Genomic DNA, 122,265 nt, shown 5'->3' with positions numbered 1-122,265 from the left:
TATACATCCATTAGAGGGGCTATTAGTTACCTTCTTTTCTTAATGGTATAATATTCCTTTAATCATTAAGCTTTCTGCTCAGGTAAATTCCTGGATGCTTGGTTCTATCCTTGTTCTGGGACTGAACTGTCCCTATAACTACACATGCATGATAATTTCCTTATTAATCCCTTGTGTAACCAGCACTGGCTAAAAGTGACCGCCCATTTATAAAGCCTGTTAGAGGAGCGAGTAAATTAATAAAAAAACAAAACCTCACAGTAATTTATGATTAATGTGAAATTAAATATACATATGTAACACAGAAGTAATATTAATCTTATCTGGAATACAATACTTATTAAATTAGCATTTGTCATTATTTACCTATAATGAAAGCTTTAAAGCAACACCTTATTAAACATATTGGGCTTCATGTAAAGGTGGACTCTTCTTGGTGCAAAGTGCGCATGTGTCCACATGCAGACTCGGTGGCATCTGACACAATTCCTTGTGCTTAGAGGCAGAACGGGGGAGGGACAGGGTGGGCAAGAGTAGACCAACAACAGTAAGGGCTTGGGCACGTACCTGCCTCCCAATTAGAGGCTGAAGCAGCCACAGATACGCTTATGGAGGCTTATCTGTTGCAGGTGCTCGACCACTGGTGCAAGATCTGTACTGATGACGGTCATGGACCTTTGTGGGATAGTAAAAAAGCAAAAATGTGAAAAAAAGCGATCCGAGCACCAGCACTTATTGTCTGAGCTCATTGACAAGAATGCAGGGGGACGAAAAGTATGTACTTGTTTGGAAGGTCAGGGTTTAGCTGATTTTGGGGTCAGGGTTTGGGAAGGATGTCTGGGTTAGAGGATCAGGATAAGGTTTGGGGAGGATATCAGGGTTAGAGGATCAGGATAGGGTTTGGAGAGGATGTCAGGGTTAGAGGATCAGGATAGGGTTTGGGGAGGATGTCAGGGTTAGAGGGTCAGGATAGGGTTTGGGGAGGATGTCAGGGTTAGAGGATCAGAATAAGGTTTGGAGAGGATGTCTGGGTTAGAGGATCAGGATAGGGTTTGGGGAGGATGTCAGGGTTAGAGGATCAGGATAGGGTTTGGAGAGGATGTCTGGGTTAGAGGATCAGGATAGGGTTTGGAGAGGATGTCAGGGTTAGAGGATCAGGATAAGGTTTGGGGAGGATGTCAGGGTTAGAGGATCAGGATAGGGTTTGGGGAGGATGTCAGGGTCAGAGGATCAGGATAGGATTTGGGGAGGATGTCAGGGTTAGAGGGTCAGGATATGGTTGAGGGGGGTGGGGTGTCTGGTTAGAGGATCAGGATAGGGTTTGGGGAGGATGTCAGGGTTAGAGGATCAGGATAAGGTTTGGGGAGGATGTCAGGGTTGGAGGATCACCATAGGGTTGAGGGGGGTGGGGTGTCTGGGTTGGAGGATCAGGATAAGGTTTGGGGAGGATGTCAGGGTTAGAGGATCAGGATAGGGCTTGGGGAGGATGTCAGGGTCAAAGGCTCAGGATAGGATTTGGGGAGGATGTCGGGGTTGGAGGACCAGCATAGGGTTGAGGGGGTGGGATGTCGGGTTAGAGGATCAGGATAAGGTTTAGGGAGGATGTCGGGTTAGAGGATCAGGATAGGATTTGGGGAGGATGTCAGGTTAGAGGGTCAGGATAGGGTTGAGGGGGGTGGGGTGTCTGGGTTAGAGGATCAGGATAGGGTTGAGGGGGGTGGGGTGTCTGGGTTAGAGGATCAGGATAGGGTTTGGGGAGGATGTCAGGGTTAGAGGATCAGGATAGGGTTTGGGGAGGATGTCGGGGTTGGAGGATCAGGATAGGATTTGGGGAGGATGTCGGGGTTGGAGGACCAGCATAGGGTTGAGGGGGTGGGATGTTGGGTTAGAGGTTCAGGATAAGGTTTGGGGAGGATGTCAGGGTTAGAGGATCAGGATAAGGTTTGGGGAGGATGTCAGGGTTAGAGGATCAGGATAAGGTTTGGGGAGGATGTCAGGGTTGGAGGATCAGGATAGGATTTGGGGAGGATGTCGGGGTTGGAGGACCAGCATAGGGTTGAGGGGGTGGGATGTTGGGTTAGAGGTTCAGGATAAAGTTTGGGGAGGATGTCAGGGTTAGAGGATCAGGATAAGGTTTGGGGAGGATGTCGGGTTGGAGGATCAGGATAAGGTTTGGGGAGGATGTCGGGTTAGAGGATCAGGATAGGGTTTGGGGAGGATGTCAGGGTTAGAGGATCAGGATAAGGTTTGGGGAGGATGTCGGGTTGGAGGATCAGGATAAGGTTTGGGGAGGATGTCGGGTTAGAGGATCAGGATAGGGTTTGGGGAGGATGTCGGGGTTGGAGGACCAGCATAGGGTTGAGGGGGGTGGGGTGTCAGGGTTAGAGGATCAGGATAGGGTTGAGGGGGTGGGGTGTCAGGGTTAGAGGATCAGGATAAGGTTTGGGGAAGATGTCAGGGTTAGAGGGTCAGGATAAGGTTTGGGGAGGATGTCAGGGTTAGAGGACCAGCATAGGGTTGAGGGGGTGGGGTGTCAGGGTTAGAGGATCAGGATAAGGTTTGGGGAGGATGTCGGGTTGGAGGATCAGGATAAGGTTTGGGGAGGATGTCAGGGTTAGAGGATCAGCATAGGGTTGAGGGGGTGGGGTGTCAGGGTTAGAGGATCAGGATAAGGTTTGGGGAGGATGTCGGGTTGGAGGATCAGGATAGGGTTTGGGGAGGATGTCAGGGTTAGAGGACCAGCATAGGGTTGAGGGGGTGGGGTGTCAGGGTTAGAGGATCAGGATAAGGATTGGGGAGGATGTCGGGTTGGAGGATCAGGATAAGGTTTGGGGAGGATGTCAGGTTAGAGGATCAGGATAAGGTTTGGGGAGGATGTCAGGGTTAGAGGATCAGGATAGGGTTTGGGGAGGATGTCAGGGTTAGAGGATCAGGATAGGGTTTGGGGAGGATGTCAGGGTTAGAGGATCAGGATAGGGTTTGGGGAGGATGTCAGGGTTAGAGGATTAGGTTGGTGTGTCTGACCTCAAGGATCAGGGTTTGGGTGGAAGTTATAACCCAGAAGTGTATATACAGATGGGATATTATCACTATAACTGCTGTGATTATTTAGAAGCGGTTTTTGGAGAGAGCGGAGTCTGTTGTCTTCTTCCCGCCCCCTTTTCCCTGCTACCGTCCAATCACAAGACTCACAGAGCTATGACTCACGCGATATAGCGCCGCCCCGCTCACCCATACCCGCCAGTGCCGAGGACACGAGCTTGGACACTAGAGGCTGCTCTCTGTATCCCGGAAGTGCCGCCATTATAGGTGAGACCTTCGCTTCATTTGAAATATTTGAAAGCTTCTAAACAATGGCCGCAACGGTGTTCGGTAGTTGGGGAATCTCCTAGTGCTGGGAATTCCTCATACTGGGATTAGGCGCGGAAATTGAAACCTGAAAGTCACATCTGTCCGAGAAGAGACGGGATCCCCAGTGTGTGAGGCAGAGGCTGGTGGTGCAGAGTGAGGCTCCTGCTTAGTCTTATTGTTCTGCTGACCTGTACCCTGGGGGTATATATATGTGTGTGTATGTATATATATATATATATATATATATATATATTAGTACTACTACTACTACTTCTTTTGTCCTGTGCCCTGGGTGTATGCATGTATGTATGTATGTCAGTGTCTGTCTTCTCTTGTCTGGATGTATGTATGCCTTCTCTTGTGCTGGGTGTAATTCTCAGTATTTGCTCTTATCTTGCATGGAAGTGATGTGTGCCTTAGTTTTTGTAGATGTTTCTGTGATGCCTCCAGGGGTCTTCACTCCTATGGTTATACACTCTGTAATCTGGTGTTATATTATGTATAGTGCAGAAAATAGTAGAGATGTAAACTAGTCTGTAAAATGTCTCCCAAGTTGGCAGGTGGTTCCCTGTAAGATCCTGAAGATGGGTCTGGTTGATATGGTCGTAGAATGGAATTGTAATCGCCTATGCATCTGTCTACGTCATAGCCTCTGAGCTTCATCACAAAGCTTTAGCTTTAAATGATAAATGATCTCTGCTACTGAAAGGTTATTGAGCGGAGGAGGTGTCATGGCGCACACTTCTGGATACTGGGTGCAGCTCTTATGTATGTGAGGACATCTGCATTGTACTACTGTTCAGTATGCTCAATATAATGGGATCTCAATGTATTCTTCATGTATGATGAGGTGCACAATGCCACTTCCCTTGTATATATCATGTGTAATTTCTATTTGGAAGTCGTCTTTATGTATGACAAGTGCATAGTAACACTTCAATGTCCTGTGACTGGGGGTTTAGTCCTAGTATCTGTGCCTATCCAGCTTGCATTGTAACTCTGTCCATATCCTGAGTCCAGGTGAAACTGAGTTTTGTATTAGACTGTTTACCTGATGTCCTTCAGCCACTTGGTGGGGCCTTCCATGTGGACATTATTTATAACACTACTTTTCTTTCAGCTTATTAGTAGTGTCGGTACATCCGTATTCCAGCTGAACCTTCTGAATGCAGGAAATGGAGGTCAAACGTCATCCTCTCAAACGCCTGTGTGAGTGAGCTTTATAAGATGTATGTGTTAGTGAAAATGTAATATGGCTGCTGTGACTGTCAATAAAACTCGCAGCACGTATATCGGCACCACTTCCTAGATACAATCTTGTTTTATTTATGTCCTAAAGAAGTTCACCTGTACATGGATATAGAGGGCTCAGACTGTCCATAGTGTTAATTCAGTGGAGCACTAGTGGGGTACTGAGGATCTAAACTCCACTTTTTTTATTCTGTAATCCTATGACCTGTTTTCCCTCAGGCCCAGACTCTGTAAACGAGTCGCCCAGGAAGAGACGCTTCACTGTTTCAGAAGATGAGAAGGAGAACAGAGACCCCACGCTGTTGGCAGGTTCGGAGGTATCGTCCAGAGGTAGCTGGTCTTCGCTATTGCGGATTGCAGAACAGGAAATTAAACCAGACACCCCAGCTATTCCTTCTGTCAGATCCCGTATTCAGATGCTGCGAGACATCAGCATGAGAGGTACAGAGCTTGTATCAATGTCAGATATGACGGTGCAGAGTCTGGTGTTACGGAGATGACCTCTGTAAAATAGGGATCTTTTGGGTGAAGGATAACAGGACAGGCATACTGCAGGGTTGGACAATATAATATGGAGAGTTCCGGAACCAGTCTGTAAAATCCAGCAGCCAGTTGGATCTAGAACCGTTCTCTGCAGCTCTAATGAGTTATGTTGGGAATCTGACATTCCCACCTGGTGTTGAAGGGGTTATCATCCCAAACCTCTGAGTATATAGAGATCCTCCTGGTTATCTGGTATTATCAGCTGTGGAGCAGTAGTGTTTACTGTTCCAGGTACATGCAGTGTGCAGACATCTCTACTTCACTGCCATAATGTTTCTCCCAGGGGTCATATATTGCTGCCTTCTACTTGTATCTTCGTTATCAGGCACTGACATGTTTCACAGTGCTGTATATAAAGTTGATGAATCCTTGTCTGATATCAGTATGTGGGATTTGCTTCTCATAACACTTCACTTCTATCTCACAATTTCCATTTCTCCGATGCCACGTCTAAATCTGAAATTTATTAGGGTCAATTGTGATGTTATTGACCATATAAAAGGGTATTTGTCCTGACCAATAGCAACTTCTTATGAGATCGGGCTGTCTCCACATTTTTCCAAATTATAACCCTCAAATTTAAAGACTGGGAAAGGATATAGCAGAATCACTGAACATCTCTCCATTCTCAGCGCCACACTGAAATCCTATTACTTCCGGTGGGGGCAAACACTTATGAGGTTCCCCATAAAGGTTTCTCAGTCGCCCTTACCATGGCACCGGGGCCGCCTCTGAGCAAGGAATATAGGGTGTGTACAGCAGCTCACTGATATATTTAACTCTACAGAGAATATCTGGGGCCTAAAGTGACTGTCTGGGTAAACTTTCCTGTTCAATGAGATAATGGAACACAAGTAATTTCTCTTCTAACAGATACGGCTCTCGATGCCGGCGAAGATTCTGATGGTGTATCCTGGACTGAGAATAGGCAGGTCAGTCATTTACGGTTCTTAAAGGGTTTGTTGTTCACTTAGGGCTAGATTTACTAAGCTGCGGGTTTGAAAAAGTGGGGATGTTGCCTATAGCAACCAATCAGATTTTAGCTTTCATTTATTTAGTACCTTCTAAAAAATGACAGCTAGAATCTGATTGGTTGCTATAGGCAACATCCCCACTTTTCCAAACCCGTAGCTTAGTAAATCTAGCCCTTAGCCTTTGATATCAAGATGCACCAATTTATAGTATACATATTTATTACCCTTGTAGTATAAGACCATAGATCTGTGTGAATGTGTGTTTCTGGTTGAATGAGGTTCTTTCGGTTTCAAAGAATTAATGACTCGTTAATGTAAGATTTATTGTGACGTTTACCTTTATTTTTACAATAAACATAACATACAAGAAATAGTAAATCAAATACTTGGCTTCCAATATGTTCAAGTAACAGTCAATTTCCAGGACCCGTCTTTCACACAAAAGCTGAAAAAACAATAGGCACCTTTCTTCATCAAGGTCCAGTCATGAGGGTCTCTCTGCCTGCGTTCCAGTTTTATACTCTGAGAACAAAGGGTCTTAGAGTAAACTTACATATAAGGGTATAAACATATTTTCAGACCCACTATTGGTACATTACTGATGAGAAATAATATATTCTCACTCGTGCAGAAGCATCTGAGACAACGCTGTGGCATTATATGTGGAGATTTCTCAGTCCAGCCTTTGATCAGATAAGCATTTTACAATACACACAGAAAAGTATGAATACAACAAAGATAGAGCTCCGTGGCCAATTTGATAGGCCTGTCACAATGTGCAATAGTAGAAGCCATGATTCCTCGCTTGTGGGGATCATGTTCCACAAAACCTCTCCCTAAACTGGGGTGCTTAGAACACGCCTGCGAGGGTTAAGCTGGCAGTCACCAAGTCATTACAGGGGGCATCTGTCACGAACACGCTCCCAGCTGCCGTGACTTTGGGGCGTTTGCTGTATGAGGTCACATACGATTTCAGCCCGCAGTCTCTCTACCTATAACACAGGTTCTAGACCTACGGAATCGCCCCCCAGACACTTCAAGGATCAGCCACCACCTATTGGGTACGGGCAATAGGACCCCAATATACTCACACTGGCACACGGGCTTCTAGTACCACAAACTAGCAAGACTCACACCAGCACACACAGGGTTAACTCTTCACACCTCCAGACTGTTACACAAATGTACATACAAGCACACACAGCTTGTTAATCACATGTATCAACCAATTGCACACAGGGTAACCTGGACGAGCAATCTCTCTTCTACACGGGCTATGGATTCTTTCGAGTATCAAGGACGCAACTTATTACATTTTAGATTTAATATACAAAAGGTACAGGGCATTCAGATATAAAGAAAAATAATGAATAAACAAATAATAAATTTGACATAACAAGCAAAAACAGTTTAAAATAAAAGAGAGAACCTACAGAGCATCACTTACATATAATAATCTGTATGCCTGGGGCAGGCAGAAATAATGGACAGTCCTTCAATTAGATTGACCCCCAAAAGTCTGACAATTTGTTCCCTCAGAACACAGATTTTTAAGCAACCTCACAGGGGCAGGGTTAATGCTAATCGGGGTTGTGTCCTGGGACACCTTTTCAAACCAAATTTACCTGTTGCCTGATTTATAACCAATTCTACAATGTGATATATTTGTCCTGGACAGCGTTACATCGATCCAATTTTATCAATAACAAATCCCCTATGACTTTGTCCATCTTTTCATATCAAACATGCCTAAGTACAGGGCATTCGCAGAGCTTCCACTCCTTTTCTCCATTTCTCTGTGGGGCAGAATTCCTATTTAACATATGAGCTGCCCTTCATCATGCTATTGAGGAATATGTGGCGGATCACTACTTTTATTGATGTTAAGTGACATATTTTAAAACTGAAATCTTTCTGTCTATACAGTAATACATATAGGCTATGTTATCCCCTGGCCTCATTGAGCCCGACCACATGCTGAGCGGTACCTACAAGTCTATTCAAGTGTCACAAGCAAACAGTGCGATGTCCTGGAAGCTGCTAACAGCGGCAGGTTTATCTCCTCACACTGGGATTTAAAAACCTCCAAACACCATTACATCAGACGCTGCGTCTTTAACTGTTACACTAGCTTATCAATGGATTCATTTGATACAACCTATTTACCCTGCAGTTATGAATTATCCCTTGTAAATAACTGCAAGCTCTCTAATTTACACCTAGGGGTTAGTTTGTGTTTACACTACCTATTGAAAGGAAGTGAATTAGCTGGGGAAATACATGATCAAATACAATGGATGTCTGATCTGCATATCTAAAGCTGGTCTCTGCACACAGGGTTTACCTAACTCCATTACCTGTTCTTGGGATCATTTGGTCACACCTTTATCTGAGTTGAACATCAGGTTAATTTAGGTATTCATGCAAAGATTTATTTGGGTCCTGACATCCAATATTCTATTTCAGCATATCAGATCTATGCTTTATCCTGACAGGATCCCGTACTTGCTGTTCAAATTTTTGCCAGGTTACAGGGGACGCTTCTTCCTGGAATCTCCAATCCTCCTGGAGAACGAACCTTTACCTTGTCTGATTGTTACAAGCAATGGAAAGAAGAAAGCATACTGCTGCCTTATTGCATTATGTGATGTAAATATGAGGTGGCTGCTGGATAATGTTGGGGAATACATGTAGATATTGGACCTGGTGCTCTATTGATGGGTCTGCAGCAAATGCACAGATGGGGATCGGAGTTATTGTGGTTTCTGATTCGCTGCACTGTATTTTCTCCGATGGCCATTTACAATCTATCTCTTTACAGAACACCTCTTTGCTGGCGGATCCTGTGCTTGAAGCAGAAACCGTGACTGGTAACACACAGCTTTGTTTTAACACTGATGGGAAGCAATAGCAATTTCACCGCATTTGAGACTCAGACAATGAGACGTGTCCTATGTATTATGCTGGTCGCTGGTCTGATATTGGTGGTGGCTAAGTAGAGGAGCCCTGTATATTATATCAGACACTGATGGATACATGTCCCTAACCAATACATGACGAGCGGTGTCCTGTATGTTATGTAGATCACTGCCCTAGTAACATGTATAGGAGTAGAGCGCCAGTCATTGGTAAAGTACAGTAACTTTGTATTCCTCGACCCTGTTATGATGTCATCTACATTGTTCACTTTCTGTGGATCCCTCTTGAATTTTGCTCTCATTCTCTAAGAAGACTGGGACCTAAATTCTGGAGATAAGCTGGTGACGGAGGAGCGACTCACACCTCAGGCTCACAGCACCTTGTCTATTCGCGGCCCATTACTTTCCAAGGGAGAGAACCTGCCAAGTGAAGAGACTGCCAGCCGCCTCCGCAAGGTCAGTGCTATGGCCTCTAATAAACAGGGAGAGGACGAGGTCTTTATGGGCCTAATTTAGTTGATTGATTTAAGTATTTAACATTTTAGTTCAAGTAAACCTGCACCGAATTCACCTATAAGATCAAAAGTTTCTGGTTGTCATGAGTTCAATTCCCGACCATGGCCTGATCTGTGTGGAGTTTGTATGTTCTCCCTGTGTTTGCGTGGGTTTCCTCCGGGTGCTCCGGTTTCCTCCCACACTCCAAAAATATTTACTGGTAGGTTAATTGGGTGCTATCAAAATTGACCCTAGTCTCTCACTCTCTGTCTGTCTTTGTGTGTGAGTGTGTGTGTCTCTATATTAGGGAATTTAGACTGCAAGCTCCAATGGGGCAGGGACTGATGTGAATGAGTTCTCTGTACAGCGCTGCGGAATTGGTGGCGCTATATAAATGATGATGATGGTTGTAAGTGGGAAACGTTACCCCGTACGGTGCACCCTGTAGAAAGGGATAATTCCGTAGAGCGCTCTTTATTCTATTAAATTGACATCTTAACTGTTTATGCTCTTTCCATGGGGAACCTCTTTCCATTTTAAATGTATAACTGGCTCTGACAGTCACACGTATGTATTCTGCGGGGTTATAATAAACACACACACTTGTTATATTAATAATATTAATGCCTCACGTTCAGCACAGTGATAATGTGAGATTCCTTCCTCTGTAAGCATTTGCTATGCTGATCTATTTTATTCATTGGTTTATACAAGTTTTATGCTTTTTCACTGGAACTTGTATGCCAAGGCCAAAATATAATTCTTTATATAATGTTTTGCTGTAGGAGCGGCAGGAAGAGCTGGCAATGGTGTGCACGGTTTTGGATCACAATAACCCGTGGAGAGTGGAGTCCATGAGACAGCGCCAAAAAAGGGTTGTGGTACAAGCGAGTGTGGTGAGAACGCTCTGCGGTGTGACGCGGGGAGGGAGGGAGAAGGCTCTGCGGTGTGATGCGGGGAGGGAGGGAGAAGGCTCTGCGGTGTGACGCGGGGAGGGAGGGAGAAGGCTCTGCGGTGTGACGCGGGGAGGGAGGGAGAAGGCTCTGCGGTGTGACGCGGGGAGGGAGGGAGAAGGCTCTGCGGTGTGACGCGGGGGAAGCAGGCTCTGCGGTGTGACGCGGGGAAGGGGGGGAAGCAGGCTCTGCGGTGTGACGCGGGGAAGGGGGGGGAAGCAGGCTCTGCGGTGTGACGCGGGGAAGGGGGGGGAAGCAGGCTCTGCGGTTTGACGCGGGGAAGGGGGGGGAAGCAGGCTCTGCGGTTTGACGCGGGGAAGGGGGGGGAAGCAGGCTCTGCGGTTTGATGCGGGGAAGGGGGGGGAAGCAGGCTCTGCGGTGTGACGCGGGGAAGGGGGGGGAAGCAGGCTCTGCGGTGTGACGCGGGAAAGGGGGGGGAAGCAGGCTCTGCGGTGTGACGCGGGAAAGGGGGGGGGGAAGCAGGCTCTGCGGTGTGACGCGGGAAAGGGGGGGGGGAAGCAGGCTCTGCGGTGTGACGCGGGAAAGGGGGGGGGGGAAGCAGGCTCTGCGGTGTGACGCGGGAAAGGGGGGGGGAAGCAGGCTCTGCGGTGTGACGCGGGAAAGGGGGGGGGAAGCAGGCTCTGCGGTGTGACGCGGGAAAGGGGGGGGAAGCAGGCTCTGCGGTGTGACGCGGGAAAGGGGGGGGGAAGCAGGCTCTGCGGTGTGACGCGGGAAAGGGAGGGGGAAGCAGGCTCTGCGGTGTGACGCGGGAAAGGGGGGGGGAAGCAGGCTCTGCGGTGTGACGCGGGAAAGGGGGGGGGAAGCAGGCTCTGCGGTGTGACGCGGGAAAGGGGGGGGGAAGCAGGCTCTGCGGTGTGACGCGGGAAAGGGGGGGGAAGCAGGCTCTGCGGTGTGTCGCGGGAAAGGGGGGGGAAGCAGGCTCTGCGGTGTGTCGCGGGGAAGGGGGGGAAGCAGGCTCTGCGGTGTGTCGCGGGGAAGGGGGGGAAGCAGGCTCTGCGGTGTGTCGCGGGGAAGGGGGGGAAGCAGGCTCTGCGGTGTGACGCGGGGAAGGGGGGGAAGCAGGCTCTGCGGTGTGACGCGGGGAAGGGGGGAAGCAGGCTCTGCGGTGTGACGCGGGGAAGGGGGGAAAGAAGCAGGCTCTGCGGTGTGACGCGGGGGAGGGGGGGGAGCAGGCTCTGCGGTGTGACGCGGGGAAGGGGGGGGAGCAGGCTCTGCGGTGTGACGCACAGTAAGGTGTGGGAGAAAGCTGTGGGTGTGGCGTTGCACACAGTAGCACGGCTCTGCAGCTATGACACAATGCACAGGGTTACACTGGTACTGTAGGTTATGGTTGTAGCAGGTGAATGTTGCACACTGGTGGAATATGGGCCCTGGTGTCACTTATGGTGGAGCACAGCCCTTCTTTTGTCCTTGGTGCATCTTACAATCCTCCACTGGTCTCTAGGACCTCTGCAGAGGGAAAAGAAGGCGTCGGGTGAGAACTGGGCGTGGGCGAGTGAAAATGGGCCCCTTGTTGGAAACGAATTCGGACTCAAGTGTAAGTGACGGCATTTTCCTATAGATATAGGTAAAGATTGGAATCTTGGTCCAGAGAGACCCTCCTATCCTCGACCTTCCTCCTTCCAGTCACCATAAGTGAACCTTGATCAGGGGGACTTAATGAAACCTCTTGTAGAGCTGTAATAGATCTATAATAGTGATAAAGGATTAATGTGACATCCGCATACATGAATTATGTATTTTACTTGTCCTTTCTCCACATCTGTATCATAGCTCTAGGGCTGATATCATCTGCCCCCTCCCCTAACTGTAGCCAGGACTGGGTGTCCTCCCCCATGTGGGGCAACACAGATTATATCTGGAGAGCTGATACCTCACCCGCTATGTAGACTAGTTTTCTGTAATATACTAATCTAAGGCTTTAACATAATATATATATCCGGTTAGGATAAAGGTGTTATTTTTCTTGCCTCCATGTCGTTGTGTACAGGGCTCCGAGTCTGTAGAACTCTCTCTGGAAAGCAGCGATAGATCTTTAGATGTTTCCGATGATCGCTGCGTCTCCTCCCTCGTGGTACAGCTCAGAGGAACCTGTCATTCTGGTAAGGGTTTGTAAATATAACTCATTCTTACCATATTATCTGGGGAAAGACATTAACCCTTATATAGCCCATATTTAGGGTTTCAGCATTTCCTTCATTCTCCACTGGTGTTCTGGGTCAATGACCTGTTGGGCACATGAGGCCATATCTCCAGAAGGATAAATACATTAGAGACTGTACAAAGAAGGGCAACAAACAAGGTGAATGGCCTACAGTTTGGATAGTTTGGAGCAGAGAAGGTAATAGGGAGACATGATAGAAACTTTCATATGTATCAAGGGTTATAACAAGATGCAGGAGGGAAACATTCTACAAAGGAAGAGAAGTATTAGAACACGAGGACATGTACTGACACTGGGGGGAAGAGAAGTATTAGAACACGAGGACATGTACTGACACTGGGGGGAAGAGAAGTATTAGAACACGAGGACATGTACTGACACTGGGGGGAAGTAGGTTCAGTGGAAGTTACTTCACAGAAAGAGTAGTGAATAAGTGGGCTAGTGTCCCATCAGAGGTGGTAGAGGCTAATACAGTAGAGCAATGTGAACATGCTTGGGATAGACATAAGGATATCCATACAAAGAACTAAGAACCAAATAGGGTTTGAGGTTCCCATATGGGCAGACTAGATGGGCCTAGTGGTTATCTGCTGTCAAGTTCTATGTTTGTTTGAGAGAAGCTGCTTTCTACTGGTCATATAACGAAGTGTGTAAGTCTCGTGGTTCGATAACCTTCTCTTTATCTACGATGAAAATGTTTATTCCTGACCAAAATGGAATGATAAATCTCTCCAGCCTAGGAGGGCATTGTTTATACAGGAGAATACATCGTCTGTAATGTATATACACTGTATATGTACAGTGGTCTGTTTATCTAGGACGCTATATGTGTTCTGTTACAGACTCGCCATCAGCAGAGGAGCCCCCATCTACCCTGTGTGGACCAGCAGACATAGAGGAAGGTAACTGTACAGACCAGTCACTGGTGTCTATGGATATGAGATGGATATTAAAAAGAAAAACTGCGTTTCCCTCAATTACGTGAAATCAATAATGTTAAATATTGGTGTTTAAAAGTCAAAGAATCCATTACACAGTCCCAATACTTGCTGCTTCTTTACCACAAAGCAGTTATAATAAATAAATCCGGCACATAGAAATCTTTATGCTTAACACACCAAGGGGTATATTTACTAAACTGCAGGTTTGAAAAAGTGGAGATGTTGCCTATAGCAACCAATCAGATTCTAGATGTCATTTATTTATTACATTCTACAAAATGAAAGCTAGAATCTGATTGGTTGCTATAGGCAACGTCTCCACTTTTCCAGACCTGCAGTTTAGTAAATATTCTCTAAGACTCCTTGACAAATCTCCTGCTTACCCTTTAAATAATGCCTAAATCCTCCTGAGCTCTAAGGAATCTGCTAATAAAATGAACGGGCGCAGTTCCTAATTTTAAAAGTTTTATTTTTTCATTGTTGGATAATAAAACGCGTCAGTACGTGGCTTGATTCTCTACGGCATAAACTAACAGCAGTTCTTTACTTCATTTGTTTTGATCTTTGGATTATGGCAACAAATTGAGCAAGTATATCATATTTCTGGTACTCTTATTGTGTTAAATTTAAGGTGCTGACTAAATACTTATAATCTCTTTATCATCCTGGACCTATATGCCCCCAGTTGTATTATATACCTGATGTCGATATCCTCTGATTCCTGCCAGAGCTGTCACAGTATAGGAACACCAATGTGAACTCCTGCCTGTGATACATATATCTGTACTCTACTCCCTTAGTAATCCGTGAGTGAAGAAAGCTAAGCATGGACAAGATGGCTTTCCAGAAGTCAGAGAACTATGGGTGTGATATAATGTATTCAGTGTACAGTTATAGGTTTGTGGCTCTATGTACAGTGTTGGTAGATTTTTGGTGTTTTACTCTGCACTACAGAAAAGTAGTTTTGAAATGACTGATCCCTATGATCGTTATTTATACGGCGTACGTTAAAGTTCAGCTGGTTCTCCTGCTCAGTAAATGCATCGCATTGAGAACACATTACAACTCGACTGAATTGTTAAACATGGTCATATTTCTGAGGCACAAACAATTGTCACGTTTTTAATGTACAAGACATAGGAAACTCTGCTTCCAGTAAACGCATAGTTTCTAATGTATTAAAGAAAGAGAAGAAATGTGTTTCAGGGGCACTCACTGTCTAAACATTAATACTTACACATTTTTATTGATGTACATTAAAATGTCTCATTATTGGAGAAAAATCTTCTTGTTAAAATAACAATTGAATAGCGAAATATTTTAAAAGAATGAAATGGTGATGATGATATATTAACAAAAATCTGTTAAAATGGGTAGTTAAACACTACCATAGCGCACCGCTAAATAAGTATATAGAGACAAGTTAACCCGTACATGATACTCATGCATTCTAGTCAAATAAAGCTACTTGAGGTTCTTGTCATACATTTGGGCCTAGCCCAGGCCTCCTCAGGGGAAGAGCGTTACTTCCCGACTAAAGCGCCCTTTTTTAATGTGTGTTCATGAGGTAAAATTACCTCACGAAAATGAGTTTGAGCCCTCAACTCGTAAATGTAGCCTTTACTACCCCTCCCACGGGGAAAAGGGGGGATGATGGAAGTTAACTGACTTCACTATTCTAATTTGTTTGTCAAATAATGTCGGTATACCAAATTTCAGGTCAATTGGATGAGCCCTTTATGAGAAAATAGTTTTTTCCACACACACACACTAACACACGCCGCTAGGCTTTTACTTTTATATATTGGATAATGCTAAGAATTTAGTAGGTCAGTGTATAACTCCGCCCTGCAGGTGGTGCTGCAGCTTGTTTGTTTTTTTTCCACACACAGACTAACAAACGCCTCTAGGCTTTTAAATTATAGATATAATAAGCCTCCTTCCATGAATGTGTCCCTTAAACACACTTATCTATTTGTTAAATTCAGAACAAGTGATGGTAATAGATGTTAATCCTTTAAGGATTCAACAGGTCTTGTCCAAATAGTGAAAGACTGTTGTTTTTTTTCTCAGCTCTCACATAATCTATGGGCATTAGCCTGTATAATTGGTCCCTTCCTAGTTCAATATTCACATGAAATCTCCTTCCTATATGTTTGGATAAAGCTATTCCCATAGTACTCCCTATCTAGGAATTATCTATATATGTGGCTTCCTATTCTATCGATTAAGCCAGTAAGTAGTAATTAGGATATGATAATATAAATAAGTAATTCAATTAGCAAGAAAGCGGCGCGCTACATCGCCGACGCGCGTTTCGCTATTAGTCTTTTTCAAGGCAACCAGACATAGCCTCTAGATCAGTTTTTTTAAAAAAAAAATAATAATTTTTTTTATTGAGTTATAATTGTATAACCATTATTATTGGTTCATAAAGTGCAATATCTTTATATTGGCTATTTATGTCCATTATACTTACCCCCTTTTTTATGTATACTACTAAGACATACTGGATATTAAAACTATATGGAACAAATGAGATTATGCATTGTTTCTTAAGCTATGTACACACTACAGAATTTTCCACCAACTTTTTATGCCGAGCGATTTTACATGCGATTGATGTTCCGATCGCTCGGTCCATGGACTGCATACACACTAGCCTTGTTTAGGACGATAAAGGGAAGAGCGGACGTCCCTTTAGCGACTTTTTACAGCCATCTTGTCGTGAGCAATGACTGTAATTTCGTACTCGCTGTTGTGGGTCGGTCGGAAGTTTATACACACTGCACAGCGGAAACGAGATTGGAACGAAAATATTAAACGGTACGACCAACCAAATGAGGCGACAATCGTCCATTTGGGCAAACTTTCGACCATCGTGTCACTGCACACACTGACCCGACTTTTGAACGAGCGGTGGTATGCCGGCTGATTGAGCCGATTATTGGACGAAAACCGTGTAGCGTGTACCCAGCTTTAGAGACAATTGGAGATTCTAGATACTCAGTAATTGGTGTATTTAGATATCAAATGCGACTACATGTCTATGATCTTTACTCTAACCATTAAGTGATCCTCAGTATATGTATAATTTGTTAATGATTCAGATCGTGTATTGAATGAAAGGGATGTAGGTTACAATATAAACCTGCTATTTACCACCCTCTAATTCAATCAAGCTTAGGTGGGCTGGGTTAAGTTACTTTACAATACAGCTGCGGTCTCCACCTCCTATCTGAGATGAGAGCTGGGACTTATCGTGAGGGGGCGAACAGCTCTGTCACTCCATGATTGACATCCTGGTTACCAGCAAGCGTCTCCAAGAGTGACGCTTGCGGGGGCGGGGTTATACACTATACAAAAACCTGATATCTAGAGGCTACGTCTGGTTGCCTGGAAAAAGACTAATAGCGAAACGCGCGTCGGTGATGTAGCGCGCCGCTTTCTTGCTAATTGAATTACTTATTATTTATATTATCATATCCTAATTACTACTTACTGGCTTAATCGATAGAATAGGAAGCCACATATATAGATAATTCCTAGATAGGGAGTACTATGGGAATAGCTTTATCCAAATATAGGAAGGAGATTTCATGTGAATATTGAACTAGGAAGGGACCAATTATACAGGGTAATTACCATAGATTATGTGAGAGCTGAGAAACAACAAATCTCACTATTTGGACAAGACCTGTTGAATCCTTAAAGGATTAACATCTATTACCATCACTTGTTCTGAATTTAACGAATAGAGAAGTCTGTGTTTAAGGACACATTTATGGAAGGAGGCTTATTATATCTCTATATACTTATTTAGCTGTGCGCTATGGTAGTGTTTAACTACCCATTTTAACAGTGATTTTTGTTAATATATCATCATCACCATTTCATTCTTTTAAAATATTTCCCTATTCAATTGTTATTAGAAAAAGCTTCTTGTTAAAATGAGACATTTTAATGTATATCAATAAAGATGTGTAAGTATTAATGTTTAGACAGTGAGTGCCCCTGAAACACATTTCTTCTTTCTTTAATATATACAGTTCAATTATGTGTGGGTGCCCTGTCCTCTGAGTCTCGTTATAAATATAAATTGATATAATCAATATATAAATCTGAGTAATGAGTTGTCTACCCGGTGCGATATATATCTTGTTATAGTACTATATTGAATGTTCATGAATAGTTTCTAGTGTCTGATCCCAGACAAGAGCATCCATTAGGTACAAAGCTTCTACCATCCATACAGAAGTCTCTGAGCCGTGTTGTCTCTTTCCTTCTTGCGTACTGACAGGATTATCTTCGGACTGCGTTGATGAGGGCAGGAGCCAGGTAACAATGAACAGCTCGGAGCTGATTGACCATTTATTTGAGGATGCGCTGGAGGCAGGAGAATATTCTGATGTGCTGGATGCAGATGAAGATTCAGAGGAGATTGAGCTTCCTCCAGTCTCTATTTTGTCTCCTCTCACCAAATCTGTAGATATTCAGGCAGCGATCAGCCCTCTAGTGAGTCCTGTATTTCACCAACACTTTTCTGTTTACCACATTCTCCCTCAGAGTTCTCACAATCTTCATAATTCTGCAGAATTCTGTCGTGTCCAGTTTGCCAGAGCTGCTTATGGATCCCCCAGTAATCCCAAAGACCTCACCTGATAAGGAGAACCATCTTCTCTACAGGTATTGGCACCTGTAATGTGGTAGCATTCATGTATTTTGGGAGATAAATGGTTCCCAATGTTCAGGAAGTTCCACGGTTTCTGTAGACCCCAAGTCTAGAGGCCACTCTGGGAAGGATTGCGGGTACTCTATAGAAAAACGATGGCGGACAAATGAGGAATTGTTGGACGCACATGGTGAATAAATGCAAACGGTGGTCCAGAATACAGTGTGTATCTTCTATCCTTGCAGCATAGATCGTTACCGAACGTTGCGGAGAAATGTACTTGTAGAAGCTAATGGCAAGCTGTGTCCACCAACCCAAAGCCACCATTCTGAGAGGCGGCAGGCAGAACGAGTGACAGCAGACCTGAAGGAAAGGATCAAGGTGAGACCGTTCTTCCATAAGTATTTGTACAAACTCCTCTTAATGGAAAAGTGATACTTAACGTCTCTCCTACATCTGGCAGCTCCTGAGTAAAGAAGTGTCCGCTCTCCAGCGTATCATTGAGCAGTCGTGCTCTGCGTTGAGCTACTGTGTGGACGCTGAACATGGAAAGGGCACCCGGCAGGAAGCTGAAGCTGAGCGCTTGCTCTTGGTGTCTAGTGAGTGACCTATTTAAATGCTTCAGCTGTATTGTGTGTCCATAAAATGGAGATAACAGTGATTTCCTTATGTTTAGCTGAGAAGAAGGTGGCTCTGTTAAAGGAGTTGGAGCGACTTCGGGCTGAAAGATCAGAAAATCCAGAATCCGGTCCTACTAGAGAACTGACACCTTGTCGGGGCTCTGTCTCCATATCTGACATCCAGCTGCCTCTGAAGGTGGATTACGTGTGCTCCACACTTCGGGGATCAGGTACTATGAATCTGACTAGCTGTCTGTCTTCTGAACTCTCATGCTAACTACTAAGCCTGTGTATTCTGCTCAGGACCCACAGGCCATTATTTCCTCATTCTGATTCGCTTTGGGACCCATGATGTTGTGGCCACTCCTCTGGCCAGCGCTGCCGATGCACAAACTGGGGACACCATCATATTTCCTACAACGGTGACGCTGTAAGTGCTCTGCGAATCGATCTGAGATGTCCTCTGGTGTGAGTGACAGGCCATGCTTTAAAGGTTTCCTTCTGGCATGTCGTTCTCGTTCCTGGTCAGATTTAAGAAATCCTGGCATGGCCTGTGTGGGCAGATAAGGATCTGATGCGGTTGGCTGCTGGGAAACAGGGCCTTTGCCAGCAGCACAGGGAACAATGACTGTCTTTCTCCATCACAGGAATGATGCCGCCTCTGACTTCAGAATAGAGATTGAAGTCTACAGTCTGGTGAGTTGTGTTTTGTAATATGATGTCTGTCACACCCTTATGGTTCAGGGACTGTGAAGTAGGATAACATGGGGCTAAGACAGTGCTGCAGGATCCTTCAGGTGGGCCATGGTCTAGGACTGTCTTTAGGGTCCTCATGGGGCATATCTGTCTCTTTTGCTGCAATATAGAGCCAGTTGCCTGGAAGTGGCTGAGATTTATGGCAGACATCTAACCTCTAGAACACGCTCAATGTCTCCGTCCCCATCAGAACAACCTTCTTCCCATGTCCTACTGTGCTGTCTGTGACTTATAATTGTATATAGGGAAATTCCTACCACTGGAAGCCTATCGCATCCCTCTGCTCACATCTTGCATGTCTTCCCGAAGGATCCAGCTTACATATATAGGCCATTATATGTCATCCTCTGTAAACAGCTGCTGTTCATCCTGCAGATATTGAGCTCTGTAATAGGCCTTTGGGATACCTACATCTATGTAAATATAACCCTACAATAACCATACATACTATGATATCCGCGCAGTAATGGGCTGTACCTGGCTGACGCCCAGATATCCGTCTGATAGTGATTATCGGACAGAACATGAGTTACTTCTGGTTTAGGGAGGTTGGTATACACAGATGTGGGGAAAGTATTCAACATTACCCTCCCCCAAATACTGCATGGACATTAATCATTTTAATATATATGGACCTAATTGCTTTTTAATACTCATTGCACTCTACCCACATACTGTGTATAGTAAGTGCCTGACATTCTCCCCCTGTCTTCCAGGCACACAGTGGATCTCTCCCAGTCTTAGACAAGAGAAAGTCTCTGAAGCCCAAGGTAATTAATATTTCATTTATAAATAAATTATAAGATTGGTGATGGATATAAATTACAAACACCTGTATAAAGAGCCCTCTTTGAGTCTCTCCTAATTCTGTTCCCAGATCACTCCCAAGAAGCTTCTTTCCTCCCGGGTAAGTGCAGGCAGCTGCCGTCTTCTTGTGGCTTTACCTGGGGGTAAGTGGGGCTTGGGGAGATTGTTCTCAAACTTCCTGTCTCTTTCATACAGAAATCCTCATTGAACTCTCCAGGTAAGTGCCCTCTGGTGGTTGTGGTTATGCATTGCATGCTTATCAATCTCTTTCATGGGAATCATCTCTTTATTAATCTTGTTTAGTGAATACAGTGACCCCAAGATTCTCTGTGGGCACAACCCCCGGGTGTTACCAGACCCTTTCCTGAGGAATGACATTATGCTCCTATACGTAGCTCTGCATGCAGCCGTTGCATCATTGTTCAGGAGCAGGGGCTTTGCCTGCAGTGATGTTAAGATGTAATTGGCCCCGTCTATGTTATTGAAAGATCACTGTAGTTGGTTAGATTGGCTTATATTTGCCACTCATCATCACATCACCTTGTCTGTTGTTTTCCTTTCTGTTTGCATGATGAACACTCTGTGGATCCTGAATCTCACTTTCTAGTAAACTTGCACTCTCTTTCCAGCCTGTAGTCCCGCCGTCAACGCCCCTCTCCGTTCCAGTAGTTTTCTGCTAGTTGGATCCCTGAATCTCTCTCTGCAATCTCTGGGCAAGTTCAAGTTTCCCCTGGAAAAAGTAAGGGGCAAATTGGATATCTATCGTCGTTAACGGTCTGAGTTTGTGACACTTTGCACCCCCCAGATACAATGTAAAATCTCATGCAAAGGGTTAAGTCAACATGTATTAGATTTACAGTGACAATCTAGAGCATGTCTAGAGCAGATGCATAAAGTCTACACTGTACACATGGAGAAAATGTTTAATACTGATTATAGTACAAATTGTGGTAATTGCAGCTGTATTTTCAAAATTCAAGTGAGATTTAACTACGTTCTCTACTCCCTCTCCCTATGATGCCTGGAGTACTCTGTCTAAAATGGTGTCAATATTTTACCCTCTGCGACATGGACCGCCTATGCCACCCTGTCTGTTGCTGGGAACCGGCTGGGCTTACTTTGCCACCATTCCATTTTGGTAGCCCAAATGCGCCCTCTCACTGCAGTAGGCGGGGCTTACAAATGCTGCCACCACTGGACTCCTCTACCGGCATCCAGTACCGGGTTTCTTCTGGGTAACTGACGCTGTGAGTGTAACCCGTTACTGGTGTAACTGGGCTGGTACTCCTGACCTCTTCCTATGGATCAGGGTGCTGTGGATGGATCCTCCCTGGCCTATCACACTGGCCAGAGCTGCTGGGTAGCGGGGAGAGCGGTGGTACCGGAAAAGCTGGGTCCAAACCTCAAACAGCAGGGAGCGGATTAGATTTGGAGTCTAATCTGTAGGTCACAGGATTTTCAGCATGGAAGATGTTTTCAAGCAGGTCTCTGAAGCAAGTGATGTTTATTTGCAGTCACACTGATTAAAGGTACCAGTGCTCAGGTAAGATGGAATCGGAAGAACAATTTTCAATACAAGACGGGGCTTTTTATACAGATTTGGACACAGCCTCACAGGCTATTTCTAGAATTGGGATGCAATTTGTTTACCCAAACATGGATTTACATGCAATGCAAAGCTAACAATATTTACACTTATCTGTGATATCCTAACACTTGCTGTGATTTCCTGGATCTTGTTTCAGACGGAGAAAATCTAAGCAGTCTAATTTAAATATTCCTGTGCCTTGAGGTGCTAGACCCTCACACATCAAAAGAACACATTTCCTCTAAAGAAAATAATTCCCCAAGAAAAGTTGCAAAACCCAAACAAGGCATTAACTTACGCCAAGAGACACAAGACTTCCTAAACCAATGTTGGCTAACCTGTGACATTGCAGGTGTTGTGAAACTACAAGTCCCAGCAATAAGCTGCTATATATTGGCAAAGCATGCTGGGACTTGTAGTTTCACAACACCTGGAGTGTCTGTTTAGCCAATACTCTCATAAACAAAGGCTTATTGTATCCGATACATACATCAGAAATAATGTCTTTCCTCTAGCAAGGTTAAAACAGAAAAAAAGAATTTTCTCCCCTGGTCTCAGAAATAGATTAAATATACCAAAATATACACAATATCAAGAAAAGGTACATTTGCAATTATATAAATAAGCTCCCTGTGCTATTGCCTTTAAATAAATTTATACCATAAGTTATTTATAAGTGATCCAGTCACACCTTCTCTGTAACCTCTGGTAGTATACAGCTTTTATAAAGGTGCTGGCACTAACTATCCTTTTCATTTCACAGTAGAGATGCATTATTCTTTGTAATGCACGTTTTTATTTAAAAACCAAGCAAATTGTTTGTATGAATTGATCCTCACATCTAGGTGTTACCCCCACTGAGCAGTACACGTTCAATCACGTTACACGTTCTCAGTCATTTAACACTAGTGACCTCGATTTTCTCTAAATATATGTACATAACTTGCCAGTGTAAGGTGTGATACACATACATACACACACACAGCAAAACTATGGCAGTTTTACACACACACACACACAGCGACACTATGGCAGTTTTACACACACACACACAGCGACACTATGGCAGTTTTATACACACACAGCGACACTATGGCAGTTTTCTGATTTTATTATTGAAGAATTGCTTCTTGTTTTCTGGATAAATGTTAGATCGCCAGTAGTGAGTCTCTTCAAAACCTCCCATGTATTGTAGTTTGACTGTACTACAGTGTCTATACTCGGCTCGGTGAGACACAATAATATAGGGGGTTGACTATAAAGGATGGGAGCAGGCTCTGTAAATATGGCATCATGTTTGTTTGCAGCTTACACTTTTTACTTAATGTGAATATTTTTTACTGTACAGCTGAACTTGTATTTAATTTATTTTCATGATAGTTTAACTTATCAATATAGGATTTTTTTACTGGTACACTTAAAATATGTTTGTAAATTTAAAACTATGTTTATACTTTTTTTTTCTAGTGTCTCTTTCCTTATTCCACACACCTGTGGCCTCTCCCCAGTGTCTTAGTCGTCTTGCCTCATTTTCCTCTATTGGTCATGTCATTTGTTATGGCCACACCTCTAGCATTTCCTTACCATGCGTCTTGTGGCTCCCTGCTCTCCAGGCTTCTCTATCCGACTCCTTTCCATGCATCTTGTGGCTCCCTGCTCTCCACGCTTCCCCAACCCACTCCTTTCCATGCGTCTTGTGGCTCCCTGCTCTCCACGCTTCCCCAACCCACTCCTTTCCATGCGTCTTGTGGCTCCCTGTTCTCCACGCTTCCCCAACCCACTCCTTTCCATGCGTCTTGTGGCTCCCTGCTCTCCACGCTTCCCCAACCCACTCCTTTCCATGCGTCTTGTGGCTCCCTGTTCTCCACGCTTCCCCAACCCACTCCTTTCCATGCGTCTTGTGGCTCCCTGCTCTCCACGCTTCCCCAACCCACTCCTTTCCATGCGTCTTGTGGCTCCCTGCTCTCCACGCTTCCCCAACCCACTCCTTTCCATGCGTCTTGTGGCTCCCTGTTCTCCACGCTTCCCCAACCCACTCCTTTCCATGCGTCTTGTGGCTCCCTGCTCTCCACGCTTCCCCAACCCACTCCTTTCCATGCGTCTTGTGGCTCCCTGTTCTCCACGCTTCCCCAACCCACTCCTTTCCATGCGTCTTGTGGCTCCCTGCTCTCCATACATCTCTAGCCGGCTCCTTACCATGCGTCTTGTGGCTCCCTGCTCTCCAGGCTTCTCTATCCGACTCCTTTCCATGCGTCTTGTGGCTCCCTGCTCTCCACGCTTCCCCAACCCACTCCTTTCCATGCGTCTTGTGGCTCCCTGCTCTCCACGCTTCCCCAACCCACTCCTTTCCATGCGTCTTGTGGCTCCCTGTTCTCCACGCTTCCCCAACCCACTCCTTTCCATGCGTCTTGTGGCTCCCTGCTCTCCACGCTTCCCCAACCCACTCCTTTCCATGCGTCTTGTGGCTCCCTGCTCTCCACGCTTCCCCAACCCACTCCTTTCCATGTGTCTTGTGGCTCCCTGCTCTCCATACATCTCTAGCCGGCTCCTTTCCATGCGTCTTGTGGCTCCCTGCTCTCCATGCTTCTCTATCAGACTCCTTACCATGCGTCTTGTGGCTCCATGCTTCTCTATCCGACTCCTTACCATGCATCTTGTGGCTCCCTGCTCTCCACACATCTCTAGCCAGCTCCTTTCCATGCGTCTTGTGGCTCCCTGCTCTCCACACATCTCTAGCCGGCTCCTTTCCATGCGTCTTGTGGCTCCCTGCTCTCCACACATCTCTAGCCGGCTCCTTTCCATGCGTCTTGTGGCTCCCTGCTCACCGTTTTGCCTGCGCACTTTTCGTGAAAATTGGCTTTCTTTTCCTCTGCCACTCTTACGGCTCTGCGGCCACTTCTCTGCCCTTGCGCTCTCTCACCTCTTCCCACCTGTCTCTCCTCTTAGATGAAATTGGAAGGGAAGGTCGGTCGACTGCTTGGAAATCACTTCCAGGATAAGGTGGTTACAGATTCCTCTCTTGGGTTGTATTGTTCTTTGTAGCGAGTAGTCCGGTATTCACCCAAACCTATTCCTGGTGCATGACCTTGTAGTGGCTTGTTGTGCTGTGGGATTGTTGTGGTCACGTATAACTGTGACTGCGCTCTGGTTTTATTGTGAGTTACGAGACCTGTGATATTGAGAAATAAAATGTGTTCTATATACAAAGTGTTTTAGTTTGTATTCTGCAAAATAAAAGGCGGCTACTCCTGTATCTGCCTTGTTAAGATATTGCTGAATGCAGCCAGGTATATATGGAACGGGTTCATTATTTGTTCGCTGTGGGGCAGCATTCTATTAAAGCCTACTGGCAATTTCCATTTTACTTCTGCCAACAAAGAATGATGGAACCAGTAATACAGAAGCAAATGCTAGTAAAAGTAAGGCAAGCATCATAAACAAAGTTATCTATGTCTATCTTAGTATATTCTTAATGCTGATTAATTATGTTATGTGTCTACAGTATCTTTTAATTATGCCTTGAGAATAGGATATTCAAAACCTCCATCACTTACACCCATACCAGGTGCCAGCACAGATTTATTGTGCAAAGGTTCGATGTTTAGACTAAACATGAAATGTCAGCTCTTCATACAGCAGGAATGTTTGGTAACTCACAATAACGCCCCTTCCCAGAAGCAGCGGTGCTTGGAATGTGGCGCTGTTGCTTTGCTGGCTTTACTAACCAAGCGCCGGATCCCACTATGTGGCCTCATTGTTCTTTTTCCCCAGGTCCCTTTCCTATCCCCCCTAGAGGGAAACCTGAATCTGAAGTTGCAGTGTCAGAGCCACTCATCTGTGCAACGCAGCGGATTTCTGGTATGTCTTCCTCATCTCTGCCCAGGGTGGCTTATGCGGAATTTCACTTCACCAGTAACATTCTCTTCCGTTCTCTTTATAGACCATCTTTGAAGATGTTGGTGGCTTAGGAGCATGGCACCGACGCTGGTGTGTCCTGTCTGGCAACTGTCTGTCGCTCTGGGCATATCCTGACCAGGAGGCCTGCAAGGTGAAGTGACAGTAGATGAATAGTAGAATTTGTTAGTCTTAAAGCGATAGACACCTGATTGCTGGTAACTCTTACACAGGAACCTCTGGCCAGAATAAATCTAGTCAATTGCACAAGTGCCAAGATTGAGGCTGCAAAAAGAGAGAGCTGTGCTCGCACCTACACCTTGGAGCTCATCACCATGAGACCTCAGCGAGAAGATGACATGGATACACTAGTCACCCAGTGCCGCAACACCTTGTGCTTCACCAAGTGAGTAGCCCAGAAAGACTTCAATTAGAAGAACAAGATAGATCTGTAACAATCATCTTCTCTTAGTAACATTTATATAGCGCCAGCATACGCTGCTGCGATGTAGAACAAGCTCTTGGAATTTGTCAGCTGCTGGTAGACTAGAGGTTTTGGTGCTTTTTGGAAGATGAATAGTCTTTTGTTATGCAGAGTAGTTGAATATTGTTTTTACTTGTTAGATGAGGATTTCTTTCCATTTGGTATACAGAGTAAAGAAGGGTGGATATCATCTTTATTGCTCTGAGGTGTTTATTATTATTATTATTACATGGCGATTTTATACTCCCAGGAACTGGCTGTCTGCAGACACGAGGGAGGAGAAGGACCAGTGGATGGACTGTCTAAACCAGGTGCTGCTAGATCTCCGTACTTGGGGGGCCAGGCCTGGGAAAGTGAGCCCAAACCAACCAGCGTCCCAACTGAATGGACATTCCACAAGGCAGGAGTTCCCAGCCTGACATGAGCAATGTCTGCACTGTATAATACATAAGGAAAGCTCTGCTTAACAAGGGAAAGGGAGATTGATATATTTCTGTTTGTGCATCTGTCTGGAGGATCTGTCTCCAGTCTTGTCACTACTATGTATACTGGAACAATTTATATTTTCTTTCCTAGGATGTTTTCATACTGTATGTTAGATGTTTTCCTCCTATTGTGCTGAACACAGTGCAGGTAGACGGCTTCGGACAAGCTGTTCATGTAGTTTATGATCTTGATGCCCTGAGCACAACGCCCTCCTTTAGTTCAGGTTTATTGTAGGTTGTTCAGAGAGTGGTGACAGTAAGGTGTCAGTCTGTTTACTTACATCACTAGGGAGAAAATCATCAGTCTAACATTGTGTACTTTATGTTTAATGCTACTACTCTGTTTTTATGTTTATCTCGGAACACTAAAATATCTATAATATATAAATATACAGAATTATCTTTACAGGTTACTGCTGGTATGTACCAATGCAGTTAGCCTTCATTTTAATGGTCCTGTTGGTTCTATAAAATAAATGTATTTAACAGCCATTTGCCTCTTAAATGACTAGTATGTGATACGTCTGGAGTTTTTGGGGTGTTCTCTCAGCTGAGGTAAGAAGGCTCCTCTGGTATCTAGAAGACATGTTCCATGGATTGCATGTATGTTGGAGGCTGGGACCAGCACAATACAGGTATACAACTAACTGGAGCACTGGTGGGGACCCCACAAAATGAACAGCAGTAGTGTAAATGGGGTTAAGTGCAACAGGGAACAACTTCAATGACTCCCCAGATTTTGGTTTTTATTGGCTCTTTGTAAAAGAGGTTGACTGAGACCAGAAGCTAAATAATGAAAGGTAGGAACTGGGATCAGAAGGAGGGTCAGGATTTGGGGTGGAGCGAAGAAGAAAAATGCCAATCCTTAGCCACACAGTGCCCATGTTGTACTGCTCTCAGCACAATACTACATTTATATTAATAAGAGACCGCTCTTCTATTCTCTAGCTGCAGGGAAGTAGTGAGCGAGAGGTGGCTGTTTTGCCTGGGTTTTCACTGTCTGAATTTAGTCTGTTTTGCAGTTATATATCCAACTTGGTTTGGACAGCAGCTGCCCTCATGTTTGGTAAGGGGTTGTCCAAGGCTAGGCCCAGAGGGGGGTGGTTCCCAACTGTGCGCCATGGCTCCCTGGAGTGCTGTGGTGATAGGGCCGGTGGTAAGCAAGAAGCAAGGCAGGGGACTGCTTTAGTCATTTTGGCGTAGGGTGCCTTGAGTTTGGATCCACTGCTCGAGTGTTTGCCTGCTCTGATTGCCATACCAAATTAGTTTGTGCCCAGTCAGGGGTACATGCAGGGCTGCCAAGAGGAATTCAGGGCCCCGGTACAACAAATTCATGGGGCCCCCCTCATAGTTGAGTATGGTAAAAAAAATAAATCCAGGGTGTGGTCATGTATTTGGGGGCGTGGCAAATGTGCCATTGGGGCGTGGCTAACACATCAAAATCACTAGGCTCTCAATTCGCCCGAGCGTCACATATGTCCAAGCACTCCTGACTTTCAGGACATCTAGCACCAAAGTGTAGTATAGAAAAAATGCAGTGTGTACACAAAGCGTTCAGTCTTTGCCTGCACCTTACATTGGGCACAACACTCACCAAAAATTGACATTGTCCCTACTAGAATCACAACATTTCACATACTGCCCTGCTCTCTCCTACATGTTCTCATTTTCACCACCTGTTGCTGCATGTTTCTTTAGTTGTGGCTTGTCTGGATCCTGGAATGCTGGGGGCCCTATTTGGGGGAAAAAAAAACTACACTTAGATAATTCCAAACAACCCTGGCGTTAAATCCATACCAACCACGATTAATAATTAGGCCTTCCTCCAGCCCCAACATTACAATAATGTGCCCCTTCATCATCGCCATGCCTTATGATCACACTGCGCCCTCCATGCTGCTTTTGCCCCCTTCATCTGGCTCCCCTTCATCACACTATACTATGCTGCTCTCCCCCCCCCCCCCCCTTTTTTTTAACCCCACTGTGCCATGCTGCCCCCTGTTTTTTAACCCCACTGTGCCATGCTGCCCCGTTTTTTAACACCTCTGACATGCTGCCTCCCTGTTTTTTAACCCCTCTGTGCCCCCCTCGTTTTTCTCCCTTCACTTACCTTTTCTCCTTTCTAGGTCCTCTCTGCTGCTCTGTGCTCCATTGCTCCAGACTGACTGAATGCTGGGAATGACATGATGACATCACACCCGGCATTCAGACAGTCTGAATGGAGCAGAGAGGAGGGACGCCGGCTCCGCGACCAGGTGAGTGTGATTTTTTTTTTGTTTGTTTTTTTTTTAACTAGCCCTGCCTTCCCCACCAACGATCAAAGCCCCCCAGCCCCCCCCCCCCCCCCCCACTGCAAAAAAAAAAAAGTAAAAAAATCAGCAGCGCAAGGGCCCGGGCCCCCTGACATGCCCAGGTAATTAGTACCTGCCAGCCCCCCCCCCCCCCTCGGCGGCCCTAGGTACATGTCCTTTGCATGGCATGTGACCAGGGTGCGTACTTTCCTGTGGGGAATGAAATGGCACTGCCAGTCTGTGCTAGATCCACATCCCAAGAAGCTGAGCACAGATTCTCCCTCCCTCGCATGCCTAGGAGAGCAACACTTACCTTTTGGACTCCTCTGCAGCAGCTGATGAGTTAGCTGGGCTCAATGCCTGGCAGAGTCTGGACAAGACTTATTCTTGCCTGGAAAGGATCATGGGAAAAGCATCAATTCTAGACTGCGGAAATGTCCCATTCCAGCGTTTCAGTCCTGCGAGGAATCAATCTGAATTTCTATCCCAGGAGAAAGATGAAATAGCTAAGGACTCTGACCCTGGATGAGGATTGCAACAGGAAGTGGAGGTTTCAGTGTGAAGCCTAAAATCAGCGCGTACCCATTCTTGCGAGGAAGGGCCATAAAGATCCCATCAGACAATATCATGAGAGTCAGGGCGGCTTTATCCATGAGAAACCAGCTGGATCATGCGATGAGTGGAGTGAAATGTTTATCTCAGAGGTGAAGGACTGGGAAGCTGACTTGCTTTGTAACCCTTTCCCGAGAGGTCTACCAGCAGATATAGGACACATGGGTACAGCCAGCTGTCAGCATGATGGCATATCTGAACCATAAGGTGGAGCACTATTCTCCCCCTCCCATCGTGTTAGGGGTGTCCCCAGTGCACTAAGGAAGATAGGAAATGGGGCAGTCTACAGCCATCCACATTGCTCTACCGCACATGCACAGACAGGAAGTTCAGGCTCTCAGCAGGTTCTTCCAGTGACAGTTGAACTGTATAGATGTTACAATTGTAGCTGCATTCTTTTTGCACTAAAGCTTATATATAGATATATGATATAAGCTTACCATCTGCATATATTAAGTTTGTCATACTGTCTGTTGCAATCAGTATCAACTGTTAGCAACTTTATGTATATATCTGTTACAAGTTCTGAAATAAAACCAACAAACTGTCTAGACAAGTCTAAAAGCTGCTTGTGGTTTAACATATACTATCAATGCTGCGGACACCTATGTGAGAAAACGGGCTGCTGCTGAGCTGAACTTTGTATTCATCACCCGTTTCTCATGGCTTAATGTACATCTTAATCCTTTGCCCTGTCAAGTTGCTATGTGAGCAATGGCGCTGGATCTCCGGGGGAGGGAGGTACTTATGGAATCCAAAACCCGCGAGATTCAACAACGCAACGATTACGTTTTGCCTTGGTTCAGATCCGAGGACGTGTGACAGTACCGAGCCGGCTCGCAAGTCTATTTGGATCCCCTAAGTTTGGGTGGGCTCAGTTTTCAGCAAACAGAGACCGAGCATCTCTACTCTGAAAGAGACTGAGATTATTACTTTGGAGTGCTGACTGCAAGAGGCTTGCATGCTGTCATTTACTATGTATCTTGTGAACGTCTTGTGCTGTCGTAATAAAGTCTTATTTTGGATATATTCTGATCTACCCGAGTGAGTTGAATCCCACAGAGGGTAATTGCCATCCCAGCTAAGGGTGGTATCCTCACAACCTATTACATATAACAGCAGAAGTGCCCTGATAGGTTTCTGCCAATATAGAGTTTTGGGACTTCCATCTGATTTCCCAGTTCCCTACGATAGTATTATAAAAGGTGGCTGCCGCCTCATTCTTCAAGTCTCTTCCCCATTCATTACTGAATCCAATTTAAACTTCTCAACTACATCCACACAATGCCAACCCCATCACACTCCTGCCCTCTGCCAGTGTTGGGCGCATCAACTTCACACTGACAACCAGATCACACTCCTACGTCCAATGCGCCTGTGCAGCAGCCTCCAGTGTTTTAAACGCTCAATCTGTACATCAAAGCCTTCCACTCTACTCCACTCTCGTTGGACCAGTCTCCTTCTGCTCACACTTGTCTCAGCCTCTCCCCTCCCCCTTAAATTGTATGAGCAGAGGCCTCCTTCCTTGCCCAGCCGTGTGCCCTTGTGTCCTGCCTCCTCTTACACCTGTTCTGTAGCTGCCAATCAGGTCTCATGCTCATAATTAGGTATTATGCTTCTTGGATGTCCAGCACTTTGCTTATTATGTTCTATTTTTCCACTGTGGATTTGGCACCTTCTAAATAAATGATAATAAGCAGTAACTTTACAGGTTGTTCTGTTCGGATAAATGTGTGTGGACAAAGTGACTGCATGAAGCCTGGTTACTGTACATGATTTTGCCCCTAGAACCCCATGACCCATTGGAGGTACATGGTGCCTTTACTCTTCATTGTGGACAGTCTGGGAATGTCTCTGAGGAAATTGCTTTGAGCAAAGAAACGTGTTGGTTCTTCAAGTGCTGTTTATTGATTGTGCTAATCTATTGGAGTGGCACCATATTGGCTGCACTATTCATCCTCCCTGTGGAGAAGAGATTGTTTTAGATATTTCCTGTCTTTAGAGAGAAGGAGGAAGAGTAACACTGCTGCACGCATCGGGTGATCACCCATTCATCAGACCCAGGGGTATTTGGAGCAGTGACAGCTCTCCTTACACAAAACCTCCAGTTATCTGGGAAGGAGGAAGAGTGAACTTGCCATACATATTAGGTGAGCAACCGTTGATCGGAGCGGAGTAAACTTTCCTGAATATTAGTGTCCAGTTATCTGGTAAGGTGATTGATTTCTTATGCTCCTTGTTACATGTAATGAATAATTACAAAAATAAAAGCTGTTATAGTTCTTGTGTACTTATGAGAAAAGAGGGGGGGGGGAATATGAAATTAAATTGAAAGTTGAATACTGAAAATAAATGAAGTCTTCTATTAAGCTCTATTTTTCAGAGGCAGAGCATAACTTGCAATTAAATCAGCATGAAGTCATCATGCAAGTTGGTTTTGTGGAATGAACTGAGTTTACTCCAGCTTCCTAATATCTTATCTTTTTCAGAACAAACATGTCTCTAAGCAATCTACATATTACTGGATTAGGTACGTTACCAGCTCTACAGTTTGTTCTAATCTTTAAATAAGAATCTGTAAAATGTATTTCTGTTTTCCTAGACTTAATACAATTTATATTCTATTGTCTTATTTGGAATAAAAGAAAATGTTTCAGACAATATCTCACTTACAATGTCTACCTCCCCAAAGCCCACATGCAACTTTCTTCTTAGACATTCTGCTGACCTAATGAAAAGTAGAATAACACAAAATGTGGGTTTATCCAGTAACCGTGCTGAGGACAGGCAGGAAGAGAGAGAACACATTCACTAACAGCCTTATCACTAAGACACCTGTCTCATCCTAGTCCCACCATCCCAGACAACATTCATCATGCACTGTGCATAGCTATTTGCTTTGGAAATGGGCCTGAATGTTTAGCTGAACTGTAGAACATAGTCCAATGTCCAGAGCAAAGAGATCCGTCCTGCCTTATGGTCCCAGCATGAGAGAGAACAAATAATCTGTTACTATTCTTACAATAACCGTTGACCCTCAACCAGATGCAGCATTATTCTTCCACAATACATTCAGCTGTCACTTGGTGGTGAAAAGTGTTGCTCCAGAATATCCCATAAGTACATGGTTGGGGTCAGATCTGGTGACTGAAAAGGCCATAACATGATAACATCAGTGACATGTGCATCACAACATTAGGCAACATGTCCTTTGTATAGGGCCATTGTCATCCTGGAGGACACCCCCCTCCCCTGTCAGGAATCATGCTGCAACATAGATGAAAAGGGTCACACAATACCACTTTAGTAGCGGTTAGCATTGCTCTTCCCTTCTGAGGGAAAATTTGCATCAAACCATGACAGGAAAAAGCATTAAATGCTGTAGAGTTCTGAGTTGTGATACTTGTCAGTTTGTCGAGGACACGGTGAAGGAGGATTCATCGGACCATACACACTTCCTCCACGGCCCGGTAGTGCCTGTGTTATTTGCAATTGTGAATTTCCAGGTGTGATAAGTGGTATATGATCTGCGTCCTGCTTTGTGGAGTTCTCGTGAAACCAGTTTTGCGGAAACTGGTCGCACCACAGTCAATTGATCTCGTTACTCATGTCTTTTACATTTCGCTTTGAAACCTCTAATTGTTGCCCTTTGCTGCAGGTTTACTTTGGAATTCTATGCTGACATGCCATTTACCCTCCATGTAATATAATAACTACAATGGTTCCCTTCCTGTCATGTAATAACTGCACTGTGATGTCCCCCCCCCCCATGTCATGTAATAACTGCACTGTGATGTCCCCCCATCCGTGTCATGTAATAACTGCACTGTGATGTTCCCTCCCCATGTCATGTAATAACTGCACTGTGATGTGCCCCCCCATCCGTGTCATGTAATTGCACTGTGATGTCCCCCCATCCGTGCCATGTAATAACTGCACTGTGATGTCCCCCCATCCGTGTCATGTAATAACTAATAACTGCACTGTGATGTGCCCCCCATCCGTGTCATGTAATAACTGCACTGTGATGTTCTCCCCCCATGTCATGTAATAACTGCACTCATGCCCCCCCCACCCCCCCCCCCCCACTGTATCATGTAATAACTGCACTGTGATTTTCCCCCCCTGTGTCATGTAACTGCACTCATCTCTATCCTGTGGGATCCCCTCCTACATCCTGCTTATGTGAGGAACTGATTCTCTGCAGAGGATGTTTGTGCTGGATGCAGCCGTACACCAGCCCTGTCCTCAGTGACCGGAGGGAGACGGGCTGAGCATGTCTGTGGAAGGTGAGTCTCTGTCCTCCATCATACTGGGTGACCTAAACACACATGCCACATGTTACTGCATAGATTGTGTTATACAGGTCCTAAGATAACTTCATCTACACATGCATGTAATCATTTATGGGCACAGCGGTGGATATACTGTATGTGTGTATGTATATATGTGTGTATATAATTATATATTTCATTCAATGCTGCGGTCATAACTTCAGTTACAACCAGGGCCCTTTCTGTGGAGTTTGTACGTCCTCCCCATGTTTGCGTGGGTTTACTCACACTCCCAAAAACATGTCTGTGGGTTAATTGGCTGTTGACAAATGGAGAGATACGAATGACAGATAATAATATATTCAGATTTTTCAGATGTTTTTTCCCATTAATCTATTCTCTGCGTGTTCTTTATTTCCCAACTATATTTCATTTACAGAGTCAAACAAGCATTGTGGTTAATCTAATCTATATAGAAACTACACAGTATTTCCCTACATCATGACTCAGGAATATGAGGTTACACAGTGGATATAATTATGTGCATGTGTCAGTTTCCCTCCGAACTCATTATAAAGTGCGTCACCATTTTCAGGAGAGGCCCCAGTGGATATGTAAAAATGTCACTTAAAGTCCCTCCTCCTATCATTTTAGGACCGCCCCCTCATTAATTTCAGCTGCTCATTTCTGTCTTTTTTTTATGTATCAAGTTAGCGAGTTTACATTGGAGCTGCCATGGGACAAATTTCTACTCTTGTGATGTTTTTACCACATTGATATGTTCTTTTACGTATAAAATTCCTGGTTATAATTACCAGTCATTCAGATGGAAAATATAGTCTTCCAACAAAATAGCCTTCTGCAACCAGAAATTTTTAACACTCCATCTTCGTCTGTTCTGAGGCCACGCCCCCAAATGTGCAGTCTCCACCCCTTGAAACTCATTTAAATATTTTGCAACACAAATTGTAACTACTGCTTATGATGTAGAAATAGTGAGACGCATTTCTGCACCTTATCCACATTCAGCGAGGATACAACTGGGCTGTGTGATGTCATGTATGTGACAGACAGCGGGGTGCTGGAGTAAATCCTTATTTCCCATGTACCATGCGTGTGATCATGTATGTGACAGACAGCGGGGTGCTGGAGTAAATCCTTATTTCTCATGTACCATGCGTGTGATCATGTATGTGACAGACAGCGGGGTGCTGGAGTAAATCCTTATTTCTCATGTACCATGCGTGTGATCATGTATGTGACAGACAGCGATGTGCTGGAGTAAATCCTTATTTCTCATGTACCATGCGTGTGATCATGTATGTGACAGACAGCGGGGTGCTGGAGTAAATCCTTATTTCTCATGTACCATGCGTGTTATCATGTATGTGACAGACAGCGAGGTGCTGGCCCTTGAGAAAGCAGAGAGTTTGGCAAGAGGCGCTGCTCTAAAATGGGCTTCTGGGATATTCTGCCGTCCTGACCAGCTGGTACATCTTGGCCAGTATCGGAGACGGGAGACACAGCGTAATAACTCCATACAGTCTCGGCTGAAGGTAAGTGGCAGATTATGGATAGAGAAGTTTATTTCCATTATAACCTCTTGTGTTCACTGCTGTGAGATGAACTTTCAGGGGATATTCTGTAAGAGATGGGATGGAAACGTCGTATCCTTTTATATTCTGTAACATTATATCACCATTTGTCCCAACATTTCTGCATCTCCTGCTAATCAGTAACTGGAGGGAAATGTACACGTGATGTAGTCGTTTTGTTGAACCAGCTCCACAGTAGAATTGATCCCGGGAATAGGAACCTCTGGAAGCCATTCTGGGTAATGGGGTTATTGTACTTCAGCATATATAAATGACTCCACTACATCTGTGTGTTTGCTCTGTGTGCTTTAGTCCGCATTGCAGTCCTACCTTGAAGGGGTGGAACATGGTTTATCACAGCTGCGAGTGGCATACACTGAGGTCCATCATATCCAGCAGTCTCTCAGCAAAGCGCAGGACGTCTGGCGGACCGGTGCAGACCCACGAATCCGTTTACAGCCTATCGAACAGCTTGTGATGGAGCATGTCCAGCTTTCTGTGGTCATACAAAGTCTCCCGTACATCTACACAGGTAAGAGATCGGATGAAGGTGGACATGAATAGTGCCCCAAGTTTTCCTAGAAAAGTCTAACTCACAAGATTAATTTCCTAAAATTAAAGCACCTGATTAACTTGAATTAACAAATTATTCCTTTGTTGGCCATTTAATGGACACATAGGGTGGTCACGGCTCGGATAATCTTTACATCACAGGCTATCCTGTATTGTGCTAGTAACCTGGAGAGGGGCAATAAAGGCAGAACATGGGGCTATATATGAAGATTTTACCATGCAGTATGTTTGTTTTCTAGATATAATACGATTTCTTTTATGTACTTTCCCTGAATATTACACTATTAGTAGCGTATAGCAATCAGTCCTGATCCTCTGTGTGTACAAATAGGATGTATCTGTATGGTGTGTTCATAGGATGGTTTTTAGTTTGGGCCCTTTTACAATGCAGGATTAAGAGTCTAGGTGAATGTAGCAGCTATAGGTAACGGCAGAACCAATTACCTGAAGGGTGCTGTATAGATTTGAGAATATGGTGGTAATATAGGTGACATTACTTTCTAGTCTATAACAAAGTTCAGTATACAAGACAAGCCAATTAGTCATTACTAAGCCTTTTTATCCCAGTATTACAGCTCCTGTCTCTCTCTGTACACAGTGCCTAAGATGATTGACCAGACTCGGGATCTTATTGAAAAGCACCATCTTCTGAAGGCTCACATCAACCTTAGGGATCTGGAAACCCTTAGGGATGATGTATTGTACAGACTACAAAGGGTCAGACCATCTGTGGGTTCCAGCTGCTATGTGCAGCAAAGTGCAGAAGCAGCAGATCTAGTGCAACAGTTTTTTGCTGGGGTTCAGGATCTGAGTGAGGGGTTGGGTCATACTCTGTTCTCATTGGCAAGTTCGGCATTGAGCGTGGCAAGCTCTGACCCTTCTATCTTAGTCTCCGCTGTACGTATAATTGAGCGAGAGGAATTTCTGGATGTTGAAGACTTGCGAGGTCCACCCCAACAGCTCTGGAAGCCACTGGGTCGACCCAAACTCTGGAAAGAGAGGTTCTTCCAAGCCCTGGATAAGGGTGTTTGTGAGAGATTAATGGGGTCTGGGCCGGTGGGGGAGAATGTACAGGCAAAAGATTTGGCAAAACATTTGAAGGAGCTTCAGGGTAGAGTTGTGGAAGAGCTTCAGTCTGTGTCCTCTGTTCTAGCACCGTGTGTTCCGCCTCACTATGATCTGTGTCGGGCTGTGGCCTTAATGTGTCATCGTGCCCTCTCCCGGCATGTCCGTGATATCCTAAGTCAGGACCTTCCTCATACTGCTATGTACTGCGTGCTCCACTGGATGATCATCATCTACCCCAGGTACCGTGTCTTCACGTGTCCTAGACATGATATATTAGGAAAGAATTCTCTGACCTCGGCTCCATTCCGAACCATCAACTAATCTAAGTACTGTGTTTCCTCTTTATACTACTCCCCCTTTTAACATAACCATTATAGTTTTTTGCATTAGAATGTATTAATTCCATTGTATGTCATCCTCTTTATAACACCAGTTTTAGCCCATATTTTATGCTGATATCCTACAGAACAAGCACTGTAAATCTGGATTGTATACAGTTGCCTGATCTATATAAACATCCCTATTAGCCTGAGTATCACCTCTTCCACTACCCAACGCTTCATCACACTTAACCGTATCTTTACCGATGTCTGAATGTGGCTGGGCTGGGAGGTCAGGGATGGGGTTTGGGTATTGTCAGGAGGTCTGAGATGTGTCCTTCACTACTAGAAGACTTGAATTTGACTCCTCCTTAACTCCAGACCTTAGGATATACATACCCCTTCTACAGAACATAGCCCCAATTCAATTAGAAAAAAAACCTGATTACAAGTAAACACCCTGTTATTGGAACAATACATCACACTAATTACATCATTACCAATCTGACACAGGTACCTGAGCTATATACACATCCTGTTATCCTCAGTATCTCCATCCTATAACATCACCCAACACTACATCACACTAATTACATCATTACCAATCTGACACAGGTACCTGATCTATATACACATCCTGTTATCCTCAGTATCTCCATCCTATAACATCACCCAACACTACATCACACTAATTACATCATTACCAATCTGACACAGGTACCTGATCTATATACACATCCTGTTATCCTCAGTATCTCCATCCTATAACACCACCCAACACTACATCACACTAATTACATCATTACAAATCTGACACAGGTACCTGATCTATATACACATCCTGTTATCCTCAGTATCTCCATCCTATAACATCACCCAACACTACATCACACTAATTACATCATTACCAATCTGACACAGGTACCTGATCTATATACACATCCTGTTATCCTCAGTATCTCCATCCTATAACATCACCCAACACTACATCACACTAATTACATCATTACCCATCTGACACAGGTACCTGATCTATATACACATCCTGTTATCCTCAGTATCTCCATCCTATAACATCACCCAACACTACATCACACTAATTACATCATTACCAATCTGACACAGGTACCTGATCTATATACACATCCTGTTATCCTCAGTATCTCCATCCTATAACACCACCCAACACTACATCACACTAATTACATCATTACCCATCTGACACAGGTACCCGATCTATATACACATCCTGTTATCCTCAGTATCTCCATCCTATAACACCACCCAACACTACATCACACTAATTACATCATTACCAATCTGACACAGGTACCTGAGCTATATACACATCCTGTTATCCTCAGTATCTCCATCCTATAACACCACCCAACACTACAACACACTAATTACATCATTACCAATCTGACACAGGTGCCTGATCTATATACACATCCTGTTATCCTCAGTATCTCCATCCTATAACATCACCCAACACTACAACACACTAATTACATCATTACCCATCTGACACAGGTACCTGAGCTATATACACATCCTGTTATCCTCAGTATCTCCATCCTATAACATCACCTGATACTACATCACACTAATTACATCATTACCAATCTGACACAGGTACCTGATCTATATACACATCCTGTTATCCTCAGTATCTCCATCCTATAACATCACCCAACACTACATCACACTAATTACATCATTACCAATCTGACACAGGTACCTGATCTATATACACATCCTGTTATCCTCAGTATCTCCATCCTATAACATCACCCAACACTACATCATTACCAATCTGACACAGGTACCTGATCTATATACACATCCTGTTATCCTCAGTATCTCCATCCTATAACATCACCCAACACTACATCATTACCAATCTGACACAGGTACCTGATCTATATACACATCCTGTTATCCTCAGTATCTCCATCCTATAACACCACCCAACACTACATCACACTAATTACATCATTACCAATCTGACACAGGTACCTGAGCTATATACACATTTCTGTTGTCAGTTGTAAATGCTGACAAATTCCTGTCTGAATATATCACTACAGATCCTGGCTGAGGGGACTCTTATAGGACATGTTCGCCCTTAGGTCCCAGGCCCTCTGTGCTTTCAAATATTTTATCAGTTTGTAGTTACACCATTAGTATTAGAAACAAGAATAGTGTGAGCTGGAGGAATATTACGGTGTGTGATGATGATTATTTTACAATTCTAATATTCTTGTCTGAAATAGTTGAGGAATAAAAAAACAAAACACTTTTCACACCAATGTTTTACCTATGTCCAGGTTACTATCATCGAACTATAAGTGAGGAATGGATAACGGGTCTCTCAAATATTGTTTTTCCTGGTGATTTATATTAAAGTGGTATATTTTTCCAGCGAGGACTTGATGGGACATCCTGATCTATCAACGGAGGTTGACCTTCAGGAGCTGGGATCCCTCATTCCCCCTGAAATGATGGAGGATCAGCTAAGTCGTTACACGCGCAGCCTGCGGGTGAGACCTATGTGCACATATATGAGGATTTGCCACTAACTTGTTTTGTTACTGTTATGTGAGGCTTTACCTTGGATCTGTGTCCCTGATCTATAGGTCCTGGTTTAGATTGTTAGACCCCTTTACCCAACTTACCATGGTGTCACGGTCCAGAGACTGGATTGGAGCCCGGTGGCAGGGAGGAAGGCTGGCCACCAGGAGATTAGATGATAAGAATGGTCAAACATAGCTGGGTACGTTACACAGACAGGCAATGAGGTCCAATGTTAAGTAAGAAGTGAAGTTGAGGGCAAGCCGAGGTTGGTACACTAGTCGTAGATGTCTGCAGGTAAGAGAAGGAACAGGAGCTAGATCACAGGCAAGGAGCACAATAATCAGGAACTGGATATGCTTTTATAGGAAATCAGGGGGTGGAGCTAAGGTATGCTGGAGCATCAGGAGATCACTGGGACTGGCCAGGCTTTTATAGGAAATCAGGGGGTGGAGCTAAGGTATGCTGGAGCATCAGGAGATCACTGGGACTGGCCAGGCTTTTATAGGAAATCAGGGGGTGGAGCTAAGGCATGGTGGAGCATCGGGAGATCACTGGAACACAGGAACTGTCCAGAAGCCAGAATAGCTCAGTCAGTAGAGCAGCAGTCCACAGAGGCAGAAGCCCTGGGTTCGAATCCTGATACATGGACTGCAGTCTGCCACTTCTCCTGTCATCGCCACACGCCTTCATGGGTCTACCCAACCTCCAGCGCATTCCATGTGTATAAAGGAAGTACATGTTTTCTACCTGGAATTGTATTATGCTGCTAGGTACATATTCCCAGAAATATGTGTCACCCCAGCAGAGATAAAACCCAAATAAAAGATAAAAGAGGGGGGGAAAAAAGGGTCTGCCACTGTCCCGGACATCATTCTGCCATAGCTCAGAATAACATGGCCTATCCACAAATCCAGTCCTGCTGATCTCTGATGAAATCATTAAAGATGATTTCCAAACTAACAAATATCTGATTCCTCATAAGAAAAACGAGGTTATCACAGGGGCTGAATAATAAGTTCCTTATGGTGGTGGTGTGTCGCTGTATTGTATTCCAGGCTTGTCTGAGTCAGTGGATACACAAAGCTTTAGAAGTGGAGTTTTCTGACTGGCTGAGGGATCAGGAGCCGGATAAGGACCAGGACGGATGTTATATGTCTAGTCTTCAGCAGATAGTCATGCAGGTGAGTCCAAGTAATATCTTCAGTCAGTGTTGCATGGTATCTAATCACTGGGACCTCAGAGAATAAACACATTGTATGAATAATATGTGCAAACGATGTTATATGGTGGTAGATTTATTATTATACTTCATGGTCATTAATCATTATTTCTGTCTCCCTCATATAATCACACACTCTCCATTCATGTGTATTGGGGACAACATATCCAAATATAGGTTACATAAATATACATCAAAACTGTAGTAAAGAATAATATGTCTCTGTACCATATGGTAGACTTTATTTACCGCTGACTTTTATATAACGCGTACAATATTATGTGAGAAGAAAATATATAAGAAATCATTTCCGCTAAATCTTTAAGAACGAGTTAAGTCATGACCGTAAATCTCCCTTTAAAAATGCTAAAGATGATGCTAAGATTGAATAAACCAGTCTCTGACTATTTGCATCTAATTCAGGTGGTGAATGGATCAGTAAATACGCTTATAATTTAGTAAGCGGGTTTATATCACAAAGATTTTTTGGATACAAAATTACTTTGGATGTGTCAGAGCTCTTCCTGTCTTATGCCACATCGATTTTTCTGCAGTGTTTATACAAGTGGTCATTACGTATATGGGACTGTAGTGGTCATTACGTATATGGGACTGTAGAGGTCGTTATGTATATGGGATTGTAGTGGTCGTTATGTATATGGGACTGTAGAGGTCTTCGTTATGTATATGGGACTGTAGAGGTCGTCGTTATGTATATGGGACTGTAGAGGTCGTCGTTATGTATATGGGACTGTAGTGGTCGTCGTTATGTATATGGGACTGTAGTGGTCGTCGTCATGTACATGGGACTGTAGTGGTCGTCGTCATGTACATGGGACTGTAGTGGTCGTCATGTACATGGGACTGTAGAGGTGGTCGTCATGTACATGGGACTGTAGAGGTGGTCGTCATGTACATGGGACTGTAGAGGTGGTCGTCATGTACATGGGACTGTAGAGGTGGTCGTCGTGTACATGGGACTGTAGAGGTGGTCGTCGTGTACATGGGACTGTAGAGGTGGTCGTCGTGTACATGGGACTGTAGAGGTGGTCGTCGTCATGTACATGGGACTGTAGAGGTGGTCGTCGTCATGTACATGGGACTGTAGAGGTGGTCGTCGTCATGTACATGGGACTGTAGAGGTGGTCGTCGTCATGTACATGGGACTGTAGAGGTGGTCGTCGTCATGTACATGGGACTGTAGAGGTGGTCGTCGTCATGTACATGGGACTGTAGAGGTGGTCGTCGTCATGTACATGGGACTGTAGAGGTGGTCGTCGTCATGTACATGGGACTGTAGAGGTGGTCGTCGTCATGTACATGGGACTGTAGAGGTGGTGGTCGTCGTCATGTACATGGGACTGTAGAGGTGGTGGTCGTCGTCATGTACATGGGACTGTAGAGGTGGTGGTCGTCGTCATGTACATGGGACTGTAGAGGTGGTGGTCGTCGTCATGTACATGGGACTGTAGAGGTGGTGGTCGTCGTCATGTACATGGGACTGTAGAGGTGGTGGTCGTCGTCATGTACATGGGACTGTAGAGGTGGTGGTCGTCGTCATGTACATGGGACTGTAGAGGTGGTGGTCGTCGTCATGTACATGGGACTGTAGAGGTGGTGGTCGTCGTCATGTACATGGGACTGTAGAGGTGGTGGTCGTCGTCATGTACATGGGACTGTAGAGGTGGTGGTCGTCGTCATGTACATGGGACTGTAGAGGTGGTGGTCGTCGTCATGTACATGGGACTGTAGAGGTGGTGGTCGTCGTCATGTACATGGGACTGTAGAGGTGGTGGTCGTCGTCATGTACATGGGACTGTAGAGGTGGTGGTCGTCGTCATGTACATGGGACTGTAGAGGTGGTGGTCGTCGTCATGTACATGGGACTGTAGAGGTGGTGGTCGTCGTCATGTACATGGGACTGTAGAGGTGGTGGTCGTCGTCATGTACATGGGACTGTAGAGGTGGTGGTCGTCGTCATGTACATGGGACTGTAGAGGTGGTGGTCGTCGTCATGTACATGGGACTGTAGAGGTGGTGGTCGTCGTCATGTACATGGGACTGTAGAGGTGGTGGTCGTCGTCATGTACATGGGACTGTAGAGGTGGTGGTCGTCGTCATGTACATGGGACTGTAGAGGTGGTGGTCGTCGTCATGTACATGGGACTGTAGAGGTGGTGGTCGTCGTCATGTACATGGGACTGTAGAGGTGGTGGTCGTCGTCATGTACATGGGACTGTAGAGGTGGTGGTCGTCGTCATGTACATGGGACTGTAGAGGTGGTGGTCGTCGTCATGTACATGGGACTGTAGAGGTGGTGGTCGTCGTCATGTACATGGGACTGTAGAGGTGGTGGTCGTCGTCATGTACATGGGACTGTAGAGGTGGTGGTCGTCGTCATGTACATGGGACTGTAGAGGTGGTGGTCGTCGTCATGTACATGGGACTGTAGAGGTGGTGGTCGTCGTCATGTACATGGGACTGTAGAGGTGGTGGTCGTCGTCATGTACATGGGACTGTAGAGGTGGTGGTCGTCGTCATGTACATGGGACTGTAGAGGTGGTGGTCGTCGTCATGTACATGGGACTGTAGAGGTGGTGGTCGTCGTCATGTACATGGGACTGTAGAGGTGGTCGTCGTCATGTACATGGGACTATAGTGGTGCTTTACAAGTGGAATAAAACACCTTAATAAAGCAAATGAGTATTAAACAGACAAAGAGGAAAGAGGACTCTGCTCACAAGCTTACAATCTATAGGGAAACAAGAGTTTGATACATGAGGGTAAATGCCACATATTGCTTGTTAGATCAGACAGATAACAATGGGAAAGTGGGGATATATTGATCCTGTTAGGGGTAATGTGTGGATGAGGCGCAGATCTTGGGCAGAATGGGGAGGGGTCAAGTTGGGAGATAATTTGAGACAAGTGAGGAGATGTATGTTGGTGCAGTTTTGTTAATGGCCTTGTATGTTAGTAGAAGTAGTTTATAATGGATTCAGTAAAATACAGACAACCAATATAGAGACTGACAGAGCAGTAGTAGACGAACGTTTTATGAGAAAAATTAGTTTAGCCTTCGTCCACAAAGTAGATTGTACGGGTGAGAGTCTGGTGCAGGATAGATCAGTAAGGTGAGGAGTCAATGCAGGAGATATTAAATGCAGTGTCTTGTGTAAGATATGTGTATTCTTGAAATGTTTCTTAGATGTATGTAACAGGATTTGGATACAGAGGGAATGGACAGTTCTGAGTTAAGGGTGACACCTTGTCAGTGAGCTTGAGGGGCAGGCTTTATCTTCATATTGTCCACAGATAAAGAGGTATCACTTAGGTAGCTTCTATGGACTGATGGGAATGTTATTGGCACCGTTTTTGAAAGATTGAGTTTGAGGTGGAGAGAGGACATCCAAGATAAATGCCCGGTGTTACATTCAGTAACACCGGGCAACACAAATGGTGAGAGATACGAATAGATGAATATGGGTATCCATATAGAGATAACTGAAATCCAAAGGAGCTTATTAGTTTTCCAAGAAAAGTGGTGTAGATAGAGAATAGCAGAGGACCTAGGACTGAGTCTTGTGGTCTCCAACTAATAGGAGAAACTCAGCAGAGGTGGATCCAGAGAAATGGGAACTGAAGGACTGGTTTGATAAGTAGGATGAGAACCAGGATAGGACAGTATCCTGAAGACCTAGGTTATTTAGCATTTGTATGAGACAAGAGTCGTAAACTATGTCAATTACAGCAGAGAGATCCACAAGTATTAGAAGAGCGTAATGGTCTTTATATTTAGCAGTTATCAAATCATTGACGCCCTTAGTTCAGTCTCTGTAAAATGTTGGGAATGAAAGGCTGACTGGAGTGGGTCCATTAGGTTGTGTGAGGGGTGTGTAATTACTGAATACTAGGTGTTAGAGTTGGATGAGAAGAGTAGATTAGATACATCCTCTTCATTTGTGGGATGAAATGACGATACGGTTGCTGAGGGTACAGGAAAGGAATTGGGGAAGAGAGAACCACTTCATGTTGGCTCTTGTCAATCTTGTTCTTGACGTAGGAAACAAGATCTTGGGCACTGATTGTCATCAGAGGGTTTGGGACAAGAGGGCTGAGAATCGATTTTAAATGTTTTAAATAGGCGTTTTGGGTTAGAAGTCTGAGTGAAGATGACAGGTCAAAAATATGTTTGTTTGTCAGTGTTCAGAACTTTTCCAGTGATTTATTATTTATGATTATCTTATTTATGACACCACAAAGATTTTGCAGTGCTGTACATAGAGCATGGACAATACATGAACAGCAGACAGAGCAGTACAAAAACAAAGTGCAATTAAACCAACTCAGCTGAGAACAGGTGCACATGGCATAGAGGTATTAGTGAGAGGTGGGGATTGAGCTAAAGCTGAACCTGTGACCAGCTATGTGGGCGGACTAACAGGATCACAGTGATGGAGACGCTAAGGCAAGTAAGAGGAGAACCAAGGGCAGGGCCTAGTGTAGAAGTGCAAAAGTGAGGCTGGGGAGAGATAACCGGAGGAGGACACAAGGACTCGAGGGCCCTGTTCACGGGAGCTCAGAATCTAAAGGGAAGGAGCAGAGTGATAGGCGGTAGGCGATGGGATTGTAAGGAGGTGGAAGGTAATGGGATTGAGGAGGGAGAGAGGACAAGATTATAGAATGGACTTCTTCCCTCGAGGTGGGGCTGGAGGAGCACATAGGATGATGGTTGGAGGGCAATGGGGGGGTGAAGCCAGGGCAGTATGAGAGTTGTGGGAGGAGAAGATTTTGTTTGTGATTGCATCTATTTTGGAGTTGAAGAAGGTGCAAAATTCAGTGTAAGGGGAAGGGGAGAGTAAAGAATTTAAACTAGCAAAGAGACGACAGAGGTGGGTGACTAAGATATTGAGAGATTTGATGGATTGTTTGGCTAGGACAGTGTTGGCTAACCTGTGACACTCCAGGTGTTGTGAAACTACAAGTCCCAGCATACTCTTCCAGCAATAAGCTGCTATATATTGGCAAAGCATGCTGGGACTTGTAGTTTCACAACACCTGGAGTGTCACAGGTTAGCCAACACTGGGCTAGGAAGAGGGAAGAACTGTAGGAGGAGAGGATAAACTTAAAATGAAGAAAATCTGCCATGGAACAAGATTTGCTCCAGTGGCGTTCAGCAGAACGTGAACATATTTTCAGGAAACTTAAGTAAGTTTAGAGTGCCAAGGTTGGGGGTTGGAACGACAGAGTGAAACAGGTGTGGCGGGACAGACAGAGTCAAGGACAGAAGAGAGAGTGTGGTTGAAGAGGTAGAATGCCAGGTTGCGATAGGTCAGTGTGATTAAGGGGAAAGGAGAGTTTCAAGTGAGAAAGAAAAGACAGCAGTGTCAAGGGTCTCTAGATTACGCAGAGTGGGAGTGTGTTTGTTTCAGGTGAGGGTAGAGGCAAGGGAGATGAGGAGAGGGTGAAGGAGAGATGATGGTCAGAAAGAGGGGCATGGAGATATTGAGAAGTCAGAGAGAGAACAAAGGTGGGAGAAGACAAGGTCAAGAGTGTGGCCTAGACAATGTTTGGGAGAGGAGGTCCGTTATGATAGGCCAAAAGATACGGAAAGAGGAAGAAGCTTGATGGAACCTGGGTTAGAGAGAGGTTATTGATGGGGTTGTTAAAGTTGCCCAGGTGTCACGAGCCGCGGCGCTGCGCCGCATCCTGGAGTGAATTAGCAGCTGGGCGTGTGCTTTAGTTTCTATGCTCTGTTATTATCCTTGTGGCATAGATGTAGGAGGGTGTAGGGACATCCTCCAACACCAGAGGGAGCTCTCATATGATTTAAACTGGTTAATTTATATTTTTATACATGCTTCCTGGTTTGTTATTACCTATGCTAGTTCTAGCTAGCAATTAATTAGCTGCCTCCTGAGGCTGATTGTCAGCTGTCCTCCTCTGTGCTGATTGGCTCTTAGTACCATTTAAGGCAGTGAGATCTGAGCCTCACTGCCGGTTATAGCTTCTCTGTTAGTCTTGCTGACCTGCTCCTGCTTCTGCTTCCTAGTCCCTGACCTGTGGATACTCCGTTTGATTTCCTGTGTATGACCCCCTGCTTGGATTATTGGACTCTGCCTATTTTGCTCATGACCCCTGACCTCAGCTTGTTTGTTGGATACGCTGTCTGCTGCCGGCCCTCAACCCTTGCCTGGACTTCACTCTGCTTTCCTGGGTTCTCCCCAGCCGGTACACATTTCACGACCCTCTGTTAGTCTGCGGCCAAGTCTGTCTCCACCACTAGGGGCAACAGTGAACACCAGACTTTCAGCGCAGACTCCGGGTTTTGCTGTACTGGTTGGAGGGGTTCCTAACACCAGAATGATGGGTGGGAGGTCTGACGAGGTAATGGGGGTGCCAGGCTGCAAAGTTATCAAGGAATTTGGAGGTGTAGCCAGGGGAGCTGTAAATGACTGCGATGCGGAGATGAAAAGGTTGGAAGAGACAGATGAAGTGGACCTCAAAGGAGGAGAATATAAGGGAAGGTTTGGCAGGGAAGAAATGGACCAAGCAAGTGGGGAACAGGAGGATTTCCCCGTCACCACCAGGACTGTCACCCAGTAGCGGATCCAGGGGGGGGGGCGATCGCCCCCCCTAGCAGACACTGTCTGCCGACGGCTGCACAGTATGTGCAGGTCCGTCCAGCCGTGACAGGCAGGGACAGTGTTCTGCCCGGCTGCTCTGATTACACAATCAGAGCAGCCGGACAGCACGCTGTCCCTGCCTGTCACGGCTGGACGGACCTGCACATACTGTGCAGCCGTCGGCAGCCTAAACTGTTAGAAAGGGGCGGGGCCTAAATCGCCCCCCCCCCTAAATCGCCCCTGGTAGTCGTTTTCTAGATCCGCCCCTGCTGTCACCAGGCCTGACATTATGGGAGAGGGAAAAGCCCCCTTAGGAGAGGGCAGCAGGGGTAATTATGTCAAAGGTGGAGAGCCAGGTTTCGGTGATGGCAAAGAGGTTAAGAGAGTTAGAGATGAAGAGATTATGGACAGAGGGCAGTTTATTGAAGATGGATCTGGCATTCCAAAGGACACAGGAGAAAGGGAGAGTGGGAAGTGGGGAAATGTGGATGAGAGCAGGGTTACAGGTGCGCAAGGGTGTGCTGGATCTAGGACGCAGAATAGGGCAGGGGGACAGTATTGGTATGGGATGTGAGCAAGGAGGCATGGAAGATGAAAAGGGGGGTTAAGAAAGAAGGAATAAAAGAGGATGCTTTAGTGAGAGAGAGGGGAATGGAGGGTACAGGGGTGGTTGGTGGGTGATCCACAGGTTGTGAGGATGCCAGTAGGGAAGAGAGGGGGCAGGGGAAGTGACTAGAGGCAGCAAGGGAGACAGTGGAAATGTGATAATCAACTAACAGAATTAGGGGCAAGCAGTCTGCAGAGAAAGATATCAGAATAAAGTATAAAAAAAGAATAATGAAATAAAATAAAAGTACAGCATACAGTAATTTACAGTGCAACAATAGATACTATTAGAGATACAGCATGCAGTAACTTAAAGTGTAACAATGGGTAGTATACAAGCGAAAAGGATGTAAATAGTCTATGAGGAAAAATGGAGGGTGGGAGATTGTCATGTGTGAGACCAAAACCATGAGGAGATTGAGGTGAGTTCTGGAGGTCCAGAAGAGAGGAGCGATGGGAAGAGACTGGATCTCAGGGTGGTATGGGCGACAGTAATCTAAGGACATCTGGTGAGACCAAAGTTTTCTGAAGGTGGGTAGCATAAGAAGAATCAGGAGGAAGACATTAGAAGAATGGACCTGCAAGAGCTAGCGTCAGCAGAAGGTCGGAGGATGAAGGTTGTGAAGAGCTGGCAGCAGGCGAAGACCAGAGGAGGGAGAACAGTATAAGGCTGGCATCAGATAAAACAGCAGAGGCTCTTCAGTGCCCACAGGTTCTGATAACTTCAGACTGTTGGGTTCCAGGAGTTCAGCTGAGATGATATCAGAGGATCCAGGTAGATAGCCATATATATGAGGAATCATGAAAAGTATGAGATTTTTGCCAGGGTTGTTCTACTTTGTGGAAGGGTTCTTTAGTGTCATGACTGAGATTGTGGTCAACTCAAAGAGGTAAGAGTAGTTGGAGCCACTTGATCATTATTAATCATATAGAGCAGGGTTGTCCAACCCGCGGGCCGCATGCGGCCCAGCCCGCCTGTAAATGTGGCCCAGGGAAGCTAAAAGGTTGGACACCCCTGATATAGAGCTTACATAATGGTTCTTAGATTTTTCTGTTAAGTTTGACACAATGTTGGCCCCATCCTTTGTTTTGTGATGACCTCTACTTACCTTTGGACGTCCAGAAAATTCAATTACATAGAGGCCTGCTTATGGAGAGGGGAAGGAAAGAGCAGAAGAAATTACTGCAGGGAATCTTCATTCCTGAAGAAGAAATAAGGAGAGTGGTCTATGGCAATAACTGTGCCTGCATTAGCCAGTGGTGAAACATGGCCAGGGAGGAGTGTGATGTGAGACACAGATGGGAAGACCAGATGTAGTGTCTGACGCTGAAACGTGGGATAAAAACAGAGGACATGTTAGAACAGTCATAACTGCAGAGACTTCCAGACTGACACGAGACTGAAAAATGAAAAGATCTGATTGCTGATTTTGGACTGAAAAGTTACTGTGAGCAGAAGCAAAGTGGCCAATACTGTTGTTTGATTTGGGTGAGCACTCATTATTTGGGATGGGGCATATGGGATTGGCATGTACACTGGCTGTGGAGTGGGGATTGTGGTTGCATATAGTGGTATAACAGCCGACACTGGGAGAAGAACGATACTATTATAGTACTTTATGTGCTTGTTTGTGTCAGTCTTAAAGACACTATACTGGACAACTTCCCATATGCCTTGCTTAGGTCTGATCCACTTATATTGATGACTTTTCACAAATCGCTTGTTTTCCACTCATAGAAATACATGATTATTACTTTCTATTGTGTACTGATCTCTTCTAATCATTGAGACTTTGGTTAAATAATTATCTAGTAAAATTAAGTTTGCTCCTCCCAAACCTTTTTTTACCACCTCTGACAGATGCTGATGGAGAATGTGCAGCTGGTGGCAGTCCTTGGGGAGAACCTGGAGAATCGTGTAAGAAACGCCGCACTGTACGAAATGGAGAACTGTCTGGTCAGGTAAAGTGTTCATACTGTATAAATATGGCGACGTGACATGGTCGCTGCGTAGAAATGCTGCGGGGAGTCCTCCTGCATGGTGGGCAGCTGTAAGCATGGAGGAAAATCACTGACTGCTGCCATAAGTCCTAACTCCCGCCATTGTAGCATGTCTCAGGATCACCATCTATATATAAACTCAATTATTCTTCTGTGGGATGTTTCTTCCCATTACACATTGTTGTTAGGAACCAGACTGGTGACAACTTCTCCAACCTATGTTATGTTTCTCTCCAGGTTACGTGAGGCGCTGGTGAAATATGGAATCGAGCATATGAAGGACAGAACATATCCAACGTATTATTTATGCTACCTACTGGCCGTTATAAATGGATGCTGTGCTTTAAGGTGCGTATTGTAATATATAATGGAGACAGTGGGTCTGGTGCAATTCACAAGAGAAATTATGTGGAAATACACCAAGGATTATCCCGAGTTTAAATCCCCCAAAATAATTCACACAACATTTAATTATAACAACTCTGCTCATGTCTCTGACGCTGCTTATAATGTTTAACCCAAGAATTTAGAGTCAACAATCCATAATCTTAATCATCACTAGCAATAACTATAATCCTAACATGCTTCATATATTATTACACAGTGCCCCGTAACCTCCACCCGCAGCCAGTGCCCCCGTAACCTCCACCCGCGGCCAGTGCCCCCGTAACCTCCACCCGCGGCCAGTGCCCCCGTAACCTCCACCCGCGGCCAGGGCCCCCGTAACCTCCACCCGCGGCCAGGGCCCCCGTAACCTCCACCCGCGGCCAGGGCCCCCGTAACCTCCACCCGCGGCCAGGGCCCCCGTAACCTCCACCCGCGGCCAGGGCCCCCGTAACCTCCACCCGCGGCCAGGGCCCCCGTACCCTCCACCCGCGGCCAGGGCCCCCGTACCCTCCACCCGCGGCCAGGGCCCCCGTACCCTCCACCCGCGGCCAGGGCCCCCGTACCCTCCACCCGCGGCCAGGGCCCCCGTAACCTCCACCCGCGGCCAGGGCCCCCGTAACCTCCACCCGCGGCCAGGGCCCCTGTTACCCCCAACAACCTGACTGTGACTCATACATACAATACAAACTCACAGCGCGTTTATCAGTCTATGGAGCAAAAAGCCTTCTGGCTTCACCCACTACATCAAGGGATAATCCCGACAGTGGTGAGACTCGCCAGCTTTCCCATGTACCAACACAATACTACTGCCTGCAGCTGGTGAGAATTACAAGGTTTACACGGTTTAGTTCTCTCCTGACAACTGCCAGGGATGGTTTTATTTTGCATTATTATAATATATTTGGTATTATGGGAGGGACATCGCTCACCAGCTGCAGGTGTAACTCCATCCCAGCTAAGCAGCTACTAGGATACGTAAGATATGAAGCAGGGCAGAGAGAGAGGGACTTCTCGGACACAGGTGTGGACCTTATGGTACCAGGGTCCTGTGATCATGTCAGGGCATCTATTGTTTGCAGCTCTTCTATCTCGTACCTGCAGTCGGAGGTGTCAAGCAGTCCCCTGTTCAGGAAAGCAGCTCCCTGTCTGCCAGCATCGCTGAACAAGACCCAGAATAAGGCGTCTCACCTCCTGCTGGATGAGCTTCAGACAGAGCTCCAGGTATCTAACAGATGCAAATCAAATCCTGACTGACACTATAAATGCAGCATCACTTCTTATCCAGAAGTGGGGTGTAGGGACAGAGGACACTGAGCAGTAGAGGAAGGCAGCGACAGAGGACGCTGAGGGGTAGGGGAGTGCAGGGACAGAGGACGCTGAGGGGTAGGGGAATGCAGGGACAGAGGACGCTGAGGGGTAGGGGAGTGCAGGGACAGAGGACGCTGAGCGGTAGGGGAGTGCAGGGACAGAGGACGCTGAGCGGTAGGGGAGTGCAGGGACAGAGGACGCTGAGCGGTAGGGGAGTGCAGGGACGGAGGAAGCTGAGCGGTAGGGGAGTGCAGCGACGGAGGAGGCTGAGGGGTAGGGGAGGGCAGCGACGGAGGAGGCTGAGGGGTAGGGGAGGGCAGCGACGGAGGAGGCTGAGGGGTAGGGGAGGGCAGCGACGGAGGAGGCTGAGGGGTAGGGGAGGGCAGCGACGGAGGAGGCTGAGGGGTAGGGGAGGGCAGCGACGGAGGAGGCTGAGGGGTAGGGGAGGGCAGCGACGGAGGAGGCTGAGGGGTAGGGGAGGGCAGCGACGGAGGAGGCTGAGGGGTAGGGGAGGGCAGCGACGGAGGAGGCTGAGGGGTAGGGGAGGGCAGCGACGGAGGACGCTGAGGGGTAGGGGAGGGCAGCGACGGAGGAGGCTGAGGGGTAGGGGAGTGCAGGGACGGAGGACGCTGAGCGGTAGGGGAGCGCAGTGGGAGGTCATGCAGAGTAACTAGGTTAATGGCCTGTTAAATAAATGTGAAAGTGCAGGAACTCAGGAGATTTTGTGGCAGTGTAATATGAAAAGTTTGTTATTTGCAAAACTTCTACTTCTCATTATAAAGTGTTCTGTATATTCCTGCAGCCTCTGTTTCGGGAGATCCCATCACGCTGTTGGCTGACAGGCTCAGATACTGTGCACATAATTTGTGAGAAGATGGAGAACTTCAGCCAATACCTGTCCAAGGCCAGAGCCCCTGTATGTCAGGTGAGCGTCTGCATTATATCCCTGCAGGGTCATCCCTCTGAGAAGAGTAATGCTATCAGCTTCTAACTCTTAGAAAAATTGATGCTTGTTAGTTTTAAATGAAATATATATATATATATATTCCTCCACGCACAACGAATATAAACAAATCTGCCTGGAAATAAAAATTCTTTGGAAGTGGTTCCACTTTATTGTTATCCAGGTAATTTAATGGGGAACAAAGTGGGAAAATGGCTCCAAACAATGTTTCCCAGGTAATGTGGATCATAATGGGACATATAATATTTCCTACTCTCACTACTACCATAGTCTCTGTTGGTTCTCTGTAATATTTCATTTACATTCTGCTTGAGGTGTTCCAGTGTTCCGTACACCTGTGAAATACGTGTGTAGAAGTTCATCAACTACCAAAACTAGCCGAGAAAGTTTGAAATCCATCTTAATTTTAATTTCTTCAGACAAGATTCATGCAGCCAGTGACTGCGATCATTATATATGTTGTTGCTGACTGCACTACCGTCGTCTCCTGGGATTTGGCCATTAAGTCTGACAACTAATCAGACAAACCTGTCCAATATGGCCACCTGTGTGAGCAATTAAATTGGACACAGATCCATATGTTCTATTTAAGGCTCAATCTTAACATACAGTCAAGTCCATAAATATTGGGACATCGACACAATTCTCATATTTTGGGCTCTATACACCACCACAATGGATTTGAAATGAAACTAACAAGATGTGCTTTAACTGCAGACTTTCAGCTTTAATTTGAGGGAATTTACATCCAAATCAGGTGAACAGTGTAGGAATTACAACGGTTTCTATATGTACCTCCCACTTACCAAAAGTAATGGGACAAACTAAACAATCCTACATCAAACTTTCACTTTTTAATACTTTGATGCAAATCCTTTGCGGTCAATTACAGCCTGAAGTCTGGAACGCATAGATATCACCAGACGCTGTGTTTCATCCCTGGTGATGCTCTGCCAGGCCTCTACTGCAAATGTCTTCAGTTCCTGCTTGTTCTTGGGGCATTTTCCCTTCAGTTTTGTCTTCATCAAGTGAAATGCAGCTCAATCGGATTCAGGTCAGGTGCTTGACTTGGTCATTGCATAACATTTCACTTGTTAGCCTTAAAAAAACTCTTTGGTTGCTCTTGCAGTATGCTTCGGGTCATTGTCCATCTGCACTGTGAAGCTCCGTCCAATGAGTTCTGAAGCATTTGACTGACTATGAAGAGATAATATTGCCCGAAACACCAGAATTCATCCTGCTGCTTTTGTCAGCAGTCACATCATCAATAAATACAAGGGAACCAGTTCCATTGGCAGCCATACATGCCCACGCCATGACACTACCACCACCATGCTTCACTGATGCGGTGGTATGTTTTGGATCATGAGCAGTTCCTTTCCTTCTCCATACTCTTCTCTTCCCATCACTCTGGTACAAGTTGATCTTTGTCTCACCTGTCCATAGGATGTTGTTCCAGAACTGTAATGGCTTTTTTAGATGTTTGCCAAACCCTAATCAGGTCTTCCTGTTTTTTGTGGCACACAAATGGTTTACATCTTGTGGTGAACCCTCTGTATTCACTTGTGAAGTCTTCTCTTGATTGTTGACTTTGACACATATACACCTACCTCCTGGAGAGTCTTCTTCATTTGGCCAACTCTTGTGAAGGGGTTTTTCTTCACCAGGGAAAAAATTCTTTTGTCATCCACCACAGTTGTTTTCCGTGGTCTTCCGGGTCTTTTGGTGTTGCTGAGCTCTCTGGTGCGTTCTTTCTTTTTAAGAATGTTCCAAACAGTTGATTTGGCCACACCTAATGTTTTTGCTATCTCTCTGATGGGTTTGTTTTGATTTTTCAGCCTAATGATGGCTTGTTTCACTGATAGTGACAGCTCTTTGGATCTCGTATTGAGTCGACAGCAACAGATTCGAAATGCAAATGTCACACCTAGAATCAACTCCAGACCTTTTACCTGCTTAATTGATGATGAAATAATGAGGGAATAGCCCACACATATCCATGAAATGGCTTTGGAGTCGATTGTCCCATTACTTTTGGTCCCTTAAAAAGTGAGAGGCACATATAGAAACCGTTGTAATTCCTACACCGTTCACCTGATTTGGATGTAAATACCCTCTAATTAAAGCTGAAAGTCTGCAGTTAAAGCACATCTTGTTAGTTTCATTTCAAATCCTTTATGGTGGTGTATAGAGCCCAAAATATGAGAATTGTGTTGATGTCCTAATATTTATGGACTTGACTGTATTTGAGTCTAGTAAGATCTAGATGTGATGTCAAAGTAGATTCACTTTCCTTTACCCTCATTGCAGGGAAAATAACCAGGGTCCTGTGTCCTAGAGACCAATAACCTCTCCTGTTCCCTAGTACCTACTGGCACAGACTGAGAGGATGATAACCATTGAGTACGTCAAAGCGTTGATGCACAGCAAACTGGTGTGCAGGAGCTCTGGGGAAAGGCAGCAGTTGTCGGAGAGGATGTACATGGATGCCACGGAGCTGGGATCTGCTCTCCATAGAATGGTAAGGGAGCAAAGTACGGGCGTGTGTTGTAGTGGGGGGATGAGGGGCAGAGAACGGGGGATGCGTTGTAGTGGGGGGATAAGGAGCAGAGTAAGGGGATGCGTTGTAGTGGGGGGATGAGGAGCAGAGTACGGGGGTGCGTTGTAGTGGGGGGATGAGGCCAGAGGACGGGGGACACGTTGTAGTGGGGGGATGAGGGGCAGAGGATTGGGGATGCGTTGTATTGGGGGGATGAGGGGCAGAGTACGGGGATGCGTTGTATTGGGGGGATGAGGGGCAGAGTACGGGGGATGCGTTGTACTGGGGGGGTGAGGGGCAGAGTACGGGGGATGCGTTGTATTGGGGGGATATGGGGCAGAGTACGGGGGATGCGTTGTACTGGGGGGATGAGGGGCAGAGTACGGGGGATGCGTTGTACTGGGGGGATGAGGGGCAGAGTACGGGGGATGCGTTGTACTGGGGGGATGAGGGGCAGAGTACGGGGGATGCGTTGTACTGGGGGAATGAGGAGCAGAGTACAGGGGATGCGTTGTACTGGGGGGGATGAGGAGCAGAGTACAGGGGATGCGTTGTACTGGGGGGGATGAGGAACAGAGTACGGGGGTGCGTTGTAGTGGAGGGATGAGGGGCAGAGTACGGGGGTGCGTTGTAGTGGGGGGATGAGGCCAGAGGACGGGGGACACGTTGTAGTGGGGGGATGAGGGGCAGAGGATTGGGGATGCATGGTAATAGGGGGGTGAGGGGCCACTTGGGTCAGCATGCTTAGTAATGGGGAAAACCATACAGAAGCCGATAAGTCATCTTTCGCTGCATTTTCCAACATTTCTGGTTTTATGTGGATTGGATTATAATCATTCATTAGGAGGTTCGTTAGCCAATATCACTGCTAATAACACTGAGTGGGGCAGCATCATATATCCAGATCAGTTGGCGGAGCAATTGATTGACAGAAAATGTAATTCTATAACTGATCTGCCTGTTGCTGGTGTCAGTGAAGTTTCTACATTTTCTGCTTCTTGTGCAGGGCTTGAAGGATTCTTCTCTCTGCGCCCCCCTCATCTTCTCTCTTCAAAAATTGTTTGTCTTGAAAGATCCATCGTTGGTCAGTCTAGAAGTATCTGAATTAATGACCACATTTCCGGATATCAGGTGAATGAGGGGTAACATTACTGCCATGTTTATGTATCAGTCCGTGCATGGGAACCTCTATTTAACACTCTCAATCCTTCTGCTGTCTGTTCCTAAGTCATCCTAGTCTCCCACTTAGCCCTACAGTTCTCATATCCCCACTAATGAATGACTGATGGAGGCTTACAGCAATGGGATGAAGGTTATAGTAATTGACATTTTGTTGAATCATTTTTCATTCGTTTGTTGCACCATTAGGCTGTGTATGTAAAATATGCTTTATTTAGAGAAATTGAATTATTAGTGTATTTTATGTGGTGTTTCCTGGCATTTTGTGTAGCAGTCTTTATATCTCATAGTCTGTGGGAACAAGCCTGAGGTTGTCCGTTTTATAGCTGCTATATATAACCATTGTGTGGTGTATCAAAGCCCGAGTGCTATATTATATAATACTTTCCTACTAATTATACTATATAATAAAAGTTGGTGTCTATTTCTCTACCCAGTGATGAGCACGTGCTGGCGTTGCTGGAGCTGAGGGGTGACGTAAACCGTGATCTCCGCCACACGGTACTGAGCATGATGCAACGTCAAGCCCTGTCGCTTCCTGAAGACTATCGCCCCGTTTTTATTAACATCTCTGTTCCTGCTCCTGCACATCCATTCTGCCTTCACCCCAGCTCATGTGCCTGATCTCTTGCAGCCAAGACCTCAGTACAGGAGACAGGACAAGTAGCCAGGAAATAAAGTGCGTACTGTGTTAATACTGTTTTAAATAACACACCTGAGACAAAGGTTACATGTTAAATACATACTAATTATAATAATGTTCACTTGTGTATACCACTCTGCAATATCAATATACAATGTAATAGCTGAGCTAAATTTGAGGTTCTTGGGCTGCAACCTTATTCAGATGGAGCCTACACGAACACATCACTTCTGTATCGGCATTCTTACCTCGCTCTCTCTTATCTGCCTACAGATCATAGATAACGCTGGTAGGATCTATAGGTCCTGGATAACGCTGGTAGGATCTATAGGTCCTGGATAACGCTGGTAGGATCTATAGGTCCTGGATAACGCTGGTAGGATCTATAGGTCCTGGATGACGCTGGTTAGACCCAGCAGAAAGATAATTAAACCACCTATGAATAAATGGTTGGGAGTGATACCTATTATATCCCAAGTTTGTACCTTTTTAAATGTTGGGAAGTATGTTCTTGGGGAGAATGCCTAAACTAGGGGGTGGGTATAATAGAATAATTCATACAGAGAGATCCAGAAAACATGACTAATTGCTATTCTAGAATTCACACATATATTCTGCTTAATAAAGATATAGAGGGTTATTCTCTGAGAGGAGGGATGACTTGCCTTGCACGCCGTTTTCTATGCCATCGTGTTTCCACTTCTTATGCTAATGAGTAAAAGTGGGCATGGTTTAATGTCCCTTTTTTTACAGACTACATGTTATGTAGTCATCACATTTTTCTGAACCTGCTCTTCACAATAAAGCTGTAGAAAATAATAGATATAGCGAACAATAACAAACAGAATTTTTTTTTTTTTTTAAAGAAATGAAAAAGAAGTTTTACATCCTAAGTAAATAAATAAATAAAGGCTTTTTAATAGAATGTGGTGTAAAATTGTAGTTATTTTATCAGATATCTTAAGATTCCTGTTGATTGTAAGTTATTATGTTTTAACAATTCATTTAGTAAAAGGCTATGGATGAATAAATACATTAAATTTGATAGATGAGAAATATAAAATACATTTGTGACTATATCGGGCACCACAGTGGGAATATCGGGCCAGCCTGGTTTGTCAGTCAGTGGGCCAATTGGACAATATGGGCCCACCCAGTTTATAAATGCCGCCCAGTGGGTGGGTCCAGTATTGTTGTGGGAACCAGAGAGGGAAGGGGAGGCAGCCCGCAGAAAACATGGAACAGCTGGGAACTCTACGACATCACAAAAGAGTGGAAGTTGTTAAGAACAGGAGGGTCAGGACTCTATCTGAGATCAGGTGATGGGATCTATTTACTGACCACTGTTCCAGCACATCTCAAACCAGACTTGATGGCACAGAAACAGCAGATGGTCTACTGCTGAGGTCATGTTCTACCTCAATCTCTGTTGCCACCTAGATTCCCTCCACTACCAATGAAAATAGATCATGGCCGGGGGGTTGGCCCAGGGAGGGAGGGGGTAAAGATCAGGTAAATTTGGGGAGAGAAAAAAGAGACCCAGAGGGAGAGGAGGTTCTCGCTGGAGGATTTTGGAGAGAGAGGACTTGGACTGATGTTGAGCAATGAGGGGCAGAGAGGAGGGTTTGGAGCAGGAGCTTATTCAGCCAGATCAGGTGCTGAACCTCTAGGACTGATTTTGTCATCAATCAATCGGGAGACACGCGCAGATTCTGGGGAATTGGTGAGCTGACATCAGTAGAAAGTTTGATACCCAGAGTTCCACAGAGGAGAGAGTTGTCTGAGCGGCCGGGATCAGCAAGGTACACAGACCCAGTAAACCGATCAGAATCCCACCTGGATTGTCGCTGGGAGTTTGAGCTGGGAGTGAACTGATAATTCAGAGTCCTAGCAGGCACAGAGACAGAACCAGTAATTTGTTTCCCACCGACATCTTTCCAGATCAGCCTCAGTCACTGTACAGCTGGAGCCAGAGGAAGATGTCGAACCCCCTCCATCTTTGCTCATGTCTCCCCAGCCTCCGGTGGCTCTGAAGATCAGAGGTTTGAACGTCTCTCTCTCTCTCCTCTGTGGATATGTGATTATCCCCGTCTCCACCTGTTCCATGGATAGAGTAATGTTTCAATCACACTGCCCAGAACATGAGATCAAACTGTGTCTGCATCCCAGACACCTCGCAGTTGGTGATTTTACTGACTCATGGTTATATTTGGTGGGGGAATACGATTCTCCTTAGGGAGCACTGTTGCATTTACTTTGTGTGCACACTTATTAAAATAAGGAGGTTATTAACTCTTACTTACCTGTGTGATCTGTGAACCTAGAGGGCCGGGTAAATAGGGGACTACGGTTCCAATCCCGGTGTACTCACAACATTATTATGTGAAATGATAACTGAATTCAAACTATGGGGTCTAATATATTATCAGGGTAGTAGAAAAAATTTGTGGATGAATGCTACATTGGGGAATTTGGATAACGTGCAGATATAGATGATTGCTTTACGATCAGCACATGCAATTCTTTCATGGTTAAGCGACCAGGTATGTTCCATGATCTCCATATGTTAAGTCATCCAACAAGATTCCTTTCTCCATGGGATGGAGGGATGTCACGTGGGAGAACTGTCAGTACCAGCATCACTGCAGCCTAATTTCTCTGCTCCTCATAATTCTGTAGATTATAGGCTCCTACTGTGTTGTGAGGACATATGTGACAGACATCCGGAAGATAACAAATGAGGTCAGTGGAACAACTGTTCTCACTTAATGAACTTAAAGCCATATCCCAATCACCTCTGGTAAGAGACGGGGTCCCAACGGATTCACAGCCACTCTTTACAAAGCCTTTGATGTATAAATCTCTTTGATCTTGTTGGTCAACCTTGGCATTACCTTTGGCTGGACCTTCTGTCACAGGGGCCTTTCTTTCAATACTGGTGTAAAGCAACAGGCATGGTCTATGGAACTAGTGTTGCAACCTCTTAATCTAATCCATACCTGAACTGCACTTTTTAGCCATGTTATGAGGAAGTATTAGTGATGGAATTATAACATCTCCTTGGAAAAGTACTTCAGGGGTTAAATTCCACCTCCACATTGAACACTCAGGAGTTGAGTGAATTAAGCTACCATTGTTATTTCTGTTTGCTCCCTATTGTCCACTAGTGAGCTTTACAGACAGCCAGGAGCCTGACCCAGCAGGGGTCAACTGAGGGAAGACACCTGGGGAGGTGGCTGGATAGTGTGAGAAGCCAACCAATCAAGACCTTTTTGTAACGCCTCTGGGCAAGCAGTTCCCAATGTCGGATTATGAGGTGATAAAAGAGGCTACCCTGGGAGCTGGACATGTATATGACTGACTGACTTTGGTCAAGAAGTGATGCTCTGCCAGAGATGTACTGTGTAATATATATCACTGGATTTATTTAAACTGATTTCCTCACTTCTTGAACCTGCTATTGTTAAGGGGGCCGTGCTGTATTTATTCCTGTTCTGCAGAAGAAATCATCCTTTTATTTTTCCTCTAATATCGTGTCTGAGTGATTTGGGAACCACGTATCTTCACACCTTTATACAGTTATATCTTTAATTCTTTTCCTGAAAAAGGGCCCGGTTCTCTCAATGATCAAGTTTCGCCTGTCTACTCAGCTATAGGATAGTCTTGGAAGCTTATACCCCAGTCTACTCAGCTATAGGAGAGTGTCTGGAGCGCATGCCCCACTCTATTTAGAAATAGGAGAGTCTCGGGAGCGCATCCTCCGCTCTACTGGGCAATAGGAGAGTCTCGGGAGCGCATCCTCCTCTCTACTCAGCTGCAGGAGAGTCTCTGGAGCGCGTCCTCTCTACTGAGCGATAGGAGAGTCTCGGGAGCGCGTCCTCCTCTCTACTGAGCGATAGGAGAGTCTCGGGAGCGCGTCCTCCTCTCTACTGAGCGATAGGAGAGTCTCGGGAGCGCGTCCTCTCTACTCAGCGATAGGAGAGTCTCGGGAGAGCGTCCTCCTCTCTACTGAGCGATAGGAGAGTCTCGGGAGCGCGTCCTCCTTTCTACTCAGCGATAGGAGAGTCTCGGGAGCGCGTCCTCTCTACTCAGCGATAGGAGAGTCTCGGGAACGCGTCCTCCTCTCTACTCAGCTGCAGGAAAGTCTCGGGAGCGCGTCCTCCTCTCTACTCAGCTGCAGGAAAGTCTCGGGAGCGCGTCCTCCTCTCTACTCAGCGATAGGAGAGTCTCGGGAGCGCGTCCTCCTCTCTACTCAGCTGCAGGAAAGTCTCGGGAGCGCGTCCTCCTCTCTACTCAGCGATAGGAGAGTCTCGGGAGCGCGTCCTCCTCTCTACTCAGCGATAGGAGAGTCTCGGGAGCGCGTCCTCCTCTCTACTCGGCGATAGGAGAGTCTCGGGAGCGCGTCCTCCTCTCTACTCAGCGATAGGAGAGTCTCGGGAGCGCGTCCTCCTCTACTCGGCGATAGGAGAGTCTCGGGAGCACGTCCGCCTTTCTACTCGGCGATAGGAGAGTCTCGGGAGCACGTCCGCCTTTCTACTCGGCGATAGGAGAGTCTCGGGAACGCGTCCTCCTCTCTACTCGGCGATAGGAGAGTCTCGGGAACGCGTCCTTCTCTCTACTGAGCCGCAGGAGAGTCTCGGGAGCGCGTCCTCCTCTCTAATGAGCGATAGGAGAGTCTCGGGAACGCGTCCTCCTCTCTACTCGGCGATAGGAGAGTCTCGGGAACGCGTCCTCCTCTCTACTGAGCCGCAGGAGAGTCTCGGGAACGCGTCCTCCTCTCTAATGAGCGATAGGAGAGTCTCGGGAGCGCGTCCTCATCTCCACTCAGCCGCAGGAGAGTCTCGGGAGCGCGTCCTCCTCTCTACTGAGCCGCAGGAGAGTCTCAGGAAATAGCCAATATTGCAGGATATATATAATAAGTATTATCCTGTATAGACGGTATGTGGTACATCATATAACAAGGAATAATAACAACAATGCTTTTACCAGGAGATGAGTGTTCAGACTGCCAAGAAAGAGCGTCACATTCTGCGCGAGGACCCATGTGCACATGCTCACAATACTCTCCTATGGCTGAGTAGACACGTGGGTGCGCTCCCTGTATATTATACACTGTTATGTTATATATTCTATAGCTTGTGAGCAGGGCCCTCTTACCTCTCTGTATGTATTACCCAGTATTGTCGTCTTAATGTTTGTTCCCAATTGTAAAGCGCTACGAAATTTGCTGGCGCTATATAAATAAATGTTGATGATGATATACTGTTAAAGACAAAAGACCTTTTGCCACCTGTAAAATCCCTTCTAATTCAGGTGTACGGTGCACACTGGAGAATTGATCTCAGACGCACACAGTTGTCTGGAATAATCAGTTCTGTTTTACTGAAACTGGTATAATAATATTTATACAGATAACACAGCATACCCTCTTGTGGTTACATAGTATAATAATATGTATACAGATAACACAGCATACCCTCATCTGTATACATATTATTATACTATGTACCCACCAGAGGGTACGCTGTGTTATCTGTATACATATTATTATACTATGTAACCACAAGAGGGTACGCTGTTATCTGTATACATATTATTATGCTATGTAACCACAAGAGGGTACGCTGTGTTATCTGTATACATATTATTATGCTATGTAACCTCCAGAGGGTATGCTGTGTTATCTGTATACATATTATTATGCTATGTAACCTCCAGAGGGTACGCTGTGTTATCTGTATACATATTATTATGCTATGTAACCTCCAGAGGGTACGCTGTGTTATCTGTATACATATTATTATGCTATGAACCCACCAGAGGGTATGCTGTGTTATCTGTATACATATTATTATGCTATGAACCCACCAGAGGGTACGCTGTGTTATCTGTATACATATTATTATACTATGTACCCACCAGAAGGTACGCTGTGTTATCTGTATACATATTATTATGCTATGTACCCACCAGAGGTACACAGCATATCCTCTGGTGGGTACATAGTATAATAATATGTATACAGATAACACAGCGTACCCTCTGGTGGGTACATAGTATAATAATATGTATACAGATAACACAGCATACCCTCGTGTGGGTACATAGTATAATAATATGTATACAGCTAACACAGCGTACCCTCTGGTGGGTACATAGTATAATAATATGTATACAGCTAACACAGCGTACCCTCTGGTGGGTACATAGCATAATAATATGTATACAGATAACACAGCGTACCCTCTGGTGGGTACATAGCATAATAATATGTATACAGATAACACAGCGTACCCTCTGGTGGGTACATAGCATAATAATATGTATACAGATAACACAGCGTACCCTCTGGTGGGTACATAGCATAATAATATGTATACAGATAACACAGCATACCCTCTTGTGGTTACATAGTATAATAATTAACACAATCCTTTACATTGTAGTTATGACCATCAATCAATTGTACAAAGACATCTGTAAAACTTTCTCTCCAGACTGTCTGGTGTTCTCTCTCACTATATGTGTTCTCTATACATTATTTTCTAGGGGTTTCAGAAATAAACCCTCTCACCCTTGACGCATAGTTCATTAATCTAATTGGAACTCCTTTAGCTATGATGTACATTAATCATTTTTAACGAATTGGCTTCTACATTAACTTACAGTCTAAATTCCTTAACATACAAACACAAAACATATATTTATATTGCGCCAGCAGATTTTCGTAGCGCTTTACAATTGCGGACAAACACGGTGATAAAGCAATACTGGGTAATACAGACAAAGGGGTAGGGGTTTGTGAGCCAGTCTCCTATGGCTGATGTGGCCTCACTATTTTTAAGGCAGCGAGTACTGAGCCTCACTGCCAGTTATAGCTTCCTGCTCCCTTCTCCTGCTCCTTGTGTATTCTGATGGATTCTTTGTGTATGACCCCTGGACTTTGTTGGATCACCTGTGACCCTGACCTCTGCCTGTTTTCCGGATACGTTGCTTTCTGCCGGCCCAGACCCTTGCCTGGACTTCACTCTGCTGCCTGCTGTTGCCCCTCTGAACTTGGCCTGTTTACTGGACTCCGCTGTTACCTTCTATCTGGCCCTCGCCAGCGCTGCAATGACATTATAAACTTGTTAATTACCTGGGGGCATTTGATATATAATATATATAAATTTTTCATGTAATTTTACATTTTATGTCCTACACCTTGATATTATCTATAATGTGTACAGTCTACTTATATATATTACATCCTGATTACTCTGTAGTATTATGGGTATATTATTGCGGTGCCGATGTGTATCTGTTCCATCTCCTCTTTATGACTCTGTACTGCCCCTGGAAGTTACTTTAGCTATTTATATGAATTATTTTCTCTCTACGTCGTGGCTTTCCATCAACCTGCGGTGTCTCTCTTACAGGGTTACCCTGAGGACAGATGTTTGCTCTTTGGTAATTCTGAAACAAGTGACTGGTGGTGGATGTTGGAAACAGGCCTATAGTAGAATGTATTCTACCTGGGGCCAGAAGCCTAAGAAAAAGTCCTCACTGAAATGGGAGAACATAAATGGAAACCATTTATCGTATCTCCAAACTCTGCCTTTCCTTGTTCCGTGTTTGGCAGTGGGGTGTTTTCTGGCACCTTCTCTCGCTGAATTGCGCCCCCACCCCCACCCCAATGCTCCTCCACATAAATTCACACATGCTTCCATGAACAATACTTCTATATCCATCTACACTGTAGACGTATACTCAGTGAGTCAAGTGTATGCTGAGAGATATGTGGCTATAATGCTCAATGCTTTACCTTGTCAAGCTGAGTGAGTGAAGGGGGCTGCTCTTATTTGTGCTTCGTTTTATTTGGGGAAATTGTCTAAATTGAAACTGTCCATACTCAAGAACCCCATACATTGTGGATACCAGAGATGTTACATAATAGCACAGCCTGCTCAAGTATACCAAGTCCGAGAGACATGGATATCTGGTGGCAGGGTGCTTTCACAATTCACATGCTATTTTTCATAAGGCACCATGAGTTTGGGAAACTCAGGCCTTATATGGTATGAGGGCTTGGCTAAGGGTGGGTGTGTACAACCTTGGTCAGTTATAAGCAAATAATAGAATTAAATGCTTTGTTCAATGACCTGTACAATTTGGAATCCCATCTGAGCCATAAGGGAATGTTGAAGTTATAGATACCAAAAATAGGTGCCCAGTGTTACCCTTCATGTGTGAGGGACTTGCAGAAGTTACTTGACAATGGAAACGGCTAAGGTGGTGGCTAGCTCGTCACCTTATAATGCCTATGGTACAGGGATGAAGATTAGGATTGGATGTAGTGTCTTGTTTAGGGTGGGCCGCTGCCTTGGAGACCATCCTAAAGCAAGACATATTCGGCACTGCTCGTACCTTATTCCTGGAAGGGTCACTACATTTAAACTGGATTTGTATTCCATGGACAGCAGTTTATTACCCTGGGCTCGTTTCTTCCACCTCATTTGGTCCTGCCAGGATAATTTAGACTATTGACTGAAAAGTTTGCCCTTCATACTTTACAAAACGGGTTGCCCACGGAGTCGGTCTCCTTCTTGGCCTGGTGGAGGAACTCTGTTTACCCCACCACACACAAATCTTATTCCATGAGCCCCCGGCCACGATGATGAATATGCCAACACTTAACCAGTGGTTGAGTACAAGGACTTCTGCACAAAAATCTGATGTATGTTCACTCGGATGTGTGTGTCACTGGCAGCAGTACAAGGGTTAACCTGTCTCCTCTGTTACATGGGAGATGTCACTGCCAGCAGTGCAAGGGTTAACCTGTCTCCTCTGTTACATGGGAGATGTCACTGGCAGCAGTGCAAGGGTTAACCTGTCTCCTCTGTAACATGGGAGATGTCACTGGCAGCAGTGCAAGGGTTAACCTGTCTCCTCTGTAACATGGGAGATGTCACTGCCAGCAGTGCAAGGGTTAACCTGTCTCCTCTGTAACATGGGAGATGTCACTGCCAGCAGTGCAAGGGTTAACCTGTCTCCTCTGTAACATGGGAGATGTCACTGCCAGCAGTGCAAGGGTTAACCTGTCTCCTCTGTAACATGGGAGATGTCACTGCCAGCAGTGCAAGGGTTAACCTGTCTCCTCTGTTACATGGAAGATGTCACTGGCAGCAGTGCAAGGGTTAACCTGTCTCCTCTGTAACATGGGAGATGTCACTGGCAGCAGTGCAAGGGTTAACCTGTCTCCTCTGTTACATGGTAGATGTCACTGCCAGCAGTGCAAGGGTTAACCTGTCTCCTCTGTAACATGGGAGCTGTCACTGGCAGCAGTGCAAGGGTTAACCTGTCTCCTCTGTAACATGGGAGATGTCACTGGCAGCAGTGCAAGGGTTAACCTGTCTCCTCTGTAACATGGTAGATGTCACTGGCAGCAGTGCAAGGGTTAACCTGTCTCCTCTGTAACATGGGAGATGTCACTGGCAGCAGTGCAAGGGTTAACCTGTCTCCTCTGTAACATGGGAGATGTCACTGGCAGCAGTGCAAGGGTTAACCTGTCTCCTCCAACCCATCACAGTTGGGTGCCAGAGACAGAGATTTAACTCTTTCCATACCTGTAGATCTTAGACATACCCAGGCGTCTGCATTGACTTTAGGGTTAGAAGAGAGCCCTGAGATCAGCGTGCACCTTCTGTGACTGTTTCTATACTCTAACTCAGGGCTCCCCAACAGTGCAGGTGTTCTGGATCACGTGACATCATAAGGACCACCTGTGGATCTGTTACATTGTATCAGTCAGTAATGACTACACCTGTGGATCTGTTACATTGTATCAGTCAGTAATGACTACACCTGTGGATCTGTTACATTGTATCAGTCAGTAATGACTACACCTGTGCTCCAGCAAGGAGATATGGAAAACATGCACTGATAGGGGCCCTGAGGACTGGGTTTGGGAAACCCTGCTCTAACTATTGAGTGTAGAAAAGGATGTTTGAAATAACCAGGAGGAGTCAGAGCATTCATTGGAGATCTGCTACTAACAGCCCATAATGCTGAGCTAACATTTCAGGCTCAATCAGCTGTAAAACCTCTCTAATTCTGTCTGATAAATAACACTGTGTTGCACACGTCTCCAGGCACCCATGGCTTGTGTGGGGTTAATGATGCCCAGCAGCCCTGGCATGGTTCAGTATGGACTAAAGCCATCAAACCCCACTGAGGAAGGTTTGGCGAGTCTGCCCAGCGTACTCTTCTGGAAACACCCGACTTATGGCCGTGCTGCCCATCTCTACTACACCGGCAGCAGCTTCGTGACTTGCAACAGTTTGTAGAAGACCCTTCTGTGTGATGGGAGCAGTGTGCGGGCCATGCGTGGCCAGACGCAGGACAACCAGGCAAGGGATTGTCACGTTATAACATGTAGCCTGTCCCTTAGGGTGATGTTGCTCATTTTTTTTCTGCTGCATTCTTTCCTCTAGGAAAAAACCCCACTTTTTGTCAATGATACTGTCCTATTGTAATTAGTGCAGGAAATCTGCATATCTAGTAGTACCAGGTGAGGCGAGCAGGCCTAGACTACCCTCTCTCCAATCAAAGCATTATAACATTCACATGATTAGACCAACCTGTAGCCAATCTCAGAGCAGGACTAAACCAACCTGCACATTATATAAAATATATATTGATGTGATCCCACATATTAGTTTTTCTTGTTTTTTTTTAAAAATAACTTTTGTACCTGTTTAACATGAAGCCAGGGGTCATTTTTTTAGGATGTCCTCTGAGACGGCTGCACTCTCTCAGCTGGAAAACATTTGTAATTTTGCAAATGCTCGTTCCCTAGGAGAGCGCGCTCACTCTATATGTATAATGAGAGAAGACGGGGGCCTTCTGAAGCCCCTCTGTATATCATATGTCATGGGACTAGTTGCCTTGGTAGTAACATAACACTTTGGAATCTGTAAATCATTAATGTGTCATTTTATTAGCACTGGGGTCAAGAGTTTGATTCCTGACCATGGACTTATCTGTGAGGAGTTTGTATGTTCTCCCCGTGTTTGCGTGGGTTTCCTCCGCGTGCTCCGGTTTCCTCCCACACTCCAAAAACATACCAGTAGGTTAATTGTCTGCTATTAAATTGCCCTTAGTCTCTGTCTGGTGTGTATGTTAGAGAATTTAGATTGTAAGCTCCAATGGGGCAGGGACTGATGTGAATGAGTTCTCTGTACAGCGCTGTGGAATTAATGGCGCTATATAAATAGATGATGATGATCTTACAGTAAACCAAAGTGACCATTTATTTACGGGATTGCAGCTTCAATATGCTTAGTGACAAAAAATCTGCTGTGCATAGGAAAAATACTTCCCCCCCACATCCTTAGCTCTGATAATATTAAGTTGGAATAACCTAAAGAAACATTATATATTTATTAGATTTGCTTTATGAAAGGCCACTTGTATTTATATTTTCTAAGCTGTTATAGTATGTGTTGCTGGAATCTGATGTTTTATTAACTCAAGGTTGCTTCAGTGAAGATCAGATGTACTTAGTATCATACGGATCCTGCGTCATCGGAAAGCCATTGATTTCAGGCTACTGACCTCCCTGGGAAAGGTAATAACTTGTTCACCTCTGCCTTGGGGGTCACGACAACAGAACCTTATAAGACACCATATGGGCTGGAGACCATCATTAAGGGAGTTTCTTGGACAATGGGCTTGTGCCAGTTACTGCCTAGATCCTATTAGAGACAGCACTGGGAAATACAGATACTTTAGTGGGGGACTAGACAAGCAGGACAGAGACATTTATATATGTATGTTCCAGGTCTCATCTGAAGATGCAGAGCGGCTGCGGACATTTGCGGAGTTTCAGAGCACTCGTCTTCCTCATTTCATGCAGGACATGGACAGATATCACCGGCAGCTCCACCACATAATGGAGACAAACCAGTGACGAGGAGCTTCAGAGTCTTCTCCCCGACCCACTGACTGCAGCTTCTCCATACGGTAAAATGATATAAAACTGAACAGTCTAAGTGTTTATTTATTACAGGGGCTGGAGATGTAATATCTGTGACCTCTCAGAGGCCCGGTGACTGAACACGTTCAATAATCATCACAAGTTTCTTTGTATCAATGATACATGGCTTTTAATCTTATGATTACCTTTTAATTATGGTAAGTTCAGGCCACCTCTACAGCATGGTAAGCTGGAATCTCAATACATACACAGTACTGCTACCTTTATCACCTCACTACGATACAAGTGCTAAGAACAATTCTACGTACATCTGTCATTTATGTCCTGACATAGGGTAATCAGACTGACCAACAAGAGTTCTCCTTAGAGCAATAGAACATTATCGGCATGGTGGTAACATGACTGCTGTCAGTCTGTGCGTGTGGTCATCTTCCAACCAGGTTATAGATGAAGTGATCCAAGTCTTGAGCAGCCGCCTCTCATCCAGTTTAGGCAAATTGGACAGTAATCGCCTATGGTGGGATCAATCTATAGATCTGTATCAGACCATACAGTCAGTATGTGCAGTACGGTCTTCAGATGCCTCAAGCTGTGTCCAGGGTCCTTCCAGCATATAAAGTTACTTCTTTCAGTCCATAGTGATGTATAGTGGTCATCTGTCAGTGATTACATACCTGAATATTTGCAGGGGTGTGTGAGAATGGGAGAAAACTTGTTTCACTATGTGCACTGGACTCATCTGTAGTTTACTGAAACACTCTGGTGCTGCTTCTAGCTGGAGAATTACGAAAGATAATGGTTTGTTTTTTTAACTCTTATCGATGCAGCACCTGTTGACTTTTACAGATATATTTCTGAATGTTACGTAATGTCTTCTGAAACCCAGATTACCTTGTAGATAAACGGCTTTAGCTATGATCTATGCTGCTATTGCCTGGTAATTACAGACCCTCGAGAATTAAGAGGGTAACATTTTTACTGCCATTCCCTAAATTCATAGACCTTGAACTCTGCCACTGTCTCCATATCTAACAAATCACGTTCCTCATTGGGAGCTTCCTAATTGGACAGAAAGTAGGAAACATCTAAACCTACATCTGGTCTTTACATGGCAGGTGTTTCCTATGACAATTCCAAACACCCAGATGCCCATTGTCAGTTTAGGATTCTTTCTTGATACAGAAACAAATACAATGAATGTTCCGTCATTGTAAGAGAAGGAATGCAGAAAAAGAATTTCAGAACACACCGTGTGAAGTACGATCTATCTCGGGTCCACTTCTTGCTGTCCCTTACTTTTACAAACTCCATCTGAAATCTTAGTGTCAGTGGGTATTATTACCCCATTACGCTCCCCACACTGTGGCGCACTCCTTTCCACTCGAATTTCCGGTCGCAGCTCCAGCATTCGCTCGGCCCCTACTCCCGCCACCAGGGCAAGATCTTCCACGCGGCGGAAGCCATGGATCTTGCGGCGGTGTGCTGTGATACTTTGTGCTAAGGTTCGCGTGACACCTGGAAGAGTCATCAGCTCTTCTTCTGTGGCCAAATTAATGTCCAAGCAGCTTTCCGGAGGTGCAGAGTTTAGGGACTTCCTCTGGTTACGCCTTCTTCCTGTTCTGCAACTGACAGCAGAACCCATGATCAGGACAAAGCATGAGGAGACAACGCAGTGGCTAAAGAGAAAAGTAATTTCTGTCACTATCCCAGTCTGTATTGTTGTCAGGTCACAGTGCTCACTGACTAAACGGTTATGCAATATTTATGGCCAATAAAACAGCACGTTACAGGATCTACTCCCTATAGTACAGTCTGAGTGACATGATCGTTATTCTATAGTGGGGAGTAGATATATATTGATTCATCCTACAATAATTAAATGTCTGTATATTCTCCTCCCCATTGTACACCCCAGTCAAAAATGGGACTCACCTGGACAGGATTGAGGTCCCTCCATAGATGGAAGTTGAGTGCAGAGTGCCTGGGAGAGGACGTTGTTGCAGGATAAAGGTGTGTCAGGATATAATGAGTAACTACATGACCTTTTCACTACTAGATAAGATAAAATGAGCTAATACTGGTTCTCCATGAAATCTCTTCATACAATGTGTGATGTTAGAATGGGAATCCTGCCTGTATCAGGCTGCGATAGAAAGACCAAGTAGTTTATTAGCTGGGTAACTGCAGCAATACAAGAATGATTATCGACCGTGTTCTACAATAGAGAAGAAAGAATCAGAGTCTGGATACCAGGCTGAAGTCCGTGATCTCCGCCTGGTACAGACACAGAGTCGTATCTGGCAGGAGAGATAAGGAGTGTTCTGTAAGACTAATGGGCTACAGATAAGCCAGTACTAGAACAGGTCTCCTCCCCTCTACAACGTACTGTACGTGGTCATGGTTTGCTAGATAAATGTACTTACAAACTAGGAAACCTACCTGTTCTGCATCTTCCTTCAGTACCTGTGCAGAGAATACAGCAGTGACTGGCTCTTTGGTCGCAGCATGCATGGGAAGAATATAGGAGAAAGGCCGCAGTAGCCTTTCAGTCAATGTTATCACCTTCTCAAGTACTGCGGTTTTACCTTCTGTTTCTCAAAGAGAAATGACACTTACTGGTGTCAGTAGCTGATCTACAAGTGGGGGGTAACCACGCTGGTCCCCTCTTCCAGCTCTACGGTGAGAGTGAAGCCCCTGTTTACTAAACGGTTTGGTCCATGGATTCATCACGATAATACTTTACAGTCTTCATTGCAGATAAAACTATTGGTGTTCCCCAGCACTGTTACCAGGGACTAAGTGCCGAGATTTATCTCCAGACAGGTACGTACCAAACTCAAGAACAAACCATCCACAAGGTCAGTGGACATCACCGCTGGGATGAGGCTTCATCAGTATCGCCGCAGTAGAAGTTACTTTGAATCCTTGAACTGAATTACTAAACTCATTTGATTGACCCTGCGTGTATGAGAGCACCTAAAGTCTAATATCAGGAGAGCATTGATGGCTCTTTCCAACCATAAAATACATATTCAAATAAATACAGTAACAACAGACTCAGACTTTTATTGTAAATAACATCATTATATACACACATAGAGACAACTGCACAAGCACTAGGAGTCCTGCAGCTGGCTGGGATTCAGTAGCACCTTCTCTCCCGGTTTAAATGCTGGCATTCCTAGATACGGGCAACTTGCACAGCGAAACGCGTCTCCTAAGTAACACTGAAAGACATGAAGCTTTGCCATCATGGTCCTCATCCCATGCTCTTCTCCTCCCTCCAGACTATCATATCCTGCCCATCAACACTATTTACTCCTCCACTCCATCCTCTGGCGTCAGCTCCTAAACACCACCTTTCAGCCTCATTCACATCCAGCCTCCCTCTATCAACTTCTACTCCACCCCTTACTGTCAGCTCCCAAACACCACCTTTCAGCCTCTACTGCCTTAGCCTCCTTCACTCCCTGCCTCCCTCTATCAACCTCTACTCCACCCCTTACTGTCTCTGCTGTCAGCTCCCAAACACCACCTTTCAGCCTCTACTGCCTTAGCCTCATTCACATCCAGCCTCCCTCTATCAACCTCTACTCCACCCCTTACTGTCTCTGCTGTCAGCTCCCAAACACCACCTTTCAGATTCTACCCACCTCAGCCTCCTTCACTTCCTACCCTCTATATTAGTCTCTACTCCTTCTACTTAGCATTGTTCACCCATCAGTCTCTGATCTGTCTGTTCAGCCTCAAACATCTTTTTACATCCATCATTTTATCCTTGTACCTCCCACGCTAAAATAGTTCATTAATATGCTTTCGGGACACAATACTCACATTGCCACATGCTGAAGGTGCAGATTTGGGGGTAATAATATTGCTCTTTTCCTCCTCCAACTCCTCTGCTAATCCACATGTGCTGTGTGAGATAAACAAACAAGTTATCAGATTTACATTGAATAAAGCATTTACTTTAGTTAATACCCTACTAGTTCTGGCAAGACTGCACAATGGATCCCACTGGAGCATGTCAGAATATATGTCTAAAAGATGGGATCCCTCTAGTAAATATCAGAAAATCTGGATAATGTGTGGGGTTCCTGCGGCACATGCCAAGAAGCCTGGCTTGAGAATGAATTCCCTCTAGTATCTGAAATCAGTCATGGTAAAAGAGTAGAGTTCCTCTGGTACATGTGAAGAGACCCTGCTACAATATATGATGCCTGTGGCAAACTTCAGTGATCATGGTAAGATGGTGGAGTACCCTTGATACATGTAAGGGAAGCCTGCTAGAGTATGGGATGCCTCTGGTAATAATCAGGAATCATAGAGGGTGGAGTACCCCCGATACGTGTAAGGAGATCCTGCTAGAGTATGGGATGCCTCTGGTAATAATCAGGAATCATAGAGGGTGGAGTACCCCCGATACGTGTAAGGAGATCCTGCTAGAGTATGGGATGCCTCTGGTACTAATCAGGAATCATAGAGGGTGGAGTGTCTCTGATACATGTAAGGAGACCCTGCTAGAGTATGGGATGCCTCTGGTACTAATCAGGAATCATAGAGGGTGGAGTACCCTTGATATATGTAAGGAGTCCCTGCTAGAGTATGGGATGCCTCTGGTACTAATCAGGAATCATAGAGGGTGGAGTACCCTTGATACATGTAAGGAGATCCTGCTAGAGTATGTGATGCCTCGTACTAATCAGGAATCATAGAGGGTGGAGTGTCTCTGATACATGTAAGGAGATCCTGCTAGAGTATGGGATGCCTCTGGTACTAATCAGGAATCATAGAGGGTGGAGTATCTCCGATACATGTAAGGAGTCCCTGCTAGAGTATGGGATGCCTCTGGTACTAATCGGGAATCATAGAGGGTGGAGTGTCAGATACATGTAAGGAGATCCTGCTAGAGTATGGGATGCCTCTGGTACTAATCAGGAATCATAGAGGGTGGAGTGTCTCCGATACGTGTAAGGAGATCCTGCTAGAGTATGGGATGCCTCTGGTACTAATCAGGAATCCTAGAGGGTGGAGTACCCCTGATACATGTAAGGAGATCCTGCTAGAGTATGGGATGCCTCTGGTACTAATCAGGAATCATAGAGGGTGGAGTGTCTGATACATGTAAGGAGATCTTGCTAGAGTATGGGATGCCTCTGGTACTAATCGGGAATCATAGAGGGTGGAGTGTCAGATACATGTAAGAAAATCCTGCTAGAGTATGGGATGCCTCTGGTACTAATCAGGAATCATAGAGGGTGGAGTGTCTCTGATACATGTAAGGAGATCCTGCTAGAGTATGGGATGCCTCTGGTACTAATCAGGAATCATAGAGGGTGGAGTGTCCCTGATACATGTAAGGAGATCCTGCTAGAGTATGGGATGCCTCTGGTACTAATCAGGAATCATAGAGGGTGGAGTGTCTCCGATACATGTAAGGAGATCCTGCTAGAGTATGGGATGCCTCTGGTACTAATCAGGAACAATAGAGGGTGGAGTGTCTCCGATACATGTAAGGAGATCCTGCTAGAGTATGGGATGCCTCTGGTACTAATCAGGAATCATAGAGGGTGGAGTGTCTGATACATGTAAGGAGATCCTGCTAGAGTATGGGATGCCTCTGGTACTAATCAGGAATCCTAGAGGGTGGAGTACCCCTGATACATGTAAGGAGATCCTGCTAGAGTATGGGATGCCTCTGGTACTAATCAGGAATCATAGAGGGTGGAGTGTCTGATACATGTAAGGAGATCCTGCTAGAGTATGGGATGCCTCTGGTACTAATCAGGAATCCTAGAGGGTGGAGTACCCCTGATACATGTAAGGAGATCCTGCTAGAGTATGGGATGCCTCTGGTACTAATCAGGAATCATAGAGGGTGGAGTGTCTCTGATACATGTAAGGAGATCCTGCTAGAGTATGGGATGCCTCTGGTACTAATCAGGAATCATAGAGGGTGGAGTGTCTGATACATGTAAGGAGATCTTGCTAGAGTATGGGATGCCTCTGGTACTAATCGGGAATCATAGAGGGTGGAGTGTCAGATACATGTAAGAAAATCCTGCTAGAGTATGGGATGCCTCTGGTACTAATCAGGAATCATAGAGGGTGGAGTGTCTCTGATACATGTAAGGAGATCCTGCTAGAGTATGGGATGCCTCTGGTACTAATCAGGAATCATAGAGGGTGGAGTGTCCCTGATACATGTAAGGAGATCCTGCTAGAGTATGGGATGCCTCTGGTACTAATCAGGAATCATAGAGGGTGGAGTGTCTCCGATACATGTAAGGAGATCCTGCTAGAGTATGGGATGCCTCTGGTACTAATCAGGAACAATAGAGGGTGGAGTGTCTCCGATACATGTAAGGAGATCCTGCTAGAGTATGGGATGCCTCTGGTACTAATCAGGAATCATAGAGGGTGGAGTGTCTGATACATGTAAGGAGATCCTGCTAGAGTATGGGATGCCTCTGGTACTAATCAGGAATCCTAGAGGGTGGAGTACCCCTGATACATGTAAGGAGATCCTGCTAGAGTATGGGATGCCTCTGGTACTAATCAGGAATCATAGAGGGTGGAGTGTCTGATACATGTAAGGAGATCCTGCTAGAGTATGGGATGCCTCTGGTACTAATCAGGAATCCTAGAGGGTGGAGTACCCCTGATACATGTAAGGAGATCCTGCTAGAGTATGGGATGCCTCTGGTACTAATCAGGAATCATAGAGGGTGGAGTGTCTCTGATACATGTAAGGAGATCCTGCTAGAGTATGGGATGCCTCTGGTACTAATCAGGAATCATAGAGGGTGGAGTGTCCCTGATACATGTAAGGAGATCCTGCTAGAGTATGGGATGCCTCTGGTACTAATCAGGAATCATAGAGGGTGGAGTGTCAGATACATGTAAGGAGATCCTGCTAGAGTATGGGATGCCTCTGGTACTAATCAGGAATCATAGAGGGTGGAGTACCCCTGATACATGTAAGGAGATCCTGCTAGAGTATGGGATGCCTCTGGTACTAATCAGGAATCATAGAGGGTGGAGTGTCTCTGATACATGTAAGGAGATCCTGCTAGAGTATGGGATGCCTCTGGTACTAATCAGGAATCATAGAGGGTGGAGTACCCCCGATACATGTAAGGAGATCTTGCTAGAGTATGGGATGCCTCTGGTACTAATCAGGAATCATAGAGGGTGGAGTACCCCTGATACATGTAAGGAGATCCTGCTAGAGTATGGGATGCCTCTGGTACTAATCAGGAATCATAGAGGGTGGAGTGTCTCTGATACATGTAAGGAGATCCTGCTAGAGTATGGGATGCCTCTGGTACTAATCAGGAATCATAGAGGGTGGAGTACCCCTGATACATGTAAGGAGATCCTGCTAGAGTATGGGATGCCTCTGGTACTAATCAGGAATCATAGAGGGTGGAGTGTCTCTGATATGTGTAAGGAGATCCTGCTAGAGTATGGGATGCCTCTGGTACTAATCAGGAATCCTAGAGGGTGGAGTACCCCTGATACATGTAAGGAGATCCTGCTAGAGTATGGGATGCCTCTGGTACTAATCAGGAATCATAGAGGGTGGAGTACCCCTGATATATGTAAGGAGATCCTGCTAGAGTATGGGATGCCTCTGGTACTAATCAGGAATCATAGAGGGTGAAGTACCCCTGATACATGTAAGGAGATCCTGCTAGAGTATGGGATGCCTCTGGTACTAATCAGGAATCATAGAGGGTGGAGTACCCCTGATACATGTAAGGAGTCCCTGCTAGAGTATGGGATGCCTCTGGTACTAATCAGGAATCCTAGTAAGAGGGCAGAGTTACTCTGGTGTGTTACCCTAGAGGGAGGATGAGGGTCCTACGTAACATAGGACACGGAGCTGAGGTCTCACCAGTTCTTGCAGGCCTTGCGTTTCTTCTCACTACCTTCCCCACATCCACTTTTTTGCAGGGAGGAAGGAAGAGGCTTCTTCAGGTCTTCCTGATCCAAGAGCTCGTCTGAGTCTAAGAGATCCTGAGATCAGAAGAAATGTTCATGTTTACAGATGTTTACGTTACCTTCTAAACCATTACCACCGATAATATAATAACCACTAGCAACGTGTGTTGGTGGGACACAGGAGCCGGCAGTGAGTTTGTAGATTAAAGTCTAAACTGCTCTAATACAGACTAAAGAATCCCTTTCCCAACACCACCATTTATCAACCTCCGACTTGTCTCCTCAAGCTGTTCGTAAGATTCATTTACTGGTGCCCGACATGTTTTCCAATCTACCTGCAGCCAACTTTACATTTTTATCCCGTCACTGAGACTATGCTGAAAAAATAGGCTGCAATTTATTCATGGGAACCTACTGTTCACATCAATTCTTCCAACGATCTGAACTTCAACACCCCCCAAATGGAATAAAGCAACACCCCCAGATTGAATAGGCTTCCAGAGACAATAGGAATCGATAGTAAAGGTCCTAGTCATCCGAGAGGTTGTGGTTAATATTCCTATCTGTCCTTTGATAGAAGCTTTTAATACTTATACATAGTGTTAAGAAAATCCTGCAATAAAGTTGCAAATCTAGCAGATAAAAATGCCAAAAATAACATTTTTAAAATGTAAATTAACCATTATCACATTTGCAATAATTCACTTTTTTAGCAGATATATGGAAAAAAAACAAAACTTGTTTGCTGTCTGTTGTAGAGAAGCTACAAATACTGACCCCGTCCGTGTCATTCATGTCACTGGCAGACAGTGTCCACAGTTTCACAGCAGCTGGATCCACAGAGGGTTTACCTGGGAGAGAAAGGTTATTATACAGTGGTCTCACATGGACCTGGGTACTGCTGGAGTCTCAGAGCCTACAATGCACAGTACACCGCTGAAATCCACCCCCCTCCCCTCATCCGTGCACCTCTGAGATCCCCCCCTATATTATGTGCACCCCTAGAACTAACCCCCCTCTGTGTTCTGTGCACCCCTGGAATTTACATCAGATTCCCCCCCCACCCTCTGTGCACCTCCCCCAATGTTCTGTACACCCCTGTAATGCGTCGCACACATCTGGGCTCCCCAGGGAAGCTGTGTTTCTATGAATAGTAATTACCTTCCACTGGGCGCTTGGCAAGCACCAGCTGTCTTGTAGATCCCACTTCGAAGTTGGGTTTTTTAGCTGCTATTCTGATGGCGGCCATTTCACTGCCCGAGTAGCCCAGAGGTTTCCTGATGCTTCCTATCTGCTGTGATGTCAGAGGCTCTTGTAGCAACTAGGGGAAAAAACAATGGGGGTTATTACCCCACGGTTACATGGGTACTTCTATGGCGCCTCCTACTGTTGGGGTTCTCATGAACAAATGATAAGCAATATGGCTCTAACCAACCAGCGTTATCAGTAGCAGCCGCTGTTATATGGGGGCATTTACTGACACACAAAATGTGTTTCTGAGATTACCCCTCAGTCTACCTCTTATTCTACGTTCCATTGTTGGCTATACCCGTCACCTGTGTGCCCAACCAATATCAACCTAATCATCAGTGAGGTACAATATTTAAACGTAGCTACCTCCTAAAAGTGCCTCATGCCTCAGTCATGTCGCTCGTTCCCAGTCAACGCAGAGGCTGTGTTCTTATTATTCTGGGTTAAGCCCACAAAACAGCTGCCTCCGGGTGCAGGGATAGCAGCACTGGGCCATGACGGGAAGTACAGTTATCCCCGTGTGTAATAACGACCCTGGACACTAAGCACTTACCTGCGTCACCCCTGTAAATCCCGCCAGAGTGAGAGCAGAGGAAAGACGAGCTGGGGATCTGAGAAGCACATCATGAGCTGGGAAAGAAGCACGCGTCATCACTACCACGTTATACACTGAGCCAGGAACAAGCACACACATGTAACTAGAAAAGGATGTGGACATGTGACAGTTATATGTCTAATTCCACATGCAAGTGGGTTTGGCACTAATCAAGTCATGCACGCGTGTACACACCCCTAACCCACAGATGTGCAGATATAGGTCTCTGCATTGCTGAACAATTCAGTCATTTTTATTAGATTATAATGAAGGTTTTTGTTATTTCTTTCTGTACATAGATCAGTTACTTGTTCGGATCCCATATATTACATTAAGGTCTTTATGTGATATACAAGTAATGGGAGGGATCCTGAGCTGGACCCTATAAATACCTTTTCTCTATGAGCGTTTGATCTACACTGACCCCCTGAAGAAATCAAGTTACTTGACGAAACGCGTTTGGTAATGAGGAACAGGGTATCAGAGAGAGCAGAAAAGGGGAGAATGGTACGTGACATACTGTATATCAGATCCCCCTATCAACTCAACTATGTCGTCCTGACTCTCAAAAGAACCTGTCAGCTGATCACGCACATACTGCAAAGATGATTAGCAGGACAACATCCCACCAGCCATCAGGAGCACACAGCTGACAACACATCCTGACCTATAGATTTACCTTAGGGTGGAAAAAAATTGAAATATATAAAATATATATTGTAACTTATCTGCACTCCACGATTCATGGTATCCCCTGATGTATCTAACAAAATCTTCCGCTCCCCTGTAAAATTCTCATAGAAGTATAAATGGGAAGGGGCCCTGACAATTCTACAAGGGGGAGAAGGGGAGAAGTGAGGATCTCCAGCTGGCTCCCCGGTAAATCCTTGTGTCATTCAGAAGCACATAACTATTAGTTGGTGCTTATGGTGGAATTACCCAGCAGATTTCATGTGGATGAAAGATGTTCTGAGAGGTTCTTGTAGCCAGATAAAGTCACACAGTGCCCCAGTCTCACCTGCTTGAAGGTCCACTGGTTCCTGAATAATCACTGTTCCTCCAGGCTTCAGGATTCGAGCCACTTCAGCCAAAACATCAGAGTTGTGGACAGCAACACTTCCCGGGACCAGACCGAGGAGAATGATGTCAAACCTGGAGTCTGTGTGAGCCGCTGGGAGGACAAACAATTACATAGAAAGCAGAACAACATGTCTTCCAATCCAACTAATATTACCCCGTGGAATCATGAATACATTCTATAACATGAGACACTTTATTACATTCTATGTTTTGTTTCATACTCTTACTATGTATCCGCTCCTATCTGGAGATGTGTATATATGGCATCATGCAGATCTGGTAGTGAGGGAAATAATACCCCAGAAACCAATGTAACTTCACATAAGAATATTCCACATGGACTCACACAACAACAATCTCTCCACATTCTCCACAGAGACTTTTCCTGCAGAGGTGACAGCGGCCTGAACCTGAGATACAAACTCCTGCAAGAGGTCTGGGGTGGATGTGTTGTCCCAGGTCACAGCTACATGATGACCGGATGAGAGGAAATGTCCCAGTCCTTCCATCCTGTACCGGCAACAGAGGAGATATTATGATCACAGCACTGAGGAGATCCACCAAGGCCACTAAGAATATTACATTACACACTTTATATGACATTACATAGTTACATAGTTACATAGTTGATGAGGTTGAAAAAAGACACCAGTCCATCAAGTTCAACCTATATTGGATCTCCTGCGATCCTGCACTTATATTTGAAATTAATCCAGAGTAGGCAACCACCCATCTGTTTCAATTTTGAAAATCCCCCCAGACTCAATATTGCAATCCAATTTTTACCCTATATCCACTACTATCCTTTATTTTAAATTAACGGTCGTATCCCTGGATACACCTTTCCGCTAAAAAATTGTCTAACCCTTTCTTAAACATATCTATTGAATCTGCCATCACAACCTTCCCTGGCAATGAATTCCATATCTTGACTGCCCTTACTGTAAAGAACCCCTTCCTTTGCTGGTTGTGAAATTTCCTCTCCTCTAACCTTAGGGGATGACCACGTGTCCTGTGTATGGTCCTTGGGGTAAAAAGTTCCCATGAAAGCTCTCTGTATTGACCCCTAATGTATTGACATTATATTACAGGATATACTATAATGACATTATATGTTTGTGACTGGATCACTATTAAATAACTTTGGGTAAAAAATGTATTTAAAGCGAATAGCGCAGGGCACTTATTTATGCATTTGCACTTGCACTTGCACTTATTCTTGTTTAGTGTAAGATAGGAAGTCGTTATTTCTGAGACCAGGAAAGAAATTTGTCTCTATTTAACCTTGCTAAAGGATATGCCTTATTTCTGATGCATATATCTGATACAATAGGCCTTTGTGGATGGAGGTCTGGTGTGTATTGGGATGTATTTAGTATGGAAGTGTCATTGTGTAGGATTTGTAAGGTTGCTTGTGGAAACCTCCAATTAGGACATGTACAAGGAAGTCTGATGGCAGAAAGTGCTAACGAAGTTTGTGATGAAGTGTCATGTCTGCTCCGGCCAAAGACCTCATCAGGGGGTCCTTACTGTGTGGCCTTTGCCAGAGTGAATTTCATAGATAAGTGTACATTTTGTTAGCCTTGAAATGTATGTAAATTCATGTTTGTGTCAATATAATATATCCTGTTTCTAATATTAGACTATTTCTGAACTGTATAAAAGGGGAGCTCTGTGAGCATGTTAGTGTTCTTCTGAATTGTCATCTGACCTGATCACACTGGGACCTTCCACCAGTGTGTGTGAGCAATAAACATCTTGCTTTAAAGACCTGCTTGGAATCATCTTCAATATCGCTGTTTTCCTGTGATCTACAGATTAGACCCTAAAATCTAATCCGTTCTCCGGCCGTCTCTGCGGTTTGGACCCAAGCTATTCCAGTACCAACGCTCTGCGCTACCCAGCAGCCCTGGTTAGTGTGATAGGCCAGGGGGGATCCATTCACAGTAACCCAGATCCATAGTAAGAGGTCCGGAGTTACCAGCCAGGTACCCCAAGCAAGGAGATACACTAGCAGCGTCAGTGACCCAGAAGGAACCCGGTTCTGAGTGCCATAGCAGGAGCTCAGTGGTGGCAGCAGGCCCCTCCCACTGCGGCAGGAGGGGCGTATTCGAAATAACGAAAGGGAACGGTGGAAAAGTAAGCCCAGCCGGTTCCCAGCAACAACAGACAGGGTGGCATAGGCGGCCCATCCTGTCACAGATTTCTGGTGGCAAGCGGCGGGATAAACCCGGGCGGCTTTTCGTGCTGCAGTCAGGAGAGCCGAGTTATTCAGGCGAGGAATAACTGCAGCCAGGAGAATGCACAGGATGGCAAAGTACAGTAAAGTGTCCAGGGTGGACCTGGAGATACTGAGCCAAGCAAAGAAGTTGGAAATTTCTTACACAGCAACAAGGAGCGAAATGAAAAAGGCGCTGAGAGCCTGGGATGTGCAGTACGGGTCAGCAGATGAGGAAGCTGACAGTGACCTGGAGGAGACATTAACTTCACACCTAGAGGTACCTGCAGTAACATCCCAGAACACAGCACCTGTTTCCAGCAACAGTCCCCTCCTACAGAGTGATCCAGTGATGCAAGTTCAACAGCATGATGAGGGTAACTTTTCTGTACTAATGCAACAGCTGGAGTCCCTGGGAGACAAAGCCACTGAGGCGGAGCGGTTGCTTATCATCAAGTTGTGGGGCAATCGGTGGGTCCCACATGTGGCAGTGAGGCCATACTGGCAGATGCGCCAGGTTAACAGCCAACCCCAAAGGACTGTACAATCAGGGGGACACCCCTCTACTACTCACCCCCAAAAGCAAGTACCTAACCCTTCGGGTACCATTCGCCAGCCACTGCCCCGTCCTGTCCCTGGGAGTTATGAGACCACCAGAGCCCAGGCTGGAGAAGAAGTGCTACAGCTGCGGGAGAATCGGTCATTTAAGGATGGACTGTCCCACAGCCCCAGCACCCCAGACTCGTGCCCCTAATCTGAGTCCTGGGGCCCGGCTAACTTGCTTAACTGGTGAAGGTGAGCCATTAGAGACTGTTTTCACCCCTGCCAGCCCAATGGCGTGTGGCGTGTCTGAAGATGACTCAGCGGAGAGAGTCACCTGTGTGTTCAAAAGACCCCCTAAAAATATGAGGAGGAACCTGCAGCCGGTCCAAGTGGGACCCCTGCAGGGTGAAGGACAGAGATTCAGGGGCCTCAATTACTGTTGTGAGTCCCCATCTTATTGATCCTGCTGCAGTATTGCAGGATCACACTGCCAAGGTTACTGTGGCAGATGGACTGGGAAAAGAAGTGCCTGTAGTGAGGGTGTATCTGGACTGTGGAGATGGCCAGGAGTTGCCAGATGTTGCCGTTATGGATGGCCTCCCAACTGATGTGATTTTGGGCAATGTTGTTGGGGGTGTAATTGTGACCAAATTTCTCAACACTATCACCCAGAGCCAATCTGCTCAGCTACAGTCTTCAGGATCTACACCTGCACAGCCCAGCCCAGAGGAAAAAACCACATCTGCTATTTCTTCAGGAAACAGCCAGCCCTTTGCCTCTGAAAAGACTACGTCCCCTAGCTACGCAGAGGATGTCTCTTGCCAACCTGATCTTGTGGGGGTGCCCGGTGATGCTCCTGTCCCTAGCAGTATGCCAGCTCCAGCGGTGAGTACAGCTGACCACAGGGACCCCATTTTGACTGACCCTAGTCACCCAAACATAGACCCCCCTGCAGCGTATCCTGACTTAGATGATAGTGAGGGCCGCAGGGGAAAGTTCAGGGCTGCGCAGCTCTCTGATCCCTCCCTGGAAGGCATGAGGTGCCAGGCTGGCAGCAGCCTTCCAGCGATGGAGGTAGGGAGTGTGACCTGGAGTAAAGGGTTGTTGTACCATGTAGCTAGGAAGGTAGAATGGGATAGACCAGTTTGGGAACAAGTTCAACTGGTGGTACCACGGGGCATTTGTGCGCAACTAATGACAGTTGCTTATGAAATCATTATGGAGGGACACCAGGGCAGAGACCAAACACTGAAGCAGAACTTTTTCTGGCCTGAAGTGACTGATGACATCCTGGCCTACTGTAAGTCCTGTGATGTGTGTCAGCTTCCCAGTGTTCATGCTCCCCTCAGGTCCTTGCCAATGATTGGGGAACCTTTTCAGCAAGTCGCTGTGGATATAGTAGGTCCCCTGCCTGTGCCTATGCCTGACACCTACCCCTTGCCCTGTATTAGCGCTTCTGTAGATGAGTTAGTTCGAGTGCAGGGTTACCTAGAGGACATTTCCAATTTCAGTAAGATTTGGGAAGATAATCTAGAGCAAATAGGGCTGGTGTTAGGGAAGATGGGGTGGGCAGGTTGGACTGTTAGGGCAGAGAAGTGCCAGATGGGGATGTCAGAAGTACAGTACCTGGGTGATCGTTTGGGGGGACGGGTTAGGTCAGAACCAGCTAAGGTAGAGACAATCCGAGCCTGGCCCAAGCCCACGACCCAGTTACATGTACTAACATTCTTAATGACTGCAGGGTACTAGACGCTCTGTCCCAGACTTTAGTACTGTAGCGAAGCCCCTGACAGATCTCACTAAGAATATACTCCCCAAAGTAGTTGACTGGACACCCGCTTGTGAGCTGGCATTTCAGTCATTAAAGGAAGTTCGTGCTCCAGTACTGTTGGCGCTTAATTATGACAAGGACTTTATTGTGCAAACTGACGCGTCACAGTGTGGACTGGGAGCAGTACTTAGCCAGGTGGGGCCTGATGGGCAGGAGCACCCAGTGGCCTACTTGAGAAGAAAACTGCTAACCTGACATTATATATTACACTATATACTATAATGACATTATATATTACACTATATACTATAATGACATTATATATTACACTATATACTATAATGACATTATATATTACACTATAATGACATTATACATTACACTATATATTATATATTACACTATATACTATAATGACATTATATATTATATATTACACTATATACTATAATGACATTATATATTACACTATATACTATAATGACATTATATATTACACTATACACTATAATGACATTATACATTACACTATATATTATATATTACACTATATACTATAATGACATTATACATTACACTATATATTATATATTACACTATATACTATAATGACATTATATTATTCTATCCTATGATCCGGTCACCTGACTCCTCGCGCTCACAGCAGCTGCCCCACTTGCTGTTTAGACGACACTTGACCCCGGAACTGATAACTGTGACGTATAAACCACACCCACCTTTTGGCAGACGTAGTCCACGCCCCGTGCTGCCAGCTTCCAAGATGGCAGCTTCGGCAGCTGGGGTGCTGAGAGCTGTGAGGGGGCAATGGCCTCGTCTGGTGTGGGGGCGGCAGCGACTCGGTGAGGAGTGGGCACAGGACGACGGGCTGGGGGCGGGTAGAGGTCTGGGGCGAATGTAAAGGGGAGGGCTCTGCCCCGGAAGTAGCTGCAAGGTGATGACATTAACCCCTTTACTGCCACCAGGGGTCATCCACACTTCAATATTCTCATAGTCACCCCTAATCTAGTCCATGTTTCCAGTGACACCCCCAGTACATGTAACCCTCTCCCCTGTCCTAGAGGTTCACAGGAAATATCTAATGTACCCCTAAATTACCAGTAATACCCCCCAATACGTGTAACCCTCTCCTCTGTCCTAGAGGTTCACAGGAAATATCTAATGTACCCCTAAATTACCAGCAACACCCCCCAGTACGTGTAACCCTCTCCTCTGTCCTAGAGGTTCACAGGAAATATCTAATGTACCACTAAATTACCAGTAATACCCCCCAGTACGTGTAACCCTCTCCTCTGTCCTAGAGGTTCACAGAAAATATCTACTGTACCCCTAAATTACCAGTAATACCCCCCAGTACGTGTAACCCTCTCCTCTGTCCTAGAGGTTCACAGGAAATATCTAATGTACCCCTAAATTACCAGTAATACCCCCCAGTACATGTAACCCTCTCCTCTGTCCTAGAGGTTCACAGGAAATATCTAATGTACCACTAAATTACCAGTAATACCCCCCAGTACGTGTAACCCTCTCCTCTGTCCTAGAGGTTCACAGGAAATATCTAATGTACCACTAAATTACCAGTAATACCCCCCAGTACGTGTAACCCTCTCCTCTGTCCTAGAGGTTCACAGAAAATATCTACTGTACCCCTAAATTACCAGTAATACCCCCCAGTACGTGTAACCCTCTCCTCTGTCCTAGAGGTTCACAGGAAATATCTAATGTACCCCTAAATTACCAGTAATACCCCCCAGTACATGTAACCCTCTCCTCTGTCCTAGAGGTTCACAGGAAATATCTAATGTACCCCTAAATTACCAGTAATACCCCCCAGTACATGTAACCCTCTCCTCTGTCCTAGAGGTTCACAGGAAATATCTACTGTACCCCTAAATTACCAGTAATACCCCCCAGTACGTGTAACCCTCTCCTCTGTCCTAGAGGTTCACAGGAAATATCTAATGTACCCCTAAATTACCAGTAATACCCCCCAGTACGTATAACCCTCGCCTCTGTCCTAGAGGTTCACAGGAAATATCTAATGTACCACTAAATTACCAGCAACACCCCCCAGTACATGTAACCCTCTCCACTGTCCTAGAGGTTCACAGGAAATATCTAATGTACCCCTAAATTACCAGTAATACCCCCCAGTACATGTAACCCTCTCCTCTGTCCTAGAGGTTCACAGGAAATATCTAATGTACCACTAAATTACCAGCAACACCCCCCAGTACGTGTAACCCTCTCCACTGTCCTAGAGGTTCACAGGAAATATCTAATGTACCCCTAAATTACCAGTAATACCCCTTAATACGTGTAACCCTCTCCTCTGTCCTAGAGGTTCACAGGAAATATCTAATGTACCCCTAAATTACCAGCAACACCCCCCAGTACGTGTAACCCTCTCCTCTGTCCTAGAGGTTCACAGGAAATATCTAATGTACCACTAAATTACCAGTAATACCCCCCAGTACATGTAACCCTCTCCCCTGTCCTAGAGGTTCACAGGAAATATCTAATGTACCACTAAATTACCAGTAATACCCCCCAGTACGTGTAACCCTCTCCTCTGTCCTAGAGGTTCACAGGAAATATCTAATGTACCACTAAATTACCAGTAATACCCCCCAGTACGTGTAACCCTCTCCTCTGTCCTAGAGGTTCACAGAAAATATCTACTGTACCCCTAAATTACCAGTAATACCCCCCAGTACGTGTAACCCTCTCCTCTGTCCTAGAGGTTCACAGGAAATATCTAATGTACCCCTAAATTACCAGTAATACCCCCCAGTACATGTAACCCTCTCCTCTGTCCTAGAGGTTCACAGGAAATATCTAATGTACCCCTAAATTACCAGTAATACCCCCCAGTACATGTAACCCTCTCCTCTGTCCTAGAGGTTCACAGGAAATATCTACTGTACCCCTAAATTACCAGTAATACCCCCCAGTACGTGTAACCCTCTCCTCTGTCCTAGAGGTTCACAGGAAATATCTAATGTACCCCTAAATTACCAGTAATACCCCCCAGTACGTATAACCCTCGCCTCTGTCCTAGAGGTTCACAGGAAATATCTAATGTACCACTAAATTACCAGCAACACCCCCCAGTACATGTAACCCTCTCCACTGTCCTAGAGGTTCACAGGAAATATCTAATGTACCCCTAAATTACCAGTAATACCCCCCAGTACATGTAACCCTCTCCTCTGTCCTAGAGGTTCACAGGAAATATCTAATGTACCACTAAATTACCAGCAACACCCCCCAGTACGTGTAACCCTCTCCACTGTCCTAGAGGTTCACAGGAAATATCTAATGTACCCCTAAATTACCAGTAATACCCCTTAATACGTGTAACCCTCTCCTCTGTCCTAGAGGTTCACAGGAAATATCTAATGTACCCCTAAATTACCAGTAATACCCCCCAGTACATGTAACCCTCTCCTCTGTCCTAGAGGTTCACAGGAAATATCTAATGTACCACTAAATTACCAGTAATACCCCCCAGTACATGTAACCTCAGACACTACATCTTCTTAACCTTAATGTACCTCAGTGTTTTCACTGACACCCCCAGTGTGTGTAACCCTCTCCTCTGTCCTAGAGGTTCACAGGAAATATCTAATGTACCCCTAAATTACCAGCAACACCCCAGGTATATCTAATATCTCACACCCCCCTAAATTACCAGTAATACCCCCCAGTATATGTAACCTCAGACACCACATCTTCTTAACCTTAAAGTGCCTCAGTGTTTTCACTGACACCCCCAGTGTGTGTAAACCTCTCCTCTGTCCTAGAGGTTCACAGGAAATATCTAATGTCCCCCATAATTACCAGTAATGGCCCCTAATATATGTAACCCCATGCACCCCATATTGTCACTATTACTGTACCTCAGTATTTTCATTCTAATTTATTTATTTATAAGGCGTCACAGGTTCTGTAGCGCCAGATATAAAAGCAAGCAACAAATAGATGAGGTAATACACATAAGTGGCACAGATGAGTGTGAGTGAAGCTATGGGGACTCACGAGTGCAGCAAAATACATGACAGGACATACAAGGGAGTCAGACAGTGGACAGACGTGGGTCAATAGGTAGAGAGGACCCTGCCCGCAAAAGCTTACATTCTAGATGGAGGGGTGGTGAGAGACAGTAGGACCAGCTGAGAGAAAATGGAGATAACAGGCTAAGGAAGAAGAGGTGATAGATGGTCAGGAGGTGGTAGCATAGGCGAGCTTGAAAAGGTGAGTTTTGAGTGGACATGTAACCCCTTTTGAAAGTTTATTTTCTCATAGACGAAGCTATTGAGCCTGCATGTTATCGGTTTAATACTTACCCGCTCCCCACTTTTTCAGAGGTGCCACAAATAGCTCCAGAGTTACTATGATGGTAATTACTGGTCAATATCTGGTTTATGCAGATTGTCCTCTGGTTGATATCTAATCTGTTTACAGATATATGTGTGCTGGACTTTTTCCTGAGCAGACAAGGGTACATTCATTGGGAGAATGGTCATTTACAGGTTATTTTTTTGCGATTGTAATTGATGTGTAAAAATACCCTTTATCGAACTTTCATAATTTGCTCTGCATGATAGCGGAAACTACTATGTCCATCTGCAAACAGCGCCCTCCCTATAGCCCTAGCCTTATAATGCTGCTGGAGGGCCGAGGCTTGACGTTCACACAGCTGTGGACAGGAGTTTTTAGTGAAGGCAACAACAGTTTGGACCAGAGGCACATATCAAAGTTCTGAGCACTTTGGGTTATCCAATCAGCTGCAGCTTACTGAACACCCCATCATAATCTAAATATTCTTCACTTCCTGGGTCCATCAGGTTTCGGGACATCTGTAAAATAGGTAATTTTCTAGTGATAAAATTAAGGTAGTATTGTGCTTTCCACAACTTCATCATAATAACATTTCTCGATCTGTGTTAGGGGGACACAGACAGTGAGCTATGTGCACCCCCTCCGACCGTATTCCAGTGTTAGAAATTTGCTGAGGACCATCTGCCCTTAGTTACATAATTTTTGTTTTGTATTATTTGAGGAACAGTTTCATCTGTTCCTTGGAATACATCAGGGAGTGTAATTTTCATCTCTGGCTCCAATCACTGGAGTCCTTTATCCCCCACCTCTGTCCTTGGGCTCAGCTGCAGGTCAAGTGGACCATTGACTTCCTATGGTGAGGAGGGGGTCATAAATGCTGTGGACCCCTGCCACTTTGTTGTCATCCTGTCTGGTCGCTGCAATTCATTTTTCACAGCTTACAGACTTAGTTCAGCCTGTACAGCTCTGTCTTCTTGAAACAATGTTCAGGACAAGGATGATTTCTAGCTCTCCCAGGATCACCCCTTTCACAGAAGTGTTTCTTCTTTATACTCTTGCTCTTTATAGCTGGCATAGCAGAGGAACATGGGGCATTTCCAATTCTCCTCTGGCTCACCCTCCTTTAGATGATGACAGGGGGGTAAATATACAGCTATTCCCTTCATTAAGGTGGGCATAGGCAATTCTCAGGAACCTATGTTGAAGATGAAAGGCGTTAGCTCCCCAACGTTAGCTTGCTGGACCAAATGCCAGACTTTATTACCTGCAGGCCAATCCTCTGCAATACCTGTGCTGCTCCACAGTCCATGGTAACACCCATGCGAGCTGAGACTCCATGCTATCCCTCAGCCAGAATGTGTCCAATCATTGGTGGACGCATTTCCCATGTCCTTGTCCTGATGGGGGATACAGGGTAGAGTACCTTGGGTGCTTCCTTCTGAGGACTAACCTGGGCTTGGTCCCCAATTCAGTCTGTCACAGATCTTGCAAAGAAGCCCTTCAGGCTCCACAAAGCGCAAGTGAAAGAGATTATCCCTACTATTTCCCATTAATGGGGCATTTGGAGAATGTTTTGGACAAGTCAGTTGTGGATATTTACTCTTGTAAAAAGGAATGTGAAACAATGGAGGTTGATGAAAATAGGACTCAAGACAATTCCTACACGAATCCGGCTAACCACTCCCTGTAAAAGTGATTCTGTGTCATCAGATATGTACTTTTATCCCTGAACATTCAGACTTTAAAAGAATAAAGTCAATCCGTTCACCCAGCTGTATTTCCACCAGTCCAACGCTTTAATGCGTTGGTGGCAGTGAGATGATGGATCCAGACTAATGCTTTCATGCCTCACAGCGTTTCTCAGGGAGATTTGGAGTTGTGGGAATCATTTTTAACTCTGGACCTCTGTTTTTGTAGGTCTCTGAGGACCACATCTACTCTTCAAGGACGGCTCTTCAAAGACGGCTCGGAGATTATATAGTCTTCTAAAGAGCCTGCTTTCCACCTTTAGTTTGACGCCAAGGCCAGCCATTGCAGCCACTTGGGTAGCCAATACCACCATCACTTGGGCAGAACAACTTCTGGAGAAAATGAGTGTTTGGAATCCTGGTCAGCAGATTCTATTTATATAAGGCCCCTGTTTATGCTTTTTCAGGGAAAGCCCTCTACGGAACTAGAGAAGATAATTGAGGTCGCTACGGGAGGAAAGAGTTCGTTCTGTCCACAGAATAAATCTAAATGAGTTAATTTCTACTGCAAGAGCTCCCTTTACTGCTCGGGTACCAATCAGTTGTAAGAACAGTTCTCGAAGCTCCTGACTCTCTGCTTGGTGGGAGCGCAGGCCAAAATAAAGCTCTTCTGGACGAGAAGGGATAGAATAAACGAATGAGAGTGGTAACGCTTCCTGACTACTGGCTATGTTGCAGGTCTGCAGAAATAGTAGGGATAATCTCTTTCACTTCAACAACTCCTGAAATCTGGGATACTGTCTGTCCTTTTGGGAGCTCCCCCAAACTCTTTTCTCCTCCACAGGTTGCTAAAGGCCTGGAATGGAGGAATGCCCATTAAAGGACTGCTGGATGTGCCAGTACACCTCGCTGTTCCAGATCACCGGAGGGTTTATTTTTTTTTTGCATCCAACTTCTTCCTGTGTCCAAGCAGGCACTTGCACCATGTGTTGTATTTGGAGGCCCTCAACAAATTCTTTCCACGGGAGCAGTTCAAGATGGAGTTTCTTTGGTTTAGATTTGGGTCTTGTGGAACGGAATATTAAGGGTGCTTACCCTTATATCTGCATATTGAAGTACCACAAACACTTCCTCCACTTTGCTTTTTCTGGTGCTCCCATTTGTGTTTTCCTCAGCTCTGTGGGTCTTCAACAAGATCATTGCTTCTATGGCTGTGCTCCAGTGTCCTCCAAGTTTTATGGCCCTATACCTGAATGAGGAGTTATCCAGTGAGTTTACCATTTACCGTCTATAGTTTACGTTCTAGCTCTTGGGGTTGCATGACTTAATTATGGAGGAGTTGTCCAGTGAGCTGATTATTCACCATCTATAGTTTACTCTCCATGCTAACTTATAAATAAGCCCATATCGTGTTGACTTCCATAGTGCTTCTGTTGCTTTGTTTTGATACGGTGTGTCTGAGAGTGTTCCTTCCTCAGGACTATGTTTGTCCACTCCATCAGCTAACCTCCCCTTCTGGGGGTAAATGTATCATACTCCGGTTTTTTCAAGTCGCCGGTGAGTTGACAGCTAAAATTTAAAGCGGCGCTGCCTTGTAAAGGGAAACTTGCCTTAACAATCTATCACCGCTTAAAATTTTAGCTGCAAAGACGCCGATCTCCCGCAAGATGAAAAAAACAGCCTTTGATACATTTACCCCCTGGTGTTATACAGAGAAAAAGGACTGAACAATAAACATGTTAATTACAGATAAAAGTTACGCAAATAAAAAAGCAGAAATATTTCTCCTAGAGATTTGGTGAGAGCCCCGCTGGTGGCCACCTCCATATTTTTGCTGGGAATTTATTATTATTTCCAAAACTTTATGATAAAATTTTCAACAACGGGTTTCTTTCAAATTCCTCATGGCTGATAATGTAATTGGAGATATGAAGATATATATTGGAGATATGAAGGCCAGATTGCTGTCGTAGAACTACCCTTATTTATTTGGCATTATTTTCATGTGATCAGAATGCCCCCTAGTAATTTACGATATCTGAGGGTACGTTCTGCAGATTAGACATATCTTAGAGCCAATGACCGCTCTCTAATACAAATTTTATCACTATATTTCATAAGGATGGCAAAGATTAGTGAACATCTGAAATGCACCTTTCTTTCCAGCATTGTCCTCCCCTCGGACCTTGTGGGTGTCATCACCTATGAAGTATGTTGAAGATCAGAAGACAACCCCTCCATCATTTACACACATTGACCCATCGGACAAAGCTGAGGAACAGAGCTCTTCACCTCCAAGGTACGGCCCTATCTATTTCCCGCTGGTGTGACATTTCATCATGCCGAGAGGTAGTTTCGTTATTTCTCCATGACCACAATTTATTCTCATGTCTGTACACATACGCCTTCTCATGACCATTCCTATAGAGTGCAAACTCTCATGTCTCTCAGGTTCACGTTTGGATTGTAATACTCTCCATTCTTGACATGATCTCATATACAGCTGCTCTTAAATAGAGGTTCTTCAGGTGAACTTGTCGCCTCAGTGAGAGTTTGTGTAATGATGATGATGAATAAACCTTGTTAAAGACCAGCATCTGAATAGAATGAGAGTTTTGGTGGTTTATCTCCAGGTACACGGACCAGGGAGGAGAGGAATCGGAGGGCTATGAGAGTGTGGAGCAGCTCCAGGAACGCATTCTAACTGCAGCTTTGGTGTTTGTGCCTGAATATGGATGGACCTCGGAGGCCATTGCTCAAGGAGCCAAGGTAATTCCCTGCAGGCTGGTAGTGTGGCTGTCCTCTGGGCACAGTGTGTGTATAACTTGTGGCTTCTCTCTTCAGTCCTTGGATCTATCTTCGGCTGCGGCGGGAATGTTTGGAAGTGAAGGCGGTGAGCTGGTCCTGCACTTTGTGTCTCAGTGTAACAGGAAACTGGCAGAAATGCTGGAGGAGGAGCACAAACTGGTGCAGCTGGGGAGCGCCGAGTAAGTACAGTATACACGTCATGTACCCAGCGCTGAGTAAGTACAGTATACACGTCATGTACCCAGCGCTGAGTAAGTACAGTATACACGTCATGTACCCAGCGCCGAGTAAGTACAGTATACACGTCATGTACCCAGCGCCGAGTAAGTACAGTATACACGTCATGTACCCAGCGCTGAGTAAGTACAGTATACACGTCATGTACCCAGCGCTGAGTACAGTATACACGTCATGTACCCAGCGCTGAGTAAGTACAGTATACACGTCATGTACCCAGCGCTGAGTACAGTATACACGTCATGTACCCAGCGCTGAGTAAGTACAGTATACACGTCATGTATCCAGCGCTGAGTACAGTATACACGTCATGTACCCAGCGCTGAGTAAGTACAGTATACACGTCATGTACCCAGCGCTGAGTAAGTACAGTATACACGTCATGTACCCAGCGCTGAGTAAGTACAGTATACACGTCATGTACCCAGCGCTGAGTAAGTACAGTATACACGTCATGTACCCAGCGCTGAGTAAGTACAGTATACACGTCATGTACCCAGCGCTGAGTAAGTACAGTATACACGTCATGTACCCAGCCCTGAGTACAGTATACACGTCATGTACCCAGCCCTGAGTACAGTATACACGTCATGTACCCAGCCCTGAGTACAGTATACACGTCATGTACCCAGCCCTGAGTAAGTACAGTATACACGTCATGTACCCAGCCCTGAGTACAGTATACACGTCATGTACCCAGCCCTGAGTACAGTATACATGTCATGTACCCAGCCCTAAGTAAGTACAGTATACACGTCATGTACCCAGCCCTGAGTACAGTATACACGTCATGTACCCAGCGCCGAGTAAGTACAGTATACACGTCATGTACCCAGCGCTGAGTACAGTATACACGTCATGTACCCAGCGCCGAGTAAGTACAGTATACACGTCATGTACCCAGCGCTGAGTACAGTATACACGTCATGTATCCAGCCCTGGGTAAGTACAGTATACACGTCATGTACCCTGCGCTGGGTAAGTACAGTATACACGTCATGTATCCAGCCCTGAGTAAGTACAGTATACACGTCATGTACCCAGCCCTGAGTAAGTACAGTATACACGTCATGTACCCAGCGCTGGGTAAGTACAGTATACACGTCATGTACCCAGCGCTGAGTAAGTACAGTGTACACGTCATGTACCCAGCGCTGAGTAAGTACAGTATACACGTCATGTACCCAGCGCTGAGTAAGTACAGTATACACGTCATTTACCCAGCGCTGAGTAAGTACAGTATACACGTCATGTACCCAGCCCTGAGTAAGTACAGTATACACGTCATGTACCCAGCGCTGGGTAAGTACAGTATACACGTCATGTACCCAGCCCTGAGTAAGTACAGTATACACGTCATGTACCCAGCGCTGGGTAAGTACAGTATACACGTCATGTACCCAGCCCTGAGTAAGTACAGTATACACGTCATGTACCCAGCCCTGAGTAAGTACAGTATACACGTCATGTACCCAGCGCTGAGTACAGTATACACGTCATGTATCCAGCCCTGAGTAAGTACAGTATACACGTCATGTACCCAGCGCTGAGTAAGTACAGTATACACGTCATGTACCCAGCGCTGAGTACAGTATACACGTCATGTATCCAGCCATGAGTAAGTACAGTATACACGTCATGTACCCAGCGCTGGGTAAGTACAGTATACACGTCATGTACCCAGCCCTGAGTAAGTACAGTATACACGTCATGTACCCAGCGCTGAGTAAGTACAGTATACACGTCATGTACCCAGCGCTGAGTAAGTACAGTATACACATCATGTACCCAGCCCTGAGTAAGTACAGTATACACGTCATGTACCCAGCGCTGGGTAAGTACAGTATACATGTCATGTACCCAGCCCTGAGTAAGTACAGTATACACGTCATGTACCCAGCACTGAGTAAGTACAGTATACACGTCATGTACCCAGCGCTGGGTAAGTACAGTATACACGTCATGTACCCAGCCCTGAGTAAGTACAGTATACACGTCATGTACCCAGCGCTGGGTAAGTACAGTATACATGTCATGTACCCAGCCCTGAGTAAGTACAGTATACACGTCATGTACCCAGCCCTGAGTAAGTACAGTATAAACGTCATGTACCCAGCCCTGAGTAAGTACAGTATATACGTCATGTACCCAGCCCTGAGTAAGTACAGTATACACGTCATGTACCCAGTGCTGAGTAAGTACAGTATACACGTCATGTACCCAGCCCTGAGTAAGTACAGTATACACGTCATGTACCCAGCCCTGAGTACAGTATACACGTCATGTACCCAGCCCTGAGTACAGTATACATGTCATGTACCCAGCCCTAAGTAAGTACAGTATACACGTCATGTACCCAGCCCTGAGTACAGTATACACGTCATGTACCCAGCGCTGAGTACAGTATACACGTCATGTACCCAGCGCCGAGTAAGTACAGTATACACGTCATGTACCCAGCGCTGAGTACAGTATACACGTCATGTATCCAGCCCTGAGTAAGTACAGTATACACGTCATGTACCCTGCGCTGGGTAAGTACAGTATACACGTCATGTATCCAGCCCTGAGTAAGTACAGTATACACGTCATGTACCCAGCCCTGAGTAAGTACAGTATACACGTCATGTACCCAGCGCTGGGTAAGTACAGTATACACGTCATGTACCCAGCGCTGAGTAAGTACAGTGTACACGTCATGTACCCAGCGCTGAGTAAGTACAGTATACACGTCATGTACCCAGCGCTGAGTAAGTACAGTATACACGTCATTTACCCAGCGCTGAGTAAGTACAGTATACACGTCATGTACCCAGCCCTGAGTAAGTACAGTATACACGTCATGTACCCAGCGCTGGGTAAGTACAGTATACACGTCATGTACCCAGCCCTGAGTAAGTACAGTATACACGTCATGTACCCAGCGCTGGGTAAGTACAGTATACACGTCATGTACCCAGCCCTGAGTAAGTACAGTATACACGTCATGTACCCAGCCCTGAGTAAGTACAGTATACACGTCATGTACCCAGCGCTGAGTACAGTATACACGTCATGTATCCAGCCCTGAGTAAGTACAGTATACACGTCATGTACCCAGCGCTGAGTAAGTACAGTATACACGTCATGTACCCAGCGCTGAGTACAGTATACACGTCATGTATCCAGCCATGAGTAAGTACAGTATACACGTCATGTACCCAGCGCTGGGTAAGTACAGTATACACGTCATGTACCCAGCCCTGAGTAAGTACAGTATACACGTCATGTACCCAGCGCTGAGTAAGTACAGTATACACGTCATGTACCCAGCGCTGAGTAAGTACAGTATACACATCATGTACCCAGCCCTGAGTAAGTACAGTATACACGTCATGTACCCAGCGCTGGGTAAGTACAGTATACATGTCATGTACCCAGCCCTGAGTAAGTACAGTATACACGTCATGTACCCAGCACTGAGTAAGTACAGTATACACGTCATGTACCCAGCGCTGGGTAAGTACAGTATACACGTCATGTACCCAGCCCTGAGTAAGTACAGTATACACGTCATGTACCCAGCGCTGGGTAAGTACAGTATACATGTCATGTACCCAGCCCTGAGTAAGTACAGTATACACGTCATGTACCCAGCCCTGAGTAAGTACAGTATAAACGTCATGTACCCAGCCCTGAGTAAGTACAGTATATACGTCATGTACCCAGCCCTGAGTAAGTACAGTATACACGTCATGTACCCAGCGCTGAGTAAGTACAGTATACACATCATGTACCCAGCCCTGAGTAAGTACAGTATACACGTCATGTACCCAGCGCTGAGTAAGTACAGTATACACGTCATGTACCCAGCCCTGAGTAAGTACAGTATACACGTCATGTACCCAGCCCTGAGTAAGTACAGTATACACGTCATGTACCCAGCCCTGAGTAAGTACAGTATACACGTCATGTACCCAGCCCTGAGTAAGTACAGTATACACGTCATGTACCCAGCGCTGAGTAAGTACAGTATACACGTCATGTACCCAGCCCTGAGTACAGTATACATGTCATGTACCCAGCGCTGGGTAAGTACAGTATACATGTCATGTACCCAGCGCTGAGTAAGTACAGTATACACGTCATGTACCCAGACCTGAGTAAGTACAGTATACACGTCATGTACCCAGCGCTGAGTAAGTACAGTATACACGTCATGTACCCAGCCCTGAGTAAGTACAGTATACACGTCATGTACCCAGCCCTGAGTAAGTACAGTATACACGTCATGTACCCAGCCCTGAGTAAGTACAGTATACACGTCATGTACCCAGCGCTGAGTAAGTACAGTGTACACGTCATGTACCCAGCCCTGAGTAAGTACATTGTACACGTCATGTACCCAGCCCTGAGTAAGTACAGTGTACACGTCATGTACCTAGCCCTGAGTAAGTACAGTGTACACGTCATGTACCCAGCCCTGAGTAAGTACAGTGTACACGTCATGTACCTAGCCCTGAGTAAGTACAGTGTACACGTCATGTACCCAGCCCTGAGTAAGTACAGTGTACACGTCATGTACCCAGCCCTGAGTAAGTACAGTGTACACGTCATGTACCCAGCCCTGAGTAAGTACAGTGTACACGTCATGTACCCAGCCCTGAGTAAGTACAGTATACACGTCATGTACCCAGCGCTGAGTAAGTACAGTATACACGTCATGTACCCAGCGCTGAGTAAGTACAGTATACACGTCATGTACCCAGCGCTGGGTAAGTACAGTGTACACGTCATGTACCCAGCCCTGAGTAAGTACAGTGTACACGTCATGTACCCAGCGCTGAGTAAGTACAGTGTACACGTCATGTACCCAGCGCTGAGTAAGTACAGTATACACGTCATGTACCCAGCGCTGAGTAAGTACAGTATACACGTCATGTACCCAGCCCTGAGTAAGTACAGTATACACGTCATGTACCCAGCCCTGAGTAAGTACAGTATACACGTCATGTACCCAGCGCTGAGTAAGTACAGTATACACGTCATGTACCCAGCGCTGAGTAAGTACAGTATACACGTCATGTACCCAGCGCTGAGTAAGTACAGTGTACACGTCATGTACCCAGCGCTGGGTAAGTACAGTGTACACGTCATGTACCCAGCCCTGAGTAAGTACAGTGTACACGTCATGTACCCAGCGCTGAGTAAGTACAGTGTACACGTCATGTACCCAGCGCTGAGTAAGTACAGTATACACTTCATGTACCCAGCGCTGAGTAAGTACAGTATACACGTCATGTACCCAGCGCTGAGTAAGTACAGTGTACACGTCATGTACCCAGCCCTGAGTAAGTACAGTGTACACGTCATGTACCCAGCCCTGAGTAAGTACAGTGTACACGTCATGTACCCAGCCCTGAGTAAGTACAGTGTACACGTCATGTACCCAGCCCTGAGTAAGTACAGTGTACACGTCATGTACCCAGCCCTGAGTAAGTACAGTATACACGTCATGTACCCAGCGCTGAGTAAGTACAGTATACACGTCATGTACCCAGCGCTGAGTAAGTACAGTATACACGTCATGTACCCAGCCCTGAGTAAGTACAGTATACACGTCATGTACCCAGCCCTGAGTAAGTACAGTATACACGTCATTTACCCAGCCCTGAGTAAGTACAGTGTACACGTCATGTACCCAGCCCTGAGTAAGTACAGTGTACACGTCATGTACCCAGCCCATAGTAAGTACAGTGTACACGTCATGTACCCAGCCCTGAGTAAGTACAGTGTACACGTCATGTACCCAGCCCTGAGTAAGTACAGTGTACACGTCATGTACCCAGCCCTGAGTAAGTACAGTGTACACGTCATGTACCCAGCGCTGAGTAAGTACAGTGTACACGTCATGTACCCAGCCCTGAGTAAGTACAGTATACACGTCATGTACCCAGCGCTGAGTAAGTACAGTATACACGTCATGTACCCAGCGCTGAGTAAGTACAGTATACACGTCATGTACCCAGCCCTGAGTAAGTACAGTATACACGTCATGTACCCAGCCCTGAGTAAGTACAGTATACACGTCATGTACCCAGCGCTGAGTAAGTACAGTATACACGTCATGTACCCAGCGCTGAGTAAGTACAGTATACACGTCATGTACCCAGCGCTGAGTAAGTACAGTATACACGTCATGTACCCAGCGCTGGGTGTAGTATATACGGGGGGTACTTATTTGTATATTACAGGAACAGCGCGGGGGTATTTAGCTGTAGATTACACGTACAGCGCAGGGGGGGTATTTAGCTGTAGATTACACGTACAGCGCGGGGGGGGGGGTATTTATCTGTAAATTACACGTACAGAGCGCGGGGGGTATTTAGCTGTAGATTACACGTACAGCGCGGGGGGGTATTTAGCTGTAGATTACACGTACAGAGCGGGGGGGGGGTATTTAGCTGTAGATCACATACAGGGTGGTTACGACTACCGTGTCTGATTGTATATTTATCACTTGCTCTGTGCTTTGTGACAGGAAGAAACCAACAGCCCAATTCCTGAGAGATGCGCTGGAAGCTCGGCTAAAGATGCATATTCCCTACATGGGACAGTGGCCGCAGGTGGGTGTCTCAAAGATGGCGCGGGAACGGGCTGAGGAGGGTGACAGGGCATCGGTGCTTCTCTGATTCTCTTCATGACTTTCGTATATGTTCTCTGTATTATAAAATAAAGCTGTGATATGTGGAAGAGAGTGTCTGAGAGTGTGTCTGTGTGTGTCTGTCTCTCTGAGAGTGCATATGTGTGTGTGTGTCTGAGAGTGTGTGTGTGTGTGTCTGAGAGTGTGTCTGTGTGTGTCTGAGAGTGTGTGTGTGTGTGTCTGAGAGTGTGTCTGTCTGTCTCTCTGAGAGTGTGTGTGTCTGTGTGTGTGTGTCTGTCTGAGAGTGTGTCTGTGTGTGTGTGTGTGTGTCTGTGTCTATCTGAGAGTGCATATATATGTGTGTGTGTGTGTCTGTCTCTGTCTGAGAGTGTGTCTGTCTGTCTGTCTGAGAGTGTGTCTGTCTCTCTGAGAGTGTGTGTCTGTCTGTCTCTCTGAGAGTGTGTGTGTGTGTGTCTGTCTGAGAGTGTGTGTGTGTGTCTGAGAGTGTGTCTGTGTGTGTCTATCTGAGAGTGCATATGTGTGTGTGTGTGTGTGTCTGTCTCTCTGAGAGTGTGTCTGTGTGTGTCTGTCTGAGAGTGTGTCTGTGTGTGTCTGTCTGTCTGAGAGTGTGTCTGTGTGTGTCTGTCTGAGAGTGTGTCTGTCTGTCTCTGTCTGAGATTACATATGTCTGTCTGTCTGTCTGTCTCAGAGTGCATATGTTTGTGTAAACATAGAATTTGAAGGCAGATAAGAACCGCTTGGTCCATCTATTCTGCCCATTTTTTTTATCCTATTTGGTAACCTCAAACCCTATTTGATCTTTAGTTTTTTGTAAGGATATCATTATATCTATCCCAAGGATGTTTACATTGCTCTACTGTATTAGCCTCTACCACCTCTGATGGGAGACTATTCCACTTATCCACTACCCTTTTTGTGAAGTTTTCCTCACATTTCCTCTGAACCTACTTCCCTCCAGCGTCAGTACATGTCCTTGTGTTCTAATACTTCTCTTCCCCCCAGTGACAGTACATGTCCTTGTGTTCTAATACTTCTCTTCCCCCCAGTGTCAGTACATGTCCTTGTATTCTAATACTTCTCTTCCCTCCCAGTGTCAGTACATGTCCTCGTGTTCTAATACTTCTCTTCCCTCCAGTGTCAGTACATGTCCTCGTGTTCTAATACTTCTCTTCCCTTCAGTGTCAGTGCATGTCCTCGTGTTCTAATACTTCTCTTCCCCCCAGTGTCAGTACATGTCCTCATGTTCTAATACTTCTCTTCCCCCCAGTGTCAGTACATGTCCTCATGTTCTAATACTTCTCTTCCCCCCAGTGTCTGTGCATGTCCTCGTGTTCTAATACTTCTCTTCCCCCCAGTGTCAGTACATGTCCTCGTGTTCTAATACTTCTCTCCCCCCCAGTGTCAGTACATGTCCTCGTGTTCTAATACTTCTCTTCCCCCCAGTGTCAGTACATGTCCTCGTGTTCTAGTACTTCTCTTCCCCCCAGTGTCAGTACATGTCCTCATGTTCTAATACTTCTCTTCCCTCCAGTGTCAGTGCATGTCCTCATGTTCTAATACTTCTCTTCCCTCCAGTGTCAGTACATGTCCTCGTGTTCTAATACTTCTCTTCCCTTCAGTGTCAGTGCATGTCCTCGTGTTCTAATACTTCTCTTCCCCCCCAGTGTCAGTACATGTCCTCATGTTCTAATACTTCTCTTCCCCCCAGTGTCAGTACATGTCCTTGTGTTCTAATACTTCTCTTCCCCCCAGTGTCAGTGCATGTCCTTGTGATCTAATACTTCTCTTCCCCCCAGTGTCAGTGCATGTCCTTGTGATCTAATACTACTCTTCCCCCCAGTGTCAGTACATGTCCTCGTGTTCTAATACTTCTCTTCCCTCCAGTGTCAGTGCATGTCCTCGTGTTCTAATACTTCTCTTCCCCCCAGTGTCAGTGCATGTCCTCGTGTTCTAATACTTCTCTTCCCTCCAGTGTCAGTACATGTCCTCGTGTTCTAATACTTCTCTTCCCACAAGTGTCAGTACATGTCCTCGTGTTCTAATACTTCTCTTCCCTCCAGTGTCAGTACATGTCCTCGTGTTCTAATACTTCTCGTCCCACCAGTGTCAGTGCATGTCCTCATGTTCTAATACTTCTCTTCCCTCCAGTGTCAGTACATGTCCTCGTGTTCTAATACTTCTCTTCCCCCCAGTGTCAGTACATGTCCTCGTGTTCTAATACTTCTCTTCCCCCCAGTGTCAGTGCATGTCCTCGTGTTCTAATACTTCTCTTCCCCCCAGTGTCAGTGCATGTCCTCGTGTTCTAATACTTCTCTTCCCCCCAGTGTCAGTACATGTCCTCATGTTCTAATACTTCTCTTCCCCCCAGTGTCAGTGCATGTCCTCATGTTCTAATACTTCTCTTCCCCCCAGTGTCAGTACATGTCCTTGTGTTCTAATACTTCTCTTCCCCCCAGTGTCAGTACATGTCCTTGTGTTCTAATACTTCTCTTCCCCCCAGTGTCAGTACATGTCCTCATGTTCTAATACTTCTCTTCCCCCCAGTGTCAGTACATGTCCTCATGTTCTAATACTTCTCTTCCCTCCAGTGTCAGTACATGTCCTCGTGTTCTAATACTTCTCTTCCCCCCAGTGTCAGTACATGTCCTCGTGTTCTAATACTTCTCTTCCCTCCAGTGTCAGTACATGTCCTCGTGTTCTAATACTTCTCTTCCCTCCAGTGTCAGTACATGTCCTCGTGTTCTAATACTTCTCTTCCCTCCAGTGTCAGTACATGTCCTCGTGTTCTAATACTTCTCTTCCCTCCAGTGTCAGTACATGTCCTCGTGTTCTAATACTTCTCTTCCCTTCAGTGTCAGTGCATGTCCTCGTGTTCTAATACTTCTCTTCCCCCCAGTGTCAGTACATGTCCTCATGTTCTAATACTTCTCTTCCCTCCAGTGTCAGTGCATGTCCTCATGTTCTAATACTTCTCTTCCCCCCAGTGTCAGTACATGTCCTCATGTTCTAATACTTCTCTTCCCCCCAGTGTCAGTACATGTCCTTGTGTTCTAATACTTCTCTTCCCCCCAGTGTCAGTGCATGTCCTTGTGATCTAATACTTCTCTTCCCCCCAGTGTCAGTGCATGTCCTTGTGATCTAATACTACTCTTCCCCCCAGTGTCAGTACATGTCCTCGTGTTCTAATACTTCTCTTCCCTCCAGTGTCAGTACATGTCCTCATGTTCTAATACTTCTCTTCCCCCCAGTGTCAGTACATGTCCTTGTGTTCTAATACTTCTCTTCCCCCCAGTGTCAATGCATGTCCTTGTGTTCTAATACTTCTCTTCCCCCCAGTGTCAGTACATGTCCTCGTGTTCTAATACTTCTCTTCCCTCCAGTGTCAGTACATGTCCTCATGTTCTAATACTTCTCTTCCCCCCAGTGTCAGTACATGTCCTCGTGTTCTCTTCCCCCCAGTGTCAGTACATGTCCTCGTGTTCTAATACTTCTCTCCCCCCCCAGTGTCAGTACATGTCCTCGTGTTCTAATACTTCTCTTCCCTCCAGTGTCAGTACATGTCCTCATGTTCTAATACTTCTCTTCCCCCCAGTGTCAGTACATGTCCTCGTGTTCTCTTCCCCCCAGTGTCAGTACATGTCCTCGTGTTCTAATACTTCTCTTCCCCCCAGTGTCAGTACATGTCCTCGTGTTCTAATACTTCTCTTCCCCCCCAGTGTCAGTACATGTCCTCATGTTCTAATACTTCTCTTCCCCCCAGTGTCAGTACATGTCCTTGTGTTCTAATACTTCTCTTCCCCCCAGTGTCAATGCATGTCCTTGTGTTCTAATACTTCTCTTCCCCCCAGTGTCAGTACATGTCCTCGTGTTCTAATACTTCTCTTCCCTCCAGTGTCAGTACATGTCCTCATGTTCTAATACTTCTCTTCCCCCCAGTGTCAGTACATGTTCTCGTGTTCTCTTCCCCCCAGTGTCAGTACATGTCCTCGTGTTCTAATACTTCTCTCCCCCCCCAGTGTCAGTACATGTCCTCGTGTTCTAATACTTCTCTTCCCTCCAGTGTCAGTACATGTCCTCATGTTCTAATACTTCTCTTCCCCCCAGTGTCAGTACATGTCCTCGTGTTCTCTTCCCCCCAGTGTCAGTACATGTCCTCGTGTTCTAATACTTCTCTTCCCCCCAGTGTCAGTGCATGTCCTCGTGTTCTAATACTTCTCTTCCCACCAGTGTCAGTGCATGTCCTCATGTTCTAATACTTCTCTTCCCCCCAGTGTCAGTGCATGTCCTAGTGGTCTAATACTTCTCTTCCCTCCAGTGTCAGTACATGTCCTCGTGTTCTAATACTTCTCTTCCCCCCAGTGTCAGTGCATGTCCTCGTGTTCTAGTACTTCTCTTCCCTCCCAGTGTCAGTACATGTCCTCGTGTCCTAATACTTCTCTTCCCCCCAGTGTCAGTGCATGTCCTCATGTTCTAATACTTCTCTTCCCCCCAGTGTCAGTACATGTCCTCGTGTTCTCTTCCCCCCAGTGTCAGTACATGTCCTCGTGTTCTAATACTTCTCTTCCCCCCCAGTGTCAGTACATGTCCTCATGTTCTAATACTTCTCTTCCCCCCAGTGTCAGTACATGTCCTTGTGTTCTAATACTTCTCTTCCCCCCAGTGTCAATGCATGTCCTTGTGTTCTAATACTTCTCTTCCCCCCAGTGTCAGTACATGTCCTCGTGTTCTAATACTTCTCTTCCCTCCAGTGTCAGTACATGTCCTCATGTTCTAATACTTCTCTTCCCCCCAGTGTCAGTACATGTTCTCGTGTTCTAATACTTCTCTTCCCCCCCAGTGTCAGTACATGTCCTCATGTTCTAATACTTCTCTTCCCCCCAGTGTCAGTACATGTCCTTGTGTTCTAATACTTCTCTTCCCCCCAGTGTCAATGCATGTCCTTGTGTTCTAATACTTCTCTTCCCCCTAGTGTTAGTACATGTCCTCGTGTTCTAATACTTCTCTTCCCTCCAGTGTCAGTACATGTCCTCATGTTCTAATACTTCTCTTCCCCCCAGTGTCAGTACATGTCCTCGTGTTCTCTTCCCCCCAGTGTCAGTACATGTCCTCGTGTTCTAATACTTCTCTTCCCCCCAGTGTCAGTGCATGTCCTCATGTTCTAATACTTCTCTTCCCCCCAGTGTCAGTGCATGTCCTAGTGGTCTAATACTTCTCTTCCCTCCAGTGTCAGTACATGTCCTCGTGTTCTAATACTTCTCTTCCCCCCAGTGTCAGTGCATGTCCTAGTGGTCTAATACTTCTCTTCCCTCCAGTGTCAGTACATGTCCTCGTGTTCTAATACTTCTCTTCCCCCCAGTGTCAGTGCATGTCCTCGTGTTCTAGTACTTCTCTTCCCTCCCAGTGTCAGTACATGTCCTCGTGTCCTAATACTTCTCTTCCCCCCAGTGTCAGTGCATGTCCTCGTGTTCTAATACTTCTCTTCCCCCCCCAGTGTCAGTACATGTCCTCATGTTCTAATACTTCTCTTCCCCCCAGTGTCAGTACATGTCCTCGTGTTCTAATACTTCTCTTCCCTCCAGTGTCAGTACATGTCCTCGTGTTCTAATACTTCTCTTCCCCCCAGTGTCAGTACATGTCCTCGTGTTCTAATACTTCTCTTCCCCCCAGTGTCAGTACATGTCCTTGTGTTCTAATACTTCTCTTCCCTCCAGTGTCAGTGCATGTCCTCGTGTTCTAATACTTCTCTCCCCCCAGTGTCAGTACATGTCCTTGTGTTCTAATACTTCTCTTCCCTCCAGTGTCAGTGCATGTCCTCGTGTTCTAATACTTCTCTCCCCCCAGTGTCAGTACATGTCCTCGTGTTCTAATACTTCTCTCCCCCCCAGTGTCAGTACATGTCCTCGTGTTCTAATACTTCTCTTCCTCTGAAGAATGTTTCCCTCCTGCACGTTGTTATAACACTTCATATATTTGAAAGTTTCTATCATGTCCACCTTTCCCTTCTCTGCTCCAAACTATACATATTAAGTTATTTTAGTTTCCGGGTTTGTTTTGTGCTGTAGGCCATGCACCATTTTAGTTGCCCTTCTTTGTACAGTCTGTAATGTATTTCTATCCTTCTGGAGATACGGCCTCCAGAACTGTACACTGTATTCTAGATGAGGCCGCACCAATGACCTATACAGCGGTATTATTACTTCTATCTGCTACTGATTCCTCTCCCTATGTAACAAGCATCTGACTTGCCTTCCTCGTTGCTCTGTTACATTGCTCTACAGCTCTTTTAGTGTTTTTGGATGGATCCCACCTGGCCCCATTGATTTGTCCACTTTCAGTTTTGAGAGCTCCGTTAGGACCTTTTGCTCTGTAAATGTACTTGTATCTACCTCATTGTTATGAGTATACTTGCAACTTATCTGTGGCCCCTTCCCATCTCTCTCTCTGTAGTGTATAAATAATGGTTAGGATGATCTGCTATAACCTTGTCTCCCTCAACAAGACTCCCACTCTCTGTCTTTAGTCTTATTATTCCTCCTTTTGTTTTTCTCCTTTCACTTATATGCCTTATATCCCCTTTACCTACTGACTGGGCCATTTTCTTTTCAGCTTGTGCCTTTGCCCATCTGATCACCTTCTTAACCTCCCTCTGTCTAACATGATACACCTCCTTCATCATTCTGAGCCTGCTTATAAAGGCCATCTTTTGTGTGTGTGTGTGAGACACTGAGGGACATTCTCTCTGTATAACACAGATATATCAGAGGATGATCGTCTGATTTAAACTCCTGTATATTTCAATCTATAGTAGATACCGGGGATATTTATAAACCATGGTTCTGTAACCCAGAGCAACCAGTCCCAATCTATCTGGGGTTCTTCTAGTACAGTGTAGAAAAGGAAGGAAATATCTGGCTTGTTGCTATGGGTTACAGCACATTTTACACAGTCACATGCTCTCCATATGGTGTTAATTGGTATAAAGACACAGGGCAGAGAGTATTGTTCTGTATATATCTGCCTCTCCCGAATCACATTTCTCAGGATGCGGTGTGTGATGATCGGGTACAGTAAGTGGGATAATAAAGGTGTGATAATCGGTGGGTACGGTGAGTGGGTACAGATTCTGGAGTAATCAGTTGGGTCTGTTTTCTCTGCATCTGTAGACTGGATGTACAGTCTTTAGGAGATGGTCTTGTTGACATTAGTTGCTTGATTTGCTGTTATCAACATTCACAATAATGAATATCCAACCATTGTGTTTATTTAATGGTATATGTATTTGGTTTTTCCTTATTTCATGTGTTGTTGCTGTGAATCATTTTACCTGTGATCATCAGTGGGTGCGATGATCAGTGGATGTAATAATCAGTGGATGTAATAATCAGTGGATGTAATAATCAGTAGGTGCGATGATCAGTGGATGTAATAATCAGTAGGTGCGATGATCAGTGGATGTAATAATCAGTGGATGTAATAATCAGTGGGTGCGATGATCAGTGGATGTAATGATCAGTGGATGTAATAATCAGTGGATGTAATAATCAGTGGATGTAATAATCAGTAGGTGCGATGATCAGTGGATGTAATAATCAGTGGATGTAATAATCAGTGGATGTAATAATCAGTGGGTGCGATGATCAGTGGATGTAATAATCAGTGGATGTAATAATCAGTGGGTGCGATGATCAGTGGATGTAATAATCAGTGGGTGCGATGATCAGTGGATGTAATAATCAGTGGGTGTAATAATCAGTGGGTGCGATGATCAGTGGGTGCGATGATCAGTGGATGTAATAATCAATGGGTGCGATGATCAGTGGATGTAATAATCAGTGGATGTAATAATCAGTGGGTGCGATGATCAGTGGATGTAATAATCAGTGGGTGCGATGATCAGTGGATGTAATAATCAGTGGGTGCGATGATCAGTGGATGTAATAATCAGTGGATGTAATAATCAGTGGGTGCGATGATCAGTGGATGTAATAATCAGTGGATGTAATAATCAGTAGGTGCGATGATCGGTGGATGTAATAATCAGTGGATGTAATAATCAGTGGGTGCGATGATCAGTGGATGTAATAATCAGTGGATGTAATAATCAGTGGATGTAATAATCAGTAGGTGCGATGATCAGTGGATGTAATAATCAGTAGGTGCGATGATCAGTGGATGTAATAATCAGTGGATGTAATAATCAGTGGGTGCGATGATCAGTGGATGTAATAATCAGTGGATGTAATAATCAGTGGGTGCGATGATCAGTGGATGTAATAATCAGTGGGTGCGATGATCAGTGGATGTAATAATCAGTGGGTGCGATGATCAGTGGATGTAATAATCAGTGGATGTAATAATCAGTGGGTGCGATGATCAGTGGATGTAATAATCAGTGGATGTAATAATCAGTAGGTGCGATGATCGGTGGATGTAATAATCAGTGGATGTAATAATCAGTGGGTGCGATGATCAGTGGATGTAATAATCAGTGGATGTAATAATCAGTGGATGTAATAATCAGTAGGTGCGATGATCAGTGGATGTAATAATCAGTAGGTGCGATGATCAGTGGATGTAATAATCAGTGGATGTAATAATCAGTGGGTGCGATGATCAGTGGATGTAATGATCAGTGGATGTAATAATCAGTGGATGTAATAATCAGTGGATGTAATAATCAGTAGGTGCGATGATCAGTGGATGTAATAATCAGTAGGTGCGATGATCAGTGGATGTAATAATCAGTAGGTGCGATGATCAGTGGATGTAATAATCAGTGGATGTAATAATCAGTGGATGTAATAATCAGTAGGTGCGATGATCAGTGGATGTAATAATCAGTAGGTGCGATGATCAGTGGATGTAATAATCAGTGGATGTAATAATCAGTAGGTGCGATGATCAGTGGATGTAATAATCAGTGGATGTAATAATCAGTGGATGTAATAATCAGTAGGTGCGATGATCAGTGGATGTAATAATCAGTGGATGTAATAATCAGTGGATGTAATAATCAGTAGGTGCGATGATCAGTGGATGTAATAATCAGTGGATGTAATAATCAGTGGATGTAATAATCAGTAGGTGCGATGATCAGTGGATGTAATAATCAGTGGATGTAATAATCAGTAGGTGCGATGATCAGTGGATGTAATAATCAGTGGATGTAATAATCAGTGGGTGTAATAATCAGTGGGTGCGATGATCAGTGGATGTAATAATCAGTAGGTGCGATGATCAGTGGATGCGATGATCAGTGGATGCGATGATCAGTGGGTGCGATGATCAGTGGGTGCGATGATCAGTGGGTGCGATGATCAGTGGATGTAATAATCAGTGGATGTAATAATCAGTGGGTGCGATGATCAGTGGATGTAATAATCAGTGGATGTAATAATCAGTGGATGTAATAATCAGTGGATGTAATAATCAGTGGATGTAATAATCAGTGGATGTAATAATCAGTGGGTGCGATGATCAGTGGATGTAATAATCAGTGGATGTAATAATCAGTGGGTGCGATGATCAGTGGATGTAATAATCAGTGGATGTAATAATCAGTGGGTGCGATGATCAGTGGATGTAATAATCAGTGGATGTAATAATCAGTGGGTGCGATGATCAGTGGATGTAATAATCAGTGGATGTAATAATCAGTGGGTGCGATGATCAGTGGATGTAATAATCAGTAGGTGCGATGATCAGTGGATGCGATGATCAGTGGATGCGATGATCAGTGGGTGCGATGATCAGTGGGTGCGATGATCAGTGGGTGCGATGATCAGTGGATGTAATAATCAGTGGGTGCGATGATCGGTGGGTGCGATGATCAGTGGATGTAATAATCAGTGGATGTAATAATCAGTGGGTGCGATGATCAGTGGATGCGATGATCAGTGGGTGCGATGATCAGTGGGTGCGATGATCAGTGGGTGCGATGATCAGTGGATGTAATAATCAGTGGGTGCGATGATCAGTGGATGTAATAATCAGTGGGTGCGATGATCAGTGGATGTAATAATCAGTGGGTGCGATGATCAGTGGATGCGATGATCAGTGGATGCGATGATCAGTGGGTGCGATGATCAGTGGGTGCGATGATCAGTGGGTGCGATGATCAGTGGATGTAATAATCAGTGGATGTAATAATCAGTGGATGTAATAATCAGTAGGTGCGATGATCAGTGGATGTAATAATCAGTGGGTGCGATGATCAGTGGATGTAATAATCAGTGGATGTAATAATCAGTAGGTGCGATGATCAGTGGATGTAATAATCAGTGGATGTAATAATCAGTGGGTGCGATAATCAGTGGATGTAATAATCAGTGGATGTAATAATCAGTAGGTGCGATGATCAGTGGATGTAATAATCAGTGGATGTAATAATCAGTGGGTGCGATGATCAGTGGATGTAATAATCAGTGGATGTAATAATCAGTGGATGTAATAATCAGTGGGTGCGATAATCAGTGGATGTAATAATCAGTGGATGTAATAATCAGTGGGTGCGATGATCAGTGGATGTAATAATCAGTGGATGTAATAATCAGTGGGTGCGATGATCAGTGGATGTAATAATCAGTGGATGTAATAATCAGTGGGTGCGATGATCAGTGGATGCGATGATCAGTGGATGTAATGATCAGTGGATGCGATGATCAGTGGATGTAATAATCAGTGGGTGCGATCATCAGTGGATGTAATAATCAGTGGGTGCGATCATCAGTGGGTGTAATAATCAGTGGGTGCGATCATCAGTGGGTGCGATCATCAGTGGGTGCGATCATCAGTCTCTGCACTTCCTTCCTAGGCGCTGGGAATTCTCCTCCTACCACACAATATTCCCTCCAGCTTGAAGCTGCTGACCGCCATGGTGGATGATATCTGGCACTATGCTGGTGACCAGTCTACTGATGTGAGTTCTGTCATTGGAGTAATGTTTTGTCTGTGATGCATTATTGGTGGAAATTAAACAGGACTAAGCTGTGCGTCTTTTCTCGCCAACACTGATATCCAATGAGAAAATGACAGAGATAAATATAACATTCCTATACATTATACTCATTGTAGGACAGTTCTAAAATCTGGTTCACAGGTGATATAACCAGAGCACCTAATCAGGAAGAGACAAGATGGCGGGAACGGTGCTTTTACCCCACAGTCTCCCCGCTAAGTGTGACAGAGGCTCTGATTGCCTACGGATTGGCTAAGCTCATCCAATTGCAAACCTACCTAGGACAGTGTGAGCTGAAATACTATGTGCTGCAGAAAACAATAGAATTAGTTGGTGGTTATAGCCCCTCATGTTCTGCTCATCTGAGTGTAGCTAAATTTAAAGAACAAATACAATTGGTTATCTCAGAATCGTCAAACAAACATCTAATTAAAAGCAAATGCCCCATTGGTTGATATTAGTTGCAGCTCCTGTTACTTGTATACTGGAATTGTCCCCATTCTGCTTTCTAGTCTCTCCCTACTGCAGCATCATCTATAGAAGACCAGGATATTGGGGTATAAACAGACATCTGCCCTGAGCTCTGTATAAGTACTAACGGTGGAGACCGCTCACTCGTTCCCTTTCTCTCCTACACAACTTATTGTGTTACATTTGTGGCCTCAGATCCACGTATAATCATCTGAATGTGAGAAAGGGGCCTCAATTATGTTTACAATGGTGCAAACGTCTCTTATTATTACTATTGGTAGTTGTATCACATATATTGCAGTGGATTACTCTCCAGACCGGCCACATCATTGAATGTCCTGCATGAAGTAGCGGGTTATTGCCTGTAATGTCGTCCAGTGGTCGCTGTAGCAAGCACATCCTCATAATGGTATCTGTAACACAATGCTGCCATACACACTATAACAGGGCAAGCACCGTCCCACGTCCTCTATACCTGGTAACAAGATATTGCCCACGGATTGATCCCACATTGTCACATCCCGCAGGTCAGCTGGTACACGCGCAGGGCGGTGCTGGCGGGAATCTATAACACAACTGAGCTTGTCATGATGCAAGATAACTCCCCAGATTTTGAAGACACGTGGAGCTTCCTCCAGAATCGTGTATCGGAGGCCATGACCATGGGGAATTCTGTAAAGCAGGTACAGAGAGACGGCTGAATGATGGTATCACGTAGCTCGTGCAGACTGCTCTACAATATACATTACCCTTCTGTCCCCCTCTGCTACAGGTGACCTCTACTGGAGAAGCTGTTATTCAAGGGCTGATGGGAGCTGCGGTTACTGTGAGTATGGACCATCAAATACACCTGAAACTAAACTAACAATATCCAGAAATAAAAGTTCCCTAATACGGAGCTACACTGTGTATTATCTCAGTAGCTGATAGAGAAGGGAGACCTGAGTAAGCTGACGGTGGAATATCCCTTTAATATGCAGGGACAGGAAGTCAGGTGTGCATAGAATAAGTGATTCCCCACATGAAATACCTTTGTATCACAAGATATAGTTTATACACAACCCCGTCTTAGGCTGAGTACACACTACAACATTTTCTGACCAATGTGTTATCCACAACGATTGTACCTACGACTGTTCTGATCAGTCGGCCGATTCATACGTTTTAAACGATTTTTGCATGAGTTAGTGTGCGGGCTGTGTTTCCTGTCTATCGTAACCTCATCTCAAAAGCTTGTTGCTCCATATACACTAAAGCGATATATGGCCTCTCGGAAGCATTATGCTACATAAATTTAAATAAAGCCCATTATTCCTATTTGATTGATGTTTTGACACGGCACCACGTGGGAGACGTAGAAACAACATAATACATTTAGATATACACACCCAGAAAGGAGTCGCTGTTTGAAGAACTATCGACAGTTGGTCGTGATTTTGTACACACTGCAGCGCTTTAACAACCAAATGAATGGACGTTCAGTACTTTGGAACGACTATCATTCATCGTTTAAGTATACTCACTAATGCAATATAGGCCCGAACAGTCGTTTATTGTGTGATTGGCCACATAGTCGTCTAAAAACCCGGTCTTATTGTGGATTTATATGTACTGATACTTAGTACAATGAAATGAGATTGTATACGGAGGTCTTATCTCCTCGGTCAGTCATTGATCCCATTAGGACACTTATAGAGCGAGTCTGTAATACAGGTGGATAATATCCCTGTGATAAGTGTGAGATTACTATTAGTCTCCATATTGTACAGATATTATATTAACATAGATCCTGGATCTCAGTTTCTGATCTTTTTTTCCTCCCTCTCTTCCAGTTAAAGAACCTAACGGGACTGAACCAACGTCGGTAAAGGTTCATATCCGCCTTCGTAGTCCTGCTTGCACCTTATTATATGTATTAAATGTATTGTACATCGCTCGCTGTCCCGTGTATTTTTCTGCGAGGGCAGAAATGCGTCCATCTCACAACTTTGTACACTTAGTACAAGTTGGGAGTTCAGGGAATGGACCACTGCACCTTATAGTAGTGCTAAAAATGGGATTTCTGTCCTTACGTTAAATCCTTTTCTCTGTGTATCATTGGAGGACACTGTAAGCCCAGCGGACAGAACAAAGGGAGAAAAGAGATGGGTTTATCTTGTGGCGGTCGTCTTGCTCTGGTACTGGTAGGGTTAATTCCCAACATGGTTGCATTACTGGAGCTAGGTGTCATGTGTGTAAAATAATGAAATGTATTTTATAAAAATATATTTTGAATGTGCACTGTGGGGCTGGGAGAGTAACCACCATGCAGAACCAAAAGGGTTAATTCTGGCAGTTAATTCACATGCAGGCTGCATGAATCATCCTGGATTGGTTAACGGGGCAGGGTGCTGGATTACCTCCTGCCAGGTTGTGTGCTTTAAACTGTATAAAAAGATCTCTGTTGTCTATGTAAAATATATATCATCTGTGCTTCTGGATTATCACTAGTATGTAAGGTCGTTGAGCAATAAGCCAACACTGTGCCTGAGGCCTAATGCCTGCTGTATCATGTGACCAAGAGATAAGAGCTCTAATCCATTCCCCTCGCTGCACTGTGTTGAATCCAGCATCTCTGCCTTTAAGAGTCATTAAGGATAAAAAGTCAGTAACTTTGCACCTGGACACAACCATGTTGCATTGGAGGGGGAGGTAAATGTAAAATGTGGGGACAGATTTATAGTTGGGGTAGGGCCTGTCCTAGATCAACTTTACATTTCAGTATAAATATAAAACTATCAAGTATTTGTGTGTTAGATGAAACACAGCCAGTATTTATCTTATGTGGAAAGTAATAAACTAATCTGCACCTTACATTTACTCCTTTTTTTGCTTTACTTCCCTTAATGACTCGGGCCCTCAGTGTCCACGCTCTTCCTGCTACCAAGCAGTCTTTATCCATAGAAAGCAGTCCGGAGGTACCTGCCATTCCATAGCAAAGAGGTGATGCAGCAGCTATACCAGCTACCGAGGAGTAAGCTGTTCCAGATGCTGGTGGTGGAAGCCGTATCCTACAACTATTGCGCAGTTGTCATTCGCAAGTCAGCGAGTGTCTGGTGACAAGTGACACCAGTAGGATAGGTCAGTAACAGTCTGTTACTGAGGATGAGAAAACAACCCAGATAAACTGTAGAAAAGCCCCCCCCCAGACTGGGAGGCAAAGTAAGTCCATCCGGTCACAAGAGAATACTGCTATGAAGGAAGAACAGAAAAGTTAACAAGGAACAGAAATAAGAGCGTAAAGGGAGGGCTCCATTGGACTTGGAGAAAAAGAAGCACTCACCGACCTGGTGGAATGTGTTGTCACATTTTGAGGAACAGGCTTACCTGCCCCAATGTAAGCCTGGCAAATGAATACAGTAAATGACCTGGCAGTGGTCTGCTTAGAGGCCAGCCAGCCTCTCGTGGGCATCTTAGAGGACTAAGAGGTCATTTTTACTGCAGAGAGTGCTCTCTTTATTCTCTGGACTTGGTCAGGGATTTAAGGACCTCAGGTAGGTATCGCCAGCCACCAGAATGACCAGGACGCCGTCTCTCTTCAAGACCCTCAGCACCATGGCCAACAGAGGGAACGGATAACAGGTGGAACCGCCAGGGAACGGACATGGTGTCTACAGATACCCGCCGAGGATTTCTTGCCTTGGAACAGAAGAGATCCACCTTGTGCTTCAACAGACACTCCATCATGTCGACCTCTGGTTGACCACACCTGTTCAGGATCTGGATGCAGAAACCATTCACTGGGGTAAAGAGTCTGCCTGCTCCGAAAATCGGCCTCCCAATTCTACACCCCTTGAATGATTTTTTTGGCCCATTGAAAGATCCTGTACTCTTGCATGTGTAGAGGACTCCTCGTGCCACCCTGGTGAATGAGGTATGCCACTGCCATGGCATTATCTGACTATCTTCACTGCTTTGCTGTGCAGAAAATGTTCCGCACTGACCAGAGCGCAGAACACCACTCGCACATTGGATCTTGAAGACATACAGCTCCCAACCCCGAAGGCTGGCATACGTCATCACTAAGGTCCAATCCCAGAATGAGAATGGCCGACACTTGCAGAGATTTTTCTTCTGCAGCCACCAAAGTAGCAACTGATGCAACCTTGGGGAAAGAGGAAACACCTGACTGGAAAGGTTCAGGTGAGACCTGTTCCACTTTCAGAGGAGTTCCAGCTGAAATTCCCTCGCATGAATCTGAGCAAACTGGACATCCACAAAAGTCGATACCATCTTGCCCAGAGCCTTCATGCAGAAGTGTACCGAAGTCTCTCTGAAAGCCAACTGAGTCATTATCTTTTGTAAGGCCTAAATCTTGTCTGGTGGTACGAGCACCCTCTGTTTATGGGTGTCGTAGAGGAGACCCAAAAAAATAATCATCTGCTGAGACAGAATCAATTTTGACTTCTTGAAGTTCAGAATTCTGCCATGGGATTTTGGGGTCTGTGCCTTCACCTCAACATGGAATAAAAGCACTGCTGGTGACTCCAGATAGGGAATGATAGTCACTCCATCTGCCCTCAAGAGCCGCCATGATCTTAGTAAAGACCCGTGGTGAGACCAAAAGTAATAGCCCTGAACTATTAATGTTCTGATTGAACAACAAATCTGAGAAGGGACTGATGACCTTCCCAGATGGGAAGATGTAAATCCATGTTCTAAATGGCCACCAAGAACTCGTTCCGTTCCATGTTGTGAATTACCAACTTCTAGGATCCAATCTTGAATTTGGTCGCCCACAACTGGGCGCTCAAAAATTTCAGGTTCAAGATCGATCTGAATGAATAGTTGGATTTTTAAACCAGGAACAGGTTCAAATAAAAACCTCTTTGAAAGTCTGGAACTGGATGGCCTATCGCAGAGTAGGACGTTTTGTCCGACTTGTGGAAAACCCTGTATTAAAGAACTGTTTGGGATACTTTAAAAGATCTATCATGTATCCCCTCACTCAGACATCTGTGGTGGACAGAAACCACGGATCCCGGAAGAGGCGTAGACGGGCTCTCACCACAGCAGATCCTGGGTGGACAGAATCCTCTTCATGCAGACTGCTTTTCGACAGTCTTGGCTTCGGAATGCATAGCAGACTAGTCCTACTGTCCATGCTGCAAACCACTACCAGGGGTAAATGACTGCCCTCTGGAGTGCTGACCCCTTGACCTACCGGTGAAGCAAAACCTGGACACCTTAGCTTTTGAAGCATTAACTAGATGGAAAGCACTTTTTCCTCCTGTCGCCTGGCTAATAATAAAAATGTCAAGAAACTGCAGAGACAGAGATTGTGCCCCAATCAATCCCGCGTCCAGGGCTACCTCCTCTAGATACTCCAAGGGTCTCTGAATCTGCTTCATGAAAGGTAGCAATTCAGATCCTGACTTTGCAGCTACCCAAGCCCACTGAGAAAATGAATTTAGGGATGCTCTCGGCCTTCAGGTCTGTACCAACTTAAACGTGGCTGCATTAGGGATGGTAGTTGTCTTAGAAAAACGCACAACAGGCACATCCACATTAGGAGATGATTCCCATTTACTGATATCTTCAGAGCGAAGAGGATAACAGGACTGCAACCTACCTGGAACTTCCACTCTCATGCGTTCCAAGCCTTACCCAGCAAATCATCCAGCTGGGAGGTAGACTGAAAACAAGTCTCACTTACTGCCATCTCTGCAATGTCTAGCACCTGGCACACAGGACATATCAGCTCTTATATCCCCTGACGGTCAGTGGTGACTTGCTCCCCAAAGAAGGAGTCCTCCACATCTGACCCAGCAAGTACCTCGCCCTCCTGGGAAGAATGTTCATAATCTACCACTACCCTCCTTAACTAACGTGATGAAGAAGGTATAGCGGATTCCAACATCCTCTCAGGCCCTGTACTGAAGTCATTAGACCTCTGAGACTGTCCCTTAAGGCCCGCATGACCTACGGGTACTGAATCCACCTGACTCCCTAAGGAGGCCGTGGGAACCTGGGAAAGTACTAACTGAACAATCACAGCCATAGAGTTGGCTAGAGACCTAGCCCAGGCAGGCTCCACCATGTCAGAACCACATCGGCACCCAATGCTGTGCACAGAGTGTCCAGAAGGCAATTTAGCGTTACAGCCAGCACAGGTAAACTTTGTAATAGAAGTTACCACAGCCTTAGCCCTCAAGGATCTCTCCCTATCTGACATGATAGACACAGAGGAAAAAATACAATAAAAGGACAGAAGTAGCACAAACACCTCCCCCAGGGCCCAGAACTGGATTGGTAGTTGTCCTGATAGACAGCCCCCTCCCCCAATCCAGTACCTAGCAGCATTCAGACATCAGGGGTTAGGGGGCAGGAGGGCATCTGCTCCCCGGGCCGATCCCATAGTGGGCTACCTTAGGCTGGGTCACTGGGCATCCTCCATTTTTTTTCTGTTAAAATGTTCCTTAGGTCTGTAAGGAAACTTATTTCTTCAAATAATTTCATTTACTATTACGTCTTCATTAACTTTGTCAGATTTTGCTGAACCTTTTTATTGATGAAATTGTTTTAGAACTCACTGTTAATTAGGATTGCTTGAGATAAATGGGTTGGTTCTGATGTGTTCATAGGATGATTCCCAGAATGACCTATTGAGCCAATGGTTAATTTTGAATAGACCAATCATAATAAAGATAAGAGAAATGTTTCAACAAATTTAGGGTCTTGTGTAGAGTCAGGTGAAAGTCTATTTGTGTAGAGTAAAATATGAATTTCACTACCTGTATGCCGTGTAAATCATATTCTGCGTATACGACTCCTTACACTTATAGTGGCGAATCGAGGGAGGCAAGGAGCGTACAAGCGTAGGGCAAGTACAGTAAGGGCGCGTTCAAGTAAATGAGGGGTTAATACACAATTAGCTAATCATCGTCATTGCTTGTTGCCAGCCCTAATGCAAGATATACTCCTCTTTATAGACTTATCTGTGTATGTTTCCATGTCTAATAGAGTCACATTTATGTAAACACATCCTAACTGTATCCTCCCCTGGTGTAGCAAAATGAATGTCAACAATACCCAAAAATCTGCATAAGGACATAAGCATACTAAGGCTGGGTACGCACTGAAGAATTTTCCGACCGACGTTACCTCAAACGATTGTATCTACGACTGAAGGTCCGATCAGTCTGATGATTCATCCATACACACTGACACCATTTACCGTCAGATCTGTGCTCTTCATCTGGTCCTCTAGTCTTCAGAGAATGACAGCACAATATTCATTCATTACTGTCGCATTGTCACACTGTCGTTCTAGCTATCCATATGTCCTAACGAATTTCATTAGCTTCTGTGACTCTGAAACTAAACATTCTGTGTCAGAACGATCAAACTAATTATTCCGTCTACAGAACTCTCTACATTTATTCACCAGGAGATTCATCACTAGCATCGGCTGAAAAGAGCCCGACTCTGTAAACTCTATGGAGATCGTCAGCATGAGTGCGTACACACTACATGATCTACATGGTGATTGGACGGAAAATACTAAACAGTACGACCAACCAAATGAAACGATGATCGGCACTTTGGGACGCCTTTCGACCATCGTGTCACTATACACACTAACCCGACTTCCGTCCGACAGTCGTATGTCGGCTGATTTGCCCGATTATTGGATAAAAACGCTCCAGCGTATACCCAGCCTAATTTTTGGAAATGATTAATAATATTTAGCATAGTGATTCCAAGGTTGCATTTGAGCTGATCATGACATCTAATAGAACTCTTCAACCAGGTAGGTCACGCTGTTGCCGAATCCTGTGGCCAATCTCAATGCAGCTGGGGTTTTAAAACTTTTAAAATTAATAAATGGCTTTGCAATATTTATAAAGATATAACCCTTGCAAAATACAGTGTACCAGGAAGAAAGCTTTATACATCTTCCTTTTTACTTGAAGTTGTGTAAATCTGAGTTTAATACTGTCAGAAGCCCCAATATCTTGTTTCCCTTGGCTGTAAAGAGATCTGGTTTAACGTCTAGCCCATATGACTGATTATACCGGAATTTTTCAGTTTCCGCAATTCTTTACAATGCCCCTGACAAACTTACTTATCCAGATCTCTGGTCTGAATTTCTTTTTTCTGGTAATAAAACTAATCCCTGGATACTCTGCATGTCAGTCAGAAAAGGTAGCACCCAAAGCTGCAAGTATACAGCAAATAAGCAAATGCTCCTTTGTGATGTCTTGCATCCATTTTTACAGGAAGAGCACAAATTAGCCCCTCTGGCTTTCTTTCCTCTCATATTGTGCCCACATCCAAAAATCAGTTTATATTTCCCCAGAAGGAGAGAGGTCAGGGAGGAGAGTTAGATTTAGGTGCCTTCTACATAGAGGAGGTATTAGAGGCTGAAGGAACATATTAGGTCACCAAGAGATAATATGTAAAGAAAGAAAAGCAGAGGACCAAGAACAGAACCTTGAGGAGTCTTGAGCCGTGACAAATAGTGTGAGTGGAGGGGAAGATGTGTCAGCAGTAGAGACACTGAAAGAGCATTCCGAAAGTTAGGAGGTGACCCAGAAGATACAATGTCACAAAGGTCAAGGCTGTGAAAAGTGTGCAGGACAAGAGGGTTGTCAGCTGGATCAAAATGAACAGGTCAAGGAGGATGAGTATGGAGAAGTGATCCTTTGACTAAGTTGTGAGCAGATCATTGGTCGCTTTAGTGAGGGCAGTCTCAGTGGACAATATGTTATGCTGACGGCCTTGTCATAAATGTACAGCACTAGCGGTAGAGGTCTTCTCCTGTATCAGCCGCCTTTCCTGTAGAGCTAGACACTCTTACAGGAACTTGGATTCCCCCAGGTCTTACTGTATGTAGTGCAAGTTTATAAGCAACACACAGCGGACAGGTAGGAGGAGCTAATCCGGATGTTAGCGAATAGTCAGTAGATGGGCCAGGATCAGGGTTCAGTAGCAGATAGTCAGGGACTGGCACCTGGGTCAGGGCTGGGGGCAGAACAGGATATCCAGGAAACGGGTCCAGAGTTCAGGGCAGCAAGCAAGAAAGTGGAGTCCAATTACTAGCCAAGGGTCACAACGGGAGATCAATACAAACAGCAACTGGGTACAGGGGAAACGCAGGAACACAGAGCAGATCAGCAACCAGGGGGTCCAGAAGCTATAACCAGCAGGGAGGCTAAGCCCTCTCTGCCTTAAATACTAAAAGGGACCAATCAAGATCCATGGTAAGTCTCACATGATTAGCCCCAGGGGCTGCTTAATTAGTATGTAAGAAATGCGCACGCACCAGACTGCACTCTTGTCAGGGTGCGCCACAATCTAATTAAACTAAAACCCTGATGCAACACTGGTTACAAACAAAATAAAGTGCAATAAAAAAAAATCTGAAAGGGGACTTGAAATTGAGGCTAAAACTTACTGATACTATGACTTCACCTGGCGGTTCACAAACTGTGCGCCGCGGCTCCCAGGGGTGCCGCGGCGCTGTCACTGGGGTGCCGCGGGCCAGCCATAAAAAAACAAAACACAGAAACTTACCAATCCGTCGGGCGCCGGGACCCAGCAGACTCCTCTCTCCTGCAGCTGTCACTGAATATCGACGTCAGTAACAAGCTGCTGCGGGAGAGAGGAGGCTGCTGGGTCCCGGCGCCCGACGGATTGGTAAGTTTCTGGGTTTTGTTTTTTTTTATGGCTGGTGCGGGGCAGAGTGAGAGGGATCGTGACAGAGGAGGAGAGCAGAGGATGGTGACAGATGGCAGAGGATGGTGACAGATGGCAGAGGAGGGGGACAGAGAGCAGAGGAGGGGGACAGAGCAGAGGATGGTGACAGAGCAGAGGAGGAGGACGACAGAGCAGAGGATGGTGAGAGAGAGCAGAGGAGGGGGACAGAGAGCAGAGGATGGGGACAGAGAGCAGAGGAGGAGGACAGAGAGCAGAGGATGGGGACAGAGAGCAGAGGATGGGGACAGAGAGCAGAGGAGGGGGACAGAGCAGAGG

The 122,265-nt window shown here is 45.3% G+C and overlaps 4 protein-coding genes and 1 pseudogene across 12 annotated transcripts; 4 read left to right on the top strand and 1 right to left on the bottom strand.

The window, feature by feature from the left end:
• The first annotated feature begins 3,333 nt into the window (after positions 1–3,333).
• On the top strand, positions 3,334–27,409 carry LOC142104661 (anillin-like). Of its 6 annotated transcripts, none has more exons than XM_075189462.1 (26): positions 3,334–3,504; positions 4,472–4,560; positions 4,822–5,043; positions 6,019–6,077; positions 8,941–8,989; positions 9,348–9,493; positions 10,318–10,428; positions 11,951–12,043; positions 12,497–12,608; positions 13,513–13,572; positions 17,912–18,126; positions 18,206–18,297; positions 18,529–18,664; positions 18,747–18,882; positions 18,960–19,133; positions 19,207–19,333; positions 19,551–19,599; positions 20,376–20,429; positions 20,537–20,566; positions 20,662–20,683; positions 21,096–21,205; positions 25,001–25,054; positions 25,826–25,912; positions 25,995–26,102; positions 26,182–26,354; positions 26,683–27,409. In XM_075189462.1, exons 2-26 carry the CDS (start codon positions 4,518–4,520, stop codon positions 26,849–26,851), a joined length of 2,631 nt encoding a protein of 876 aa, XP_075045563.1. In that variant the 5' UTR covers positions 3,334–3,504; positions 4,472–4,517; the 3' UTR covers positions 26,852–27,409. The 6 variants fall into 6 exon arrangements, with proteins under 6 accessions (XP_075045563.1, XP_075045562.1, XP_075045564.1 ...); XM_075189461.1 differs by having other exon boundaries at positions 3,334–3,552; XM_075189463.1 differs by having other exon boundaries at positions 3,335–3,552; positions 9,351–9,493.
• A 6,572-nt stretch (positions 27,410–33,981) lies between these two features.
• EXOC3L1 (exocyst complex component 3 like 1) lies at positions 33,982–58,625 on the top strand. The gene is made up of 13 exons (XM_075189460.1): positions 33,982–34,109; positions 35,490–35,650; positions 36,002–36,221; positions 36,861–37,569; positions 40,076–40,193; positions 41,283–41,408; positions 50,541–50,641; positions 50,918–51,028; positions 52,147–52,288; positions 53,178–53,300; positions 55,705–55,860; positions 56,885–57,009; positions 57,495–58,625. Exons 1-13 carry the CDS (start codon positions 34,097–34,099, stop codon positions 57,679–57,681), a joined length of 2,292 nt encoding a protein of 763 aa, XP_075045561.1. The 5' UTR covers positions 33,982–34,096; the 3' UTR covers positions 57,682–58,625.
• Positions 58,626–58,936: 311 nt separating this feature from the next.
• Positions 58,937–69,717, top strand: LOC142103398 (microtubule-associated tyrosine carboxypeptidase 1-like; annotated as a pseudogene).
• A 5-nt stretch (positions 69,718–69,722) lies between these two features.
• Positions 69,723–85,809, bottom strand: CIAPIN1 (cytokine induced apoptosis inhibitor 1). Of its 3 annotated transcripts, none has more exons than XM_075189457.1 (10): positions 85,727–85,809; positions 80,897–81,060; positions 80,489–80,641; positions 79,429–79,505; positions 78,786–78,945; positions 78,402–78,475; positions 77,578–77,699; positions 73,512–73,593; positions 71,610–72,904; positions 69,723–71,353 (listed from the first exon to the last, which is right to left on the bottom strand). In XM_075189457.1, the coding sequence occupies exons 2-9, from the start codon at positions 81,057–81,059 to the stop codon at positions 72,794–72,796; spliced, it is 942 nt and encodes a 313-aa protein (XP_075045558.1). In that variant the 5' UTR covers position 81,060; positions 85,727–85,809; the 3' UTR covers positions 69,723–71,353; positions 71,610–72,793. The 3 variants fall into 3 exon arrangements, with proteins under 3 accessions (XP_075045558.1, XP_075045555.1, XP_075045556.1); XM_075189454.1 differs by lacking the exon at positions 85,727–85,809 and adding an exon at positions 85,696–85,718; XM_075189455.1 differs by lacking the exon at positions 85,727–85,809 and adding an exon at positions 85,696–85,718 and having other exon boundaries at positions 69,723–71,302.
• A 22-nt stretch (positions 85,810–85,831) lies between these two features.
• On the top strand, positions 85,832–114,182 carry COQ9 (coenzyme Q9). Of its 2 annotated transcripts, none has more exons than XM_075189458.1 (9): positions 85,832–85,942; positions 93,299–93,431; positions 93,766–93,901; positions 93,977–94,119; positions 100,698–100,782; positions 111,634–111,738; positions 112,776–112,931; positions 113,021–113,074; positions 114,081–114,182. In XM_075189458.1, the coding sequence occupies exons 1-9, from the start codon at positions 85,864–85,866 to the stop codon at positions 114,114–114,116; spliced, it is 927 nt and encodes a 308-aa protein (XP_075045559.1). In that variant the 5' UTR covers positions 85,832–85,863; the 3' UTR covers positions 114,117–114,182. The 2 variants fall into 2 exon arrangements, with proteins under 2 accessions (XP_075045559.1, XP_075045560.1); XM_075189459.1 differs by lacking the exon at positions 85,832–85,942 and adding an exon at positions 91,384–92,400.
• The last annotated feature ends 8,083 nt before the right edge of the window (positions 114,183–122,265 follow it).

The sequence above is a fragment of the Mixophyes fleayi genome, chromosome 10, assembly GCF_038048845.1.
Source record: "Mixophyes fleayi isolate aMixFle1 chromosome 10, aMixFle1.hap1, whole genome shotgun sequence".
Lineage (NCBI taxonomy): Eukaryota > Metazoa > Chordata > Amphibia > Anura > Limnodynastidae > Mixophyes > Mixophyes fleayi.
Note: the sequence above shows the minus strand (reverse complement) of the source record. Positions and strands in the feature narration are given on the sequence as shown.

What these genes read in the sequence shown, in the direction of transcription:
- EXOC3L1 (XM_075189460.1), top strand. An exon ending in CCATACAGTCTCGGCTGAAG is followed by an intron (nt 35,651 to 36,001) that starts GTAAGTGGCAGA and finishes TGTGTGCTTTAG; the next exon opens with TCCGCATTGCAGTCCTACCT. An exon ending in CCAGAGCCCCTGTATGTCAG is followed by an intron (nt 53,301 to 55,704) that starts GTGAGCGTCTGC and finishes CCTGTTCCCTAG; the next exon opens with TACCTACTGGCACAGACTGA.
- COQ9 (XM_075189458.1), top strand. Translation starts at nt 85,864, where the DNA reads ATGGCAGCTTCGGCAGCTGGGGTGCTGAGAGCTGTGAGGGGGCAATGG. An exon ending in ACATGGGACAGTGGCCGCAG is followed by an intron (nt 100,783 to 111,633) that starts GTGGGTGTCTCA and finishes CTTCCTTCCTAG; the next exon opens with GCGCTGGGAATTCTCCTCCT. An exon ending in TGGGGAATTCTGTAAAGCAG is followed by an intron (nt 112,932 to 113,020) that starts GTACAGAGAGAC and finishes CCTCTGCTACAG; the next exon opens with GTGACCTCTACTGGAGAAGC.
- CIAPIN1 (XM_075189454.1), bottom strand. An exon ending in ACCAGTGGACCTTCAAGCAG is followed by an intron (nt 79,506 to 80,488) that starts GTGAGACTGGGG and finishes CTTCTTTCCCAG; the next exon opens with CTCATGATGTGCTTCTCAGA. An exon ending in GATTTACAGGGGTGACGCAG is followed by an intron (nt 78,946 to 79,428) that starts GTAAGTGCTTAG and finishes TTTTTCCCCTAG; the next exon opens with TTGCTACAAGAGCCTCTGAC.
- LOC142104661 (XM_075189462.1), top strand. Translation starts at nt 4,518, where the DNA reads ATGCAGGAAATGGAGGTCAAACGTCATCCTCTCAAACGCCTGT. An exon ending in TTGTGGTACAAGCGAGTGTG is followed by an intron (nt 10,429 to 11,950) that starts GTGAGAACGCTC and finishes ACTGGTCTCTAG; the next exon opens with GACCTCTGCAGAGGGAAAAG. An exon ending in AGATTGAAGTCTACAGTCTG is followed by an intron (nt 19,600 to 20,375) that starts GTGAGTTGTGTT and finishes CCTGTCTTCCAG; the next exon opens with GCACACAGTGGATCTCTCCC.